Raw genomic sequence first — 144,179 nt, 5'->3', positions numbered from 1 at the left:
GCTCCAAGTCTAATGCTTTGGCTTTATCATGAAGATCCTGGTTCTTCCTTTGAAGATCCTGCATAGAGTTATACATTGCAACAATGGTGCTATTTCCTAAATGTGCTAGCATCTCTGCTTGGGCTCTGCGCATCTCGCTTGCTTGCATAGCCATTGACTGAGCATTGTTTAACTGATTGCAATAACCAAGCAACCCCGCATGTCCATTTCCAACAAACCAAACTAGCTCATGCATTGTATGGAAAGGAGGGCTCTTTTGGTTAGCAGGATCTAAAGGATACAAGGATCTTCCCATCACATCTTCTATGAAGTTCCTAAAGAAGAACACAATAAAAACTTAGTCACAAATAGTGTAGCACAAAAGAGTGTAATCTCATTGGAACATTTGATAACCAACCTTGTAGCCTAGACTCTCCTCTTTCTAGCACCACCAGTGGGTGCCAATGCATCCATGTTATGTAAGTACCTTCTTTTCCTCTCTTCAATACCAAAGGTGTCTCTTTCATATTTTGCACTCATTCTTCTACCTTCTCTCGTTCCTTCTCTACGGCTCGTCAAACTTGATTGTATATAGATCTTTCCAAGCCTTTTTTGGACTCAGCTAGCTTACAGAGTGACTCTTCTAATTTATGTCGCTCCAAGTCCAATGCATTTCGCTCCAAATCTAATGCTTTGGCTTTATCATGAAGATCCTGGTTCTTCCTTTGAAGATCCTGCATAGAGTTATGCATTGCAACAATGGTGCTATTTCCTAAATGTGCTAGCATCTCTGCTTGGACTCTACGCATCTCGCTTGCTTGCATAGCCATTGACTGAGCATTGTTTAACCGATTGCAATAACCAAGAAACCCCGAATGTCCATTTCCAACAAACCGAACTAGCTCATGCATTGTATGGAAAGGAGGGCTCTTTTGGTTCGCAAGATCTAAAGGATACAAGGATCCTTCTACCCAAAGGTCGAGATGCTTCTTTCCATGCGAATGAAGACTGTGGATTTGGGAAGCTCCCCTCAATCCTAGACTACGTGTGCTTGCATATTCATCCTCCAACTCTAAGTGAACCTGGTACTTGTTAATGGTGCCATGACTAAAGGGAGGAGGGAGCACTGAGGAGGGGGAGGGGGAGGAGAGGAGAGGGGAGGGAGAGGAGGGAGGGAAGGAGGGGGAGGAGGAGGGAGGGGGAGGAGGGAGTGAGGAGGGGGAGTGAGGGAGGGGGAGGGAGGAGGGGGAGGGAGGGAGGGAGGAGAGAGAAGGAGGGAGGGAATTTAAAATTTGAATTTTGAATTTTGAATTTTTGGTTCCCACCTAGGAATAAGAGTTGTGTAAGAGGTGTAACAAGTGGGGTCACTTTTGGGCTTAACCCACCTAGGTGAGGGGGGTTTAGGACTTTTTGGGACCTACCTTGGCCCTTTCATTAGGACTAATCCATTCCTTATGAGGCCCTTTTGAGACCCCAATTCTCCCCTAATGCCTACATGCTCACTAAGAGGCTTAGATTCATCCTCCACCAAGATTTGTTTCAAAACCAATCTTGGTAGAGGATAAAATCCAATGTCTACATCAGTTTTAAAATCGACATTGATGAAAGGTCAGCTTTGAAAGCCAAGATGGGTCATAAAACCAACCTTGTGGAAGGTTAGTTTTAAAAGTCAAGGTCAGTTGGAGGATGAAAAGACAAGCAAACAACCTTGGATTCCAAGGCTTTAAGACTAACCTTGGTTGAGAATAAAAGCTAAGGCTAAATTTTGGATTTTTTGGCTTTCATCCTCCATTAAGGTTAGTTTTCAAACTAACCTTAGATTTCATAGTAGCGAAGATTGGTATTAAAACTAACCTTGGATTTTCATTCTCCATTAAGGTGAGTTTTAAAAGGGAATTTGGTAGAGGATAAAAGACAAGGTCAGTTTTAAACCAACCTTGTCTTTTATGCTCCACCAACATCAGTTTTAAAACTAGCCTTAATGGAGGATGAAAGACAAGGTCGGCTTTAAAACTAGCCTTGATGGAGCATGAAAGCCAAGGTTGGTTTTTGACTTTCTTTCCAATTTCATCCTAAATCAAGGTGGGTTTTGAAACCAACCATGGCTTTTCATTCTCCACTAAGATTGATTTCAAAACCAACCTTAGCAAAGAATGAAAGCCAATATAAGTTAATCCAGTCAAAATAGCAAATTATAGCATGTTGGCTTTTGCTCAAAATAGCATGTCCATGGATAGTGTTAACAAGCATCTTTTCACAAGGAGCCAATTTGTGAATGGGTAGTTATAATCAATGTGGATTTCCTCTCCCTCTCTTTTCAAAATTTGAATGGGCAGTTTCAACCCACTCTCCAACTCTCTCTCTCTCTCTCTCTCTCTCTCTCTCTCTCTCTCTCACACACACACACACACACACACACAGAGTTGATCTCTAAAGAGACAAATTCTATACTTTAAAAAAAAAAAAAGCATTTCCAACATAATGTTGGCTTCTCTCTCATTGGAAGATCTCTGTTTTTTAGTCAACCTAAAAGGTCCCAAAATGAGCTCCATTTTTTCCTACTACACGATTTGAGGCCATTGAAGAAACTCATAGTTTGCATAGCATATGGGGCCTTTTTAGACTACCACCACCTACTCAAAAAAAGAAAAACTTCCTTATTTCTGCAATCCGTGCATCACAGGCAATCATGAAAATTGTGAGGACATTGCAACTATGAAGAGATGGGAGCCAGTTCAATTTTTCCCTCTACGTGAAGATGAGTGACAAACAATGACTCACCTTAGTTTGAGGCGTGCTTTGTTGAGCTCACTAACTGTTTGGAACAGGGGGATATCTTTGCAGTTGTCACCGACTCTAGGGAGAACGAGGAAAATAACCCATACTCATGTTGCAGTGTACCAAACCCAAGCACGAGGCTAAGGAAGCATTTAAGGATCAGTGGGGGAAACAACCTATAAGAAGTGGGATGTAGTAGTTGGAGCTATCTAGTACAAAAAACATCCAAGAGATGCCACAATTACATTATGTTGCATAAGAGTCTGCAAGTCTTTTTGTACTCTCATCTAGTAAGAGATGTTAATTTCCAGTTGCAAACTGTGCCTGGACAAAAGAAGGGCAAGAGTGTCTTTAAAATGGATTGGGACATGCATGAGCACATCATGGGGTGTCTTGGAGTAGCAGACGACTAAGACCGTACAAGAAAATGTATTCTCATTGCATGCGTGTAGCTAATTGTAAACCAAGGAAAATGTATCCCACTTATATTAGAAAAATGAAAAATGTATTTATTGTCCACTTGTACATCCACTGCGCTTGTTTTTAGTAAATCCCAAATAACCACCACACTTGTTTTAGTAAATCCCAAACAACAAATTTCAAACAACCCTGTGCTTGTCTTAGTAATCCCAAAAGAGGGCATTTTAGTAATTCCAAATGAGGGAAAATGTATGCCACTTATCTTTTGCAACCAACAGGCTGCTGACCACAAATCTTAAACGAATGAATTGTATGCCATTCATCTTGTAATAATCAAAGAAAACCATCATGCTAGTGGTAATTAATCCAAGATGACTTATCATGTGCAACCAACCACCACACTAGTTGTGATCCTAAAATAGCTTGTAGAAATGCAATTGTCAATATGGCCCTTGAGGGATCCCCTTTAGGGGCAAGGGACACATTGGCATGCCACTGGACATACATGGTCCTTGCTCCTAAAGGACCCCCCCTCAAGGCAAAATGTGCACCATATATCGTGTGCAACCAACCACTGTGCTAGTGACCACTTATCACGTACTACCACCGTGCTGGATGCAATCCTAAAATAGTTTTTCTAAATGAAACTTTAGACCACTTATCCTATACTACGACCTTGCTGGATAGCATGCCCTTTGTCCTATTTGTATTTTAAAGCAATTTGGGCCACATTGCATTTGCTTGAGGGCAACCTGTATATCCAATTTTGTTGACATGTATTGCCGAGGGGGGGAAATCATGAAGTTGAAAATTTCGCTATCCCCATGCACTTTCAAATTATTTCACCTCCAGTCCTACAAGTCTTCGAAGTGCAACCTTCTCCTACTGCCCTGCAAAGTACATTCTCCTCCTTCCACCTTGCAACCTGCCTCATGCAGAGTCAACTCAATGTGACCTCGTTCTTTTGGTTTGGCATTATCTTCTTTACTTGAGTAAGCCTTCTTCTATTATTGCTTGCCTCACAAGCTATCTGGTCTCTATTTTGGTGGGGATTCATTGATTGTCTCCATGGCAGCAATGGCAATATGCAGCTCATCATGGCTTGCAGGAGAATGAGATAGATGTTGCAAGATAGCAAAGCTAATAAGCTTGGTCAAGGCACAAAGAATAGATTGCAGGGTGAGGAAATAAATGACATGCTATTGAAATGGCAACAGAAGAAACTTTTGCAACATTTGCAAAGAGAAACAATAACGAGAAGAAAGAAGACTCCTTGCAGAGTAGCAGCAGGAAGTGGCTGTAGGTGCATGCACTTGATCATTGCCATCGAAGCGAAGAACGTGATCTATGGTCTCACATTTGCTGGGAGCATTCGAGGCAACAACATAAGACCATTCAGTTGAATACCAAATCAATCTTTAGCCTACACCATAAAATTTGTAGGGAGATGCACACTCAAGAGACGATGCTTTCTAACATGAGAAATCGACTACAAAAAGTGAAAGGGGTGCACACCTTAGATTAGCGAGCTGCAAAGAGGCCAACATTAGCTCTAATAATGTTGGTATCCTTTGAAACAATGGAGAAATTTCTTCAATGCATAATGGCTGCACGTTGCTCAAAAAACTTGAGCTTGCTTTGTAGTGCTCTCCAATGTTGATTCCCTGCCTTTTGTTGATTCAAATATTACTTTTGCTGCATCCAGCTCTACCTCAAGTTTTACAATATCCTTCAAGAACTCGTCCTCTAGTACACTACCATGTAATAAATTGTCTACTTTACTACACACCCAGCTAAGTGTATGTACAATTGATTCAACCATCCTAGTGGTTGGAACATCATGCAATGTATCACCATTCTGGTTTAGGTCAAACACCAGGTATGTGGCTATTGTAAACCAACGTGGTTGAATAGCAATATCTTTGACCAGCCCGGTGGTTGTCGTTGATTGAGATTTGGAATAGTTTAATTGTTCAATTTCTAAATTGGGCTGGCTTGGACTTAATGTGATTGTCCTAAACTAGCCCGGTGGTTGGAACAACAATATACTTTGCAATAGAAAGAAACAATAGTATATTGTTATTGTCTGATTGATGACCAGCATGGTGGTTGAAATTGATGTGTTTCCTAGTAGTTTAATATTAGTTAAGTTTAATTTATAGGCTGCTTCGGGTCATATACCAGTTAATTTCTAAACCAAGTTGGCTTGGATTTGATGTGGTTGTCCCAAACCAGCCTGGTGGTTGGAACATCATGCAAATATCACTGATCTAGATTAGGTCAAATAGGATTTATGTGATTGTCCGTTGAAACAAAAATATATTACACAAAAAGAAATATTTGATGCCCATCCCAGTAGTTCATTGAAATTGATATGTTTCCTGGTAGTTAAATTATTTAAGTTAAAATTTTGGGCTGCTTCAAGTTATATACCAGTCAATTTCCAAACTGGCCTAGCTTGGACTTATGTGATTGTCTTACACTAGCCCTATCGTTTGGAACATCATGAAATATATCATTGGGCTGGTTCAAGTCAAATAGGAGTTATGTGATTGTCTTGAACCAATGTGGTTGATTAGAAAATAGACAAAAATACATTTTGCAACCAAAAATAATTGATTTGACCAACCCAGCCCCATGGTTGAAATTGCATTGTTTCCTAGTAGTTACATTAGTTTGTTTTGGGATAATTTTAGCCGATAGGCATTGTCATTAATATGCTCTAAAATCATAAAGGGACCATAGGATTTAGGGGAAATCTTAATTACAAGATGGGCCTCGATATTCTTGAGTTAGTGCTTCTCAATACATAGCATAACTAGGTCACCTTCAGCGAATAAAATACTTTCTACCCTTGTTTTCTCATGTATTTTAGACAGCATGAGTATCTCAATGTTCTTATAAATAGTAGTCAGAATGCTAGATAAATCCTCAATGAATTGGTCAATAGCCTCTACTTGATGCCTAAGATGGGTCAATGAAGTAGGAATGGTCTTTCCATTAAAGTTTTAAAATAGAGATTTGTTTGTAGTAGAGTGCTTATTGTTGTTGTAAGCAAATTGTAAAATGTATAGATATCTATCTCATTTGCCTATTTGCCTAGACATGTAAGCATGTAACATGTCATAAATAGTATTTTTTGTGATCTCGCATTGACCATTGGAATTGACATGAAAAGCGGTGGAGAACTCTATCTTCGTACCAAGATGCTCAAAGAGTGCAGTCCAAAAGTTACTAAAAATTTTCCTAGCTTGGTTTGACATGATTACAAAATGCCACAGTGTACAAAGATGTGCTTAACGAATAGATGAGAAGCTTAAATGATGGTCAAGGTCTTCTTGCAAGGGATAAAGTAATCGTGTTTGCTGAATGTGTCAATTATAGTACAAATCATATTAAATCCTGAGCTAGTCACAGGAAATCCAATACTAAAGGCCTTAAGATATGTTCCGATGGTCCACCCTTAGGGATAAGTAAAGGCATAAGCAATCCTTTTTTATATTCGCCCTTGTAGCTCTTGAATTTCTAGAAAATAAGGCATTGTGAATCATTAAATTTAAGCTTGGGCCCAAAAAAATCTTGAACTACATCCTAATATGTCGTAGTGAGACCTCTATGCCCCATGTAGAGTGGCTGATGCACCTCCTCTAGTACCAAACAACAAAATGGTGCAGTGATGCACAAGCGGTTATCATAGAATAGGTAGTCATCATGAATGGAATATGAGACCATAGGGGTACTATTGGCTTGCTTAATTTTATAACAAATTTCCAACACATCTTGATCAGTAGAGGCCTCCTTCATAGGCATAAAAGGTTCACTCTCAATGATTGGGATCTCGATTTAAAGCTATCAATAAAGGCAGCCCATTTAATGTGCCAATCTAAGATCACCGGGCTAAGTAAGGAGATGTCTAAGATTCTGGTGATTAGTCTTAATGAGTAACTTAGAGTTCATAAGATAGTGCTTCCAGAGTTTAAGAGCATGAACCACAACGGCTAATTATTTGTCATACATGGAATAGTTTGGCTCCACTGGTTTCAATGTATGTGACTTGAATGTATTGGATGGTTGTCTTGCATAAGCATAGCCCCAAAACCCTACCCACTAGCGTCAGTGTCCATGACAAAGAAAGGTCTTGTGAAGTCTGGCATGGTCAAAACTCATATTGCCTCTTTAAGTCACTAGAAAGATAAAGTGTGCTACTTGACCCAAGATAAAGCACGAATCTTCCATAGGAGTTTGATCAATGGAGGTACCTTATGGGAGAAGTTCTTAACGAACCTACAATAGAAACTACACAAACCTAGAAAACATCAACTTGTGGATGTCTTTAGACTATGGCCAATTCACAATCGTTTGGACCTTCTTAGGATCTACTCGAATGCCTCCAGTTGAAACATTGTGGATGGCATATTCAATTTTAGAATAGAAAAATAAATTTTTCTCTGGGTTGGCATACAATTGGTTCTTGCATAAGAGAGGGTCCTATTGTTTTTGATGTTCCTCTCGACTCATGCTATAAACCATGTTGTCATCCAAGAAAACTACCACGATGTATTGCTAGGATAGGAAGATACATTTCATCATCCAACTAAACATGGAAGGTGCATTGGTCGGGGTCCAAAAGGCATAACTAGAAATTTGTAGTGGCTCATTTGGGTCCTAAAAGTGGTCTTGAAAATATCAGGATCTATCACTCTCACTTGATGATACCTTGTGTTAAGATCGATCTTGCTAAAAATTATGGCCCCTTTCAACTTGTCAAGGTCATCAACTCTTAAAATGGGGTATCGATTTTTCACCATGATTTTATTTAGGGCACAACAATCAATGCAGATTCAAAAAGTCCCATTTTTCTTCTCAACAAGAAGAATGGGTGCCCCAAATGGTGAACTACTAGGTTGAATCAAGCCTTGGGTCAAAAGATCTTCCATTTGGGATTGAATATCTTATTGCCAATAGGGTTGTATCTATATGGTTCTTTAGATGGCGGTGTGTTATTTGGGATACGATCAATCTTGTGGTCCTCGGGTTTAGCTTAAGGAAGACTAGGGGGTAAGTCTTCCATAAAGTAGTCTGCATAGGTAGCTAGAGAGGGATTAAAAAGTCTGTTGCTTATGTTTCTCAGTCTTGAGAGTAGCCTCTATCTTGTTGAACATAACAAGATTTGTCTTCTCATGTTTGCACAAAGCTCTTTTAGCTTGGGTATGTGATAGTAAGGCCAACAAAAAAGATGCTTGTCACATTCTAAATTCATGATCTCAGTATCTTGAGTCACAGTAATGGTGTGCTCAAGATAATCAAGTTTGGCATTATGATTGACACACAAGGGCATCCTTAGAATGAGATCTTACTTGTGCAAAGCAGCAACTCGAAAATTGTGCCTCTTGAATAATGGCCCTAAAGTCACCTCAAGATCATTAACCATTTGCAAAAACCTATAATATGATTCTTGAAAAGCTGATTTGACTTTATATTTCACTTTGATTGATGCAAACCCTAGATTTTCAACTAAATGATGCAAAATGATGTCATGGGTGCTTCCATCATCAAACAAGGCATTATGTTTTGTTTTGTGCAATAGTGTAGTCATGCATAACAAAGAGGTATGGAAAAGAGATGCACTTTTACCTAAATAACACTTACCTTCAAAGGATTATAGTCGACATGTTTGGTCTCGTCGTCCTAATATCCTTCTCTTGCTTGAAAGATTCATCTTGGGATCCTTCAACAATATCATCAATGTAGTCGATCCATGTGGGGTTGCTGCACTAACCATTGCCATTGGTATGGCTATGGGGATTAAAGACCACTGTCCCTTAACCCCGATTATGTACAATACTCAAACACATATATATATGGATGACATAAAAGATTAGGGTGTTCTGCACCCACCAAAAAATGTTGTATGGCTCTCCCTCTCTCTCATCCTCTTCCGTTGAGAGCACCCTCAACTGGTATCAGAGCTATCGTTCCTTGCCTTCTTGCCACCCTCTGCTTTCCTATTGCTGTGAAAGCTTGTGGGAGAGCTTCTACTCACTTGTGTCTTCGAAACAAAGGAAGGAATCTCGTTTTTCTTGCTGCAACAGTGATTTCAACCCGTTGCCTACTTCCCCAAGCTTGTTTCCAGCCCAAGAAGGGTTATCTTTGCTCGTAGTTGTTGTGTGGAGTCTCCTACTACCCGTGGGAGCTGTATTTTGACATATTCCAGGTCTTTTTTACTATTTGGGGTGTATACGACATGCTACCCTATCTTTTCAAACAGCTTGTTGCTTGTTTTAAGAGGGGGAAGTCATATATTCATTCTCTGGAAGCAAAAACGACATGCTATACATCGGTTTCAACCTATGCTACACTGGTTTTCAGCGAGTAAGTCAAAACATCGAGCGACTGCATTCGAGCAAGCCCAAAGTTCGAGCGATGCTTGTGATAAACTTTTTCTGAACCTATAGTAGCAATAGTTTTTTACTAGAAATGGTTGAATCTACATTGCCATATTAGAGATCGTTCTTACTTATTTTTCGTATGATTCTTGGCAACATACAAAGATAAAACCTACTATTGGAGATAACTGATAAGTCCATACAAGTCAGCAATGATTCAATGAATACCAAATGAAAACTTATTGGCAACATACAAAGAGAAAACCTATTATTCGATAAATAATAAATCCATGCAAGTTAGAAATCATTCAATAGATACAAAAGGGGAAATGTTGCAATGTCTACACCTCGAGGTAGTCACTCAAAATTATGTAAGGTAGCACGTGAGTTGAACGGGTTTCTTTATTTTGTGGACTTACATACAAACAAAAATAGTCCCATCCATGATATAGAAGCTCCTCCTATAAAAATCCTTCAGAAAAAACTATTTGTAGCAGGGATGTTTTTATCGAAGCTATGCTCATATATTAATATAAAATCTTGGCGAAACTTTTCAAGCTCCTTTTTTTTTGTTTCACAATATCAGTCGAATTTAGTACCTTTTAATATATTTTCTTTTAAACTTTGAAGAAAAAAATGTAAATCTTGTTGGTGAAACTTTACTTTTTTTTACATAAAAGTTTCAAATCCTGGCGAATGTTTCCAACATTTATTTTTATTAGGGCATACATACTTTCCATGCCAATATAAAATTTTAGATTCATAATGAAACTAACTTGAAAAAATCATCCATGATTTGTAGTTCATCGATTTTTATGCTACCCATATGATATAATCCATTTTGTACACAAAATGATAACATGAATAAAATGTTTAAACTATGGAGCTAATAAATTATTGATCACCTTATGACCATGATGCTAACAAAATATGGATCACCTTCATATGTCCATGACCATGTATATACTTGTGGGAGGGAGGGAGAGAACCAAGGACCCGAACTCTATATGAGAAAATTTTAAGAAAATATAAGAGTTTGATAAGGTTTAGCTCTGATGAAACAAAGATAAGTACAAACTTTTTAAAGTTATAGAATTTAGACACTCTAACATGATAAATGGATTCATTCATATCATTTCGATCATTTTGACTACAAACACGACAATATTTGGAGTTTGATTGACCAAGTTATGGCCCAAATAAAATTGGCAGAAGGAGCCTCCCAAGAGGCCACGATATTGCAGCCTCTTGGGAGGCTCCTCCTCCCATTATCTTTTGCCTTGAAAATGGAAATTTCACAAGAAAAACACATACTCTATCCCCTTTCTTCGACCCCTCCTTCTTGGACCTTGCAAAAACATTGCAAAACATTTTTCAAAAATTGTTGTTTGTATGTAAGGCAATTGATTCCTCACAATATCATGGGTAGTACAACAACTGTAAAGGTAAGCAATGCATGCTACTTTTTGAACATAAATCATCACACTAGAATGTTAATTTTATGAAAGTCCTCACTCGAATTATCACCTCGCTCGAACGCAGTCGCTCGAATTTTGGTAATCCTCGTTTTCAGCCACGAGAAGCAAAAACGACATGTTTTCTTAGGGAACTTTGCTACTACGAGTGCTGGATGTTGTCACTTCGTGGTTTCATTCCCAAGAGGTTGCTAGTGATGTGTTTACGCATTGGGAGTTGAGCATTCTCTGATTTGCAAGACATTTTGTAGGATTTGTGCTTGTGCACTATGCATACTTGCTCGGGTGCAAGAGAGCATTGGTTGCTCATTTTTTTGTGGATTGGTTACTGATGCATTATGGCCATGAGATTGGCTAAGGCAGAGGGAGATTGCAAAGTGAATTGTGAGGAATTTTATGCTACTATTTTGTGAGGAATTTTATGTTGTTTTTTTCTACTCAAATTGTGCAAACAGTCACTTTTAGGAGAGAATATCTCTCAAAGAATCTCTGTAAAATAGAGAGTGTAGAATGTTTTAAGGGCTACAACTTTGCCTTTAGAAGTTTACTGATCTGTATTATCTGTCAAAAGTTATCAGACCTACAAAACAGCAAAAAGTTATAGTTTGTAGCCTATGAAGCATGTTTCTGACCTGAATATCTTTCCAACTGTGAAGAATTCAGTCTGGGTCTAAATGGGACAATTTGAGACCATTGGACAAGCTCCAATTTTTATTTTGAAAGTATCAATTTGAGATTTTTAGGAAAAGTTATGATGCCTTGTATGCCCATGATTTCCAGTTTCAACAGTTTATGACAGCAACAGCAGTAGCAGTAGCTAGAAAAAGTGAGCAGGAGGCTGTTTTCAGCAGTTAATATTAGAGAATCCATAAGGAATTTGGATCTGTAGTAAACTAGAAGTTTTAGATCTATCTTTTGATGCTTACAGTTTTGGCATCCAAGTTGTCATTTAAAATATATTGGCTGTTCAAAACAAGGAAAAGTTGCTGCAGACTGCTGTAATTTTAGCACTTTGACTGGCATTTGGATTGCCATTATAGTTGGGATTTATTTTGGGCCATATTTGCTCATATGGATTCATAGTATATGTACATGAGTCAGTTGCTCTTTTATTCTTTGAGCTTTGAGTTTTTGGTGACATTGCCCTCCATTGTGGTATACATATTTGGGTGCACTTGGTATTTGGTGTGATTCTTTCTTGTAGACACTAGTATTTGGGATTTTTCTTTATTGGCATCATGGCATCCTCTTCCATGTCTGAACAAAAGTTTTTCAACATTAAAAGGTTCGATGGGACAAACTTTTCTTTGTGGAATAAGGGATGTGCTTATTCAAAAGAAGTAGATTAAACCCTTGGTAGGGATTGAAGCTAAGCTTGCAGATATGTATGAGGATGATTGGAATGAGTTGGATGCATTAGCAAAGTCTATTTGCTAGACTTCATCTTGTAGAGTTAGATTATTTTACAGTAATAAATGAGCAGACTACGAAAGATTTGCGAAAGAAATTATGTGCCACTTATGAGAAGGAAACAGCCTCTAATAAAGTTTACCTCATGAAGAGGTTGTTTGAGTTGCGGAGGTCTCCATTGCTTCTCACTTGAATGAATTCAATACTATTTTCAGCCAGTTTTAGGCTCATAAGCTGAATTTTGATGCAGAGACTAAGGCAATACTTCTCTTATGTTCATTGCCATCCTCATGGGATACCTTTCATACAAATGTCAGTAACTTTGCACCTGTTGGAGTACTAAAGGTTGATAATGTTGTGGGTAGCTTGTTGGCCGAGGAGATTAGATGAAAGTCTATAGATGGCATGTACAAAGGGGAAGATCACAGTTCAGGGGGAAGTCCCAAGAAAGAGGAAAGTCTCATAGCAAATCCAAGGCATGGAACATTGAGTGTTACCCACTGTGGTAAGAAGGGCCACATGAAAAAGGATTGCTACAAGCTCAAAAGAGAGCAAAAGGATAAGAAAAAGAATGCAAATTGGGATGCAAATAAGAAGGAAGAGAGTCCTAGGGAGGACAAAGGAAACGTGAAGATAAAGGAGATCAATGCAGTCATCACTGATGATAGTGACAATGGCATTCTCTTCATGTCTAGTCTACCTATAGACTTGCTCAGATGATGCATATTCCCAAGATTAAATTTTGGATTCTGGTGCTTCATTCCATGTTACTCCCCATAGGGAATCGTTCTCCACTTATGACAATGGAAAGACAAGTTGTGTGCATCTTGGAAATAACTATGCATGTGACATAGTGGGAACAAGTGACATAAAGTTTTCTTTTGCAAATGGGTCTGCATTTGTCTTACATGAGACATGTGTCTAAGCTGACCAAGAGTCTTATTTTGGCGGGTCAGCTAGATGATGCTGGTTTTTAGATCACCTTTGGCTTTCAGAGTTGGAAAATTTAGAAGGGCTTTATGGTATTGGCAAAAGGTGCTAAGTGTGGGACAGTGTATCCCTTACATGTATTAGGGGTGTCTGATCATATTGTTACAATAACCGAGCAGCCAAGTACTTCTTTATGGATTGCAGGTTGGGGCACATGAGCCAGAATAGAATGAAACTCTTATGCCATTTGGGTTATAAACCGCATTAGATTTTTTCTAATTATGAACCTTGTGAGCACTGTCTCTATGGGAAGCAGACTAAATCAGCCCATAAAATAAGGGAAAAGAAAGTGCTTGAATAGCTTGATTTCATGCAGATGTATGTGGTCCCATGCCTACACAGTCATTAGGCAGGGCTGAATACTATGTGACATTCATTGATGATGCAACTAGGAAAGTATGGGCTTATACTATAGCTCGGAAGAGCGATGTGTTCTAGATATTTCAAAAATGGCTAGCTTTGGTTGAAAATTAGTTAGGTAGAACACTTAAATGCCTACGGACTGACAATGGTGGAAAGTATCTCTCTCATGACTTTTAGCATTTGTATGATACACATGGAATCAAGAGGGAGCTCACGTCCCCTCGTACTCTAGAGAAAAATCCAATTGCATAACAGATGAGAACCACACCATTCAAGAAAGGTTGCAATGTATGCTTTCCAATGTAAGTGTTTTTGGTGGTTTTTGGACTGAGGCAATGAAGACTACAATGCATGTGATCAATAGATCACCTAGTAAGAGTTTGGATGGTGGTATTCCTAAAGAGGCATGGAGTGTCAAGAAGCCTCCTTACTCTCATTTATGTATATTTGGGTGTGAGGCATATGCACATGTGCCAAAAGAGCTTCAGAAGAAGCTAGATCCTAAGTCTAGGAAATGCATCTTTTTGGGTTATGGTGAAAGTGGAGAGATGGGCTATTTCTCTGGGATCCAGAAGTAAAGAAGATCATACACTGTCTCATCAATGAGAAGAAGATCCATAAGATACCCATGAGGGATGTGAAAATGAGGAGAATTACTTTCTAGAATGTGAATCCACCCGCATATATTGATAGATAGCAAACTGTCCATGCAGCAAATGTGCAGGAAATGGTGCCTCCAGATACTCCCACCGGTACAGATTGCTTGACATTGTTCCAAGGGAAGACTATGTGATGCTTTACTGATTGCGGGGAGCCTTCTTGCTATAGGGAGGCTATGACGCGTGAGGGTCAGTACAAATGGGAGTATGCTATGCAATCAAAAATGAATTCACTCATGAAAAATAAGACTTGGGATTTTGTTTCTTTTCCATGGAAAGAAAGCATTGCCATGTAAATGGGTCTATAAGATGAAGGTCACAGGTGATGATGTGCCTAAGCACAAGGCTCATTTGGTTGCTAAAGGGTTCAATCAAGAGGAGGGTGTGGACAAGTTTGATGAAATCTTCTCTCTAGTTGTGAAGTTGTGAAGAGGACCACACTTAGATTCATATTTAGACTTGTGGTAGTAGAGGATATGGAGCTTATGCAGATGGATGTCAAGACAGCTTTCTTACATGGGGATCTACATGAGGAAATTTACATGGTATAGCCAAAAGGCTTTGAAGAAAAGGGAAAAGAACATTTGGTTTGCAAGCTGAAAAAGAGTCTCTATGGCCTTTAGCAAGCACCGAGAGAATGGTATCAAAATTTTGATGCTTTCATTTGGTCCCAAGGTTTTAGAAGAAGTGAGATTGATCATTGCCTCTACATTAAAAGGGATAAGGCTAATATCCTGAAGCAACTGGCACTTTATGTGGATGAAATGCTATTGGCTAGCAAGAACACTTATGAGCTAGATGCATTGAAGGCCAACTTGCATGAGGCCTTTGACATGAAGGATTTGGGACTTGCAGGTCATATTCTTGGTATGTGCATCACGCATGACCAGAGTAGGAAACTCCTTTGGCTTTCATAGGAGTATGTTACAAAAGTGTTGGATATTTTCAAGGTCTTTAAATTCATTAAAGTGCTCTACCTTGGCCTTTTGGCATTGCACACCCTCCTTCTTTTTCCTTGACCGATTGCTATTGGAGGGTCTATCTTGGGGTATTCTATGGCCATGAGTGCCTGTAGGATTGCTAAGTCATTGTCAAGTACTTGACCTTCCAATGTCACATTATCGGCTTCTATTTCTAGTTGCTAATCAAAGTCTGCATCGTAATCTTCAATTATGGCCGCTTCAGGATCATTGTCCCACTCAATCGTTTGCCATGAAGAATGGCACTTCCACCTCTTCTGATTTGGCATCCCAAATTGGTGCTTCTAGTTGGATCATTTGTGCATTCACATCTAGCAACATTGGATGCATTGTTTTACAATTATGTGGCCGATGCATGTATCCAAAAGTTGATGCCACTTTGTGTATCCCCTTCTATGGGTTTCAGTACATTTATAGGTAAAGGGGATGCTTGACTAGTGGTTGTTCAATATTTTTGGGAATAGTGGGTTTGATTTCCCCTGTTCCCAAATTCATATTCATAGTGGTTTCTCTATTTTGGATTGTGATCCGATCAGTGTCCCAATCATGGAGTACCAAAGCTTTGCAAAGCCATGGTCTTTTCAACAATATCTGGTATGGGACCCCTTAGGAAGATCCAAGATAATAAACTAGAGAATGAACCTGACTCCAATAACTTTTGTTGGCACATCATCAATGATGCCCAGTGGCTTCATTTTAGTGTGGTCAGCTAGGCAGATTTGAATGTAGCCTTTTGCATTGGAGGTAGGCCCACTTTTCATAAAGGTCTTTTGCTAAAATCTTTACACCAGCTCTGTCATCCCACTATTGCAGGGTATTGGCCAAAGGATTTATGCTCCAACGGGATGGTTACACTTTTTATGTCATCCCTAGCACCGAATTTTACTGAAATAACCTTATTATCTTCTTTTTGTTTTAAAGAAACTAAGGATCTTCAGTTAATCTAGCTAATCAGTTAGTGTAACTATGTGGTTAACCTAACTATTTAGTTAATCTAATTGGTCAATCTAATTATCTGTTAATCCAACTAACCTAACTGAACTAGTTACTATAAATATACAGTTAGATTAACCTAACTAATCAATTAGCCTAACTAAATTTAGGCTAACAAACCTAACCTAGTATAGGTTATACTGACCTAACCTAAACCTAACCTACCATAGCTAACCTAACTAGGGTTAGGTCAAGGCCTCTTTTCTTTTTCTTTTTTTGGGAAAGGGGGATGGCCGCTAGTGGTGCCTGCGGCTAGGTGGGGGAGGTGATTGGGAGGGGCGGATGGGGGGTGGAGTGGTGGGGGGCATTTAGGGAGGGTGAGAGGGGGATGGCGAGGCCGAGCATAAGGCCGAGCAGGATGCAGAGGGGGGTGTTGAGGTGCTCAGAGAGTAGCACCACTATGGCATTACGCGCAACACGTGGGCATAGGCGAGCGAGAGCCACCACCGTAGTATACTTAGCAGGCGCAACCACGTAAGTAGGAGCCGAGTGGAAGGTGGGCATGAGGCGAGGCGAGTGTGCACCACCCTTGACTTGGTGGGTGCTGGGTAGAGGATGGGTGCCATCACTCATGCGAGTGCCGTTGCCACTAATGGCACTAGTGGGCAAGTGCTATTAAGCACTGCTGCCGACACGTAGGCATGTTGTCCAAGACCGAGGTCATGAGAGGGGTGGGAGGGGTGAGGTGAGAGAGAGAGAGAGAGAGAGAGAGGTGGGTGGTGGTGGTGGAAATGGTGGATGGAAGTTGGAGGATGAAAAATGGAGGTAGATGGAAATATGGAGGCTTGACAGAATTTGGAGATGGAGGAGAGAGGCAAGTGGCTTGGAAAAGTGAGGAGAAAGAAGTGAGGAGGGGGTATTGTTGCTGTTAAGGATGTGGGGGGTTTAAGGGTTAATTTTGTGTGATTAGTGTATTGATGTGCTTATGTAAGTCAGCATTGTTTAGAATGTAAATCTCATCCATTTGCACCCATTGGAAGTTTTTTTCACTCTTTTGCCTTGAGGGATGTATCTTGAACTATTTTTCGAAGGGGTTTCTTCCTAACACAGATAAACCCATGATCCACTTTCGCTTTAGGCACTAATCTCCCCCCAGCAATGGTGCTAAAAAGTTGTCTCTTTTTCTCTCATTTTCAAGGTCCGAGGGTGTTGGCCACCTACACTCATGTCATCGCTCATAGTAGCATAGTGTTCACAAGTGTAAAATACGTCTTCGGGCCATATTCTGATGAGAGATATAGGCTAAAGTGTGGAAAGCAATTCTAGCATGCACTACACGGGAAGAAGAGTTGATCACATGGATTGGTAGAGGTTTTCACCTCCATGGGAAGTAAGGGTTTAGAAAAGGGTTTGCAGGGTTTAGAAGAAGGATAGGGTTGAGGAAGCTATCTAAGGGCTCCAAGGTTTAGAAGGAGTCCAGGTTTGAGAGAGGGTTGCAAGGTTAAGGAGTGGAGAGCTAGTCTCCTTCACTGAGTCACGGGGTTAAGGGTTTAGAAGGAGGTACCAGGTTTCAGGAGGAGGAAGTCAGGAAGAAGGGAGGAGGAGGAGGAGGGAGGAGGAGGAGGATGGAGGGAGGAGGAGGAGGGAGGAGGGAGGAAGGAGGAGGAGCGAGAAGGAGGAAGAAGGAGGGAGGAGGAAAGAGGAGGAGAAGGGAGGAGGGAGGAGGAGGAGGGAGGAGGAAGGAGGAGGAGGGAGGACTCCAAGGAGGAATAAGGAAAGAGGAGGAGGGAGGAGTGCAAGGGTGAGAGCATGCTTGAACACAATCAGGTGAGAAAGCATGAAAACTTGGAGACTATTTGCGCAAGAACACCAAAGTAGTACTGAACACAATGCCACTCAAGAGTGGGAGTTTCATTCCAAAGAGAGATATTTATACATGAGGGTCCCTTCATTGGTGCAGGTACTATGTGAAGGAACCTTGTGTGGGGGTTAAAGGTCACTGTGCCTTAACCCCGGTTATGTACAATACTCAAACACATATATAAATGAATGAAAAAGAAGATTAGGGTGGTTCTGTACCCACCAAAACTTGTGTGGCTCTTTGTCTCTCTCTCTTCTTCTTCCGTTCTTGCTTCCGTTGAGAGCACTCTCAACTGGTATCAGAGCCCGGGTGATCTAGCTAAGCGTGCGTGAATGCTTGAAGCTCAGCAGCTCTGTGGGAGGAAGAAGAAGCTCTGTGGGAAGCTTTGTGGGTGACTTTACTTGCATCCGAGTGTGTAGAGACCTTGGAGGAACCTTTGGAAAAGTCACTTTGGTTTTGCGAAGTGGTTTTGAGAGCCTGTTAAGAGTTTTCAAAGAAAAAGTCGTTTTTTGAGCTTTTCCCTGTTCCGTTCGATGTGACAGAGACTCCGTATTGACTTGTAGAGGCAACTATTGCTTGCTTTTGGTGTCCACATTACTTTAGGAGCCTGGAAACACCTTCATTCCTGAATCTGGGATCATTTCATTGGATTTCTGAGTCACTGTGTCAGTTCCTGCGTTTTTTGCCCGGGTGTTGGAACTCAAGTTTGGAGCAACCATTTGCAGATCTGTCAGTTCCGGTGGACTCAGGAGGTCCTAAAACTTCTATGTTGCTCATCATTCACACTCCGGTGGAGTTTACAGATAGCTCTGTTTCCAAAAACGTTTTTCAGTCCGTGTGTTGGACCCAGTGATTGAGACCACGGTTTCCAAAACCGTCTATCCCATTGCGTTCCGAACGCCCAAAAACCCCTACCTATCAGTTCTTGCGCGATTTGGTGGAGGATTTTCAGAGTTATAGATCTCTATGTATTCAATTTCATCTCTCTATTATGCATTTTTCATTCTAAGGTTTTGAAACCTTAGATTTATGCCACATGGTAGTGGATAAGTGTTGACTCCCATTTCTCACTCATCGATTGGGATTTTGGAGTTCTGGCAGAAGAGAGATATTTGCAGATTTTCTTGCTGATTCCGATTATGCAATGGCGTCCATGTTTTGAGGCATCTCAGGTTCTATTTTCAGAAGCGCTCATTACCATGGGACTATGATTTCTTGAGCATACCTTATGCAGATCACTCTGGTTGCAGTTTGAGCAGTGTGTGCGCTCATTCGTGGTATGCATTGGGTTGCTGGATGATTTATAGGCCATTTGGATGCATTGCGGTCCTTGTTGGATGCGCTGATAGGCCCAAATTGCCTTGTGGGATGCTATTTTTTTATGGACGCTTTGCACATGGATGCTATTTTATGCTGAGGGACAGCTTTGAAACATTGCAAGTGATGCACTAATAGTGCTATGCTCTCTTGGATGAGACATTAATGATGCATATGCCAATGGACGGTGTTTATGCTTGAGTCATTTGGCACTTATTGGCATTTTCTTTTGGGCCAGATTTGCTCATATGGATGCATAGTATATGCACATGAGTCAGATGCATCTTTTGATGCTTTGAGCTTTGAATTTTGGTGATATTTCACTCTATTGTGGCATACACATTTGGGTGCACTTGGTATTTGGTGTGATTCTCTCTTGCAGGCACTAGCATTTGGGATTTTGCTTTATTTGCATCATGGCATCCTCTTCCATGCCTGAAAAGGAGTTTTTCAGCATTAAAAAGTTTGATGGGACAAACTTTTCTTTGTGGAAAGAACAAATAAGGGATGTGCTTATTCAAAAGAAGCAGATTAAACCCTTGGCAGGGATTGAAGCTAAGCCTGCGGATATGTCTGAGGATGATTGGAATGAGTTGGATGCATTAGCAAAGTCTACTATTAGACTTCATCTTGCAGAGTCAGTTTATTTCACAGTAGTAAATGAGCAGACTACGGAAGATTTGTGGAAGAAACTGTGTGCCACTTATGAGAAGGAAACTGCCTCTAATAAAGTTTACCTCATGAAGAGGTTGTTTGAGCTTCTGCAGATGAAGGAAGGGGTCTCCATTGCTTCTCACTTGAATGAATTCAATATTATTTTCAGCCAGCTTCAGGCTCAAAAGATGAATTTTGATGCGGAGACTAAGGCAATATTTCTCTTATGTTCATTGCCATCCTCATGGGATACCTTTCGTACAGCTGTTAGTAACTCTGCACCTGGTGGAGTACTGAAATTTGATGATGTTGTGGGTAGCGTGTTGGACGAGGAGATTAGACGGAAGTCTATGGATGGCAATAAGCAGGATGCAGCCTTAAATGTGCAAAGGGGCAGATCACAGTTCAGGGGGAAGTCCCAAGAAAGAGGGAAGTCTCGTAGCAAATCCAAGGCACGGAACATTGAGTGTTACCACTGTGGCAAGAAGGGCCATATGAAAAAGGATTGCTACAAGCTGAAAAGAGAGCAAAAGGATAAGAAAAAGAATGCAAATTGGGGTGCAAATCAAAAGGAAGAGAGTCCAAGGGAGGACAAAGGAAAAGTGAAGATCGAGGAGATCAATGCAGTCACACATGATGGTGACAATGACATTCTTTTCATGTCTAGCTTATCTACAGAGTTGCTTACCACTTCAGATGATGCATATTCCTAGGATTGGATTTTGGATTCTGGTGCTTCATTCCATGTTACTCCCCATAGGGAATGGTTCTCCACTTATGACAGTGGAAAGACAGGTTGTGTGCATCTTGGAAATGGCTATGCATGTGACATAGTGGGAGCAGGTGACATAAAGTTTTCTTTTGCAAATGGATCTGCATTTGTTTTAAAACATGTGAGACATGTGCCTAAGCTGACCAAGAGTCTTATTTCAGTGGGTCAGCTAGATGATGCTGGTTTTCACACCACTTTTGGCTTTCAGAGTTGGAAAATTCAAAAGGGCTCTATGCTTTTGGCCAGGGGTGCCAAGTGTGGGACTTTGTATCCCTTACATGTATCAGGGGTATTTGATCATGTTGTTGCAATAACCGAGCAGCCAAGCACTTCTTTGTGGCATTGCAGGTTGGGGCACATGAGCCAGAATGGAATGAAACTCTTATGCCGTTTGGGTTATGTACCGCATTTGAGTTTCTCTGATTTTGAATTTTGTGAGCATTGTCTCTATGGGAAGCAGACTAAATCAGCCCATAAAAGAAGGGGAAAGAAAGAGTTTGAAATGCTTGATTTGGTGCATTCAGACGTATGTGGTCCCATACCTACACAGTCATTAGGCGGGGCTGAATACTATGTGACATTCATTGATGATGCAACTAGGAAAGTGTGGGCTTATGCTATAGCTCGGAAGAGTGATGTGTTCTAGGTATTTCAGAAATAGCTGGCCTTGGTTGAGAATCAGTTAGGTAGAATGCTTGAATGCCTACGGACTGACAATGGTGGAGAGTATCTCTCTCATGACTTTCAGCATTTCTGTGATACACGTGGGATTAAGAGGGAGCTCACATCCCCTCGTACTCCAGAGCAAAATCTAGTTGCAGAAAAGATGAACAGTACCATTCAAGAAAGGTTGCAATGCATGCTTTCCAATGCAAGTCTTTCTAGTGGTTTTTGGGCTGAGGCAATGAAGACTGTAGTGCATGTGATCAATAGATCACCTAGTAAGAGTTTGGATGGTGGTATTCCTGAAGAGGCATGGAGTGGCAAGAAGCCCTCTTACTCTCATTTGCGTATATTTGGGTGTGAGGCGTATGCACATGTGCCAAAAGAGCTTCGAAAGAAGCTAGATCCTAAGTCTAGGAAATGCATCTTTCTAGGTTATGGTGAAAGTGGAGAGATGGGCTATCGTCTCTGGGATCCAGAAGCAAAGAAGATCATACGCAGCCATGATGTGGTCTTCAATGAGAAGAAGATGCATAAGGCACCCATGAGGGATGTGGAAATGAGGAGAATCACTTTCCAGGATGTGAATCCACCTGCATATGTTGATAGACAGCAAGCTGTCCATGCACCAAATGTGCAAGAAATGGTACAACCAAGTACTCCCACAGGTATACAATCAAGGGTAGATGATGGATCATCTATTGGTGGAAATGATGAGCCTAATATGGCTGATATGCAAATGGGACAGCAAGCTGAAATGCCCTTGAGAAGATCATCTAGAGTGTCTAGACCGCCTGATAGGTTTGTTCCAGGGGTAGACTATGTGATGCTTACTGATTGCGGGGAGCCTTCTTGCTACAAAGAGGCTATGATGCGTGAGGATCAACGCAAGTGGGAGTATGCTATGCAATCAGAGATGAGTTCACTTATGAAGAATAAGACTTGGGACTTGGTTTCTTTGCCACATGGAAAGAAAGCATTGCCATGTAAATGGGTCTACAAAATGAAGGTCACAGGTGATGATGTGCCTAGGTACAAGGCCCGTTTGGTTGCTAAAGGGTTCAAGCAAGAGAAGGGTGTGGACTTTGATGAGATATTCTCTCCGGTTGTGAAGATGACCACACTTAGATGCATGCTTGGACTAGTGGCATCAGAGGATATGGAGCTTATGCAAATGGATGTCAAGACAGCTTTCTTGCATGGGGATTTGCATGAGGAAATTTAAATGGTGCAGCCGGAAGGCTTTGAAGAAAAGGGCAAAGAGAATTTAGTTTGCAAGCTAAAGAAGAGTCTCTATGGTCTTAAGCAAGCACCTAGAGAATGGTATCAGAAGTTTTATGCTTTCATTCGGTCCCAGGGTTTTAGAAGGAGTGAAATTGATCACTGCCTCTACACTAAAAGGGCTAAGGATAATAGCCTGATAATCCTGGCACTATATGTGGATGATATGCTATTGGCTAGCAAGAATACTTATGAGCTAGATGCATTAAAGGCCAAGTTGCATGAGGCCTTTGATATGAAGGATTTGGGATTTGCAGGTCATATTCTTGGTATGCGCATCACGCATGATCGGAGTAGGAAACTCCTTTGGCTTTCACAAAAAGAGTATGTTACAAAAGTATTGCAACGTTTCAATATGGAGGGGGGGAAGGCAGTGAGTACTCCATTGCCTCCATATGTGAAACTGAGTCATACAGATAGTCCCAAATCAGATGAGGAGAGGGCCATGATGGCCAAGGTTCCTTATGCATCAGCAGTTGGGAGTCTTATGTATGCTATGATAGCTACTAGACCAGACATTGCATTTGCAGTGGGAGTTGTTAGCCGGTATATGGCTAATCCAGGAAAGAGGCATTGGGAGGCAGTTAAGTGCATCATGAGGTACATGAAGGGTACTAAGGAGATGTGCATTTGCTTTGGTAAAGGAGACATGCGTGTACTTGGGTACACAGATTCAGACTATGCAGGGCATGTGGATAGTAGGAGATCCACTTCTGGTTATGTGTTCACCTTTGCAGGTGGTGCAGTGTCGTGGATGTCTCATGCACAGAAGTGCATTGCTTTGTCTACCACAGAGGCTGAGTATGTTGCAGCCACAGAGGGTTGCAAGGAGGCTATATGGCTTAATCGGCTAGTGGGAGATTTGGGGATTCATACAGGTATACCGACATTGCATAGTGATTCCATGAGTGCTATTCAGCTAGCACGGAATCCGGTCTTTCATGCAAAGGCCAAACACATTGAGGTCAGGTACCATTTCATCAGGGAGGTACTTGAGGACAAGCGCATAGAGCTTGTCAAGGTTCATACAGATGATAACCTTGCTCATATGCTGACGAAGAGTCTACCTAGTCAGCGGTTTGAGTATTGTCGTGTATTGATGGGCATTGCACCATCAATAAAAACCACTTGTTTTTTGCCCTTGTGATTCTTCTTAATATTAGCTGGCACCTGAAATTTCTGAATCACAGGGTCAAAAACCTGTTGTAACATGGGATGAAAAGAATCCAGCAAAAAGGGCACATCTGCATCCTGAACTGAAGAAGACTCTGGCACAGGCATCAGAGGCAAAGGAGCTAGATCAACATCTATATCCTCCGATGAAGGAGCTGCATCTGATAAAGCAGGATTCAGCATGTCAGCAGAAAGAAATTCTGGCACAGGCACCATAGGCAAAGGAACAAACTCAACATCAATACACTCTGATACAGGAGCTGCAACTGGTAAATCATGAGCCGTCATGTCAGCATCACCCCAGGTGTCATCCTGAGATAGAACATATGCATCATCCCATAAAATCTCCTCTTCAATAGGTAACTCCATAGCTTGGAGAGAAGGAGGCTGAATATGCTCCACAATAGACTGTGATCCTAAGCTTCCTCAATAAGAAGAGTAGCCTGAGATTTAATGACCTTCTGCCAGTGTTGCTTCTGAACAGGCTTTGGAAAGGAAGCCGGAGCAGAGATAGGAGGGGAAGGAGGAGGAACAGATAAGGAAGTAACAGAAAGCATGGATCAGGAAGCAGAAGGCAAGCACGAGAATAGTGGCCAACTTGACGACACCGATAACAGGCTGAGGAAAAGAAGTAAAGTGCAGCCGAATGCGCAAGGGATGAGCAAAGCCCAAATCCAGATCCAGAGAAGAAGGCACCGGCTGCACCATATCCCATAAAATACATATGCGAACATCCCGAGTAGCCTGTAAGAACTCCAGTCTCAAAACATGTAAAGGCCTCCCCAAAAGCACTGCAAGGGTAGGAAGATGCTAAAGAAGAGGCATAGGTAGTGCTTTGAGGGTAATCCAGACCGGACAATGAGTCTAAAGAGAGGCCCACACACACACACACAGGACTCAAGTTATATCTTTTAAGCTATGCTTTGAGATAGTGGCAATTTAGTAACCTAACATCGAGCTCTACAAAGACAAGGATGGAGGGATAAAGTGTATTTGGAAAAAGGGGGGACTAAGTACATATGAAATTTAGGTGGATAAAGTGTCTTTGAAAGCACATTTGAATGAGGAATGGGCTTGAAGACAATTATACTGCAAGATGTTATTACAAGCTCCCACTAGATTGGTCCCAAAGCATGTATAGTTTGAATCTCCAAAATTCTCCTACTTGTGTACCTTTTGGGCACGAGAAACTTGACCACTCTTTTGGCACTAGAAACTTTACCACTTTAAAGGGGAAAAAGAGTACCACCTTACCCTATATATAACCTTACCCTATATACATAACCTTACCCTATATACATAACCTTCTACATTTCAAATGATAAGAAGCAAAAAAAATTCGTCATACAACATTTCTTTATGTTACACCACGAATTATTGTAAGGGCTAGGATTACTTGTAAAGAAACATTGAGTTTTGTTTGATGGTGTACCCTCCCAGTTCAAAGCATGTAGACCTTTCTAATTCACTATTCATGTCCATGTCTAATAGTCTCACTAGCTTGTGCATGATTTGGAACTTTCTTAGACGTGGACATGGCAAGGGAGAGCACAATAGTGCAAGGGCCATTGTAAATAGAATGTTGACTCATAAAAATACAAAGCAAGGTGGAGCCAAGCTATAATGTGCTAGTGATGTTGTGACATTCCTATAGGCTAGCATAAAATAGAGGCTCACACTTCATATCTCCTAAAAGGCAAAGATTTTGAATGCTTTCTCTAGGAAGTTAAACAACAAAGTGTGAATACAAATGTCTTATGGAGCTATGATTCCATTCCTAACACTCTTTCCCCTCATTTTGTTAATGGGTACTCTCCAACACCTAGCACGACTTACAGGACGAGAAGGCTATCATACTACTATAATGCATGCTTTTAATGTATGTGGAATATGTGTTCTAATAAAGCATCCCTTTCATGTTGGGAACATATCACACTAGTTCCATCAAGTGATTGTGATGTTGATGATCCTTTAATCAAATATGCAATATATCAAGTTCACCATGATATGTTGAGTGGTGCTCTTGAAATAGCAGACAACTTTTTGTGGTGAATGGTGAGGTTCAAAATATCGATAAGCATGTTAACTTCCACATGCTAAAGTGCACTGCTGTCAAGCATATGACTAATCATACTTTGAAGAATGGATGGAATAATGTTATTGAATCTTGATTGAAATTCATACTTTGAGAAAGGGTTATACTACCAAGTCTAGCTAAGAGATTTGATGTTCAAATTGCTCAATCAAAATCCTAAAGAATCTAGATGCTCACACCATTTAAGGCTATAATGTTTCCGAGGAGGTTGTTGAAGGTGATAGTGTAGTATTCAAGATTTTCCAAAGTGGAAGTGAGACTACATGGATGAGATGGTTTTTCACAAATCTTGGAGTATGCAGATTTGATGATAGATCTTAGAGTAGTCTAAGGATGATCCCATGATGATATTTTTTTATAATAAAATTTCCATTATATTGGAAAGAACCCAAGGATTCAACATCAAAACATTATGGAATTGGGATTGTTAATTGTTTCTTGGAAACACAGTAGACGTATTCCTAAAATCCTTGCCTTCTGAGAATATTGAAATTTTCTTTGTATGATGTACACCATTGAGTGATGTGGGAGTGTTGATGTTTGGTCTCTCATGTGTGTGAACCCCACTTTAATGTTGGTGATAGTGCCAATTAGTCTCACTTTGCAATCCTAGCCAACTTTGTCTTGTCCACTTGTCTCTTGAAATTCATAGTTCTCCAATGAGCACTTGTATCTTTGGACACTATTTAAAATTTTGGCACATTTAGAGGTTGCACAAAGCCTTTGCATGGGTGATTATTTACTTAGTGAAATTGATGCAAAACTTTGGAGTGAGGAAATTATCATAAAAGAAAATAGTGAGGAATGGCCATCACAATTTGCAAGCCATTTCCTCTGGTGGATGAGAAATTTCGACCTCAGTAATTTGCATATGTCAATATCTAGGGGCAAGCTAGGCAAAGCAAAAGCTAACTATTGACATTATGACATGTAAGGATTCAAGGCATTTTAGTAGCTTGATGGCTAAGGGATACTAATGTGCCATCGTACTTCTCCAACAGTAGGGCTTTTAATGTGTTGATTGGCAGATTCCAATGTTGGCCACCATTGGTTCAATAAGAGAAGTGAAAGTCAAATTTGCAAGCTTAGCTCTTCCTTGTCAATATCGCCGGCTCCAAAAGATGGTGTTAGCTATAAGGAAGCTTGTGAGGCCTCAAGAGGGCCTTGGCTATTGCTGCTCCTCGAGGTAAAAACGGCGATCGGACGACTCATCGGACGGCGCATGGTAAAAACGGGGATAGGACGGTTTGCATGAGTGGGCTTAGCAACCCTTCCTCCAACCTTTGAGTCATCTCCACCACCATGCACATGGAACTTGCTACTACAACACCATTAAATTATTCTCCTTTTCTCCTTAGCTTCTTATGCTTCATCGCCTCCCATGCAATTTCTTGTTCTTTCAGCCACTACATCCTCTTAAATCCTTGCCCTCCAGCTATAAAATTCTGTGTTATACAGCTCTCCTTTTGGAAGTCGGCTCACATCCTCCCCTTCTATCTCGACCACCCAAGTTTTGCTCCTTGCTCATTTCTTTGCTCTTCGCGTCATGGCGTTTGAGCTTTCAGCTTCTAGCTTCAGCAAGCATCTCTCAGCATACCCCTCTCACTTCATCCGTTGGAGCTGCCTCGACAATGTCCTCTCCCTTACTAGCTGCTCCAATGGAGCCACTAGACTTGTGACTCTTCCGTGGATGCCGTTCCCAGTGAAGATAGTAGCTTCTTCTGGTGACCTGGTCTGCATGGGTACCGAGGAGCTCGATTACATACCCAAGCTAATTGTATGCAAGCCCCTTACTAGTCCTAAGAAGCAAACAGAGCTACCGGACATAGCTCGTTTACTTGAGCCTAATCGGCCGAACGCGCGCCTGTTCGATCCGTTTTCATCAGAGCCGTCGACTTCCACTCCTTTTACCGTGTTTGCTATGGTGACAGATAGCACAACGTCCACGCGTTTCAAAATCTTTGGGAGTTACAAGGGCAGCATTGCGATGATCGATTCTTTAAACAACTTCTGGGAAAGAGTGACTTACAAATTCCCCGCAGACAAGAAGATGTGCACTAACCACTGTCTTCTTGGTGAAAATGTGTATTGTATTGTGCTTTACTTTGGAGCCTACTACTTGGAACAGATCTATGTGGGCGATGCAAGGTCGCAATATCCTGCCCAAGCTTCGTGGGGGCAACTTGGACGTGATTTGCCAGGAGAAGTAGCAGCCAAAGACGATCCCAGGTATAGGCGATTGGTTGCAGTGGGAGGCGACATAGTGATGGTGGCAATGCTGAAGAAGGGAGGGCATGCAAGGTGGGAGCTCGGCTTCTGGGCATGGCGAGGTGGTGGGATTTGGGAGACGAAATGCTTTGTGGGAGAGAACACTCTCCAAATGCTCGCAGCGCGCAAGAGGTTAACGGCGCTGCTCGAGCTAGAGCTTGGTAACTGCTTTCCCTTCGAAAAGGATAAGGTAGGCGTGTGCCTGCACGTCAAATTAGGAGCAGTTGCGGACACTATCTTCGCCATCTTCGATTTAAACCAAAACCAGGGGACTTCGCTTATGCTAAGCGACCTGGGGGAATTTTCATCGTCTATTGTCTTCCCCTTCTTCCAAGCAGGAAGTGGCTCGTTTTAGTGTCGCACATTTGTGAGTTGATCTATGATTTCTTCCTAAGTTTTATTTAATAACAGTGAAGCTCATAATTGATTTTTATTGGCGATCGTTTGCTTCGCCTCCTTGCGGTTGCGATTCATTGGCCTATACGCAGTTCTGGGAAAGATTATCTCGTGTTCATATTCAACCAGTTGTGATGTCTTAATAAAAATTCACGTTTAAAAAGCCAAACTTAATATTATCAAAGGAAGGGCAGGGACTTCAAGAGTGACTCAATATTCGATGTGTGCCTATGGAAATGAATCTCTCTCTCTCTCTCTCTCTCTCTTTTGTGTGTATATAGTCTCATCCTAGTAAGCAAAGTCATAGGTTATGGGAATGACTCTTGTTGTCGTTGAGTTTAATGTTGACGTATGATGACCTCGTAAGGACCCTTCCTTGTGGCCTAACGTTTTAAAAATTCTTCTTCTCTCTATGAAGGGCCTCAAAAGGCATATTATTACCATTGGAGGTTTTTGTACATATTATTACCATTGGAGCCATTACTACTAATAATAGTGAAGGGTGCATGCTAGCTTGAAGATGGTGGACAAAAATCTGTTAGGTGGACAAAAATCTGTTAGTATGCACGAACAATTTCTTGAAGCATCTAAGAGAGGAAAAACCTCTACCCACAATACCACCTAGAATAGGAAGGGATAGGGCCTCTCAAAGGATGGACCACAGGCATGCATGTGTTTTCCATGTAAGAGGGAAGGGAGGTTGTGCAATTCTTGTTGCCCGAAGCATGAGTGGAAAAGAGGAAGGTTGAAGTCGGGAGCAGTTTTGGATAGCAGTGTCAGTTCGAGTAGAAGACCTTAAGTTTGGAGTAGTCAACGTCTATGCACCGAATAATTCTGTCAAGCGAGAAGAGTGTTGGTTGGATGTTCAAGACAATCTACGAGAAGATAGATGGATTTGGGGGGGATTTGGAACTTCACTGGGAAAGAAGAGGATAGGTCCCATTTTGGTAAGAGTAGCCAAGGAGTCGAGGGTGAGGCATGGGAAAAACCGTGTCAAATACAAGGCAAGACCATCCATGAACAAAATCTTCCTCTCTCTCTCTCTCTCTCTCTCTCTCTCTCTCTCTCTCTCTCTCTCTAATTGTAACAAGATTTAAAGAAATCACCCAAGTGACATGATTGCTTAATCTTCATCGATTACATCATCATCATCACCATCGTCTCCAATATTTACCAAGTTAGCTAAAATTGGTTCCTCTCCCTGTCTAGGTCCATCATAAGTATCTAATATATCATGTGGAAATGATGATGGGCATGAGAAATCTCTAGACGTAGAGAAATCAACAATGGAATCGCTATCTGCCCCTACTCTTGGAATGTGATCATGCACAACACTCCAATTTTGCTCCTTTGGGTCAAGCACATAAAAAACTTGTTGTACATGTGCAACCATGACAAAGGGTTGGTCATCAACATTTGAAGAGCTCATTTTCCTTGTTGTGTTGACTAGTTGGAATCCATACTTATTTGTTTTCATTATAGCATTCTTTCCTTTGGTATCGGATTTGAACCAATCATAGTACAATAAAATGGCAGTGAAAGACCCAATATCCAATTGAAGTATCCTCTCAATCTTTCCAAAAAAATGAATAAAGCTTCGTGTTGGATTTTGATCTTTGATACTACTTTGGCTTAGCATATCAAAATATGTTGCAACTCCATAATTTTGTATTTTTCTCCCAATATCTCCATCTTTTTTCTGTAGATGGTATCCATTGACACACATTTATTGATGAGAAACTGCCTTATGAGACTAGGCCCTTCTGCCAAATCACCTTCAAAGCTTTCACTTTGAACTAAGTCGATGACCTACAAGAAGAACTTAAATAAAGTTAGAACTATCTTTAGTTTAGCAAATCTACATGTGAATGAAAATCAAGGGAATTATTACTCACCTTTTGTTTCAACCACATTGGAAAAGTTTCCAAGTATTTTGTTCTTTCATTATGAGAGACCTTCTTTTGAATGTTGAAACATCACTTCAGCCTCCTCTTCAAATATCATATTAGAAGATCATAATAAAAAGAATGTAATTGCATAATATTTTAAAGAACATGATTGGATGTTCAAGTTGGTTAAAGCAATTACCTTTTCCATTTCATGATGATTTTGCTATTTTCGAAGAAACAAAGATGGCTTGATGTCTCGTCAAGTCATCAAGTATGATCTCCACTCCATTCCCTTTCAACTCCTCATTGTAAAAAGTTTCATGCTCCTCTACATCCCATGCTCTTCTGCATGATCCATCAAACTCGCTAATATACTCTGAGAAGAATCTCATAGCTTCTATGATTGCATATCCCTCAGCCATACTTCCTTCTAGCCTTGCCTTATTTTTTACATATTGTTTCAAAGTCCTCATATTTCTCTCAAAAAGATACATCCATCTGATACTAACAGGTCCACAAACTCTCAATTCCTCAACTACATGAATGAGTAAGTGTGTCATAATGTCAAAGAAGGAAGGAGGAAATACTTTTTCCATTAAACATAAAACATATATGGCTTCTTCATACAATGCATCCCATTGTGTCATGTCCAAAGCTCTTGCAGATATTCTACAAAACACAAGACTCAATCTCATTATAGTAGAGCGAATAGAATCAGTCAAAGAATGTCTTATTGCTAGTGGCGGTATCTGGTGAAGGAAAATATGATAATCATGTGTTTTCATTCCTTGTAGCTTTTTGCTAAGAAAGTGCTTTTGCAAAGATGCTCAGCAAGAGAGATAAGAAATGTACGATTAGCTCTTGCAATTGATGGTGTGAATCCATTTTCAGATCTACATAGTGTGTGGAGCACATGGCCTATGTTGATTGTGAACTACAATCTACCACCATGGTTGGCAACCAAGAAGTTCTTTTTGAATCTCTTACTTTTAATACCAGGTCCAAAACAAGTTCCTTCAGAAAAAAATGATGTGTACTTGCAGGTAATGCAATTTTTATGCATGTCACCATTAAAAATTTTCACAAGTGGTATAGATGTATGTAGTATTTTTCTTTAGTTGTGAAATTGCACGAAAAATAATATTTCAGGTTTTATGTTCTCGATTCTCATTGATGAGCTTCAAGTCTTATGGACTAGAGTAAATGCATATGATGCAAGTGAATCTGATATAAGAAGAACAATATTCACTTTGAGGGGAATCTTGCTATGGACTATCCATGACTTTCCAGCTTATGGGCTCACTTCTGGTTGCTACACAAAGGGATACAATGTTTGTCCTATATGTGGTCCTGCATTTTGAGGAAGATACTCATCATTCCTTAAGAAGATGGAATATATAGGCCATAGGCGCTTTCTTCCAATGGACCATAGATTCAGAAGTTTAAGAATTGCATTCAATGGCTCCACTAAATATAGAGAGCATCCTATATATCCTAGTGTCAAAGAAATAAAGGAATTTTGCAGACAAAGGGAGAAGTGGCTATCGAAAAGTAATAGGAGGCCTAAAGAAGATCTGGGGTTATTATTAAAAAACTTAAAATACATTGTTTTATCTTCCATGAAAAATTGATTGTTGTATTCTTTTCCATGCAGTACCTTCTTGTTCGTAACACTCTTGATGTGATGCATGTGCTGAAAAATATTGCTAAAAATGTTTTAAAGACACTCTTACAAGAATCAAATAAAGATTCATTAAGAGTTCGTCTAGAAATGAAGGATATGAAAATATGACTAGAATTATGGCCTCAAGTAGTCCTTGGATGAAATGACAAGTTGAACATGAAGAATCCACATGCTTCCATGCTAATGAAGAATCCACTGGATGCCTACATAAACCATCTTGACTTCTTCCACCAACATGCCATTTCATGTTTTTGGCAATAAGAGGACATATGTTAAAAAATTTTGACATTAGAGCATAGAAATGCATGTCAACATGTAATAGCATAAGGCCAAATATAAGATTCACAATTTACATACCTATATTGTCTAAGAAGTCGTGGAATCAAAGGAAAGTGCCGTAATATTTTTTGAGGAACCTTTGACTTGCCACTTAACTTCCATCGACTTTCATTGCACTTGGGACACACTTCCAAACTTGCATACTCCCCACGATATAAAATGCAATCGTTGACACAAGCATGGATATTATCATACTGTAAGCTCAACTCATGAATTTTACTTTTGGCCTCATATGATGATGAAGGAAGATAATTATTTCGTGGAAGAATATTATGTTTTAGAAGATAAAGGAGCTCACTAAAGCTAGTTTGTGACCATCCATGCACCACCTTTAAATTATAGAGTAAAAGAGTAGTTGACAATGAGCTCACTTCACATCCATCAAAAAGTGGTTTCTTTGCCTTGCTCATTAAATCTTCAAATTTGGATATGTTATCAACGTCTTTCTCCAAATCATCATCACCGTCCGCGTCGCAATTCTGCCCTCCATTGTACCCTAACCACCATCCACGCCTTCTTGCAACCACCATCCATGCCTTCTTGCTATAAGTTGTAGTTGCTCACAAGCAACGAAAACTAAGGAAATAAGCTAAGGAAATAACTGCTAGTGCTACACCCAATATATAAGCTAACGTACCTACTACTGTGCTTTGAGAGTTGCTACCAACTGCGCCACATGTACAGGGTTCGAATGATTAAGGAGCCCACAAGTTGAATGGAATTGGCTTGGGTGCGGTGTACTATGTAGTGTAGCTACTGACCGTCATGGGATATGAAGCGTGAGAACAAGATAATGACTCTAGTGGCACTGGGCTGCTAGGCCACGACTAGATGTACAACTACAAGGCCATAGATCGACGAGATATGTAGGCAGCAATAGGAGTGAGCTCACGTACGCTTTGCAAGTTCGCAATTCGAGGTCTAGTGCAGGGATCGGATGCCGTTTGAAGGTAGAGAAAACATTTGGGGGGGATTTTTTTTGCCAAAATGCATTTTGGTGCCTTCAAATTCCCCCTTTACTCTTTACCCCTTTAATACTTCCCCCTTTGCTCTTTACCCCTTTAACTCTTCCCTTTCAAATGAAAAGGAGGACTATGATCAAGGGGAGATATCCACAGTCTAGGGAGGGGAGGAAGGCTCATGCCCATCCTTTCCCTAGGGATGGAGTCTAGGATACGCCCATTTTCATGCGCTTCCCCGTTTTCCCCATATGATAAAATTGGCTCCATTTCACCATGGTTAAGAAAACATATGGTTAAAATTTACATTTGTGGGTGAGTATGGTCAACCGTGCAGTGAAAAGCCCTCACTCATGGGATAGGCCACATGTGTACACAAACTTGGGAGGGCAAGTAATTTCTACTTTTGTTGGCAAGCCAATTAACCTAATTACTTTATAATATCTTTTCCAAGCCCAAATCTATCATGGTTTCCTTAGTTATTAGGTTCACCGCCGCTAATCCATAGTGTATTAAGGAATCTATAATGGTGTGCTTCAATGCACATATATGCTTCGATAGTTCCATGGTCCTCGTCCCTCATAGATTGTCCAAGACTTACACTCGCATGACTTCCTTCCTATCACAAATTCTGAATGAAGGGTTCTATTAAGAAATTCACTATTCAAATAGCGGTCACACGGTTGCAATATTGAAAAGACACATGTATATTACACTACTATAGACACTAGAATAAAAGTGTAAACCTATACTAAAGAGAGAATGATTTAATGATATATTTGTTTTATATTATGAAAGATTGTTTACATCATGACTCACAAGGTTGGATCTCAAGTTTCTTGATTTGAACCCACCCTCAAAACCCATATTGTTGGATCTATAACATTGGGACTCCATGTAGCCTTCCATTAGACCATTTGTGATTCAATCCTCTGTTAGATAGTCTCTTTGTCTTTTGGGTGATTGGGCAATTGTGCAAAGTGTGCAAAGCAAAGTGTACTAGAAAGATAGAGTGAATATTTACAAATGCCAAAAGAGAAGTGCAACAAATGACAAGTCCACTTAGAGAAAGATTGGTTCTATCTTAGGTAGGGACAAACCAACTAGATATAAAAAACCTTGGCTACACTTGACACACTCCTCTTGTTAGAAAGATTACTTATCATCTAGCCCCACCTAGGAATCTTACTTTCCCAACCATAACATAACAAAACATAGCATAGCTATAACCTAACATAACATACGTGCATCACATAACTTCATATACACACACAACAAACATGAATATGCAACAAACATGAATTCAGTGTTTGATGACAAACAAACCCTATACTCTTCTAGTTCCTTAGCACATTTTTCCTTTTCCTTTCTCAATCAAGCTTTTTATCATGATGTTTGTTCACCGCCTAAACAATTGTTTACCTAATGTTGTGGCTGATCCATCAATTCCCTCTCGAACAACTGCTCATGTACACCATTCAAACCGAACAGAGGCTACTTTTCCAATCAAGATGGCTCATCGTTGACATCGATCACCAAAGAAAATTGAGTGCATTAATAATGTTGTTCAGGAGATGCTCCAAAAGAAGGTAATCAGTCCATCTTCCAGTCCTTGGGCAGCTGAGCCTCAAGTTACATAGACATAGGCATACATAGAGAAAGGCATACATAGACATAGGCATACATAGATAGGAAAGAGTAGATGGAGTGGGCTGTTGGTTGTGTGCATAAGCTATATATATATGTTCTAGCTTTAGAGTTACAACAAAGAGAAAATGATGAATCATATATAGAAAGAACCATATATGTATATATGAGATACACAAAAGATATATATGATACATATATAGAATCATATAGTGTCTCTCGAACCTATTAAACAATTTAAGTCTTCTTTATTAAACTTGGTTGATAGTAGATACAAGGCATTTTTTGGTATTTAACTCACAAATTATAATTTAAGCTTTATAGATGAGAGATGCAAAAGATATATATCCTACGGTGTGCTTTTGAGTTACAACAAAGAGCAAGATCCTCATCATGTGGTCCGTCAAAGAAATCTTCATCTTATGTCACATCCCCAACTACTGCTAGTAGCATATTGTGCAAAATGCAACATGCCACTATACTCATTGCTCCAGCTTGCGCTTTGGGTTTAGGAACTTCTTATTGAGGTATTGCCATCAAACTTTCAATCAACCAAATGCATGCTCACAACAATTACAGATGGAGGATAAATAGAAGTTGAACTTGTGTTACAGGTCTGTGCTAGGGGTATCATATAGATTGATAAACCATGTTATAAGTGCGTATACACCATCTCCAAGGATGTACTCTCGAATGTGAAAATAACCATCAACAAAATCAGAACTTTTTAGGATATGGAAACTACTCAAGACCTATGCAAAGTTTCATTGGATCACCACCAAATTTTGAAAGGGTATTAAAACAAGTTGTTTTAATGTCCTTGCAAAGTGTAAGGTGCATCGGATGTCAGATGTTACACCGGGGAACAAGAATGCCCATATTTGCATGGGGATGCTATGTATGTGAAGGAAAAATGCACAATGGACATCCGCATCCGTATATCCCACGGTTGGATCAGCTCCAAACTTTGCAAGGGTCTTAAAAAAATTGGTTTTAATTTCCTTCCAAAGTATCACATGGATTGGATGCCGTATGTGACACCAGGGAGCAAGAATGCACATATTTGCACATGGATGCTACTCGATATGAAGCAAAAATGTGCAATGGACACCGAGATCCATATACCACACCGTCAGATCAGCACCAAACTTTGCAAGGGTCTTAAAACAATTTTTTATTATGTCCTTGCAAAGTATAAGGTGCATTGGATGCCGGATGTTACACCAGGGAACAAGAATGCCCATATTTGCATGTGGATCCTATGTATGTGAAGGAAAAATGCACAATGGACATCCACATCGGTATATCCCATCATCAGATCAGCACCAAACTTTGCAAGGGTCTTTAAAAAAATTTTCTTGATGCCCTTCCAAAGTATCAGGTGATCGGATGCTGTTTGTGCCACCTAGAGCAAGAATGCACATATTTGCACATGGATGCTACATGATATGAACGAAAAATGTGCAACGGACCTTGACATTTGTATATCCCCCCTTCGAATCAGCACCAAAATTTGCAAGGGTCTTAAAACAAGTTTTTGTACTGTCCTTGCAAAGTGTAAGGTGCATCAGATGCCATATGTACCACCAAGGAACAAGAATGCTCATATTCGCATGTGGATGCTATGTATATGAAGGAAACAAGTGCAACAGACACCGATATCCATATACCACACCGTCGGATCAGCACCAAATTTTGAAAGGGTATTAAAACAAGCTATTTTAATTTCCTTGCAAAGTGTAAGGTGCATTGGATGCCGGATGTTACACCAAGGAACAAGAATGCCCATATTTGCATATGTATGTGAAGGAAAAATGCACAATGGGCATCCGCATCTATATATCCCACCATCGGATCAGCATTAAACTTTGCAAGGGTCTTAGAAATTCTGGTTTTAATGTCCTTCCAAAGTATCAAGTGGATCGGATGCTTTTTGTGCCACTGAGAGCAAGAATGCACATATTCGCAAGTGGATGCTACGTGATATGAAGGAAAAATGTGCAAGGGACACTAACATTCATGTATCCCACCATCGGATCAGAACCAAACTTTGCAAGAGTCTTAAAACAATTTTTTGTAATGTCCTTGCAAAGTGTAAGGTGCATCGGATGCCAGATGTGCCATCAAGGAACAAGAATGCTCATATTCGCATGTGGATGCTATGTATATGAAGGAAACAAAATGCAACGGACACCGAGATCCGTATACCACACCGTCAGATCAGCACCAAATTTTTCAAGGGTATTAAAACAAGTTGTTTTAATGTCCTTGCAAAGTGTAAGGTGCATTGGATTCTGGATGTGACACCGGGGAACAAGAATGCTCATATTCGCATGTGGATGCTATGTATATGAGTGAAACAAGCGCAACGGACACCGAGATCCATATACCACATAGTCGGATCGGCACCAAATTTTTCAAGGGTATTAAAACAAGTTGTTTTAATGTCCTTGCAAAGTGTAAGGTACATTGGATGGCGGATGTGACACTGGGGAACAAGAATGCCCATATTTTCAGGTGGATGCTATGTATGTGAAGGAAAAATGCACAATGGACATCTGCATCCGTATATCCCACCGTCGGATCAGATCTAAAATTTTCTAGGGTCTTAACAAAAAAAAATTAATTTCCTTCCAAAGTATCACGTGGATCGGATGCTATATGTGCCATCAGGGAGCAAGAATGCACATATTCACACGTGGATGCTACTCAATATGAAGCAAAAACGTGCAATAGACATTGAGATATGTATACCTCACCATCGGATCAGCACCAAATTTTGCAAGGGTCTTAAAACAAGTTTTTAAAATTTCCTCACAAAGTGTAAGGTGCATTGGATGCTGGATGTGACATCAGGGAACAAGAATGCCCATATTTGCATGTGGGTGCTATGTATGTGAAGGAAAAATGCACAATGGACATCCGCATCCGTATATCCCACCGTTGTATCAGCACCAAACTTTGCAAGGGTCTTGAAAAAATTGGTTTTAATGTCCTTCCAAAGTATCAGGTGGATCGGATGCTTTTTGTGCCACCAGGAGCAAGAATGCACATATTCGCAAGTGGATGCTACATGATATGAAGGAAAAATGTGCAAGGGACACCGACATTCGTATATTCCACCGTCGAATCAGCACCAAACTTTGCAAGGGTCTTTAAAAAAGTTGTTTTAATGTCCTTGCAAAGTGTAAGGAGCATTGGATGCAGGATGTGCCACCAGAGAACAAGAATGCTCATATTCACATGTGGATGCTATGTATATGAAGGAAACAAAGCGCAACGGACACCGACATCCATATACCACATGGTCAAATCAGCACCAAACTTTGCAAGGTTCTTAAAACAAGTTTTTTTAATGTCCTTGCAAAGTTTAAGGTGCATTGGATGTCGGATGTAACACCAGGGAACTAGAATGCCCATATTTGCATGTTGATGCTATGTATGTGAAGGAAAAATGCACAATGGACATCCGCATCTGTATATCCCACCGTCGGATCAGCTCCAAACTTTGCAAGGGTTTTTTTTTTTTTTTCATGGCTAGAAGCACACTGATGCATGTATTTCAATGCTTATGCATGATGCATGGTGAACAACTAGGAAATATCCATTCCAAGCCATGCAATTGACATTAGATGGGCATGATACTTTGCATAGGCATTGAAATTGCCTTGTTTAAGGCTTGTGCAAAGTATAACTCCTAGAAAATACCATTTTTATGGTTAGAAGCACACCAATGCATGTTTTTCGATGCTCATGCATGATGCATGGTGAAAAACTAGGAAATATCCATTCCAAGCCATGAAAGTGACATGAGATGGTCATGATACTTTGCACACACCATGAATTCACGTATTTTAAGGCTTTTACAAAGCTTCATGTCCATAAAATACCATTTTCATGGCTGCTAGAAGCACATTAATACATGTTTTTCAACACTCATGCATGATGCATGGTGAAAAACTAGGAAATATCCATTCCAAGCCATGCAAATGACATCAAATGGCTATGATACTTTGTGCAAACATTAAAATTGCCGAGTTTAAGGCTTGATCAAAGTATTTTGTCCATCAAATACCATTTTCAAGGCTACAAGCACACTGATGCATGTTTTTTAATACTGATGCATGATGCATGGTGAAAAACTAGGGAATATCCATTACATGCCATGAAAATGACACCAAATGGCCATGATACTTTGCACAAGCCTTGAACTTACCCATTTTCTTGCTTGCACAAAGTATAATGCTTACCAAATGTCATTTTCATGGCTAGAAGTTGATAGATACATGTTTTTCAATGACCATGCATGATGCATGGCACGACACTAGGAAATATCCAATGAAAATGACATCTCATGGCCATGATTCTTTGCATAGGACTTGAAATCACCGGGTTTGAGGCTTTTGAAAAATATCACGCACATCTAATACCATATGCATGGCTAGAAGTACAATGATGCATACGCCTGCCGAACCATGCAAAAGATATCCTATCAACCCAAAAATTTGTGAGGATAAGGGTATTATTGGTATTAAGACTTGTATGAAGTACAAATCCATCAAACCCACACACATATGCTAGAAGCACACCGATGCATATTTTTAACACTCATCCACATTGCATGGTAAGAAATGTGGAAATACACATTCCTGGCCATGAAAAAGATACATGATCCACATAAAACTTTTACAAGAATAATTCTATTACTTTCATTAAGGCCTATACAAAGTATTATACCCATCGGGAGTGTTGATAATGTAATCATTAAGGATGGTTGTATATTTAAAGAAAATAATGAGATTCAGACATTGGGTCAAACCATAGGCTTGAATGTTTCTTGGAAAACTCTTCATGTAATGTCTTTATAATTTTATATTTTATTTTGCTATGTAAAAATTGTATTATTTATTTCTCAATCAACTATTGAATAATATTTATTATCAAGTAAAATGCATGTGTTATAAATGGTAAAAGTTATTCCTTAGAATTTTAGATGACTTCTTCACATTGTGTACTATGAGTGCTGATGCACTTAAGACTCTTGATTAATCTTTCACACTTAGACTATACAGAAATAGTGACAGTAATATCAATGTTGTGAATGGTAGTATTGAATCTTTGGCAACAATAAGATACTTTGCAGCAACTGAATGGTCAACCATTGTGTAATTTTGCTCCACATATGCATTTTGTGCTGCCATTTCTTGGTAAGAATGGCAGTTAAAAAATGGTTGCCATTTCTTCATAAGAAATGGCAGTCAAGAGAGAGTTGCCATTTTGTGCTGCCATTGCTTCTTAGAAAATGGCAATTAAGAAGTGTTTGCCATTTCTTTAAACAAAGTGGCAGTCAAGAAATGGCTGCCATTTCTTACCAAGAAATGGCAATCAAGAATTTGCTACCATTTCTTATGAAGAAATGGCAGTTAATAATTTGTTGCCATTTCCTCATAAGAAATGGCAATCAAGAATTTGTTGCCATTTCTTCATAAGAAAGGGCAGTCAAGAATTGGCTACCATTTGGTGTTGCCAATTATTGCTAAGAAATGGCAGACAATAAAAGGTTGCCATTTTTTGTTGCCATTTCTTCCAAAGAAATGGCAGTTCAAGAACTAGTTGCCATTTCTAACTGCCATTTTTGCAAAACATATGGCAATTTGAGAAGCTATTGCCATTTCATACATAAGAAATGGCAAAATTGGAAATTGTGTGCCATTTGCTATTCCCATTTCTACCTAGTTTTGTAGTAGTGACTGGAGAGAAAGCACCAAGAATCTACACTAGAAGCCGTGAAGAAATCAATGTGGGCAGCTCAAAAAAATACGCCCCAGGATCTGATTCTATCCACTTTGATCGTAGAGACTGAGCAAGAAATGATAAAGTGGGAATTGAAGGAAGATGAAGAAACAAGAGTCAAAAGTCATCAGATCTGGTTGGAAGTGGGTGACTGCCCCCTAAACTCTTCTTCCAGTCGGTAAAAAGAAAACGAGCACACGAGCAAATTGATAAGGTACTTGATGTAGAGGGCAACATAGTCATGGAATTCTGGCACATGGTGGACATGTTCCAACATGAGCCAAGTCTGATCGTGGGTGAACCGGCAGCTCAAGACGTTGATTGGGAGGAGTACTTTAAGGGAATTACTAGTGGCCTTAACTTTAGAATCTCTGAGTACCAAAGAAAAAGACTCGATAGCCCGTACTTTGAGGTAGAATTAAAAGAGGCGGCCGAGGCCCTAGCAAAAGAAAAATCACCAGGCCTGATGGACTAACAATGGAATTCTATTGTGCCTTCTAGGATGTGATAGGGGCAGATCTAAACAAGATGGTGAACACAGATTCTGATTAGGGTACCTTGTCCTCTGATGTCAACACAAGATTAATGAAACTCTTCCCTAAAAAACAAAATCGACTGAGGGTAGCACATTGGAGACCAATCACTATGCTCAACACCTCCTACAAGATAATCGCGAAGGCCTTAGCAATCAAGATCAGTGACGTGCTCCAAAATAGTTGACCAAGAACAAAACGAGTTTGTAAAGGGCTGAGATATCTTTGAGAATGTTCTCAATGTCTGTGCAACAATGGACTACGCCATTTCCTCAAGGCAAAAAGCAATGTTTGTGGGTATCGACCTAGGAAAGGCCTACAACAGGATCCAATGGGACTACCTCCTCAAAGTCATGGAAACTCTAGGCTTTGGTAAGGCCCTTCTTCAAAAGTTGTCCACACTATTCCAGAATGCCTCAGCAGTGCTTTGCATGAATGGGGGCACTGTAGGTAACTTTGAGCTCCACAAATCAGTGCGACAAGGGTGCCCACATGTTCCACTCCTATTTGCTATAGGAATGGTCCCCTTGATACACCATCTCAAATAGGCAGCTAGTTTAGGAGAAATCAAAGGCCTTTAGCTCCCAATAGGGGATCCCTTCAACATCCATCTTTTCGCAGATGACATGATGGTAGTAACCTTGGAAGACAAGCTGGGTGCATACAAGCTATGGACCAAGTCCTTCGCCTTGTGCGGTATGACTATGCCTCGGCCCCACAGTGGCTAACGGACCTGTAGATCCAATGCATCCATAAAGGAATGGTTGTGAGATATCTGGAAGCCCCCATCGACCTTGGGATAACCCTACATCAAAGGTTCCAATGGTTCAAAGAAAAGATGAAAGAGAAACCGCTTATGTGGAGTGGGATGCCTCTAGAATGGAAGGTGCTCATCCTAGTTAGCCAACATATCTTGGCAGTTGCGACTACATACATAGCTACGATTTTGAATTTCAAGATATCTCATTGGATGGAGATAGAGTGGATGCTTAGAGCCTTCATCTGGGCAGAAGAAAACAGCAAAAGGAAGATGCATATGATCCCGTGGGAGGCATGGAAATCCCCCAAGCTACGGGGAGGTGTTGGCCTCCTTGATATCAGCATGGAAAGTATTGCCATCTCCAAGAAGTGGCTCCCTAGTATATTTGAAAAGACAAACCCATGGGCTGCAATAGTTAAAGACTTCATTAGAAAGGGAAAAGGCAAAGGGGTAGGACCCTAGAAGGAATTATCTTGGTATGACAAGCTTTGCTCAGCCTTCCCTCTCTCTATTGTAGGTTCCGATCTACTTTCAAGACTAGTTGCAGCATGGAAGACTACGTTCAACGGGGTCTTCTAGAAAGGCCAACCCTGTCTACATGGGGATAGCAACCTCTTGGAGAACATCTGGTGGAGCACCGCCTCACACCGTAGTAACAACCCATTCACAAGATTGGACCTGGCAAGGTCCTAAAGCATGTCCAACAAGGGTATTCGCATATGGTGTGACATTTGGGATGCACAAAAGGCAAACTGGTTTCCCATAGATAGGATATGTGCATATTTCAAGCTATGACCCAAGGCGAAATATACCTAATCTCCATGGTGCTGGACAACATGCCTAACTCATGGCCGACAAACACCTCCCCATCAATCAATTGGAGGGTGAGGTGAATCAATGGGTGCTCAGGAAACAAAACCTCAGCAAGATCTCAGCCAAGACAGTGTATGCCATCTCTCTCATGACCTCACAGTCATTCCAATCCACAATAGAAAGTGGATGCTATGTAGAGGTAAAAAATGGTGGATTGGAAGACTCAAAAGTATATGGAAGGACGGGGCCAAAGGGAAAACTGGTTTCCTCTTATGGAAGATCATTAATCAATGGCTCCCACTTAAAGGCAAACTCTCCAAGAGGATCCCGATGAATGCATGTTGCCCATTGTGTGGTAAAGTGACAAAGGTGACCAACCACCTACTATTGCACTGTGTAATTTCTAGAGGTATCTGGTTCAAAATTGAAAGGGCAATTTGCCTCTCCGGTGTGATGAAGACCTTCAGGTTGGCAGTACAGTGGAGGGTGGCATTGTTAGGTGACACATTTAAAATGCCCTCCACTCTAGCGGCATGTTGGCCCTACGTAAGAGCTGCAGTTATGATGGCCATTTGGGAAATCAAAAATCTTATAGTCTTTTAGCAACACAAGCCGGCAACATGATATTGCGAAACGGCAATCGCCTCTTGCATGTGTAAGAACCTAAGAGAATTTAGTTGGATCACAATGATGAAGGAATCCTTGGTGAGTCGCACCTTGCTAGACATCCGTTGACTGTATCCCCACTGGTTAAGGGTGATCTTTCTCTGACCACTTGCAATGTGGGTCAAAGATGGATAACCCATAACATGATCGAGTTTTGTAACTACGGTCTCTTTTTTTGCTGGGCTGACCACCCCTTCCAATCAAATCAATTTTTTAGTTTGGGGTGGGGGGGGATATGCCAACCATAATGTTTCTATAAGACTCTGTCAAAAAGCACCATAAGGGTAGATAAGCCTCCAGTTATGAGCATTTAGGATATGAAGCCTCTAGTTATGAGCACCTCCAATAATGAGAGCCATTGTTAATAACAATTTGGGTAATCCTAATAAAAAGAATATTATGTCATGTAAGCCTCTTACAGAGATCATTGCATTGAGCAATCGGGAATCATGCATAGATGATATTCCAATTCAAAAGCTAGGCAATGTTAATATGCCACTACAGACATCATCAACAACAAATTACATATGGAATAAGTAGAGTTTCCAAGTTCTAATCAAGATCAATGCTTAATGTATGGGAATATTTCTTAGAAACATTTTTCAAATGCTAACAATGATTCTTCTAGATCCACATCTGTAACAAATGTCAAAAGATTTTCCATATAATTATTTTAAAAGCTTTATGAAAAGGACAAAAATTATTCAAATGAGACAATTAGCATGTCTCACCGACATCGCACCAAAATGCAAATTCAATCATATTTATTCAAATCATGAGGTCTACTTTACAACAAGTTTTTATGCAACTCTTCATGAGTTTTTCTATAGTATCATAAAAAGCACCATAGCTTTGTATATAAAATATTGTGACCTATGATGTAGATGTCCTACTTTTAATACATTTGCAAAGCATGAATACCATAAATTATGTGATAGCTAGATAGCCATTATTTAATGATAATTAATGCCATTGGGTATATTCATAATCAAACCATGTATAACTAATGCACATGTAGGCTTTTGTCTAATAAGCATTGTTGGCATATTTAAATTCCTCCACTACTAGATTATCATTTCAAGTAATTAATACATAATACTCCAATAGTAAGTATAATTATTTCCAACGAGACGTAAACTTCACCCTTGTATTAGTTCATCACATTGGATATCACCTTGGGCATACAAATCTCTATGTCTATTCTATGAACATCACTTTTTGAAATCCATGCCCCATGATTGTTTTTCTAATAGCTACATAGATAATTTATCTACAATATATCTTACACAATCTAATAGCTAATAGCTACTCTCTTTCATGCACAATTTGTTATACTATATGGATAATTGCTATCACTTAATTCAAGAAAATAGAATTTACCGTAGATTTAGCCAAACTACAACAAACGTAACTTCTCCCTCCTATGCACCTTTCTCTCCTACCCTTGCAAACTATTTTCCTTGAAGGTCGCATATCATCTCCTGATGAGTGGCGTCCCACTATTAATAAGGGCATGTATGCATCCATTTCAAAGTATATTTCAAGTATAACATGGCTTGGTAGACTTTGAAAAGAGTAAGCCTACAGACTATACACGTATCATATTGCTACTAATTATGGCACGATGGACTATAAATATGCTCATGGATGCATGACAAACGTTGACAATGTGAACCCTTGGTTGAACGTCCTTTGACATCTAGCTTATGTGATTTCTCTATGCACCAAGGGAATCAAAAAGGTGACAAATAGGCTGGCACATGTGTGGATTTTGTCAAGCAACTTTCCTGCCAAATGTAATGAGTCAGGGGCACATGTTAGCCTGAAGCTCATTGGACCCTATCACAGTTACACACACATGTTAGGATTGAAATATAATATGAAAGAGAAGCAAGCTTCTTCATTCCTATTGGCTATCCCCCTCCTATAGACTCTTGCTTGCCTATGTAGACCATTTGCATCCGTCAGGCATCCAATTGCACTTTTTACTAAAATTCGCTTGAATTTTGCCAAAATTGTTGCCTCATTGTTGCATTTCCCTAGGGTGGAGTGTTGGTGTAATGGAAACGAGCAACTTTGGTTTCCTCAAGTTGGTTGACATTAGAAGCATGGTACATTTATGAATGATCAAATAGTGTGATACATTGAACTATTGAAGCCTAAAAACATTCAGGTGTAATGAATCTAGTGAGGAAGCTCCCCTCTTCGTAGTGCTAGGACACCTATCTCAAAGTTGAAAACCCTACATCCTTCCATCCCTATCTGATCCTCCAACTCTGTGTGGCACCACAAACATACTAGGAAAGTCGACAATTGGAACTATGCAAAATTCTTGAGTAATCATTGCACGAGGGAGATTCACAAAGACCATCTCAAACATCTCCTAACTGTTTAGAATTATGTGCTTTGTTGATAGGTTCTAGATTTCAAAACCATGAGGATGGAAGTGGACTCTGATAGAATTATGTGGTTTGTTGATAGGTTCTAGATTTTAAAACCATGAGGATGGAGGTGGACTCTTAGTGGCCCTCTCCCTCTCTATACTGCTATCAGAATATCATGGTAGTCTTCTACTGAACACCCATGCACATAGGGAAACTTTCGCCCATCTCGCTCATTGCCATCTTTAGTTGCAAAGGTGAAAGCTGATGGAACATCAACCCAAATCATGGAGAAGACTCCTAAAGGACTAAATCCATTCTCAAATTTCCCACCTACCCCCTTTGAGAGGGAAAATATCTATGACTCTCCTACTTACACTTCCACCATGGTTTTTTGAGCTTGAGAGCAATTTCTATCTTCGTTTGCTACCTAGGAAGAAGAGGATCATGGAGCCTCAACTAGAGGTTTTGGGGTCAGAAGCATCCACAAGAGAACTAGTTTTTAGAATCAATACTGTGAGAGGTGGCATGGCAATAAGAGGTGGGTCTATTAGGCCCAATCCTTCAAAAAATGTAACTTTCATCACCACGAGGCCCAGCTACTCGAGTGTGCTCAAACAATACAAAGGAGGTTTCTTTCCAACCCCCTTTGCCAAGCCTCATAGTTTTGGCTTTACAAGTTCTCGAGCGGCAAGAGAACCTCCAAGAATGGAAAGTAGAACGTTTCACCAAGGTGCCAATGGATTGGAGGAAGAAGAACCCCAAGATCAAGGATAGCACCAAGCAATTGAAGTCTCGTCCCAAGCACCTAGCGCATCAACCCGGTGGGGAATCCTCTCAAACTCAACAATAGGTCTCCCCTCAAGGGTAAAACAAGGTGGTGGAACCCCATGTAGTGAAGGAGGAAGAGACCCCCTACCAATAGAAACGTTGAAAACCTCCCACACAATAGGAACTTGCTCCCCAAGCTACTCCCAACTAGAGATTCAATCCTAGGCTCCAACACAGGAGGAACAGGTCATGCCCCCCTCCTCCCTCCCTACAGGTGCTAAAGCAAGAACTAGACATGTTCTAGGAGAAGATAAGGACCACATGGAGTGTTTATTAGTTTATCTTTATCTCACCAATCAAATCTTTTCTTATTCTCATGGCCGATCCTGTAAAGACTTGGTTGCAAAAGTTGCACTTCCACTTTTGATCTTCTCTATCCGCCATGGTTGATGTACATGTAAATGAGAAAAACCATCTCAATTCATTAATATGTTACCAGCAACTTAAAACAATGTCACTAACATGTCATTGAAAACAAATGTAAGTTTGCTAGACCTCAAGAGAGAGCAACCATCCAATCGTCTTGCCCCCTCCCGACATAAATGGATGGTTATAGACATGGTAATCTACCTGTAGAAATAGGCATGAGATGGCAAGTTGCCTTTTCCCATGTCCCGCTCTTTCTCAAGTAAGCATCTATTTGCACTATGATCATTCACATCATCATGCTCTGTATGCGTATGTCGGTATTTCACACACACTAGTGCAGTAGCCAGCAATACCTACATGTGCGCTTATCAAGACCCATTGTATGAATCTACAAAGTGAAGGATGCTACCTAAGTTAGACATATCTAACGCAAGTTTAGACATACATTTCATACCTATATAAGCTCAACTAATTGTTCTGAGATAAGATAGTATTAATATATGCACATAAATGCATAGTATAGAATGCCACAAATTTCTTCTTACAAGCAAACTAGTATAGTCTGTAATGATCTCTAGCATGTAATTTGTGGGTTGATACAAGCTGGCAATTGTGAAGCTACACAACTGGCTAGACTTTCAATGGGTTGTTATCAACTGGCAAATGCGAGCCACAACTGGTGAAAGCCAAGTATTTTCATCTTCCTATTACCTAATAAGTACATATAAACTATAATATATCATTTCCAATTTCACATCCATGTGTGAGTAGTTACCGATCGGCATATGCGGACCACCCACTGGCACATGGTTCAAAGGTATTTTGTATCCATATGCGAGTAGTTACAAGTCGGCATAAGCGGACTCTCCACTGGCACATAGATACTTACATTCAATCTCATATATATTTTTTACCAGTTTTTTGTACCCTACATGCTATATAGCTAGTAACATACCAAAATGTGAGATTTCATAAAATTTTAAAAAGCTAATGTCTACAAAAAAAAACTTTTTTCCTTTTATTTTTGTGAAAATAACTTCAAATATATTTTTAAAAAATATTCTTTAAAAAATAATCTTTCAAATCACAAACGATAAACCATCAACATAGAGCTACGTGTTCATCCATTTTGCATCCTAGTGTGGGTAGATATCAGCTGGCCTAAGTGCGCCCACCACTGACACTGGACATTTTTGAAAGGATATAAAAACTCACAAATTAGTTTGGAAACTTTCTTTATCCCTTTTTCCTTGTCCTTCTTTGTTTTTTTTTAGACTCCAAGTAGAGCTAGAATCTTGGGAATATGAATAGTACAAGGTCAACACAAAGTACATATAAGAAATTGCATCGCATGGTATGTTCACAATACCGCTCGGTATGTACTAAAAACCCACACGATACATAAAATAGACTGTGTGGTGTATACATCACCGCATAGTATAGGTGAACACGGGCGGTATACCTACCCTTTTACCACACAATACATGGCTTTACCATGCGATAACTGCATGCGATAACTGGCTGCAGTCAGGGTCCCAATTGAAAAACATGGTAGGGCCAGTTTAAATCGCTATTGGGGGGTCAAAAAACGTTTAAAACATTTTATTTTCCGATTTAAAACACCCACTTTAATTCCCTCGCAAATCCCTTCCTTCAGGATGTAAAAGTAACTAGTCAAGAGCTTGAGAAGAGACTTTTTACTCTTGATTGAAGAAGAACTTGGTATTACACCCAAGAGGTGGCACTGCCCTAGGGATATCCTCTTATTACAAAAGAGGGGGGGGGATCAGTGAGCTCATACATGATCACGCTAGAAGGGTTGCCCTCAAATGTAACATCAAAGGGACTACCTTCAATGTGGTATCTTTATATGCTCCAACTGGCACACAGATAAGAACTCAAACCTAGGATTCTCTCACTGTGCTAGGGGAGACATCATCTTACCAGAGGACTTCAATATGGTTGAGACCTTTGGGGATAGATGGCTTTGCAAAGGATCAGTTATCAGAGGTTTTGAACAGTAGACTTGGGATAAGCTCAAGCACTCTCTACTTTGGTAGATAGTGGCATCATCTCTAACTGCACCTGGTGCAATATAGACAAGTGGGAGAGTGCAGGAGAGAGGCTAGACATGATAGGTGCTACCTCTCCCAGGAACTCCTAGACCAATCAATCAATATAAATTCTTAGACCTTTGCAACTTTATCTCATTCTGATCACAAACTAGTCCGGTTCTTCTATGATTTTTGCAAGGGCAAGAGGTCTCCCCTGACTCATGGCTAGAGGCAGTGTAGATGACCCACGATGCTCTCAAGAAGGCAAGGAAAAATAGAGCAGCAACCCAGAGGATGGACAGTATCAAATAAAATGTAGAACCTCTTGAAAATAAAGCAAGACAAGGTGAACCAAAAGCCTAGGGTGGATCTGCCCCATGTTAAATCAAACCTAAGAAGATAAGAATAGGTGATGCTAAATGACTCTAGGGCCTATTTTAGCGATTGTTGGGCTAGGAAAATAGATAGACAAACCCCTTGAAACATTTAGATTGATTAGGAGGAAAAGGATAGCAAAAAAGATCCCCCTCCTTAAAAAGGAAGATCATACTATCTCTGCCTCTGAAGGAGACAATGTTGAGCCAATCTAGCAACACTTCCAAGCCCTACTCTCTACAACTAGAGAAGAAATTTCTTAGATCCTCCAAGCTAGCAAGAGATGCAGATGGACCAAAATCAATGCTATCCACAATGTTGAAAACCTTTATCGGGATCTTGACCACTCACCCTGAACTTTGAAGGAGCTAAAAGCACCTATGGACATTATGGTTGATGGCAAATCTCCTGAGGAGGATGGTCTGACCATTGATTTTACAAAGTCTTCTAGGAAGACATAGGGCCTCAGCTTCTAAAGCTCTGGGAAGGAAGTCTTCATGTCCAGTCCTTGTCTATTCATGTCAATGGAGGGGTCATAAATTTAATTTTGAAAGGAGGAGATAGAAAGATCCTTAAAAATTGGAGACCCTTGAAAATGTTGAACTGGAGTTATAAAATATTTGCCAAGGCCCTAACACTAGGGATTTATAAAATAATGGACACTTGGACACTGCCTAAATAGAAGGGCTTCATCAAAGGTAGGCATCTTCTTGAAGCAATTGTCAACTTGTGGGAAGGACGATAGTATGCCAAAGACACAAACCAGAACATCTACTTTCTCAAAGTAGATTATGACAAGGCCTATGACAAATTAGAATGGGATTTAATCACAACAGAATCTCCAAGATGTTGGGCTGTGCTTTAGCAAAAGTATGTGCCAATGGTCTGATGATAGAACCCTTTCCTCTCACAAGGTCAATATGGCAAGGATGCCCTCTTGCCCCTCTTCTTTTTTCAATAGCAACTAGCTCTCTAGTGTGGCTCCTAGAAGATCAAGTTGAAAGAGGAGATCTCAAGGGAATAGAGATCCCTTTTGTGAAGCATCTGGTCACTCAGCAATTTGCTAATGACACAACACTGACACCTAGAAACATCCCTCAGGATGCTTCAAGTGTCCTGGAGTATTTGGACAATTTTTTCAATGCCTCAAGCTCTGTGATAAACCACAGTAAAACATACTACTCCACTCTATCTTGGAAACAACATGCCTTACTAGCTCATCTTGGCTACCACAATATCCCCAAGGGCACTATGTATAGACTACTTGGGATTCCCAAGGGCTTTGAAGTCTCCATGAAGGATACATGGGATTGGTTCATGTTTAAGTTTGGGGAAAAACTAGAGAGATGGAGGGGATATCAAGCCAACCTAGCAGGAAGTAGAATGGTCCTAAATTACTGCATCTACCCTATTTCCATCATCTACTTATCATGCTAGTGTCCCTCGCCAATTTCTCTTGACAACTTCACCAAACTATGCAGGCCCTTCCTTTGGGGAGGGAACAATAATGTTAAAAAGATCTCCAAAGTTAGATGGGAGTTTTGCATCAAACCCAAAGAGGAGGCGGGAACTAGGGGTAGTGGATGAAGCCTCTGCTTATAAGTTAGCTGCACTTGGATTATGAAGGCTTTTTTAAACCCCAACAAGGATTAGCATAGCTCTTGCCTAAGGAACTTCTCCTCATTAGACCCATAAGGTCTCCCAAATGGAAAGGTTACGCCCCCAAGCTGTTTACATTGTGTAACCCAGAGTGCTGCTCAACAAAGGGAAGCCCTCTTTGGAAATCAACTATCAAGGCTAACATTATTTTCTCTAGCAAAGGAGGCTTTATGACGTGGATTCAATATGGGTCTCTATTGTAATCAAGACCCCACCTCTATCTGACCAGGATTCCTCAAGGCCAACACGTTATGGACTTCAAAGTTGGGATCAACTTTGGGTAACAATTGAATTCGAATGGAAAGGATGGCATGAAATTAGATGATAATTTAGACTAAGCAATCAAGATCAACTTCTAGTTATGAAGGTGGAGACTTTACATGGAAGGGGGCTCCACCCTTGTCTACTGGAAAGAGCTCGGTTGGATTAATTACTCCCACCTCCTCCCATACCCACCCCAAAGAAGGATATTGAGGAAATACAGAGAGTTTTAAACAAGAGGTAGAACACCTCTGTCATCTCCAATGGAAGAAAAGATAGGCTCATTAGTGCCTCTTGGTGCTCTTGACCAGATCATCTTGACTAGTAGGCCACTATGGACAAGTCTACAATGTTTGTGGTGTAGGGTCATCACTCCCTCCTAGGAACTCTTTTGTATTAGTATCGGTCTTTAAAATTTGAGGATTTGGCTCATCATTTCCTCCTATAGGTAAGGCTTCCTTGACTATCCCAGCTTCTCCACTTCCCTATGCTTCAAAAGTGAATTTGGGTGGCTTAATGAGATGACGGCTGCAACCTCCTTGACTCTTTCTGATACTATATCTCTCCACATCTTCATGTGCATTTCTTTTCATTTCTCCTCATTAGATGTAGAGTTGTCATCCTCATCACTTGAGGTTTGGTTAGCATTATTTGAATCACTATCTTCTTTAGGGGTGCACTACTACAAAACACCTATGTATCAAGTGCATTCAATGGGTATTTTAAAAAACCCTCAACTTAATTTTCCCCCCCAAGAAAGCCACCCCTCTTTACTTATGAACTAACGGATTTTTTCAAAAGTTGAATTAAAGAAACCCTTTTGTTATGGAAATCCTATTAATATTATTTTAAAATTGAAATTAAAATGCCCCTCCTTTTGAATGCATGTGGTACACTTAAATTTCATGAATTGAATCCCTCGAGCTATCTTCTTTATTCTCTTTCACCTTTTTTCTTCTAGTGAGCAATTTGTACCCTCTCTTGGACACTTCCCTTGGTTTTGTTACCATGTTCATCTTCAAAGAACATAGTGCAACAAAAATATGTGTTGAAATAAGCCACCCTTAATGATATTTACATTAATACCCTTCCATAGCAATGTTTCAATATCCAAACCCATTCGATACAATGCTACCATCCATTCATCATTCAATAAGACTTCTAGCACGTTGTCTATTAGCCAGAGATTCTTAGGCTTTTGATAGTCTACCATTACCACACTCAGGCTTTGATTCCTCTTCAAATTGAGAGTTCTATATACTTTCCAAGAATTTGGATTGAAAGATGACCACCCTTGGCTAATAAATAAACCAAGAAATGTGGCAAGACCTAAATTCCAATGCCTTCTAGAAAGATTATGGCATGACGTAGAACTAGACAGTGATGAACTTTTGAAATTGGATACCCAACATAGATGTTAGATCCCTTTGTGCCTCTAGCCTCTCAGACTAATGTTGATCTTTTGTGGCCCACCATCGGGGAATTCACTACTATGTATAAGCTCTATATATCACTTGTGTTCAAGGCCTATTTTATCTATAAACTTATCATGAATAAAACATACCCTTTTTCTATTTAATTTATGAATACTCCCTTTATATGATACCCTTCTTTATGCAAAAAATGTGTAAAAAGGAAATTTAGAAAACTCTTTCTATTTCCCACATCGTACACTTAACATATTTATGAGTGACGCTTGTGAGGGTCACAACAAATCATACAAGATTAACAATCCCTAATACTCCAAGTTCCTATAACTTCCCAATCATTAATGGTCATTGTCATAAAGCACTGTGCATCAATGCCATTGATGCGTACCACCTTTGTATCATACTTTGACTACGAGATATCATAGGAGAAGCTAAAAGTAGAACCAATTGTACCCTGCACTGTGTGCTCTAAGGTTATTTTGTAATCTTCTACATACTCTATCTCTAAAACTTTTGGAATTTTTGCTCTTACATCCTTCATTGGTGTGGCATCGTCATCCCATGTTTTCACCCACTTTAAAGACTAAGAATTCTCAACCATTCAATGAAGTCCAAGGGCTTTTTCTTATTGAAATTCACTATTCTATTGGCCTACTTCTTGTCAAAAATAGTAATGTTGAGAGGGTAGCTTCATCTTTGACCAACTGGGTGATAATTTTATCTAAGTGGTGCATGCTCTTCTTTCCAAAGAAGTAATCCCCATTAAGGACCTTCTAGCATATATTCTTTGTTATTTTATCTAGAATGAGGCTTAAATTATGGTCTCAACCAAATGATAGAAATTTTTCTTATTATTACTTTTTGCAAACCTATTGTATGCTATGTTGCCTCATAGGAAATCTGAAACCAAAAGGTAATCTTTTCAGCACACAAATTCACCACTTAATCAATTGGAGAAGAAGAGCACAATCACACCATGAGAGCGATAGTAGACTGGGTACAATCTCCCCCCCCTAGATGAGTGGCTCACGCTTCCCCATTTAGAGTATTTATGATATTTCATAAAAGCACCAAGGAGCCAAAATTATCCCTCTCATCCAAAAATGAGGGATTTGCTTTACATAGCCATCTTAGGGCCCAAAATGAATTATGTCCACTACAAAATATATTGCTCAAACTTGCAATAATAAAATAAATACAAAATTGGCCCATGGCCATATATAATGCGCTGCGTGACACCTCGATTAGTACCCTCGCACTAACTCCAATCCTTGCTATGAGTTCCATCACTTGTACTCAAGCTGCCAATTACATTAGTTATTAACAATCGATTGAACGAATCACCGAATCAACTGATCCCAACATAACCGCGCTCAAAGCACAATAATCAATCACAACACCAATAACACTAGTGACATCAGTATTAACATGGAATTACCCACAATACCGACCATCTAGCATGGCAAATCACAGCTAGTCAGGTGTCCCCAACTAACAACATAAAGTATTCACTAGGACCCCTGCTGCGTCTGGTGCGCTCCTATGGAGTACTTTGCCATAGTCACATTTGACTACAATAATAATGTCCAAAGCAAGATATATATCAGAAATATAATTTTCGTAACATCCCTCTTGCTTGGATTGCAACTGACCTCAGTTGCGTGTTTAATTATAGGAACTAAGGAGATCTGGAAAAGTTCAAAAGAACCACTCATGCATCGACTGAGCATCATCTCTCATATGATTCTTAAATTTGAGCAAGTATTTAGTATAGACATTCCTATTTCGGGTCGATGTTTGTTGATGATCTACAATGCATTCGGGTTCTAGTATTTCTTCTTCATCAACAATCAATGGAGCCTCTTCATAGACAGGATGAATAGGTAAAGGTCCTTTGAAGGGCTTTAAGAGGCTGATATGGAAAGCATTATGTATTTTCCAATTATCAGGTAATTCAAGCCTATAAGCTAGATCATTGATTTTCTGAATCACCTTGAATGGTCCATAAAAATTTGGGGAATACAAACATCCATGATACACTGAAAGGTTAATTCTTAATGAAGCACAATACATGTATAATCTTTGTACATTGCAATGGCCGTCTTCAGATCCTGGGGTCTTGGTTGCACATCATTACTATGACCTTTAAGCATTAATAGAAGTGATCTTGCTTTGCCATAAATTTAGTTATAGGTCTCTTGCCCTTTATTGCTAGTGGCCTGTCACACCTAATCCATAACTTCCTTGCCTTTGTGAGAATTTTAAAAAGGTTTTATTCATCATATAGGAAAGCAAATTCAATCTTTCTGCTTATGTAAGTGATAAGCCGTGAAAACTTTCCCAAGTATTCATCAAGTGTCACCATTCCTTTTTGTGTCTCAACTTCACAAAAATGCTACCCATCAATAGTCTTGAACCTACATCTACCTATGAACCAATTTTTCACCAGCATTTATCTCTTTACCACGCCACTCTAGTATTTGCTCTGGTACATAGTAGCTTTACAAACTACGTTACTCTTTGTAAATCTTCAAAGGCTTAGAGAAAGTCACCGTGCTTTTGAAATGTGACATCATGCAATAGAGGATCACCTGTTTCAACTCTCTTGAGCATCATAATATGTAGAGTGATATTTCTTGCAAATGGCATTTTGGTTATCCTCATATCTTCATAAAGTTTTAGTGCAAAACACTCATGTAGCTTTCGTTGATTGGTGAATAGGAAACTTGATCAATCTGCATTGATATGATCCCTAAATGTTCAAGATGATTAAGTATATCATGCTTAGAAAAATGGATAGTAGAGAATATACAAGTGCATCTTCTTTGGTGATATTAGCGCAGAAGAGGCTACTTGTGTTGTGACTTAAACATGCCCACTGGTTTTATATAGAAGACTTGTCTTGTTTTGCAAGTGACTCAAACACGCTCACTAGTATAGAAGCCTTGTCTTGTGTTGCAAGTGACTCAAACACCATCACTTGTATAGAAGCCTTGTCTTGTGTTGTGACTCAAACATGATGACTAGTATAGAAGATTCATCTAATGTTGAGATTGACAAGATGGAACCACAAAGGAAGATAAATGAAACGATTGATGGTATGATTGATGCCATAACAGGAATTGATGCTATTAGTGATAATGGTCGTGATGTTCTCAATAGAGTAGAGGGTATAGGTGACAGAAGATATGATTGTGGCTTTGGTCATGATGTTCTCACTAGAGTGTAGGGTAGAGATGGCAAAACATCTAATAATTATAATGTTCGTCCTACTGCTCTCCTTGGGGTGGAGGATATAGATGGAGAACATCTAACTATGGTGTTGGTCATGATGTTCTCATTGGTATGAAGGATATAGATGGTAGAACATCTAGCCGTGATGTTGTTCATCATTTTCTCACTAGAGTGGAGGATATAGATGTTAGGATATCTAACTATGAAGGAGAAATAGCTCAATCATACAATTCAAGAGGCATTTGCAACCGATTGACTTCAATGAACTTGTCTACTAGATTGCCATTTCCAAGATATTATAAGGAAATCAAATAATTCTGAATACCACTCGGCATTTCACTTTAGCAATGAAGATTCGGGAGAAAATTTTTCAATGGATATGGTCTCACAACTAGAAAACACAAGACACTATTTTCAGAAAGAATGTGAGTGTGAAGAGGTGACAAATCATGGCACCAATTGTAGAACCTAAGAGACACGTAATGTTGTTTGAGGAGAATATGGAAAGGACTCTTATGCAACTTTGTTGTAAGAAATTTTAAATTAGAAAAGTTACAAAAAATGATTATGAGGCCATATACCTGGGTATTTGAAGTAAGATACGGCCTAATAGATAGACATAACCATATTCTTCAAGAATTCTTTGACAAGGTCATCAAGACTTAAAGACAAGATAATGTAAACCTAGAGTGAAACCCAAATTATTTTGGGATAGCCATTTGCAAAATTGAGGATATCAATGGTTAAATGGACTATCACATGGTACACTAGAAAGATTCTATTTAAAAAATTTGGGCTTTCTCACTTTGTTTGGAGTTTTTTTCCTAACTGGTCACCTCCACTAAATAGCACTAGGTGAACTCCAAAATTGGGAAATTTTGCAACTATTCATGGCTCGCCTCCATAGAAATATGAATGAATAAATCTAAAAGTTCACCAAAGTTGTAGGTGATGACCTCCACTTAATACATATTGATAAATTTGTGAAAACATGACAACATAGGGAAATCATTTGTTGAATTCAACATATATGTGGTCTATAGATGCACCATTTGATTGAATAATATATTAGGTGGTATAAAGATACACCATTTGTTTGGAACAAGGCTTTTGAATCTTGTTTAAATATGTTACACTATGCTTCTAAGTCTTGTTTAGAGTCATCAGATTCTGATATGGCATTTTCATTTGATGGGTCAAGTCTACCCAAATGATATGTTCAGGCTACTACCAGGGTTTGTGATAATTTTTCAACATCATAGTCATGCTTCTGAGTTTGAGTCTTTGATTTTTGACAATGAATAAGGCTACTCACTTCCACCTCTATCAAGCCCTCTTTGTTTGGAACCCATTCACATTTGTTTTGTAAGCAACCCTCAAAGCGCTGTTTCATTCTATTATATTTTTGGGAGCTATGAATGTATGAGAATTCCCTTGTCATCCAACTCTGATTCTAGATCAAATGCCCAAATTGTAGCAAAAATACCCTCTGGAATTTTCCCAAATGATACAAGCTCGAGGGGGACGAGCATTTTCTGAGCGAAATCTTCCGAGCATCCGAGCGAAGGAAAAAAAAAGCTTCCAACTATGCATAAATATCGCAAAAATCGATCAGAAGAAAACATAGTTTCACTTAGAAATATGCAAAGTATTATAGCAATGCCTATTTTATACAAAAATCTTTAGGTGAATCTTTAGGAGTGGTGAGAGCATAATGGGATGGCTTTTGAAGAAACCCACATTTAGAGTAGACTTCTCTATGAAAATTCCCTTATGATCCTTCTTACAACTTTTACTTAATAGGGGGTGACATTGAAAACCCTCTCTCAACCTATCTTCATGAAAGGGTTTCTTCAAAGAAAACTCATTGAAGCAAGCCATCTAGGTAGTTTCGCCAGCGAAACCACTTTGAAGTAGGTCTCCCAAGGTAGTTTCGCCGGCGAAACTACCTTGGACAGCACTTTTAAAAGTAACATAACTTTCATATCCAATGTCCAAATATAGTCATTCAACCACTCAAATTGATCGGAACACCACCTTTGAGCACATCTATGGAGTTATATTTTGGAAAATCTTGCATATATTGTATTAAATATTACATGTATTTTATGAGAGTGATATATAAGCCCAAGTTAATACTTATTTATAGTAATTTAAACTTCTTTAGAAACATGTCCATAAATATCTTGTTATTTATGCTATAAAAACACTAAAAAGACATTGCCATATGATATAAATGTGTTAATAAGTAATTATCTATGCATAGTATTATTACATTGAGAGTGATTATGAGGGATGTTTCTTAAAGGAATCAACACTTTTTTAAGGTAATAACAGGGGTACAAAGGGATGTCTCTAAATAAGAAATTTATGTTGTGTAAAAATGAATGAGTGACTAGTTTGTATATTTTTATGATAAAGGGATCTAGTTCTAGTGAAAGTAAAAGTGTAAAAACCATATTTCCTAAAGAAATACATTTTTTTAAATCTCTTGAAAAACACGCTCGGATAAACCTGCTCATAGGTTTTTGCTCGTAAAATTGACGCATCCCTCGAGTAAGGGTTTGTCACCCTTCCTACCACAATACCTCTAAGGTAAAAGTCATTGCTCATCTTCTTCCACATGTGTCATCATATTTCTCCCTAGTGAAGATCTACATGTCTCACCTTGTTATGGTTAAAAATATTCAGAATATTCAATGCTCATTAATTTGTCTTATATCTTTAAAGATTTAACAAGTGCCTCATTTGACTTGATTATTTTCCAATTCTTACTTGATTGCTTAGTATATTTTTGTTCAAGATGTTTAATAAAGTTTTCCAAGCTTTCATTTCATCTATGTCAAATGCTTTGTATGAGAACAAATTGGGTTTCCTCCAAGGGATTTATCCCATTGTAATAAAGCATATTCATCAATTGATAAATGATCTCCATCCCCACTGAGTAGTGCTTCCATTGCATCACTGGAGTATTTTCATGCATGTCAAACCAGAAATAGTGTGGATTTGTGCACCTGATTAGTGCATCATCTCCTTATTTTAAATGTGGCTCTATAATTGCTCTCCAATCTACCATCGTCTCTAAGATAGCCACTTGTAATTGTTCCTTTCAAGAACCTCTAATTGTTTCCCCAATTTGAAAAAAACATATCATCCATAGTTAGAACGTCCCTTGACTTCAACTCTCCAGAGATAACACTAAATATTTGATATATGTCTTCATGTGGATGGCCAACAAGAAGAAACCCAACTTTCACTTCTTCAAAAAATCTCAATACGACCAACATAGATTATAAACCAAATATATATCTATTCTTGTTTTCTCTCCATCATTTATCACCCTATATATGTAAGATGCGAGATGAACATCGGCGTCCATTTTGGACCTTTTTTATTTGGATGTTGCCACTTGGTTACTATCATGTTCATACAAACTATCAATCCATACATCACAAAATAGTCGATATCCATGTACTAATTCTCTACACATGTGTGTTTTTAGTCCACGTTTCCTTTCTAATAGAGGTGGGGTGTGTCAAAGTTGTTGTGTTTTGATCCATCCAATCAATGGTAATGCACATGGAATTATTGTCATTTGAAATAGATTCCTCCCTCAAGTAAGCATACAATGCTCTAGCATCCTACACATTATGTATATGGATTATTTGCCATTTTATGTATCTTTTTCAAAGTTGCTCACATTTACTATGTTCAATGGCATTTTTCAATCCATGACATGTCCTGTACTTTGACATCCTTTGATTTGATAATGTCTTGTCATGGAAAAATTTTCCACGCCAAGTTTATACAAGGTTGACCTTGAAACCATGCTTTCTTCTTTGTCTTGTAAAGTTTTATTAACATTTTATAACAAAACCTTCTTTGGCATTCCCAAAGGTAGATGATGTTGGCATACTTTTCTTCCATCCACCATTGTTTGATGAAGATGAGGCTATGGAATGAAGATGAGGCTATGGAAATTCATGTTCTCAAGGATTTGCTTTAATGATGTAGTTGCATTTCTAGTGCTTCCATGGCATTAAGCAAGTAGACATTTCCATGAATTTTATAAACCACTTTGTCTTGCACCTCTACCCAAATGCTCCAATATGTACCATGTGATAGTGTTGTTAACCATTGGTATCCATGATTGCAAATGGCTATCCCATTAACCATGGGTCTTAATCTAGGTTTAGAGTGTCCTATCTTCAAGTTCTCATGACCTTGTCAAAGGAAGCAATAAAACTCTTGAAGAAGATGGTTATGTTAGTCTTGCAAAAAACCTTATATAAGATTCCTTTCCATATTCTCCTCAACTAACATTACATGTATCTTGGATTCTAGAATTGTTGCCATGAGTCGTCACCTCTTGACGGTCACATAATTTATTTTTTAGAATAGTGTCTTGCATTTCCTAGTTGTGACAGCATTACCAATTGAACACATTTCTCTTGAATCTCTAGCTTTATAGTCAAATGCTGAGTGGTCTTGGGAATTCTTTGATGCTTTATAATTTCTTGGAAATGGCAATTTAGCGCACAAGTTCATTAAAGTCAATTTGTTGCCAATGCCTCTTAAACTATTTCTCCTTCACAATTAGATGCTCTACCATCTACATGTTCCACACCAGTGAAAACATAAGCACCAATGTCACAAGTCTTACATGTTCTGCCTTCTTTGCCCTCCACTCCAATGAGAACATCACAAACATTTTCACTAATATCATCAATTCTTGTTATTGCATCAATTCCATCGATTGCTTCACTTATTTTCCTTTGTGGTCTCATCTCATTGTTAGCACAAGACTTCTATACTAGTGAGAATATTTGAGTCACTTTCAACACAAAGTAAGTCTTCAATACTAGTGAGCTTGTTTGAGTCACTTGCAACACAAGACAAGTCTTCTATACCAATGAGCATGCTTGAGTCACCTGACACACAAGACAAGTCTTTTATACTAATGAACATGTTTAACTCACATACAACATAGGAAACCTTTTCTATGCCAATATCAATTATTAAATTTTCTCAATACTTGTCAGCATGTCACTATGGCAGAGGTATGGCAACCTTCACAGCTTCTATAATTTCTTGATTTGGAGCTTGTATGTGTAGTTCTTCCAACAAAGCCACGCTTTCTCTCCCATCTTAGTTGTTTTCAGAGTGACATCTTTTCTTTATAGACTTTTGGGGTCTTGGGGCAAACTACATGCTCTTTAATTTCTTTGTGTGCTCTTTATCTTTATGGGTTACCAGTGTTTTCCTAAGTGTTATATTAATTAATTTATATATTATATTCATGGGTTACTGCATAGAGTAGATGTGTTTTTATTTAGTCAGTGTTGTCAAGTAAGAAGGGCTTAGTTTAGGCGATTGTGAGCCAGTAGTAGTTGGGATTCTTGGTAGGTTCTTTATGAGCTTGTGCCTAGCTTTTTGTCTTCTCCAAAACGTTAGCCGAGTGGTTGTTTCATCTTTTTCTTTCCTCTAAAGCCTTTTTTTATCTGGTGGAGGTTTGCTTATTTTGCAATGGGTCCTTGTTTTACTGCTCTAATATTTTAGCCTAGAGTCTCTAGCATTGTTTGAGTGGGTTGCCTGCAAATGGCATTCTTCAGTCAAATCCTTCTTTGAAAGGTCGCCTTTGTTGTTAGCTTGATTATTTTTTCTTGAGGTAGTCATCGTGTATTTATGTAAACTATATTTGGGTTTTCTTGTGTGTTGCCTTCACTTCATTTTGTATATTGTTTGTGGTGTTGCCTTCACTTCATTTTGTATATTGTTTGTGGTGTTGCCTTCACTTCATTTTGTATATTGTTTGTGATCAGGTCTATTTGTGTAGTCTTTGTTGGTTGCTTTGTCGTAGATTACAAGTATTGTCTCTTTTCATACTTGTTTCTCTCTTTTTTATTATTCGCAAGGCGTAAGGTGTTGTCAAGTAGCAAACAAGGTTGAGAATGAAGTGTATATTGTAGTCGCTTTGTTTTGGTTGGTGTATGTGGTGGGACCACTTGTGTAGTTTGAGTTGGGAGCAGGTGGTGGTGGTTTCTACTTTTTTAAAATGCTTCATTGACTTGTGGATTCTTTTTTCTTTGCCTTGTCTCCCACCCACACACACTTTTGTTTAGTAATACTTTACATTGTTGTGTGGGAAACCTAAGAAGAGGTGAAAACCAAAGTACTCAAAGCTAAAAATGGCAACTCTGGGCTCCTGGCAAAGTAGTCGAGACGCCAAAGTGAAAATCAAACCTTAGGAAGAACTAGAGTAAATCATCCAAGGTCAACCTTGGGTTGTCCAAAAAATCATGCAAAGGAATAATTTCAGCAATATCAAAATAAAGATATTTGATCCCCTTGTAATTCTTGTGAATGATAGTTCGTATTCTACATCTTTGAAGCAATGAAACACATAAAGGCATGAAAGATCTCTAAATCAAAATAAGTATCAAATAATGCTTCTTGCACTCATAGACTCTATCAAAACTCTGCCACATGAGAGTTTGAGGCATCGAAGCACAACTCTTTAGCATTAAAACTCATACGTGCACGGCTGAACAACATTGATGGCCATATCCCCAACTGCACCCATGGCCATATCTACAATATCAAGACCAACAAGTGCCTAGGACATTCGACAAATGGGTATTAGATTTGTGGTGGGATAGGTGAGATGCGATTAAGGTAAGATGAGAGGGCAAAAATTAATACAAAGGTGGTGGAAGATATTCCAAAAGCTGTGAAAGGGAAGGGCGGTGGTAAATATTCACGAAGCTTCATATCCAAAGTTCTTGGCTGCCTCATGAATATATAGAGGGGAGGGAGGGGGCTGAGGGGAGGCAGAGTGAGGGGCAAGTAAAAGGAGAGAGGAATGGAGAAGGGGAGCAGAGGAGGGAGGGGAAGTAGATGGCAAGGCAGAGGAGCGTCTTGCGAGATGCGGAAGTGGCACTAAGAGGTGAGCATGACAATGCAAGGGGGCTTGATTGAGGGTACATAGATTAGCTTAATGTGGCATTAGCAGAGGCGGTTAGCTCTAATTAATTGACTTATTTAGAAGAGGTGAACATGATAGTAATGCTAATAAAAGCATTAACATTTGCATCTAGGAACAACAATATTTGGAGGAGCAATAACTTATGAATGAGGAGCTATATCTGCACCCATAGTCTCCACACTAAAATTGACATCCTTGAGAACATCCTAGAGGATAAGGACAGTATGAGAATCCACAATAGTAGAAGCACGCTTGGTTGCAAAGAGGGGGATCCACGATCTACCATATCACAAGAAGTCTGCAAGCTCATAATTTAAAAAGGATAGGAAGCCACTAGGAGTGATTTTGGAGTAGAGATAGCTTCCTCTCAACTTTCTCAGTAACCTTGAAAGGCAATTTCTCCACCAAACCTATGGGAGGAGCTATAGTTTACAGTGCAAGAGGAAGAGGAGTTTGATTTCCTTGTAGAGAGCACTATTGAGAAAAAATTTCACCAAGCTACCAAGCTATCAATATTTATAACATGCAGTTGGAAAGGATGAAAACTATAGAGAGTATGATATGGGATAAGACATGTGTGATCCAACATCCGGACAAGCAGTGATGGGCACGTGCATATCCCAAATAATACACACCCTAACATCTCTTCCTAAAAGGAAAAAAGTATGTTGGGGAACATGAAGAACCTACGCAGTGAGAGTGTGAATATGGGAAAAGAGATGGACCAGAAGAGATTTCAATGTAACCCATATCGAGAAATAAGGCATATATGATTTAGTTGAGTCAACACAAGGATTCTAGGCACAACATGAGCCCGTATCCAAGCTTTTCCTTTAGTGACTAAAGAATAGAAGATACCTGGCAAGCACACTAAGAATAATAGAAACCTTTACCAAGAAAAATGAAACTATAAATAGAGTCACCACCAACACTTCTTTAGCCCAAGTACAAAGCTAGGATTCGATCAAAATTTTGCCCATGAACTAGATGCATAAGCCAGTGTTGGGATTCTCGTAATGACTAAAGAATAGAAGCCTTACATAAATCATGGTGGAGTGTGGAGGAAGAGGGAAATTGTGGCACAAAGCGCGAAAGGCTCCAAGCTGTAGGGATGAAGCTATAGGCTATATCCATTTTTTACATATCTTGTTGGGGCCCACCCAAAGCTGGTCTGGACAAATTCATTAGGGTCTGCAAATACTTTCATTAGGGAGGGAACTCAAGAATTTCCAAGGTAAGATCTTATTGTATCAAGCCTGAGGAAGAAGGAGGTCTAGGAGTAGCTGACATAACCACTATAGCTAGAAAACTCTTTGCAGCTTGGGTGATCAAAGCAATCTCAAACCCAAATTGTGACTAGGCTCAACTTCAATTGAGAAATATGAACCAGGTCAAGCCAATTAGAGCCCCTAAATGTAGATTTTATCCCATTCTCTCTATTGTCTACAATATTGAACCTTGTAAAGCTAAGGCTACCTCCCTTTGGCAATCTATTTGGAAGGCCTTTGAGGAGATAAAGGCTTTCTTACAATTTTCTAGAAAAGGAGCCTTCATGGCTATTGACTCCATATGGGTCTCATCCATTTTTAGAAATGCTCAACTTCCAGAGGAACAATTTTCTCTAGCTAGCATTCTCTTTAGAAAAGGGTTGCAAACTTGGGGCCAACTATGGAGCAAGGAGCATCTAAGATGGAAGACTTGGTAAAAAATTAGAAGAGAATTTGCGTGCATGTTGCGTACCCCCCCTCCCCTTGCGTGCATGTCGCGTACCCCCCCCACCCCGCACACCCCATGCCCCCCCCCCCCCCCCCCAACCCACCATGCCCCCCCCTCCCTTGCGCAACATCCCCCCCACCCCCGCACTCCATGCCCCTCCCTGTCGTGAGTGTTTAGGGGAACCTGTGACGAGTGGAGCTGCCACCCTGCCTGGCTGCCAGCGACTTAACCAATCAATGTCAAGTACTGATCCTAAGTAGATTGGAGCTTTGGCAGGGGAATATCAGCTGGAAAGGTAGTACTGTTTTAATAGATCATAAAGAGTTTAGTTGGATAGGAAGCTCTACTCTACTTCCTATCCCCACCCATTCCTCTAACATGGAAGATCTTTTCAGAACTCTGAATGCTAGATGGTCACTGCAGGACATCTTGGCTCATCTTACATAAAGCTGTGTGGACCAATGCGAGAGGTCTTAGAATAGGGAAGGGGAATGTTAAATGCAGAAGATGCCCTGTATTCTTGAAGACATTTCTCACTTGTTTGTTGCGTGCCCACATGCTAGAAAGGTATGGAAGTTCATACAGATAGAAATTTGAGAGCCAATTAATAGGAAGGCCATTTTATTAGGGGATGCATTCAAAACCAAGCAGGATCTTGGTTTCAAATAAGAGCTCATGCTTTATAGTACATTTGGATAACTTTCAATTTGATGATGTGGAAATACTGATGTTGTGTTTAATATGCATGGTGGGACATGGAAAAAGGAGATTGGATTTCCAAATAAGTGCATATAACCTTGAACACACCAAGTTGAGTGCAGATCTTGCTGAACACATAAGCACATGTACCTTGGAAGAAGAACATGACAAACCACCTCACTGCCTTCATAGGAATCACCATTTCAAGCTGAAGCTGAGCATACCTCTGCTCAAAACAAGGCTACTCAAGGACTTGCTGCTCAGTACCCTTCCTTAGATGTTTTTTTGCAGACCTCGGGGCCCGAGTGACTCATCACACATGAACATGATATTTTTATCGACCCTTTACAGGGTGTACCCTCATGCTGCTGCTGCCTCCAATGCTCAGAGGTCTAACACTATTGATGATGCTGCTAAGAGTTTCTCAGAGGTCTAACACTATTGATGATGCTCAGAGGTCTAACACCATTTCAAGTTGAAGCTGAGCATACCTCTGCTCAAAATAAGGTTGCTGAAGGACTTGCTGCTTAGTATCCTTCATCAAATGTTGTTCTACAAACCCAGGGTGACTCATCACACATGAACATGATATTTTTATCGACCTTTTACACAGTGTACCCTCATGGGTTGGTGCTACCTCCAATGCTCAGAGGTCTAACACTATTGATGATGCTGCTAAGAGTTTCTCATTTTAGGTCCCCTCATGATTTATAGGAGGACCTAAAGTGTCATGCTGGCCTTCTACATGCAGTTTTTGTTGTGATTAGTTCTTGGAAGTTTTGTTTTGTTTTGTGTCTACAATTGATGGGATAGCTGAACTACAAGAAGAAAAACTTTGATGACGTATTAAATTTTCTAATATTAATATATTCACTTTTTTGCTCCAAAAAAAGAAAGAAAGAAACAAACATATAGATCCGACACACACATACAAATCTTCTTGTCTAGCGATTGTGATTGAACTCACATAACCATAAGTCTCTCATTGGGATAACATTGTGTCATCCATATTAGCTATACACACACACACACAAGCACATGCATGTATGCCTACACATGCACGCACACATGGGACACGTGCACATGCACACACACACACGCGCACACACACACACACACACACACACAGGCACAACTCATAAAGTAAGCACACACAACCAATAAGTAACATGCCAAGCACAACTGCAAAACACGCATTTAGCTCACAACAAATGTAGCTCCTAAACTAGACTTAAAACACTTAGCAAGGAATAGAGCAATGAACCCACAAATAGCATGAATGCACACATCATGATAACATGCAACAAGAAGACACCCAAAAACAAAACAACATCTTCCTACAAAGACTGCGTGGCTCAAAAAGCTAGCAGAGCCAGTAATGGACTTGCAAAATCTTTTGCTTGGAGATTTGAAGTGGGTTCTTGTTGTAGTCCAAAAAGGGCATAGTACTTATTAGATGTTCACCATGGCTTCCTCTGTAGCATTCCATAAGCAAGGTACCCCACAAAAGCTTGGAAAGCGCATAGTGAGTTAGAGGTTTGGGGGACATTGGGGCTCCAACCTCCCAACAGCTGCCAAGAGAATTGAAAGCATGAAGCGTGATGGATTTAGAGGAAAAAATCATCCTCTTGGTTTGTGTAGAGGGTAAGGCCCTATCTAGGTTGTTTGATTCCTCAAAAGATTTTAAAATGCTAATTAGGATCATCCCTTCCTAGAGTATGGGAAAATACCTTCATTACCATGCAAACCATTTGCAATGCACAAATCAAAGTAGGCAATGAGGGGATAAGCAAGTCTAAAGGGATCAAAAGTAAGGAAAGCATGCATGCACATGGTGTGCATGTGAAAATAAAATAAAATACAATATAATACTTTGAATTACAATATAATGCTTTGACAAGAATTGAGAAATTACCAAAACAAGAAAAATACTATTGTATTGCAAACACACGAGAAAAATGACATAATTTTAAAGATAAATGAAATGCAAAGGATAATTTAGCAAGTGAATGATTGTGGGAAAAATATTGAAAGCACACAAAAATTGATAACTTACAAAACTACTTAAAATGTTCCACCGTAGAGAGAAATTGAAAAGAAAGTAGAGCTTTAAAAAAGCAATACGAAATGAAGCTATATTTTTAGGATATTCACAAACCACTACGTGACTTTCAAAACCATTCTATTTAAACCCTAAAATCCTTTTATGAGCATACCCTTTGTAAAGTGAACTATTGATTTGCATGTACTAGTAAGACAAATATGTGTGGATTCTACAAGTCTTGGCAAGGAATTATGGGACCATTATAGTAGTTGGTACCAAGTGAGGTCTCAATGAAGTTGAACCTCTTTAATGACCCACCCATAAATGTGATGATACACAATGTTGGGATGAGAGCTTATGGTTCTTTGCTTTCCTTATCATGCCTTATCTAAACCTAGGTATCAGCTTGGACTTGACCTAACCAATCAATGTTTAAAATGCATATTATATTTTGCAGTCTAGATCCTCCGGCCACCATTGTGCTTGCAATGTGAGTATCGATATTGTGGAGGACATGCCATCTTTGCATGCTTGGCCCTATGGGGCTATCACGATGATGTCCATCACTCCAATATGTATCGATGCATGTATCATAAGCATGGTAGGGTGACCATTTGTACATACACATGGCTAAGGATGGACTATTAAATGTTGGCTTTGTGGCAAGAAAAATGTAGACCGTGTTTGAATGAACACATTCAAGTTAGACTTAAACATGGCAAGTAGTTGTCATGGAGAGCCAAACATCAATAAATTTACAAGACTAGTGGGGGGATCGCACATTGCTGGTGTGTCTTTGAGCTATGTGGAATCTAGTAGCGATGAAATAGGTTGTTCCGTCTTTATACTGCCAAGTTTCCCAAAAAATCCTAGCAAGCTCTTGTTTGCAAATTTGATTCTCATCTAGGTTGTTCTGTCTTTATACTGCCAAGTTTCCCATACAACCTAGCAAGCTCTTGTTTGCAAATTTGATTCTCATCAAAGGTCTTTGTGGAGTGTGTCCAGTCAGCTTGCGAGATGGTACGTTTGAGTGAGGGAAGGGGCAAAGGGCAGGACATTAATTAGCTGGAGCAGGGGGTGGATGATGTGTTGGAATCGTGCGCCACTTCTTTGTTTTTGTCAAACCTCATGTTGGGAGCTTTCTGAAGGTAACATAGGTAGAAAAGAAAATGTAGTTCTACAGAGAGAAACGACTTCAACAAGAGGGCATAAGTGCACGTGGGCACTGCCTCCTATTATAGTGGTAAAACAATGTCAATCCTCATGTTGGGAGCTTTCTGAAGGTAATACAGGTAGAAAAGAATATGTAGTTCTACAAAGAGAGACAGCTTCAATAAGAGGGCATAAGTGCACGTGGGCACTGCCTCCTATTATAGTGGTAAAACAAGGCCTTTTGGAAGCAAAGAGAGAAACACTTTTTAAAAGGGAGTTAAGCTATCAAAAGGCAATTTTGTAATTTGAAACACACCGTCTTTAAAAATTCACACTGGAAATTCAAAAGAGAGTTTCAATCCTCCACTATACGAGTGCCTCAAAGAGTGTCAATCCTCCACTATAGCAATGCATTCCGGATTCGAAGCAATTCCTATTGTACCGTCTTTACTCTCTTCAGATTTTGCCAATTCACCAGCGATAATTATCAATAATTTATAGGATAAGGTGCACACAAAGGGCACCCATGGAATGGCAATAGGTGTGGCTCTCTTTGTGATGCACACAATCAACATCCTCTACTTTTCTTTAACAAAGAGAAAATGAACATTTTCTACTTTTCTTTGTGATGCAAATTCAACATCCTCTACTTTTCTGTGTGATTCAAATATTGCTCGGATAAGGTGCACCACCAAGAGCACCTTCACCTACTGATTGAGAAAATCACGTGATGCAAAGTTCAAACGTTTGATTCATTCACGGATGAAGATACTCTCTCTAGATTCTAAGCCTTGGCAGCACACATGAATCGGATTATTCGACCATTCAGCACAAGACTGCATGCAATCAAAATCTGCGATTGGGTTTTTCGTGATTTGGGTGGAAGGAGTCTCTTGAAGCGAAGGAGGAGAGGAGGAGCTTTGCAGAATTTGCGATTTGGGATTTTCGTGATTTGGGTGGGGGTGAAGCACTGCTGCAGGATTGGGAAGGAGTCTCTTGAAGCGAAGGAGGAGAAGAGGAAGAGTTTTGGGCAGGAGGGGTGAAGCTCTTAGAGCAGGTGGGCAGCAACGGAGTTGCTGAAGGCGGCCATGGCGGGATGGATGGATGGATGAAGAGCCAAAGCTCAAAACGACCCTTTTCCTGTTGTCTCGATCGTAATTACTTATAGATACGACATCAACGTTCCGATCATATTGGGCTCGACTGCTTTGCCTGATACATCATGCTGGCCAATTCCAGATTTTGCTACCATCCACCCTTCAGGACTTGCGCTCATTGTGAATTACCTCCATTAGTTTCTGTTTCGAATTTCACATGGGGAGTAAAGAGCATAAACCTGTCTAGAGGGAAACGGGTTTCTAAACTTGAGAATTCTCAACACGAGGATCACTTGAAGCTGCGTGAATGTATGACAAGCCTGACCGCAGCGCTCTCTGAGAGTTCATCACCCTTGGCAGCATCCTCTGAAGGTTCAGCGGATCCTTCCACAGGTACTTTAGCGGAGCCGCCTTCAACGCTCGTAGTAAGCGACTCCTTTAGAAGGGAATCACTCGATTCGGGAGCAGCAGATCAGGTCAAACACCATCTCATAACGTTTCCAACTAATGCAAGAGCTCTTGCCATATGCTGGTGTCAAACTGGATGGATTTTGATATAACTTTTTGATGGTGTAGCAGATCCAAGATGAAGAATTGTGGCATACTCGGAGCGGTCCACTGCCTGGTGATCTTGCTGAGGTCGAGGCATTTTGTCGGATCTTCAGAACTGCAGAGCAGGTCCATAACGCTATTATGGAGGCCCTTTGCTCTATAAACGATGCCAGAGGACTTTCGGGGGCCCCTGTTAAAGATGCCTCTTTGCTAGAAGAAAAAATAGTATCTGGTCTTGGGTGTATTGGGGCACTGCTTCACCAGCAAAAACAAGAAGTTCTTGGTGGCAGACCCAATGGCCTTGGATTTTCAGCAGTTCCACATGACGACACAGTACCCCCCCTTGCTCAATTTAGAGCTGAAATGAAGCGATGCTGTGAGCAGCTGGAATCTGCACTATCCTGTTATTTTCCTCCTGTCAATGAGAAGTTCATAGTTTTACACCGAAAGTTTCAGAGGCTAAAAAATGTCTGCTTTGATGCTGGTTATCCCAGGCCAGAAGGATCACCCAGTCATGCAGATGTTCCAAACTGGAGTCCTGTTAGAATATGGTCATCAAGAGCTGAGAGAACATCAGAAACAGACGAGGAGGTGGTTTTTTGGACTGGTGGCCAAGTAACAGAAGAAGGCATGCATTGGTTGATAGACAAGGGCTTTAAGGTAATTGTTGATTTGAGGGCTGAAGACAGTGCAGACCAGCTTGCAGCTGTTTCTCTTGATGCTGCAGTCTCTTCGGCAAAACTCAGGCATGTCAGGCTTCCTATCGATCCAGGGAACAGTCCCACTAAAGATCAGGTATTGGAGTTTGCCAAGTTGGTGGCAGATCCACAGAATCAGCCTCTTTACCTCCACAGTGAAGAAGGGGTAGGTAGGACTTATGCTATGGTAGCAAGATGGCGTGAGGTTGCCCTTCGAAGTGTGTCTCAAGTCACCCATGATGCCTTGAAGGAAAAGGTATCTCCCATAGGAGCTGGCAGAGAAGTTGCAGACAAAATTTTAGTACATGAAGATGAGAATCCTTTACATGCTTCCAAAAGTGATGAAAACAGCAGCTTAGATCATGAGCTAGTTGGTAGCGATTCCTACAGGAGATCAGCATCTACAAAGAATGGAGCTGCTACAATGATTACACCCTTTGAAGCACAGAGGCCAGCTTTGAATACTTTTTCAAAACAAGCTATGTCAAAATTTTTCAAAGAAAGACGGGTTTCACCTGCAAGTTTTGATTGCAGTAGGAGGACTAGGAAGATGTCTAAGTTGGATTCAACTCTACATGATGAAGCCGTCCCTATAATCACAGCTATTGCAGGGCCTGCGGGGAGGTGGGGATTAGACGGTCCTGGAATTCCTAGAGCTGGGAGTGAGGTTGACAGTTTGATGTCGGATGGCAATAGCCCTTGTCTCGAGGATGGGGTAAACAGCAGGATATCTGGTGTTTCTGAAAGTCCCGAAATCTCAGCTACTGGTGAACAAGAAGAGATGGGCTTACCAAAAAATGGAGCTCACATTTCTGTTGCTGCAGAGAAGAATCTGACAAAGGGAGCACTCTATCGGATTCCTGGTGTTGAGGATGGTGGAGATGACACTGATGAACCAGGTGTGGTTGGTGACATGTGCGCATCTACAACCGGTGTAGTCAGGGTCCAGTCTAGGAAGAAGGCTGAAATGTATCTAGTACGCACAGATGGATTCTCGTGTACAAGAGAGAGGGTCAAGGAGTCAACGCTTGCCTTCACACACCCAAGTACTCAGCAGCAGATGCTTATGTGGAAAACTCCTCCCAAGACAGTACTTCTTCTGAAGAAGCTGGGTAATGAGCTTATGCAAGAGGCACAACAGGTATTGATTTTCTCCAATGCTGGTATACATGTCTCATATTGTTTTCAAATGTTTTAGAGGCGTGTTTTAAATCAAAAAAATTGAGCTAGAGCTTGTTGGCTCAGATTCATTCTGTTTGCTCAAGGCTTTCAATGTTTGATCTTAGAGTATTTTCAGCCTATCAAGTTTGGGGACGTCAAAATTTTCAATTAGACATATAGCCCCAACAGCTAAAAATATTTCGGTCTTTAGAACAACAAAATCTGAATTTGTACGACTTACAAAGGTGTATTTTTCTATCACGTTAGAAATTCTTTGAATTTTTGTCGAAGTGGTGATCAGCTGTTCAACTTTATCGAATTATCTTACGTGGTGTCAAAAGCCCCAACCACTAACATATTTTGGTCTTTAGAACAACAAAATCTGAATTTGTACGATTAGATCTATTCTAAGGTATATTTTTCTATCACCTTAGCGGACATGCAAATTCTTTGAATTTTCATCCAAGCGGTGATCAGCTGTTCAACTTTATCGAATTATCTTACATGGGTGCAGAAAATATTTTGGTCTTTAGAACAACAAAATCTGAATTTCTACGAGTAGATATATTCTAGTCTTACAAAGGTATATTTTTCTATCACCTTAGCGGACATTGACTTTTCGTCCAAGTGTTGATAAGCTTTTCAACTTTATTGAATTATCTTACACAGGTGTAGAAGCCCCAACAGCTAAAAATATTTTGGTCTTTAGAACAACAAAATCTCCATTTGTACGATTTGATATATTCTAGTCTTACAAAGGTATATTTTCCCATGCTTTTGGACATGCAGATTTCGTGGAAGTTTGTGTGAATTTCAATGTCCTGATGTCAATCCCATGATTTTCTATGGGAAACCACGACCTTTGGTTGCATAACAGGCAGATGATATGTGAGAATGAGTAGAGGCTGAAACTGGCTGACGGAAAAACAAAGAGACTTTGGCTAATCCTGTGATTCTCTATGGGAAACCTATTAGAGCTCATGTCCTGTCTCATTGAGGGAGGGCCTTGGTTGTTGGTCTGCCTGCCCATGTGAGGGAGTGGCAGGGCCATTGTTGTGGGTTTGCCCGCCCTAGGGAGGCAGAGGGGGCTCATCATGGAGGCCTACGTATGCACGGACCTGTGTGGGGCTGTTTGCTCCTGTTTCGAGGATGTGGAGGGGCCGCCATACATTACGGAGGGGCCTCCATCTGTCACGCAGGGTGCGGGGGTCTGCAGGGTCTGCTAGTCGGCTGTGTAGGGGACGCCATCAGCTCGCCTAGGGGCTGCCACCAGGCCACACGTGTGCACCTGGTTGGCGCCTTGTTTGGCGGGCCTTTAGGCCTCACACCAGCCCACAACAGCGGACCCTACTGGTCGGTCTGTCGCAGAGCAGGTCGGCCCTGGTAGTTGGCCACCTACCCCCCCTAGTCGGTCCATTTGGGGCAGGGGGTGACCCTATAAATAGGGCCCCCTCCCTCCCTTGTTTCTCATCTCAGCTCACAGTTGTGTAGTCACCAGTGGAGGGTTTTTCTCCAGCCGTAGAGGAGGTTTTTCCTGAGATCCTGTGCAAGTCTCTCTTGTTTTCCTGTTTTCCTTGTGAGTGTTTGCTGTTTTCTCTCCATTGTTGCTCCACACCGCTGCACTTCTCACATGGTATCAGAGCCTAAGGCTGGCTAAAAAGACCTGAGCTGTGGAGAGGAGATTCAGCAAGCTACACCAACTCTTTGGAAGCTGTTCGTAGTGGAAGCTGAGAAGGTACGGGCTGCTGTTTGGAGTACATAGAAGGATAGTTACTTTGAAGGGTGTTTTCAGATCGAAGGAACAGATTGTGTGAAGGCCAGTCACTCGGAGGTCGAAGGAAGCATCCTCTTCAAACCTCTTCAGCCTTCTCTTCTTCCTCCTCCTTTCTTTCTTCCTTCATTGCCATTCTTCTATCCTCCTTCCCGATCTTTCCCGTCCCTTTCACTTCTAACCCATGGCTTCTCTACAAGATTTGGCAGAAAACAAGGTGAAGGTCCCTGTGTTACCCACGTTCCCTGTCGACCGTCAATGGATGGGAACAATTATGGCGTTGGGCATGTTATGATAGAGTCAGTATTGCAGTCTTATGACTTGGCGGACTGCATCCTGGTAGGTGTCACAAGGCCAGATCCCCTTGAGGAAAGTTTGGGCATTCTGGATCAGAAGGAGGCCGAGAATCTGGCCCAGATCCAGGACCGTGTCAATGCAAGGGCATCTTCTTGAACTGTACTCCTCAGATTATTAACCATGTAACACACATGTCAGCCGTAAAGAGTATTTGGGAGCATTTGGGTTCCCTCTACAACCGGACTACCCCGATGAAAAGGGACTCTCTTGAGGTTCAGATGTGGATATTAGACCGTGCTAAGTCATAGGAACATATCAATAAACTTCAAGAATTTCAGCAAGAGATACTTCAGGCAGGGAAGGAGATCTCATTTGAAGATATGGCCATTACTTTGCGTTTTATTTTTCCCTAATCACTAGTGGCAGGATGAGTTCCCTCACTTGGAAAGAATTGGTGCCTATGGCGCCAAATCAAGAGGAGCGGTTTCAAAGTTCTCCCCATGGCGGTGGCTCCGACGCTTTGGCAGCTCCGCAGTCGGGCAAGTTTCAAGGACGTCGTACCCCTGATATGAGGACTGAAGCTAAGAAGGAGGCACTGAAGGCGGAACGGTCGTGTAATTCTACGGCGAGAAAGGTCATTACTGGAGGAAGTGTCCGTATCGGGTTAACAACAAAGGTCCCAGTTCTTCCAAAGGTCCAGGTTCTTCCTCTGCTGCTATCACTCCCGCTTTTGTGCATATTGAAATGATAGATTCTCTCGCTTCCTCTATTGGAGAGGGGGTTCCGTCTCTCCAAGCCAAAGACGTCTGGACCTGGATCGCTGATAGCGGGGCATCCCGGAATATGAGTCCCTCCTCAGCTGGGTTGGAGGGTTTTGTGATCTCTGGTGGTGATGTCTGTATCGGCGATAGCTCAACCATCAGAGCTTGTGGTGAAGGCAACCTTGACATCAATTCCAATGGAAAAGGAGGGATGCACTCCTCTCGAGTCCCGTTCATTCCTTCTTTTGGATTCAATCTGTTGTCTGTTTATGAGACTTGCCGATTTGAAACCACAGTATTGTTTGATGAAAACTTTGTGGAAGTTTGAGATAAGGTTACCGGTCAAGTGGTACAGACTAGTATAGTTAGTCATGGCATTTAGCACTTTCCATGATCATATCGTCTCTTCAAGGTGATCTTTGGCACTTTCGGTTTGGTCACTTGAATGTTGATGCTCTCCGGTGTGCTGCTCGTGAACAAACGGTCCTCTAACTACCGGATGTGGATAGCAAGCATGGTCAGTGCCGGTTATGTATTCAAGGCAAGCAACACGGAGATGCATTCGCGAAGCAAGCTTCACGGCGGGCTTCCTCACCTTTAGAGTTGGTCCATGTCGATCTCTGTGGACCAATGATTGTTGCCAATCTTGGCGTGGCTCTCTGCTTCATGCTATTGGTTGATGATTTCAACAGGTTTATGTGGATATACTTTTTGGCTCAAAAATCTCTGGCGTATTCTCGCTTCCGGGAATGGTGTGCCTTAGTTGAGAATGAATCTAACTTTCATGTAAAAGCTCTTTGGTGTGACAAAGTTGGTGAATTCTGTTCTCATCCATTTGATGAGTTTTGTGTAACAAAAGGCATTTGACGGGAGTTTGCCAACGCCGGCACCGCCTGTGCCTCTGAAGCATAAGTTGTTGAGCGCAAGAATCGTACCGTGGTTGAGATGTCTCGGACCATGCTGACTCACCAGAAAGTTCCTCGGTTCCTTTGGGCTGAAGCCTCTGCCACGGCAGTTCATATCCTGAATCGCTCTCTGACGTCTGCTATTCCCAAGGCAACTCCTTCCTCCACCTAGATCAAGTCGTATCTCTTGATCCATGAAGAATTCGAGCGTGCTCCAAAAAGGAAAATTGCTTGATTTTTTGTGCTCTATACACTTGTCACCACGCACACATTTCAGTGCATGTATCACACACCTTTTAGCCTTGGCATCAAAGCCACTTGTTGCACACATTCTCACCCAACACCTTAAACAAACAAAAGAAAAAGGAATTATTTGCTGTTTTTCAGCGCTCGACGGTGGTCTAGATCTAGATTAGAGTAGAGTAGATCATCCATAGAGGAGAGAACTCCCAAGTAGCCAATAGAAGCCATGCCTAAAAATTCCCAAATAGTTCACATACTGCTCTCCATCAAATTATTTTTCTTCATTTTCTCCTTGTCTCCACAATCTTTATACTTCTCACCCTTAGAAACCTGGTCCCTTTGGGCTTACCTTTGTCAGGTTTACCCTTTTCCCTATCTTTAGCAAGGAAGGCCTTCTCTTCTCCACCAAACGTCTTTCCTCTAAAGCTTATTCTTGAAGAAGCATTGCCCCCTATTGGAAGACGCCCATAAGCATGTATCCCTGGCTCAACACCATGTAAGAAGAAACAATGACCTTGCATCAAGCACCAAATGTGAACATGTCATCTAATGCAGAAATGTGCTAGGCTACTAGACACCTCAATCTCACTTCTCCGGTGTGCACACAAGTAGATAGAACATTTTCATATCTAAAAGGATGACACACAGCAATACAACCAAAATCCCATGTCTAGATAATGATGTCAGGTACAAAACCTGCCAAACGGTATGCCACTACTTGCTGCAAGCTACAGCCAAGTATGGCACCACTAACTGGAATCAACGTGAATGCTTAGAGAGGAAGCATACCGTGGTCCATCCTTTTTGCTTGCCATCATAGCAAGTCAGGTATTTCACTAAAGAACCCACTAGAGAAGCCTTATGTTGAGCCTCTGGAGCCTCATACCATCTATGTTTTCAATTGCCTTACATTTCATCGAACTGGCCTTCTACGGCCTCGTCTGCATATGACTTGGTGAGCATTGTGTGATATCCTTCACCTTCACAAAAGATTTGGATCTTCTAATCATTGCTCTATGTCAGATAGGCTCAAAGTCACACTTGTGCCAATGAATCCAATCTCAAGAATACTAGGTGTAACCATAAAAAATAACTCCTCTGCTGTAACTTCCAAGTTACCTATCTAACTACTAGACATTGGTTCTCCTTTTTTTGTTGCACCTTCTTCTTTAAGTAGTCTTGATCACAATAGTAGCACTTTCTTTTTTCTTACTCTCACTATTAGAAGAGTTCCTGTCTCTGAAGAATTTGGCTTACTCTTGTTGGGTTTTCCTTTCTTGTTACCCTTTTCTGTGTTGGAAGCACTAAACGCATTCTTGTTGCTACCTTTGTCTTGCAATTTCAACCTTCCTCCCGAGCAACAAAGTGTGCCGGTTGATCGCCACACAGTTTGCAATTGTGTAGCATGCAACAGTAATCTGATCGTGTAATCACGGAAACGCGCTTCTGAAGAGTACACTGTGCACACGTATTGGAGACCCAAAGACCTGAGAGGCAACGCTGACCAATACCGAGACCTTGATGCTGTCCACACTGATAATGTAGGCCCCTTCTACAAGGCATGGAAGAGGCTTGTGCTGTCCACCAGGATGCAGGATTATTGCATGAGTGAGAGAGTGAAAGCTAGGAGTAATAGATTCTAAAGAGAGCTGAGAGATGACTGAAATATAGAGCTGAGAAGGGTGCTGTGCAAAACTGTAAAGAGCTGCTGAAACAATACCCCAAAACTAATAAACAAATCCGTTACCTATAGGGTACCAACTGATTCCTTTGGAATGAAGTGAGCAATCTTGGTAAGTCAATCAACCACCATAAGAATGGAATCATTTCCACCTTGCGTCCTTGGTAGATCAACTATGAAATCCATGGAAATGATCTACCATCTACCTGATAGTACTTCCAATGGTTGTAAAAGGGTAGGTGCTTTGCCTTACTTGCTTGACATGAGAAATGTCGTGTCACAGTTCATGAATATATGCTTCGTTATCTTTGCCAAAAGAATTACATTTTACGAGCTTGTATTTCTTTTCGAAACCAGAATGGCCCACGCATGGGCTATTATAGCATTGTTCTAACATTATTCAGTTAGGTATAACAACCTTGCCATTTCTTTTATGCATATCATCCTCTATGATATATCTTGCACACCTTTGGCCCTTTCTAAAGGCTAGGTCATCTACTATCTCGGATTCAAACAATGCCGAGACCAATGCCCACAGCTCCAATTGGCCATACAGCTCTGTCGTACAGCCATCACGACCTGACATACAATGTACCCGTGTGACCTGGCAGCTCTGTCGTACAGCCATCTCAACCTGTCATACAATCACATTTGTGCCTGTAGCCACCTGCTGTATAGTTGCAACCCATCGTACAACTTCTGCATCAGCACTTGTGTTGTCCGTACAATCATGCTAGCCTATCGTATAGGTTCTATGCTGTCCATATTATTCTATACTTTCACACCTTACAATAGTGCCAGTCCATCGTGCAGGTTCAATGCTGTCTGTACAGCCATACAACTATACTTTCTTTGTTCGCAGTGCTTCACTTCTTTGCCATTTTTCATCCTGTACCTGCTACATCAATCCTTAGTTAAACTATCGCTATTTTGAATCTCTTGGTGAAATCTTGCACAGATTTGTGAAGACCTGAATTTTTCCATATAACTTGGAGTGAAATTTTGTAGAATTGTTCACACGGAAGGTTGACAGATTCAGTCACTTTTCCACTCAAATTTTTGTGAGAGATTTTGAGTCACCTTTTCGCAATTTTGCGTGAGAAACTTAGGGCTTTTGCCTTAAATTCAGTTATTTGCAAGATTTGATAGTTTGGGTTGACTTTGTTCCATACAAATTCAGTGGGATTTGCAGGCATTAGCAATTACACATTTTGCCGGCAGATTTGGGCTTTTACATATTTCTCTTATTGTTGAATGCTTGTGGCTGTGCAGAAATTTGCAGTTTTGTGTCATTTTGCTTCAGTTTCTTTTGCAAAATCTCATTGGGGAGTTGTTTCAATCTGTAGTATTTTTAAGATGGCTCAAAACTAGTATCAAAATCAAAATCCCAAGATGTGTTTGGAGTTTTGGCCTAGAAGGATAAAATGGATGGCACAAGTTATTACCTAGTTTTATGGTGAAGGATTTGCTGGTTGCAAGGGGTCTTTGGGGTTTTGTTATAGGTAAAGATGCCCATCCAAGAGGTGCAGTGATTGCTTCTGCTACACCTCAACGAGGAGGTAATCCCCGCAATAGGCAGCAATCTCAGGTGTGGCCAGCTGCTCCTACCCAAGATCAGAGCAGATGGGATGCTAGAGATCACAAGCTTTGTCACTCATTGCCTTGTTTGTCAAAAGGTTCATTATACCTCATATCTGTTTCTCCAGAACTTCCAAGCGAGCTTGGGAATATGTACTAGGCAAGGGATGAGGCTGGGGTCTCTTATTTGAAAAGAGAGCTTGTCAATGCCAGGATGCAAAAAAGTGATTCAATGTTATATCATTTGACTCGTTGAATATTGATGAGGTTACACCTAATAGTCACCTTTGTCCACTAATTTGAATTCTTTGCCAGAGTCTTATTTGTCTTTTCATACTTATCTAAATGTGTCCATGAGCGGTTGTATAGTTCGGCTCACTTTCCAAGAACCAGTGGGGCTGTTATTGCAGGAAACCATACAAGAAAAAGCATGTTTGTTTATGTGAATGATGGGCATCAATCCTTGCTGGCAAAAGACAGAAACAAGCCTCATTTGGTAGCTCTCAATTCAGGACTGATTCAGCTCAGCCATCAAAGAAAATGCATGGCAATAGAAAAAGAAGGGTAAGTGCCATTATTGTAAGAAGCTAGGATACTATACAATGAATGCAGGAAGAGCTTGGAGAAAGAAAGGAAAAAGAAGGAAGCTATAATGAAAGTTTCAGGCTCCAATGCATCAGATGCAAACAAGGGTAGTGCTTGAACAAACTATGTGAAGGGGTAGGAAGGGGGAAGAAGAGCAAGAGGGAGAGAGTGTGATAGAGAGAAGACTCAAGTGTGCGGGTGTGAAGTGATGAGCCACACCACAAACTCATTAGTTTTATTAGGATTAGGTTTTACCCTATCTTTAATAAAGGGGTGGCAATGTGCCTTTACCCCAACAACCTCCCACCTAAAGGCCAATGTGCCTAAAGGGGAGAAAAGAATAACAATTACAGCAATATACAGTTACTGTATACAAGACCATAAAATAAGAATGGTCTTATCCTAATCCCATGATGTGGCGGCAATGTGCAAACCGCTCTGTAGGCAAGCTCTTAGTGAGCAAATCTGCAGGATTATCATTAGTGTACACTTTCACAAGCTCGAGTCGCTTGTCTTCCAGTACCTCCCTGATGAAATGATATTTCACATCAATGTGCTTGGTCTTTTGATGAAAGACCGGATTCTTTGCCAACATGATAGCACTCTGACTATCACAATGCAAAACTGGCATATCTCCTGTAATGCCCAAATCTCCCACCAGCCGAGTAAGCCATATTGCTTCCTTGCAAGCCTCAGTGGCTGCAACATATTCAGCTTCAGTAGTTGACAGTGCAACGCATTTCTGCAACCGAGACACCCATGATATAGCACCTCCTGCAAATGTGAAAATATAACCGGTAGTAGACTTCCGGTTATCTGCATTCCCTGCATAGTCTGAATCTGTAAAATCATGCACCAATGCATCCTGCCTACCATAGCATATGCACAAGTCTTTGGTACCCTTGAGATACCTCAAGACACCTTTCACTGCTTCCCAGTGCCTCTTGCCTGGATTTGCCATATACCTGCTGATGACTCCCACCGCAAAAGCAATATCCGGACGAGTGGCAACCATGGCATACATCAAAGAACCAACTGCAGATGCATACGGAACCTTGGCCATTTCAGCCTTATCATCATCTGATCTGGGGCTGTCCTTACTGCTGAGTTTTAAATGTGGAGGCAACGGGGTACTAATAGACTTCCCCCCTACCATTTTAAACCGCTGCAGTACTTTGTCAATGTACTCCCTCTGTGACAGAAACAAAAGTCCCTTGGACCTGTCACGAGTAATCCGCATGCCAAGAATATGATTGGCATCACCCAAGTCTTTCATGTCAAAAGACTTATGCAGTTGTTTCTTCAAAGCACTAATCTCATGCTGAGATTTACTGGCAATAAGCATGTCATCCACATATAGAATGAGTAGCATCAAACTGCCATCCTTTGCCCGTTTGGTGTACAAGCAATGATCGGTCTCACACCTATGATACCCTTGGGACTGCATGAAGGCATCAAACTTCTTGTACCATTCTCTTGGCGCCTGCTTGAGTCCATATAAGCTCCTCTTGAGCTTACACACAAGCTGCTCTTTCCCTTTAACAGCATATCCCTCTGGCTGACTCATATAGATCTCATCATGGAGATCTCCGTGAAGAAAAGCAGTCTTCACATCCATCTGACATAAATCCATGTCGTCATGAGCAACAAGAGCTAACACTGCTCTCAAAGTAGTCATCTTGACTACCGGGGAAAAGATCTCATCAAAGTCAATGCCCTTCTCCTGCTTAAATCCCTTGGCAACCAATCTGGCCTTATACCTCGGTAAAGCATTTGAATCCACTTTGAATTTGTAAACCCACTTGCATGGCAAAACCTTTCTGCCTGCAGGTAGCTGCACCAAGTCCCATGTATCATTTTGAAGTAGGGAGTCCATTTCTGATTGCATGGCTTTCTCCCACTTCTTTTTCTCTGTTCTTCCCATAGCTTCCTTGAAGCTGGAAGGCTCACCACAATCTGTCAGCATGATAAAATCAGCCACATTATTGGCTCCTGGAACAAACCTGGCAGGAGGCCGTTGTACACGGGTGCTCCTCCTAACAAAATGTTCCGGATTAGGCTGCTGTCTAGCCTGTTCGTCATGCATGACGGGTGGCTGTACCACCATATCTGGCTGTTCTACAGCCCCATCTGCTGGCATATCCAGTGGTGCATCATTGGCAAAATTATCTGGCTGATTTTCAGCCTGTATACCCTCTTGAACAGGGTTATCTGCAGCAGCCTGCTGCTGCATATAAATGGGCATTCTTTGCTGTCCAACATCATCATAAATGACCCTCCTGTATTCCACAGGTTGCACGGGTTCGTTGTGTACACTATCCTCTTTAAAGATGACATCATTGCTGCGTATAATCTTCCGTTTAACGGGATCCCATAACCTGTACCCCATTTCACCTTCGTCACCATAACCCATAAAGATGCATCTGATAGACTTTGGCTCCAGTTTGGTGCGCAGTTCTTTGCGTACATGAGCAAAGCACTCGCATCCAAATACACGTAAGTGCTTATATGAAGGTGGCTTGCCAGACCACACCTCCTCTGGCACTTTCAACTCCAAAGCCTTGTTTGGCGACCTGTTAATAATGTGAACTGCTGTTTGCACGGCTTCTGCCCAAAAGCCATGGGGTAATGCAGCATAAGACAGCATACATCGAACCTTCTCCTGAATAGTTCGATTCATCCGCTCACTTGCACCATTTTGAGATGCATTATGAGGGGCTGTGAGTTCCTGTTTGATGCCCTTAGCTTGGCAAAACTGCACAAAGGCATGTGACACATACTCACCCCCATTATCAGATCTGAGGCATTTCAGCCTACGACCTGTCCGATTCTCAACCTGAGCGACAAACTTCTTGAAAGCATCTAAGGCATCGCCCTTATGCTTCAAGAAATAGACCCACACTTTGCGTGTGGCATCATCAATGAAAGTAACAAAATATTTTGCACCCCCTAGTGATAACTGTGGCATCTCACACAAATCAGTGTGCACTAGATCAAGCGGTGCTCTATTCTGGGGAGTTCTCCTCTTATGAGGAGTCACAGAATGCTTGCCAAATATACAATGATCACAAGTAGGCAAATCTGAAAAAGAAAGAGACGGCAGATAACCCAAACGTGACAGTTCTTGCATTCCTTTAACAGACATGTGTCCCAACCGGCTATGCCACAATGAAACCTTTGGCAGCTCGGTTATGGCAACAACATGATTACCCACACTGGAAACATAAAGAGGGTACAAGGTATCACACTTATAACCCTCAGCCACTACAACCTGGCCATCAGTAATCACCCATTTGGAATCCCCAAATGTGGTGTGGTAACCACTGTCATCCAACAAGCGAGTGCTAATCAGATTTTTCTTGATTTGCGGCACATGGCGGACACCATCAAGCATGAATATGCGTCCATCAGGAAATACTATCTGTATACTGCCAATCCCTGCAATCTGACATGCATAGTTGTTCCCAAGATGAACAACTCCATGAGTACCTGTGTAGGAAGTAAACCACTCCCTATGAGGAGTAACATGAAAAGAAGCACCTGAATCTAAGAGCCAGGTGTGCATGTCATGGCCATCAATAACCAAAGTATGTGCTATTACAACAGAAGAGCATAAAACATCATGTATGTCACTGTCACTATCTTCTGCTGCAACATTCACTGCATCCAAGTCATCTGCCTTGGCCTTGCCTTTGCCTTTGCTTCCATTGCCTGCATCCTTTGTTTCAGCCTTCTTGGCTTTCTGATCCCGTATGAACTTGAAGCACTTAGACTTCACATGTCCCTTCTTGCCACAATAAAAGCATTCAATATCCTTTTTACCACGGGACTGACTGCAGGATTTGGACTTACTAGCAGATCTCCCCTTCTGCTGAGTCCTGCCTCTATCCTGTACCTGCAAGGCATTTGAAGACTTGCTGCTCGCATTATTCTTCCTGCTCATCTCCTCCATAAGGAGAGAGCTCTCTACATCAGCATACATAAGAGTGACATTCGAATTTGACAGGGTGGTCTTGAAAGTGTCCCAACTCTCAGGGAGGGTACACAACAAGAAGGTAGCCTTGAACTCCTCATCAAGGTTCAATCCCTGTGCAATAAGCTGTGTAAAGATGGCATTGAACTCACTCAAGTGTGAGGTCATAGCTGTACCTTCCTTCATGCGAAGATCAACCAGCTTCTTCAACCAATAAACCTTACTGGCTGAGCTCTTTTGGGCATACAACTCTTCTAGCCTCTGCCATAGACCATAAGAGGTCTTTTCAGCCTGAACATTGAACACAAGAGTATCAAAAATAGTGAGCATGATGGCTGCCCTTGCGGACAAATCAAGCTCTTCCCAGTCATCATTTGACATGTTAGATGGCTTGACACCCTTCACCCTTATGGGCTTAGAAATCTTCTTTAACAGAAGTACATTCAAACACTGTTCTGCCCATAATGCATAATTGTGTGCTCCTTCCAGTTTCTTTATGTTCAGAATTGATGATTCACTTCCCCCTGATGCCATATCAGATAAGGAAAGTATCTGACTCCCTGGAAGTAAAAAGGACTGAATAAAATTCTGATTTCTCAGAAAAAAACCTGCTCTATCAAGAGCCAGAAGCACTCAGAATAGTGCTGTTTTTACTGTCAAAAGAATCTGCAGCAAAACAGTAAATGTCCCTGCAATCACTGTACCTTCTGACAAACTGTACCGTGCTCAAATAGGCATAAAATTCTGATTTCTCAGAAAAAACAGTAAGTTCAGAATGCTGCAGTTGCTCCACAAGTGCTTTAACAGTGCATCATCAGCTGACAAAACACAAAACACAGCTGTCCGCACAAAACACAGCTGTCCTGATCACTTCTCCCACCTCAGATGAGGTATTGCACTGATTTAATATGCATAAACCACTTGGCATACACTGTTGTGTTCACCCAAAAAAAAATCAGACACTTCAGCCTGTCACAAACCTGCAACAGAAAAATGGGACAAATCCCAAGCAATCACCCTTCTGCCAAGGGGATAAAAGGCATCTGAAGATCTCTGACAGTAACCCAAGTGCTCTCAAGCAAAATCTGAGCAAAAGCCCTTTGATCTGACACTTGTACCAAGTGAAAACAACCTCAACAATGAGGGATAAGGCATACAATGTGCAAATCTCTCTGACAAAATCAACTAACAGTGTAATGCAAATACTGCCCTGTGTAGAAATGGCATACACAGATCCCAACGTACGAACACTCAACGAGGAACCTTTTGAGCACTGTCAACGATGGACAGTTAGGGACCGAGTAAACTCGATGCGCCCTGGCCAAGCGTGGCTCAACTGAGGTTCTCTGAGTGTTGCACAAGAAATGTGACCTGCAAGAAAATGTCACCTCGACACTGCGGAAATCGAGACAAATGTGTGCTCTCTGGCACCACACTGCCTCAAGGCATACAAAGCATCAACTGCCGGGCAAAAGCCCTATGATCTGCTCACCCGTAAACTGAGATTCAAACCCAGTAAAAGCATATGTCCTCTTGCAAAATCAAGGCATTACCTTCCCAGAACAAAATAACTGTGCAATCAACCACACACTGTGGTTCTGGTCACCTCAAGCACGAGGGAAATGAAGGTACTTGCTATACTTTCAAGAAAAACACAGTTTTTAGAACTGAAAGATGATCCTGAATGAAGAGCAGAGTGCTCTTTCTCCTTCTCTTTCTTCCTCGAATGTACCTGCTGTACTTTTTGAAGAAAATCGAGATTTTCTTCTTCTTCCTCCTCGAATACCACCTAGGCCTGCGTGCCTAGATCCCTGACACTGCTCCCCGAAAAAAAAGAAGAATCTCTCCCTGTCGCAGTTTCCAAGAAGACAGTACGGCGTCGTCCGTACTGTGGTCCGTACTGTACGGCAGCGGGCTGTGTGTACGGATGTACGGCCGTGTACGGATGTACGGCGCGAAATGGCACCTGCGCGTGCGCCTGCTGCACGCCCTGCTGCCCGCCTGCGAAATGGCGCGCTGCTGCGCCCCCCCCCCCGGCGCTGCCTGCTGCAGCCCGCGCTACTGCCGCGACGCTGCCGCCCTGCTCCTGCTGCCCGCTCTGCCTCGCTACAGCCCCGCTGCAGCGCTGCTGCCCTTGCAGAGGCTAGGTAGAGGTCGAGGGGGTGGGTAGGCTAGGGTAGGGAGTGGAGAGGAAGGGTAGGAGAGGTTGGCTCTGATACCAGTTGAAGGGGTAGGAAGGGGGAAGAAGAGCAAGAGGGAGAGAGTGTGATAGAGAGAAGACTCAAGTGTGGGGGTGTGAAGTGATGAGCCACACCACAAACTCATTAGTTTTATTAGGATTAGGTTTTACCCTATCTTTAATAAAGGGGTGGCAATGTGCCTTTACCCCAACACTATGTGGCTGATGATTGGTTCTTTTTGGTCAGCAGTTATGATGCCAACCATGAGGTTAACTCACTCAGTGTGAGTGATGCTTCAGCTACAGTTTGGTCTTTTGATAGTGGGGCTTCTGGGCACATCACTTCCAGGAAGAATTTGTTTGTACATTGATAGCCTGCTCCTGTTGGCAAGAGGGTGTCTTGCGGCAACAAATTTTCATAATTCTTTAAAGGGATTTGGAAGAATTTTTCTGTCATCAGTTGATGGGACTAATTTATGCCTTCCAAAATGTTCTTTATGTGCCAGGGATTAAGAAGGAGTTGCTGTTAGTTTATGAGGTTTTGCTCTCATTTTTTAGGATGATAAGTGCATTATCAGGGATATAGAAAAAGGTCTATCAGATAGTCATTACAGACAATTTACATCAGGGTTTGTACCAGCTGGGAAAACATGACAGAGCATGTCTAATGCATGTGTGGAAACAACTACTTCAGAAATGAAAAATGAAGAAATATGGTATGCAAGATATGGCCATGTAAACTATGGCAGTTTGCTGTTATTGCAAAGACGTGGGATGGTACAGAATATGCCGCCTTTAGAGACTCCTAGACATGTTCATGAAGGTTGCATTTTGGGAAAGATGCACAGGAATGCCTTTCCATGAGATGGATCTGTAACCTGTTAGAGCTGAAAGGAAATTGCAACTCATACACAATGATGCGTGTGGTCCTATGAGGACACCATTATTGGGACATTTGTTACCTCCATGGATGAATTCTCATGGGTACATCCCTTAAAAGAAAAAGCATCTCAATGCTTCAAGCAGTTTGTGGCTATGGATGAGAATTGAGTCTACGTACAAAGTGCAGACTTTGAGAACAAACACAGGGGGGAGTATATGTCAGTTCCCTCAAAAGATTTCTTGAAGGAGAGAGGGATTATGGATCAATGTCCACTACCTCAGGGTGTTTGGTTGCACAACCTATGCACTTAAGTAAGCTGGATGATAAGGGCATTAAGTGCATTTCTGTTGGTTACATCAGTGAGAGCAAAGCTTACCATCTCTACAATCCTCAGGCAAGAGGGATTTTCATCAATAGAGGTGTGGTTTTTTAGAAAACTCAGATCAGTCCATAATTGAGTTTGTTATGCAGCTGCATACATTTTCTCAGGATGTGTTTGAAGTGTTACTTCCACTAGCAAATGTTTAATAAAGGAACTTCTGAGCAGCCACTAGAAGATCAGAATATCAGCCGGCATATGCTGATGCATAGCAGCCTTCAGATGCTGCCAATCAGGTTCATGATCATCCTATCACACGAGGATGTATAGGAGGTTGCCAGAGAGGAGAGAGCTGCTTCTTAGGAAGCTAGGACTGTTCCCAAATGGCTTTTACAAACTCTGCACGACAGCAAAATTTCAGCCCCCCTCTACAGTAGGACAAGGGCTGGTTCAAGAGGAACACGAGGAAACTTTGCTGATACAACTTGGATGAGTTAGAGATGAACCTAACAGTTTTGAGGATGCTCAAGACAATGAGCATTGGGTGAGAGCCATGAAGTCAGAATTGGATTCTATGCTGAAAAACCCTACATGGGAACTGGTGAATTCGCCAATGGGGAGAAAGCTATTGGGACAAAGTGGGTATGCAAGATCAAGAGAAAATCTGATTGTAATATTGACAATTATAAGGTGAGGTTGTTTTGCAAGGGTTATTCCCAGTAAAAGGGGATATAGTATGATGAAACCTTTGCCCCAACTTCCAGGATGACCACCATAAGATGTGGTGTTTTATTGACTGCTCCTTTTGGGTGGAGAGTACATCCATAGTTGGAACCGTACGTGTACAGTCGTCCGTACCGTACGGATTCCGTTCTTCTATTCCGTAGGCATACAGAATACTATTCCGTACGCATACGGAATACAATTCCGTATGCGTTTTTTTTTTTGGGGCAAAAAAATATACTTACCACAATCCGCCTGTATGGCCATTCGTCTCCAATTTGCAGCAGCAGGCGCCGTTCTCCACGCTCCAGCCTCCACCCTTGACCCTTGGCCCTTGAAAGTTGAGCCCAGCCGTACGGCCCGTACCATTTCCGTACAGCCTTGGCCCGTGAGCCCGGCCGTACAATCTCCGTATAGGCTACAGCCAAGCTGCCAGCCGTACAGCCAGCATACCAAGTCCTGCACGCTGCCGTACAGCCAGCCCTCCAAGCACCCGTGACCCAAGATCCAACGTAGGCTGCAGCCTTCCACTGTCCAGAGTCCAGACTCCACCTTGATCTCTCAAGACTCGGGCTTCAGCTACCTGGGTCGTGGCCTTCAGCAAGAGAAGATTCATTAAGCTCTTGTGACTCTTAGCCTTCAGGATTCGAATCTTCGATTGAAGGAGGACCGAGGTGACCACTGACTCCCTCTTATCTCTTCCAATTCCATGTTATCTGTTGAATTTGGGGTCTTGAAGTTTCTTTGCAATGCTCATTCTGAAATTCAGATTCTCATCTCTCTCTCTCTCTCTCTCTCTCTCTCTCTCTCTCTCTCTCTCGCAGATGGGATGAAAGAAAGGAGAAGAATGGGAATTTGTGGAGACATTGAAGCCTTTGGAAAAGGGGCAGCTCACTTGTAAATGCAAGTACTGCCCTCACAAATGGGATGGAGGACCTACCCGCATAAGAGTACACTTTCTTGGGCTGACAGGCCTTGGGGTTGACCCTTGCTCCTCCCCCCCTAAAAATGTGAGACACTTGCAGAAGGTTGCAAGCAAAGGCAAAAATAAATAAATTTGCAGAAGAGCTTGATGCAAATGTGGCTGATTTGGGAGATGCCTGGGAGAGTGGTGCTGCAAGTGCAAGTGCATCTACACATGAAACAAAAAATAAGAAATAAAAGGTGACCCAGGGAGCCTTGGCCAAGGCATGGGAGTCCCAGGCACGGAAGGATGCCCACATTGCTCTTCGGCGCTTTTTCTTTGCAGAGGACATTCCTCATTAGAAGGTGAGGAGTCCATATTTTTTGAAAATGGTCCGTGCAATTGGCCAAGTTGGGCCTAGCTTTAAGCCTCCATCCTACAAATCCTTGCGCACTTCGGAGCTGAAAAATGAGGTGGTATGCATAGATCAAGAGTTGCTGCAATTTCGGGAGAAATGGAAAAAGTATGGATGCAGCATAGTGTGTGATGGCTGGTCTGACACTCGGCGTAGGCCTATTATTAATATTATGGTCTCATGCATTTTTGGATCTGTCTTCTTGAAGTCTGTGGATACTAGTGGGCAGTATAAATCAAGGGAAGACATTTTTGGGATATTAAAAGATGCCATTCTTGATGTTGGGCCTGATAATGTGGTGTAGGTGTGCATGGATAATGCATCTAACTGCGTGCGAGCAGAAGATTTGGTAGAGGAGGAGTGGCCTCATATTTTCTATACCAAATGCACATGCCATTGCCTTGTTTGAGGACATTGGGCAGCTTGCTTGGGTAAAGCCAATGTTAACACATGCCAACATGATTGTCACGTTTGTTACTCGGATGCACACTGTGTTAGCATTATACAGAACTTTCAACAAGAAGGAATTAGTGAAACCTGCACAGACTCGGTTTGCTTACATGTTTATCGTGTTAGCAAACTTGTTGGATGAGAGAGTCTACAATGGATTGCATCGTATGGTTGTGAGTGATGAGTACTGCAGGAAGAAAGTATCACGCACTGTGAAAGCACAACAGGTGTCTTCCATTGTATTGGGTGCTTCGTTTTGGCGCGAAGCAAGAGTCATAGTGAAGATATGCACACCTATTCTGAAGATCCTCCGTTTGGCTCATAGGGAAGGGGCTACCATGGGACTTGTATATGAGCTCACTGATCGAATGGTGGAGAAGATACAGACTATAGATGACATAGACTCCTCCAAGTTGGTTGATGTCAGAGCCTTGTGTGTTAATAGGTGGGATATGATGCGCTCTCCTTTACATGCAGCATCTTTTTTCTCCATCCTAGAAATCCAGATTGTGATAAGGAGGTGCATGATGGGTGGATGGATGTCATTGAGTGGTACACGAAGTATGATGTTGAGAGGCAGGGCATCTTATTTGATAAGTTTGATGTTTACAAGTCCATGTCAGGCACATTTGCTCGGGCAATTGCGAAGGATGATAAGAGGATGCACCAAGGGGTGAAGTGGTGGGAGACATTTGGGGCTTACACTCCAAATTTGCAGCAGTTGGCTATTTGAGTGCTCTCGCAGGAGACATGTGCTTCTCCTTGTGAGAGGAACTGGAGCACATTCTCTCTTATACATACCAAAAGAAGGAATAGGCTTCTTCCAAAGAATACATAACAATTATTATACATCCATACTAATTTGCGACTGATCTCCAAAATCAAGGAAAGGGGATTTGAGAAGATAGAAGTGACCTTGGAAATGATCAACAAGGAGAAGGATGATGAAAGGCTGCTTGCTTTGCAAGAGACTACTGAGGGGAGATTCCAGCCGGACCAACCCCTCTTGTTACAGGACCTTGGAAGGATGAATGTTGCTGCAGCTTCAAGCAGCTCCAGTATTTTGGAGTCCCATGCCGAGGCAGATGAGATTGACAGTGATGAAGAGGATTAGGAGGAGGAGGAGGAGGAGGAGGATGGCACTGATGCTGATGATGATGAGGATGAGGCACAGGATGAGGATGCACCTTGAGGCTTGAGCCTCATCAGTTGTGATGCATTTCAGTTTTGTTTCTTGGCTGTAGCCTGTGGCAGCTTGCAGGGCCCAGGCTGGCAGCCTTTTCAGTTGTTATATGATGTTTTCCAGCTTGCCTTTGATGTAGTACCTGCAGCCTACAGGGCCCAGGATTCTCACTTTTCTAGTATCTACTACCTGCTACCTTTGATGATTGATCATGATGTTTTGGTATCTATCACTATGTATCAGATGACAGAATCCAGTTCCTAGACTCTTCATGACTTTAAAATCAATAAAAGTTTGAAGTTTGAACTTTGAACTTTGAAGTTTTGTAGTTCTCTCTCAAGTACATGTGTACATTCTATATTTTTCTGATTTTTTGGGGGTAAAATTAGGGTCACGTATGATTCAGCCCCGGGGGCTGAACCATACTCCAATCATACTTCCGTACCCGTATGACGTATGCGTATGGTCACGTATGGAAAAAACTATGAGTACATCTGTTGGATATCAAACTGCCTTCCTGAATGGGACCTACATGAAGAAGTGTATGTGGGTCAGCCTATTGGTTGTTACATGCGTGAATGGAAGGCACTTTATGGGCTGAAACAAGCCCCACGGGCTTGGTATGAGAAGATACATACATATTTGACCAGTCAGGGTCTACAAAATAGTCCAATTGAGAGTACCCTTAATGTGAAGAAGGACAAGAAGTATTTGTTGATAGTCATCCTGTGTGTAGATAATAAGCTGCTCACCCACACAAGTGAAGAGAAATTATCAGACTTCAAGAATGATCTTGAAGCTTCATTTGAGATGTTTGATTTGGGGCTGTTACGTTCTTATTTGTGCATTCAATTTATGCCATCAAATGAAGGCATTGTGCTCGAACAGTTAAAATGCCTTCAAGGACGTTCAATTTTCAGGACTGCAAGCCTATTTCAACTCCCGTGGAGCCAGGGTCAAGGCTGTCCATGGATGGTGTAGGTGGACCTTTTGATGATCTCATATACAGTCAGGCTGTTGGATGCCTTATTTATCTTTGCAATACCCATCCAGATATTCAGTTTAGTGTATCCGAGTTGATGGACTGCTGTAAAGGAGACATTTGCAACGTCCTCAGTCTCTTGGTCTATTCTATGCCAAGAGGCTGACTCTGGCTTGCATGCTTTCAATGATTTAGATTTGGCTAGGGATTATGATACCAGACACTCCCCCAATGGAAATTGTTTCTATATTGGCAATTCATGCATGTCTTGGTTTTGCAAGAATAGCTATGGCAACGTCATCTTATGATAGTTGAGTATAGGGGAGCTTTCACAACTATAGTAGAATGCTTATGGCTCACGAGATTGATGGGGCAGATCCTTGTGGTGGTTTGGAACCATCTACTTCCATTCTTATGAGTAATATTGTAGTGGCGTGGAGTCCCTTGTTTCATGCTCGCACGAAACACATTGAGATCCATTATGAGAGAGATTGCATGTGGGAGAGACGAGTTTGATCTACTGTCCTACACATCAAAATGTTACAGATCTTTTCACCAAGGTTGTATCTAAGAGAAAACGTCTGAAGCTTCTGCAAAGCTTTGGGCTTACTTCCATTTGGTAATTGAGATCACTCCTCGTACACTAGGACATTGTCACCAGGGGGATGTTGGAAAGATTGTATATTTAAGGTAGTGGCCTATAGGTCAAGGGCACTTTTCCTTTTAAGGTTTTTCTCAAAACAAAACTCTGGAGCTTCCACTGAGGGTGAAGATTCCTTTGGCATGGTTAAGGAAGGAAGATGGTGGCGAAGAAAAGCCTGCAGCCTCACCCCTGTGTGGTACTATTCTCAAGCAATGTTCCCTCAATCATGCACCAGCACATAACAACGATGAAGCTTTGCATGTGCAAAAACACACAACACTTTGGTACACCACCTTAACACCTTGTGGCCTTCTCCAACTCGTTGCTTTAGCGGCTCATTTAGCAAGCTCACATGCACTGGCTCTTTTAGATATGCTTTTTGGGCTCTGCTACCAATTAGTAGTCCCTACCACACAACACCTGTGGCTGCCTGTAAAAAATTATCACAGGCCCATGAGATTGATTTCCTCCTAACCTACATGCTTCCCCATAACGCCTCATGTAGTAATTGACATGCACATGAATTTTGATACATTTGTGCATTTGCTCTAGGTGCCCATGAGGCTCTATACGAGACTCATTAATTTACATTTAGTCACATTTGCTCCTAGGCATTTGCTCTAGGTGCCCATGAGGCTCTATACGAGACTCATTAATTTACATTTAGTCACATTTGCTCCTAGGCATTTGACCCCAATAACGCAATAAGGGCATTACCCTTCTTTTTAGGCTGACCTGCATTCTCTGAATTTTCCATTGATGGCTGATCTGAATCAGTCATAGGCTGAGATGCAATAACATCCCTACAAGTTCCTGAGAACTAATTGGAACTGGACTACCCCTCATAGACAAATTTTGAGAGTGACAAATAAGGCTTTGGCAAAGAATTCATCAATGTTCAGTAGTTGCTCTCTAAGATCCTGGATCTTAGTAAAATGATCTGACATTGACATTGTCAAACGGTTGTTTCAAGTAAGAGACCCTGGCCTTATTTCTTTCCTAAGGTATCCCAAGCTTGCTTGGATGTCCTAGAGGAACGGATACGAGGTATGATGAACCTCTTTATAGACAAGGCAAGAAGCTTGGGCATCTCTTCTAATCCTAAGTAGGGGCAGCAGCTGCAACTGGTACAGCTGGCCTTACCTAAGCCTGTTGCCTATCACGGGGATTACCTCCTTGCTGAGGTGCACTAGGAGCAATGACTATTCCTGGACAGGCATCTTCACCTATAACAATGTTGCTTTGCAACCACAAAATCTTTAACATAAAGCTTCACATGGAATAATTGGTGCCATGCAATTTATCCTCTTGGGCCAAAACCCCCAAAACATCTCCGGATTTTGATGTTGATTCTGAGCCATCTTCAAATATGAATGCATTAACAGTCCTAAAAATCTACATGATGTAAGCTATATTGCACCAACAAAAGAACAGTGCTGCAAGCCGATGCTTGGCTAAGCAAATGCAACCTGAATATGTCACTTTTGAGAGGTAAAATGGACTGTTTGAGCAGTCCAAGAAAACTGTTGTGCTTCTTTGACCTAGACAGTGAAAACACAAAAAAGGCTGCTCCAAATGACACCTGAAGGCCTGAACAAAAGCAGAGTTCGTAACCTCTGTTAAGGCAGCTTCAGAACAGCACCAATGCAGAATCAAATCTTGGCTTGATGGCTGCCATCCACTGCTGCATTTCCTGCATCTGCTGGTTGCCTAGGGCTGTGCACTTGTAGCCACCTTAAATATACTCCAAGGTACTGCCTTGGGTTGTGCTACTATGTGATGAACTGCTCCTCATTGAAGGCTTCTGCCTGATGGACTTGGTTGGGGTCAGCCTTTGTAACACCCCCCCCCCCCCCCCCTTCCCCCGCCCGCCCCCTTTCCCAGCCTGTATCTGGCCTGTAGGGCCTACAACTGGATGACATGCAAGCTGGCCCGGGCGACAGCGAGGTTTGCCTGCCTTGCTGCTGCTCTGGCGACCTATGCCACACAGGAGCTATGCTTGCTGCCTGCTCTTTTGAAGATGTGGAGCCTGCAGTTGAGTTAGCTTCATTTGGCAGCCCCTCGCTCCCCTGCTGCGGTATGGCTGCTTGCAAGGTGCACCCTGTTGGACGGTGATTATGCAGCTCAGTGGTCCATCTCCATGCTGTCCTCCTGGAGGATGTCATGGCAGCAGCTAAGGCTGCCTTGAAACTGCAAACCAGCCATGCTGCCCTATAGCAGTGACCTCCCTCTGTCAGACTCACAACAACGTGGGCGTTTGCCTCAATCGTAGCTAGTTGAGCTAATTAGGAGAGCTTGCCACATAATCCTAAGGTGGATCTCCTTTCTCCAGCTTAGTCCTTTGATCAACTTGTCATCTGCTGCTTGTGATGCTTCAATTGGTCTGAAGAAAGTTGGTTTGAGCTTTTGTAACTGTCTGAAATGCATCAAACCACCAAGTGCAGGTAGCATCCTTTCTGCACCACCAAGAAGGAATGAATGTTATTGTTGAACCAGAGCTTCATGATCGCTTTGCAAGCTGTCAAGGGTTCGGCTATGTCCAAACGTTTTACAATCAGGATACAAGGTGAATACACCAACTTATTGTCCATGGGTATTAATGTTATCGCTCTTTGTAGCAGCCATCCGCAATGTTGGTCTTCTGAAAAATGTTATTTTATACTGTCACATTGCAGTGATTTACATGAGAGAGTCGATTTTGTGGTTTGCCTTGGTGGTGATGGTGTAATTCTTCACGCATCAAATCTTTTTCGAAGTGCTGTTCCTCCTGTGGTCTCATTCAATCTAGGGTCACTTGGATTTTTGACCACGCATCCTGTAAGCAGCTTCCAATGTTCATAGATTTGTTTGTGATTGATTGAGATAATGTAAATGCAGTACTAAGTGCGACACAAGTTCAGGAGGTAGTTTATTAGCTTGCTTCGACTGCTTGATAATCGACTTGGTTGCCTATGGTGTGCAGTTTGAAGATTACATACAGGATTTGCAGGCAGTGATTCACGGTAATAGTAGGGTAGAAGGTGTCTACATAACCCTTAGAATGCGGCTTCGCTGTGAGCTGTTTCGGAATGGAAAACCAATTCCTGGCAAAATCTTTGATGTTCTCAATGAAGTGGTCGTAGATCGAGGGTCCAATCCTTATCTTTGCAAGATTGAGTGCTTTGAGCGCAACCGGCTTATCACAAAGGTAAGTTGTTGTTTTCTCTAGCAAGACAATGGTAACTTTTTAATCTTATACATATGGTGGTTGTAACTTTTCTAAAGCTTCGGACCAAGAATTCAGGAGCATGGATTAATCAGGTCCATCATTCTGTAGGTGCAAGCAGATGGAGTCATTGTGGCAACCCCAACTGGGAGCACTGCCTATTCTACAGCTGCAGGAGGATCCATAGTGAGTGATGTGATAGGAAATCAAGCTGACTCTTTAATAATAGTCTTCAACCTATTTTCTTGAGGTGAACTGGGAAATGCAGGGTTGGCCTTTTTTAATGTATTTCTTTTGTAAGTATGGATGAACAAGCACCTTGACTTATTTCATAAGCCTCATGTGAAATATAATCTAGTAATAGGGGGATGTTTGTCTGGTTAGTACTATCATTTAAGTCCTTTTGTCTTCTTGCTAGGGGGGATTTTTACCTAGTACGAGCATAGAGCTTAGTCCTGTAGACATGAGCCCTGAATGCTGGTAGATCATACTGCCTCTTTTTTCCTTCTGTTTTGGTGTTGATTGGAGGAAAGGTCATGATTGTATGCCTTGAGGATTGCTGCTATGGTGACTGCTGAACTTATTTCTGTGAGTCTTTGAAGGCGCCAAGCAGTAAGACTGCTAAAGAATTCCGAAGCCAAGTTTGCAGCAGGAATATAGTGTCATCCATGCTTGGATGGGAACTTTGTCTAAGGTCGTGTGTGTTATGGACAGACGGAGCCAGTAAATGAAGTCCTTGAGCATATGCTCCAAGCTTATGTCATTTGGAAGCAATATGATTGGGAAGAATACCACGGAAAACCTTCCCATGGCTGGATTTGCATATACCAATGCAAGGCATTCTGTCACTAGCTGAGTCCATTTGTATTTATGTATGGATTTGAGCCCAAAGCTCTGTGGACTATTGGTCTACAGAACATTAAGGTTCGAATGGCTGCTGAATGCACTAACTGTGACTAGCTGAGCCCTGTAAAAAGTGGTAGCTGTGGCTACCATCGTGAAAGTACCACCACAATAGGTGGATGGTGTAATCTCATGGTGAAACCATTAGAAATCTCTGTAATTGATGAAGACCAATGTGTTGGGATTTGCTGAAGATAGCTGGCTGGTGTCTGAAGTCTTGTAACAAGAACTCATACAGAACTCAAACATGTCACCAATAAGCATGTGCACAAATAATAAATAATAAGAAAAGAGAACTGGATATCAATGGGCTTGTCACAATGGCAACTTTATGTGCCCATGTGGCACCCTCATGATGTGTCCATAGATGTCGAGACTCGACTTTCTCATATGGGGACTCACAAATGGGGCATTGACCCTACTATCCCAACAATCTATGACAATGGACTCCTGTTATAATTTTAATGGCCAAAACTTCCCATCATGACAATGGAGTATCAAGTGTTGGATGACAGAGAGAGGAATTCAGCTCATGTTAGCTAGCATCGGAAAAGCCCCCAAATAAGTAGCAAGCTAAGAAGATACACCTAGGGGAACAGAAAAAATAAACACAAACTTGGTCTCTCAAGACACGGCATCAACTAATGCAGATTGATGGACTTTGATTCACACTTCTGTATCTTTTGCACAATGTACATTGTTTGGACAAAGAAATCTTCTCAAACCTGACTCCTTGTACCAAAGGGCTGCCCCATCAATAATCTACTTCTTTGAGTACATCTGTTAATTTGCAAAACTTGTCTTTGCGTGGACACAAAAAATTTGACATCCATGAGTCGTTGGACTAGAGGACCTAACTGTCCAATCAGTTTAGTTAAGGCTCTTCAAACTAGGACAAGATAATACAAAGTAGAAATACCCAAAGGATTTGCAAGAGAGGTAGCAGCTATTCCTTTAGGTTCTTGAGCTAGGTTGAGTGTCTCAAGGTCATCATAAGGCTTGTAGTTGACTGCACATGTAATTGCTGACGACACCTACTCTCTAAATTGAAAGGTATACGATACTTCTTTGTGAGTTTGTTTATATTTTCAATTTTTATTGCATTAGTTTGCTGATGGCTTACCGTGAGAGCTTCTTTGTAAATTAATCTCAAGAGATGGCTGTAGAACATAGGATACAGTCAATCCGAAGAGCTGTCCCTATTTCTAAAGCTTCTTACCATTTAAGCAAAAGAGGAGGAAGTAGAAAGGCAGTTCAATGAGTATCTTAAGAAAAGGTAGATTCAGTCCAGTAGTTCATCCTGGCTTTGCCCCATTCTTTTTAGCAAAAAGAATGGTCTGCTAAAAAGAATGGTCTATACATTTTTGTATAGGCTATTTAGCGCTCAACCAAGTTCTCCAACTGATGAGAGGGGAATTAGTTATGTCATCCTCATCGTGCTTGGGTCAATTGGCATTATCCTTCTAGAAAGTAATGGGGAGGGGAAGGATTATCTCTATGTGAAAACTCTTCATGCTCTTTTAAAGGGGAAGGATTGTCGTGGAATTACATGGCAGAATATAGCGTTACTTAATAGATTTGAAAGATAGAAACTGCAATATACAATATTGCTTGAGAAAGATGAACATGTAATTAAGGGGCCAAGACGGGCGCCCCCCTTATCCACGCTCTTTATTACAATGAGATGCAAGACCAAGGTGTTTGAGAAAAAGCTGTAAAGGACTTATACTATATGAAACTGCAATATACAATATTGCTTGGGAAAAGATGAACACGTGATTAAGGGGCCCAGACGGGAGCCCCCCTTATCCACGCTCTTTATTACAATGAGATGCAAGACCAAGGCGTTTGAGAAAAAGCTGGAAAGGACTCATACTATATCATGAGCTACGTACAAAACATGAAAATGAAGCTCAAGACTGAGCAATAAGTCTATCATAAATAGTCTCAAAAGATAGCCTAGCTAGGGTGCTTAAGGATCCAAGGGCACTCCAATCCTGAGGGAAGATGTGTGCACATTTATCGCTGCTTTTACACATCAGTAGCACTCAGCTAGTGCTTCGAACAAGAGTTCTGATTCAGCAAAACTACAGTAAATGTCCTGACGTAAGTGTTGGAGAAAGAAGAAAATCGTGAGAAGAAAATCAGTTCAGAACTGTTAAAGCACATGACAAGCTGCCTCACAAACGTGATGAATTATAGTTGCTATAGGGCTGATGATGTTGACTTCGTTTTGAATGGTCACATAAAACTTCCTTTGTTGCTCCACCAAATCTTTTTTACTGAGAGCTTGAAAGTATCCCAAAAATGAGTGACATACTCATCATGTCATTATCAAACAATATCCCATTGCATCATCATGTCTATTTTGATTTCCTTTGGCAAGAAATGATCTTGCAACTGCTTCTTAAACCTTCTCCAACTGTGAGCTTGCTATCTCGTGCTAGCCATGGCAGCCCATCATAGCAAAGCACGGTCTTGCAGATGTAAGGCTGCAAATCGGTGCGTGGTTTTTTCTTCCTATTATATCCATCAAAGAACGGGTCAAGATCTCATATCCATGCCAACAGAACTTTAGGCTGATCTCCTTGTATTCTTGACCTTCAACAGCTTCTCTCCAAGATTGATCTTTGGCTCAGCTAGTCTTCTCTTCCTCTTACGCCTCAAAGGGATGGGCTGCGATGCTGTCTTCTTCCTCTTGAAGGAGAGGCATTAGGTGACTTACTCTTCCTTATAGAATCTTGAATATCTGCACGGCATCTTCCTTTGGATGGAAGTCCTGGTTCATGGGAATCAACATAGTCAACTCGCTGAGAGTGGGAGGCAAACGAGAACCATGACTAGCCATGATGGGTGGTTGACTCAATGAGAAGAAAGAGGGCCGATCCCAATAAGGGAACACACAGATTTTAGGATCATCATCCTAGGTTGTGATACCATTGAAACAATCAACATAGTCAACTCACTGAGAGTGGGAGGCAAACGAGAACCATGACTAGCCATGATGGGTGGTTGACTCAATGAGAAGAAAGAGGGCCAATCCCAATAAGGGAACACAGAGATTTTAGGATCATTATCTTAGGTTGTGATACCATTGAAACTTCTCTATGCTTCTTAAAAAGGAAGGGGAAGGATTGCTGTGCATAACATGGCAGAATATTGCTTTACCTCAGAGAGATTTGAAAGAATAGAAACTGAAATGTACAGTATTGCTTGAGAAAAAATGAACACATGGTTAAGGGCCAAGACAAGGATCCCCCTTATCCAGGCTCTTTATTACAATGAGATACACGACCAATGTGTTGAAGTGAATCTTATCAACACCTTCCAAACTGGAGGCCAAATAGAAAGGACTCAGACTATAGCGTGAGCTATGTCCAAAACATGAAAATGAAACTTAAGGCTGAGCAGTAAGTCTATATACATAAACAGTGTCTCAAAAGATAGCCTAGCTAGGATGCTCGAGGCTCCAAGGGCACTCCATTCCTGAGGGAAGATGCGTGCACATTCATCACTGTTTTCAAACATCAGTAACACTTAGCTCAGCAAAACTACAATAAATCTTCCCTTGACATAAGTGTTGGAGAAAAAAGATTGTCTTGAAAAGTGTGAGAAGAAAATCGTTCAGAACTGATACTGCACATGACAAGCTACCTCAGAAACGTGATGAATTAGAGAGGAAAAGTGTTATTGTAGGGCTGCAATGACTGATGGGAAACCAAAAGCATTGGGAGGAGCTGCACCAAGGAGGGAGACTGCAGGACTGCATGAAGGAGGGGCTGTACCAAGGAAGAGCTGCTGCAGAAGTGCGTGGCAAAAGAGCTGCAGAGAACGGGCTACTGCAGAGCTGCGTGGTGAAGGAGGTGCAGAGAAGAGAAGGATCTGCAGAGGAAGGACTGTTAGAGAGCTGCGTGGATGCAGATAAAGTACTGTTGTAGAGCTGTGTGGAGAAGGAAATCCTGCAGGAGGCTGGAGGGTATGCACCAGAACGAGGAGGAGAGGTATGGAAATGAACGGGTAGGTGTTTCTTTTATAGATGCAGGAAGGGGCCTGCTTCAAACGTGTGAGTTTGTGCCCAAATTGGTATGGGAAAGGTGGCTCCTTTGGAAATGGTGGGCTGCATGGGGACTTGAGTTCCTGCAGAAGCAAGTGATCATGCATGGCCCTCCACATGTCTCCACAGGCTGCCATGTGTCCTATGCCACCTAATGGGCTGCCATGTGGTACCATGCCACCTGCCACATCAGCATGCCACATCAGTATGCCATTTCAGCATGTCATGTCAGTGTGCCACTCTAGCGTTCCACATCGACATGCCATGCCACATGTCACATGCTGAAATTGTGACTAACGTTATTTTTAACCACTCTTTATTTGCTTGACTAATAAATTCACTTTGTGTGATCAATACTAGTCCGGTTTTACTTCTGGTTTCACCCTTAGGTTTGTGAGTGCTAGCTCTATTCTAAGGGCTAGTCTATGGTTAGTTTGAGTTGGCCTTCTCACATAACCTATAAGGCCTCTTTTGTTTGTGGTCTTGTCTTGTATCTCTTTGACTCTTTTACGTGATAAAGACTAGTTCTGACAGTAACAAGAATAGAGAGGGACATGCACTTACCATGAGGCCAATATACTATTAAATGCTGGCTTTCAAAGAGTTTATTAATCAACGAGGTTAGTGTTTTACTGAATCATCTTAACTAGATATATTTTTGTCCAAAGATGACAATTTTATGCTCAAGGATTTGGAACAACATTCTCCTCTTCCACTTCCTTTGGTTCAGGAACGTGTGCTTGAGAAGGCTTATGGGTCCATTATGCTCAGCATCCAATTGATGACCAGCTTCTAGCTCTCAAAGGTTGAGAGGATTGAATGGTAAATAGATTAAAGATGAAGCTCAAATAAAGCATTTTCACATACACATATATTACACATTTAAGCTGGTGAAATTTTCACAAGCTATTTATTTGACTAAACTCTGTATACTTCAACAGTCGAATCGAAAAAAATTATTCATCATATCCACACCAAGCATGCAGATTAGACACACTGGGAACATATCACAATATGTTTGAATTGCAAAAACAGTAATTCATAAAGAAATTTAAAGGAGACTTAGCCCCAAAACTCACCCGCAATCACAGTGGCCCTGCATGACAGATGTGTGAATCTCCTGCTACAACATTGAGTGCATAAATGAATGCGCTGGGACCATAAACCTCCTGCTGACTCGCAACACTTCTGAGTTTACTTACTGGAACAATTAAGGAGACAGCCACAGATTTGCAGGTACAACTATTTGTTTGCTTCTGAATGGCTTGTGTATCACATGCAATGTTGAAATTCGCTTTGGCTCTCTACATTTTGTGCATCATGTGATGCTGAAATTCACCAATAGTAAACTATACTATGACTCACAAATGCACAGTAGGTACTCTTAGCGGCACGAGGTAGCGAGACTGGCTTTAAGCCATGCCCAGACATCAAATGCCGATCAGAACGTTGTTCCCCTTGCACATATGCGTGTGAATCAAATGTACAGCCACATATTCTAGTCAAGTGTGATATGACATTTGCAGCGAGATGCTGGCTGATTACTGCTCCTTCCTCCTCGTTGAGTCTATGAGTGATGTTTCCTGATCTTCCCTTGAAGGCTGGTGAACCGTGAAGTTGCTGGATGAAACCCTACAGTGATCCTTTTATAGGCTTGGATCCCAGCCCGACCCTGGTCTGTTACAGTCTGTGACACCCATATGTCTGCTGACATCAGCGACTGTTGATGTGGCTGCTTTGCTGATGTAAGCATTACAAGTGTTGTCGTGGCAGCCAACTGTTGTCTTCTATACTGCGTTGCCTAGTGCTGTATGTCTGCCTATGCGCAGACTGCCTTTTGCTCAGGTGGCATCCTGTGTGGCTAGTAGCTACCACATGGACCTGCTATGTATGGCTATTGCTGTAGCAGCTCGTACTTGTCTCTGCTACTATTCATGCTCCCCTTGTTTGCACGTCAACTAGTCTGATGGCATGGGCCGAACCAAAAACATGACAATTAGGTGCCTCAACAATTATGAGAAGGATATGCATTTATTTGCAATCCATTTACATTCTCACCGTCCCCTCTTGGATTGCACTTGAAAGTAGAGGGTGGATTACACTTGCTTGTTGTTGTTTGTTTTGACAAAAGTTGACTTGGTCTTTGAAGAAGGAGAAGTTATTGAGAGCATGAAGACATTAGTAATGTGTTCTTGTGCAAGATAATAGACTAGGTTTGCTTCTATATTGGTTTTTTTTGGCATGAAATTTTGGATTCCTTGCCCATATGTCGCTAAAGCCGATTGGTGAAACTTTGTATTTAGCTTGTGTAGGTGATAATATCACGGTCAGTTATTTGAAATTGCTCTTGATATTTAATGAGTGTATAGAGGACTCTCTTTGTCACTGTAAATGAGGCTACTTAGGCTTCTACATAAACTGACTAAAACACCAATTGCATGTAATGTGTCGAGTCTTATGGTTGGTAAGTACAGAAGAGTAGCCACTTATTGTCAATATTGATGAGGATTTGTGTCTTGTGATAATTCATGAGCAGACAATACGAGATTGCACTTCATTGACGTTGGGAGTGGGTTATAATAATGCATGTAAAGCAAATGAAACACTTGAGCTTACATTTTTTCATTTTCTGTATTTCTATGCCTACAAATTAATGGAATTGTTCCATATCATTCATGTTCACATAGAGAACTACAAGCAATGTCCTCTTGCAATTTCCTGATTTAACTCTTATGTTCTACATCTCATATCAACAAATTGCTAATATATTTTGGACCTTGGCATTCCATGCTCTTGGTTGTTGCAGAACCATGTAGTGATTTTGCAACTTGCAATTACATAACCTTTCAACCTATGTCATATATATCTCTTCATGGATGTGTATTTAGGAATGCTCTGGACAGATCCCTATGGTATATTGGCCAATCATAATATGCTGTCAAGACAATCATGTCTGGATTTTACTTATTGCAGCATGCCCTTTATTCATGCTTCGTACTATGCTGTACGCTTTGTTCTTAGTTCATCAATATTTTTCTATGAAGCAAAATTGTATGTCTGCTGTTTTGGTCCCTTTTTACCTCTTATGGATTTCTTGATATGAGATGTTGCTTGTGCTTGCAATTTTCAACATTGTCTACTTAGCTCTCTGCTTTGTATTGTCACCATCAACTGATTATTGCTCAGATTGTGCTTGCAATTTTCAACATTGTCTACTTAGCTCTGCTTTGTGTTGTCACCATCAACTGATTATTTCTTAGATTGAACTAGTACTGTAGCATTTGAATTGTTGGCGTTCAAGACAATGGTACTGGTACTTTTGTTGACTGATCATAGTATAAACTGTGTCATATATAATTACATCCTTTACGTATTTGACTTGTATTCTTCTTCATTATCACCCTTGATTGTTTGCTCATTAACCAAAACCCGTAACTCTTCGAAGAATTTCTGTTTGGAAAAACAAATCCATGGCTTAGCAACTTGCTGAAATATCAGCATGATCTATCCGGAGGATATTGATACTTCTTTGTGAAGTTTCGAGAGTGCAGAGAACTCAAATGTTGAAGAAAGATGAAATGGATTGCATAGAGAAGCATGTATTGCATAGTTTTGAGGTATCTCTGGAAGCTATCCGTCAACTAACTTGAGTCAAGCACCATGTTGAACTGTCAATGTCACATGGACTTTCTTCTAACAGTGTCAGGAAGCATGGTTTTCTATCTGCAACTCTTGTTGAGTTGAACTGTACATTTGTGATGGAGTTGCAATTGCCTGGTTTTTAAAGAAGTATTTGATAATCTTCTCTGTCGGAATTTCCTTTGTCTCCGGTCTAGTTAAGCTATGGGAGTAAATGTTAGTTCTGACTTTGTGTGACTGATTTCTGCCTCTTGACTTTGTGAAACTCTCTTCACCTGGCTGAAAATGTATGCTCATGATCCTATAATCTGATATGTATGCTCATGATCCTATGATCTGATATGTTGCTTCTCTGAAATGTTATTGCATTAGCATGCGTGAATGATCCCAAATGTAGATGGCTTACCCTTGGTGACCATGGCAAGTTACAAAATGTTTGTTTTCTTTTCTAGACCATTTAATGCAGTTTTACACTAATCTTTCACCTTTTGTCCTCCCCTCTATGACAATCAATTGATCAGCAATGTCCTATCGGACAAGATAGTGTGGTTCTGTGTCCTTTCGAATCTTCTTGAAGATGTGTAGTTGATTTTCCAACGTTTTACCTTTGTGTAATGTTTGCATGGAGACTATCGCACAGGCTTCAAAACACAAATTTTGAATAGGCATATCGGGAATTTGAGAGCCCCATTCCACAGGCTTCAGATCATGAAGCTCAACACCTCAGACAACTGAAGCCTTTGAGGCTTACCATAACCTCACGAGCCTGCAGAGTATCATGCTAGAATGTTGGGGGGAAAAAGAGAGACAGAACACTCAACATGCAAAATGTGTGCCCCTCAGTGGAATAATGTTGTCTTATGATTTGTAGCTGAATTTAGTTCTACCTGGTTTTGACATTACAGTAACTTAAGTATGATCGATGATGGTCTAATTGTTGCTTCCATACGTAGTGCAATTTTCTTGTGGTATGTATCTATATTGTGTAACGTAAAAGATTTGTATTTTTCACATGTTTATAAAGGTTTGATGGAATGACATTATTTATGAGGGTTGTAGCAAGTAGTCAGCCTCATTAAAATAGCTGTCATTTTGTTATTTGCTCTGACAGGTGCATCCAAATGTACCATGCATGCTTTTCACTCCAATCTGTCCACATTCCCTGTCTTTCCGTCCGGTCATCCTACCCGACTCAGCGCTATTGGAGTTGAAGGTAAAGCAGGTTAAGTTGTGACATGATTGCTGCTTTTTTCTCGGTGTGTACAAGTTGTGTTTCTCCATAATCCTGATTTTTGTGCTTTCATGGGGTTTTCCAATGTAAGGTACCAAATGATGCACGTAGCAATGCCTGGGTCTCCTTTGATGGTAAAAAAAGACAACAACTCTCTAGAGGTGATTCTGTTCGGGTCTGCATGAGTGAACACCCTCTTCCTACAGTAAATAAATCAGACCAAACTGATGACTGGTTTCGTAGCCTCGTTCGTTGTCTCAACTGGAATGAGCGCCTTGAGCAGAAGGCTTTGACAACCTCTTGAAAGACTAAATAGTCAGAGAAAACAAATGCAGTTCCCTAATCAAATCTTATTGTCTGTTTGGCTTTATTAGCAAAAAAGAATACCTGCTATACTTTTGAAATGGTGTCAGTTTACTCGGCAAAGGGAGGACCAATTGTATCATATAATTCTTCTACCTCTCAGATTATCTACTGCCTCATATTTTTCCAAAGCTGGAGGTCAGATCAGTGAGATGAAGATGGGACTACCCAATTTGGTGGCCTTCATTCTCTCCTCTTGTGGGACCAGCCATGTCATATGTATCCCAAGAGGAAGATTACTGATGACATAGGCCCTATCAGTCTGAAGGGCAGATCTGCTTCATAATGTATATGCGGATAGCTTTGAGAGTATTCTTTTGTGCTACCTCTCTTGGCAAGAGGTGGAAGTTCGAGGAAGCTTTGGTGTTAATATTTGTAAAATATCCATGTAATTTTAGATGCAATGACGATTCTTTCTGCAAGATGGGCAGGATACCTTCAGGATTAAGCTGTTAGTAACTTGGCTTTGATGTGCTTACAGGAACTTTTATGTGCTCCAATGAATGGGACAATTTGTTTTCAAAGTGCAATTAATGATTGCTTTCCATTTATAACTTTATTAGGCTTCTAGTGAGTGCCATGTTTGTCTTTCTTTATTGACCATGGGATAGGCAACCATTACCAAGATGAAGGGTAATGCCTCATCTAATCATAGTATGTTATTGTGGAGATTTATATTCTTAGTTTGGGACCGCGTTTCGTATGATCATCAATGAGTCAACAAGTGTTTCTAGTTATTGATATCACAATAGCAAGAGATCTCATGATCCATTACCCAAACAATGGCGCTTCCTTGTATCATTTTCTAAAGCATGATGAAGTAAAGAACACATATAAAGGCAAATATGTAAAAAAGAGCTCTAAAATCATTGAGCAAGATTTTAGATAAGTTTTCAGGCACCCAAACGATTCTTTGTTGAAAGCAACATGTGAATATACACAAACAATGGAAGGCATTCTCTCAATTGTGTGTGTGTGTGTGCGCGTGCGCACACGCTCACACACACACACACACACACGTGCTTTCTACAACATTATGGTGTTGGACGAGCATTTAAAGCTAGACCATTACGCTAATGTGGTGATTGAATATTTGATGATCCGTGAAATGTTTTAAGGCAAGAATGAGGGTTCATGGTACATGTTATAGGTTCAAACTTCGCTCATATACGGTGTCATATCTATGAATGAAACCTCTTGATGATTACATACGCTATAATCCTTGATATGATGGAAAGTCAAAGAGCATTCAAACATTATCTACGGCCCATGGGAACCCAAGCATCACAACTCAATGATACGTTCATACAAGTTCATCTCTGTGGCCGTAGCAAGCATTGGCTATATAAACGTTCCCTATAGGCCAAAGCTACTCAAAGCACACCTTCCTCCTCCTGAGATAGAGCTTGATTCGCCTCTTTGCCTTAAGTCACATCTAGTAGGCTTCTTGGAGTAATCTTGGTGCCCTCCCATGCGTAGAACTGATCGCTGGTCTCTTTATGCAGTAGACTTAGAGCTATTACATGAGCTTCGTAATCACATCCTTCATGAAGTAGTAAACTCGTCGCCAGCCTCTCGCTACCTACAAGATGGACTATATGTTGATGTTGCTTACGATCTGTAGTTGCACACAGCTGATCTAAGCTAACATAGCTACTTAAGCTTGGGCGAGCTAGTAAAAGAAGTGAAGGTTGTACGAGATGGCAGCCTAACTAGCGACCACCTTCCGAGCCACAGATACCTCTCAGGATAAGCACTTGTCATCGGACTCGCAAGCAGTTTTTCTACCATTCAAGATCACTGACTACGCGGTAAGACATACTTTTTTCCCTACACGTCGTGTATGAGCTCCATTTTTTGTTGTGATCACCATCGTGATGATAATCGATAGCGGTTATATTTCTTGGAAATCCCATGCTTTTGGTTGATGATGTAGAGCCAATGTGATCGACTACCACCTCGGTACTAGGCACCAATAATAAGGCTGGAATGCTTATGTATTTATCAATGCTGCAAACATGCACAAGGGCGAGATGACTCCATAGACTACTAAGTTGTCACATGGTGGTACTAGCAAAGGATTTGTCATAGCTATTTTGCTCTTTCTTTGGCTAAGTATGAGACTAATGTAGATAATGGCTACGGGGACATCACTCGCTCCGTGTGATTGTGACATATATCATGAAAGGCAGCACTTGAGCTTACAAGCTTCATTCCATGGATGGGCAATTAATTAGTGCTTGCATACTCACTATTAAGAGCACGAGGTGAAGGACCTTTGCATGCTAAGCAAAATCGGGCGGATTACGAGAGTTCAGATCTACTTCACATAAGGTGTGATTTCCTTTATTAAAGCACTTTCTATATATAAAGTATACATCGGTATGTGGCTTTTTGTCAACATTTACTACCATCCCTTAAAGGATTGGCTATGGAACACCATGTATATGGGAATTTATCCTATCATGGCATCCGATAATATGTGTGGTATGAAGTATGGATGACTTAGACAAGTCTTTATCTTCTTGCCTTTGTTATATGTAACAACTACCGTGATATAAGGAGGCATATAAGGAAAGACAACTATGACGTCCACATAGGAACTTAATCCTTAATTATCATGATCGTAGTTTCCTTTTTTCAAATACTGACGAGTTGACCATTTGTCTTGGGAGAGGGCACCGTACAATATATGATGTGAGAGTATCTTATGACCCCCTGCTTGGGGAAATTGTGAAATGGAAAGAGTGAATACATATGGAGCATCTGCATACCTGTGACTCAAATGTTGAGGTGCGATGCACCACCCAAGGTCAACACTGTTTACCATTATAAATGGCTTCTGATATTGTGACATTGATAACAAGTGGAGCTGCACTTTGAAGCCTACAGTCCCACAAGTAAGGATTCTTGTTCTAACTTGTCCTTATTGTGGATGGATGCAGGTGAGTGGAGTTCCTTCAATATCATTCGGTATTTATAATTTAGAATATTGAATATATTTTCAATACCTCCGTGTAAAAATTATATTGTCACGTACTGTCTTGATTGATAAGTCTAAGATGGATAATGTTTGTCTTGAAATGCACACACACACACACATTCATTGAGGAGAAACTTAACGAGAAAATGCAATGGTGGAATTTCACATGTAAGTAAAAACAGAAGTATATGTTCCGATTTACATCTTACACTTGAACTTGAACTATGTTCAAGTTTTTGGTGCAATTGTTATATCAATCAATTATTATTCACTATATTTCCAACTTTCATTGTCTATTTAACCATTTAGTGTTTCATAACATCAAGCACATATTTTTCCCAAAGTTATTGACCTCAAGACATCTACTAAACTTGAATTGCACCGGTTGCATGTCTCCTCATGTTTGCATTTTATATTGCATTGTTATCTTATCTGTCTTTGGCTTCATGCAAGTCTTGTAGACGTACATGAGCCATCATTCTTGACAATGTAGAAACAACATTATAATCATTTCTATTTTGTCCAGTTGAAGACAACGTTGTAGCTTGTAACATGTCCTCAAACATGCTGCTATTTTGTAAAGACTTGACTTAGAGAAACAAGAAGCACACCTAGGATGTAGCAAAAAAATGAGAAGAGGGAGAACACTTTGTCCTTAAAATACCTTACAAAGGACTTGGCACTACAGCACTAGAGAAATAATGAAAAAAATTACATTGTGGAGGTATATTTCTTGAGCCTTGATAATTGGGGAAGTGGTGAGGGTAAAGTTGGACAAAGGGTGGCCACCACCATTGAGTTCCTTGCATAAAGGAAAAGAAAATGCACAGAGAGCTGCTAAAAGGCAAGGGGAGCATGAGTGCCCACTCGAAATCAAACTACATAGAGCGAAACAACCTAGGTGGGTTTCACACACAATTTAACGAGTGTGCACTATGGGGATGAAAAGTTGCTATGGTGGTGGGATCCCATTGAGGTTTAAAAAGTGCTTGCTTGTCTATTGCTTGAAATCTCATCCGGCATCAAGACGAAATTGTGAAATTTTGAGGGGCCCATCTCATGTTTATCCAATCAAATGGGAGAAGTTGTTCCAATGTTGAGTCATGTTGCACTGATCCCTAAAGTAGTGTTCTCCACTATGAGGGAGGAATTCAATGCTCTTGAAGCAATTTAGCATTGTCTATATGCTCAACTTGCCCAAGTGCTCTTTGAGGTAGAGCTTGGTGGAATGGCAAGAGATCTTTAGGGAAATGGTCGTCCTGAAAGCCATTCCCCAAGCGTCATTGCCTTTTGATTTTGGAGGTTCCAAATTAGGCCCGGTTCATCACACCACCCACCCGATCGTGGAGGACAAACGGCACAAGAATATAATCATGCCATAACTACAACGCGGGGTGCTCTTGGCTATAGGAGATAGTCATTCATTGTTTGCAATGACCTCGGTTTGATAAGGGAACGGTCCTCTAGAACGCATTCACACAAACCAACAAAGGCCAATAGCTACTATAGTCTGATTTGTCAGCCTACTCAGGGGCACTTGGAGAATCCTCCTTAGAAGGTGGAGTCACCATGTTCACCACAACAACATGGGGCCTGTGAATTGTGGCCAAAATCGTTATGAAATATTCTTAGCTAGAAGTTAAAATACACAATGGAGATTGGATTCTTTTGCGCACAAAGAAAGAAAATGCAATTCGGATTATATTTTAGCAGAGACACTATCATGTGGTTGGATAGCTAATCCTTCGGTGAAATTTTGCTCCTATGGTGTAATGCATATTCACCAAACAAGGACTAGAATGTCACATCAAAAACTTCAAGCTTTCTCTTTGGGCTTGATTCTGCAAGGTGGGGTTGGGGCTTATGCAAAAAGGGGATTGTTGACATGCTCATGACCACATTGACACACCCATCGGCCTTGAGTAGAATATCAATAGAGAGTTCCCCTTTCAACCTAAAGCTTTTAGCTTTGAGGCAATGCCTATGAAAAAAACTCCATGGTAGACATGGTCCTACAATTTGTGATTTGAAAGACAGAGCCATGCCTTGAGAGCGGGTAGATTGAGGAAAGTGGTAAGGAATGGGCATGAGGGAAATGGGTTTGGTAGAGCTTGTGTGATAATTTGATTGGTGCATTGTGAGGGATCTCAGATCAAAGGTTGAGGAGTTTTAATGATGACTATATATGTGCTAAGATCGAATACGTATGTCTTTTGGATGCATGTATGCATATTTGAAATTATGTACATATAATTTTGGCTTGTTCATAGATATCCTCCAAATGATTGACAACATGGATAATTCTACTAGTTAAGGGACTAATATCCAAATGGATTGTTAGTGCTAGTTAATGGAGTGTTTTGTATTTAAGGGAGAAACAACGAGAAGAAAGAAGACTCCTTGCAGAGCAACAGCAAGAAGTGGTTGTAGATGCACACATTCGATCATTGTCATTGGAGCAAAGAACACGAGCTATAGTGTCACGATTGGTGGGAGCATTCAAGGCAGCAACATCAGGCCTTTATGTGGTCATTGAGTTCTATTGTATGAGTCATGAAGACCCATGAATTAGTAGCAGACTAGTCTATTATAATTCATTATTTATCAAAATCCAAAATTGCTCAATTCTCAACAACCCAATTTGTGCTATGCTCTTTTACTTCTGTTATGTTTATGCTCTTTTCCCCTCTTCTTTTTCTTCACTCTCTTCTCTTTTCCCCTCTTCCTTATCTTCTTTTCATAAGCATATGCCTATGGCTATGGCTATGGCTACGCTTATGCTCGTGCATAACCACAAGCATATGCTTTCTCTCTTTTTCTCTTATGCTCATATGCTCATGCATAAGCATAAGCATATGCTTTCTCTCTTTTTCTCTTATGCTCATATGCTCATGCATAAGCATAAGCATATGCTTTCTTTCTTTTTCTCTTATGCTCTTTTTCCCCTCTTTCAATCGATATCACTTTATGGCATGCAAACTTATCGACTTTGGTTGTTTTGTATTTAGCCTTTAGTATCACTTTATCACTTGGATTGGCAAGGTAAGGATAATTTTACGAGGATTCAAAGGGATTAGGTGATCCTCCCGATTCGATTACAATGGGGAATTCCATTGCTAATATATGATGGGAGAAAGATAGAAATAGCCACTATTTCTTCCATGTTCCATAAACCCACACTTTAGTTTGGCCTCTATAGGTCTTGCTTCATGATGGGTACAAGTGTGGCTATAGGCTATACCATCTATTTTATAATAGGTTTAGAGTGGGAATTGGAAAACCGATGCTACTTCCAACCCAATGTAGTCCATGTGCTAAGATCTTAAGCTCCATGATTTGTCCATGGAAATTTTGAAACATATATCGTGCATTAAGGAGGCCACATGGGCCTTATTTGATGAGTTGTCAGTTTAGCTTAATCTTCAATTGTACGACAAGGCCTTTTTGGCACCAGTCCTTAGCTCAATGTATGAGACCCCTTGGGGGATACATGCTAGAGAGTTGGGATTGTTGGGGAATACATATGTGCTAAGATTAAGACCCACCATTTCTACAACTTCAAGCCTTTTTTGTTGGGCTTTCTAAGTTCTAGAGGTGTACGCCTATAGATGCAACTTGCAACGATCAAAATCTCATGAATTTAGGGTCCAGTTTTGTTCTATATGTTAAGATAGTTCCAAATTTTGTTCTAGAAATTTTACATTAGGCAATGATTGAATATAGAATTTTAGGTGGAGCTGCATTGCCCTCTCTATCATTTGGTAGTGGAAACCATGCCCATTTTTCCTTTGTGCTACCCTAAAATGTATAAAATGTATAAAATGTCGAGGAATGTAGGTTCAATGCATGACTTTTTAGTCAAATTTTATTTCAAAATGTGCCTTTTACTTCAATGTTTGGTTTGGCAACCCTTCAAGATCAAGTGATTCTTTCTATGTGCATAGATGAGAATATCTTCTTCTCTAGGAATAACTTTCGAATGGACACAAGACCTTACATTAAGAACCAACAAATGCTAGATGGAGCAAGCAAGTTGAATATTGGGGCTCATTTTTCATTGGATAGAATTGATAAACATCCACTTTGGTAAATGATGTGTATTAACATCTGGCATATTTATGAAGGTCATCTTTTGAGAAATATGCCCCTTTGTCTGGTACAATTGGTTGTGAATGGTTGTATAGATCAACATGGGGGGCACCCTTGAAAGGGTCTTGCACCATCATGTTTTGCAATACATGTTGTGATGCACTTAAATCCACTATTCAAGTGTTTCTCTCAAATTATATAGCTACAACTAGAGCTATGCATAGCCTATAACTCATGTGTCCTTTGTCCTTGTATGATTTTGGCTCTGCTAGTACTTTGACCATGTTGAAATATTCTAAAGCATACCTACATCTGTTGCATGTGCACAATATTGTTTCTTGTATTTGTAGTTTGTGCCCCATTCTTGGGCTTGTAACAATAATCATGGCTTAGCTTGACACAATTAGTGAATCCCACCATACTTTTTCCTATAAGCTTCTACTTTTCATTGACTAAGATTGTTGATAATTATGATTCCATTTCTTCTATCTAGCCTTGGACATTGAACCAAGTCTATGTTGGGCATTGCACTATGGCTTCGTAACTTCAAACTACTTTGTAGCTAATTCTCCATCTACATAGTCTTCTCATATTTTCTTATAGCAATCCTCTTCATGGATTAGAAGGCTAATCAATTCATTTCACTTCATTAACATGCCTCTAGAAATGATTGCTATCCAGAGGCCTTCAAATGAGAGGGACAAACTTTTGAGAACCTTCTCAACAAAATCTGTATCATCCATTTCAAGTCCCCTTTGCTGGAAGTATTGTTAAAAAGTCTATCATGTCGAGTAGGATGATTCATTACGACAAATCCATGACTGCATCACAATATCTCATCTTTAGGTTTGACAATGGAGTCTTTCCCTCATAAATTGAATTTGATGTCAACCATATTCCATATCTCATCACCATATCGTATATGCTTTTGATAAAAAACATGCTATAAAAGCTTCAATGGCTTTCATTAAGCTCATCTTAGGCATCTTTTTAATCTTATGATGATACTACATCAGAATTTTCGATGTGCCAACTATAAGTTTCCGTGACTTCATTCCCATGAGAAGGTTCTTGACAAGCTGTTTCCATACATGAAAATTGCTACCATCCAATACCAACATGTATAGAACTTTGAACTCTAGCACTCATGTCATTTTACTTATGTGTTATGACAATGGTAATTGTGGGAATTAAAGTGAGAGCAAGACCAGCAATGGACATGGACATGGACTATGGTTGTAAAGGATCGGGCTAGATAAGAATGGTCATAAAGGAAAGGTATATGTCCATGAGTCAAGGTTCAGTAGAAGCCATTAGTTACCAAGTGGACATGAGTGGTGTGCACTATGGTGTTGTTCACACATGTAAAGAGATTGGACTAGTGAAGTATGGCGAAGTAAGCTATATTAGGCGCGTTAGGCTAATTATGGCGAAAGGTCCAGAGATGGCTATATAGTGGCTTGGTTGGGTGGTAAATCGCATGCTCTCAATTCTCCTCTCCTCTGGTGTCCTAACATTTGTATCAGAGCACTCTTTCCCTTGGGCATCTATCATCCTGCTGCTTTCTTGACTATATCGCCCACCCTCCTAGAGTAGATGCCCTTCTTTCTACAGTCCAACAACTTCTTTCTTGCAGTCGCTCTCCTCTAGAAGCTTGTTGCACAATCTTTTGAGCCCCTACTACCTCTCTTTTTATATCTCACCCTGCTTCTTGAGCATTGTTCTTTGCCTGGGAAGCTTTTAAATCAACCACCCTACTCCTGGAGCCTTTCTTGATGCCAAAAATCACCAAAAAATAGGTCGACCACTTTGTAGTAGCCTATTTCTAGCACCTAGTGCTTGCTTTTTGCACGGAGTTGCTGCGTAGAGCTTGCTATAGCTAGTAGACTGCCCAGAGGTTGCTACTTTTTGCAAAGAGTAGTTCGTTTTAACTATTTAATACTAGTACAACAGACTACCCTACTTTGTTTGGCGATTGGTAGGTTTCGTTTACCTTAAAAATTGACCATATTTGAGCACACGATAAACAAGGGCTAGTGGCTAAGATGTTGACATGGGGAGGAGAGAAGAAAAAGGGAATGCTCATCAAGTTCATGAATAATGATTTAGGGGAGTATATATGGTATGTGGCCTCTCTGAGTTCTTAGGGTACTTGGGGCTTTTCTAATCCCTCCCATAGCTTTTTATGTGGAACTGTGTCGAATTCTTTCTTGAAGTCTACAAAATAGCAATAGACAACCCATTTCCTATTCTTGGCTCCCTTTGTTGCTACTCTTGTAGATCAACTAAATGGTTCATTGTTGAGTGCTTGGGGAAAAAAGCGTGCCTAGGATGGTGTCCTAATTCCTTGTGCCTCCACCCATGTGCTAACTTCTTTTACTCAATAATAACACCATCTTGTTTTGGTCATTAGGTTGCATGGTTGTTATGTAGTTTTTTACCACCTTGTCACCTCCCTCGTGGATCGGTACAATTCTATTAATCTTCCATTATGGAGTCAAAGGATAGCCTTTGGACACAGCCACCACATGCAAATACCTAAGCTACGGTGGAATGCATGCATGGAAAGGAGAATTTCAGGAGGATTGAAAGCTCTATACAGCTTCCAAAATAGATGGAATGTAAAAGTTTCTATATACCATGCTTGTGCAAACGTTGATCCTCTATGGATGGCCAACCCAGGTGCTCGGGCTCTCTAGAAAGGGTATTGGAGAAGAATAGAAACATTATATAAACACTTTCTGATGAGGGAACTAGGGGTCAAGGTACAAAAACCCTATCCCATTCTACCGACTGAAACTGGTATGATACCCCTTAAAGGGGAAGCATTATGCCATTACATGGTGTACCTCAATAAGCTTGAGAAGATGGATGCAATGAAGATGCTACGCAAAGCAACGAAGGCTACAAAGACCACTTGATGGCAAAGACAAAGGGGGAAATGGATGGATATGGGGGATAAAGGTTGTCGATATCCCATAAGATGTAGGTGAAATAAGAAATTTAGTAATCCACTTTTTGAAATCAAAGATTTAACAACGCAAAAACTACTATAGAAAGTATGGCAAGACCCAAGAATGAAAATGCAATTCTACAAACAAGAAATTAATCCAATGGATAGATATGAAATGCAAAAACATCTCGAGGAGGACATATCAATGTTCAAAAGGCCTTGTCTCTACATAATAACGACCAATTCCTAGACCTAGAGGTGGAGAGAGGTGGGTGTGCAAGGCCCAAAGATCCCAAGAGATGAAAGAATCTGCAAAATTTGCCCCACAGGAGAGTGAGAAAATGATCAACACATGCTCCCATAGTGTTGAGCCTATTTAATACACATCAAGGAAAAACATAGTGACAACAGGGACAACCTAATAACCTTGTTGGAATAACTAGCTACAAGGCTAGGGGGCTATCTAAAGGAAGTCTTGGAACGCCCTAGCAAAGTCCTCGGACTAGCACACAAGTTAGCTAAGCAAATACTCACACCATGAAAAGCTTTGTGAAGATTTTTTTTCCAAATCTTCAAGATGTAAAGGGCCACATTAGTTAATTGTGTCACGAGTCCCATAGATCATGAAGGGTCTCAGGCAGACTTTAATACAATCATACTATATCATCTCTCTCTCTCTCTCTCTCTCTCTCTCTCTCTCTCACACACACACACACACACATCTTCAACTAGCAAGAACCATTACTTGCAACTATGTCTTTTGCAACCTTTCTCTCAATTCTGGAGTTTCACAACTATTCAAAGCATAAACTAAAAGTATTGAGGAAGTACTACAATAGCCAAGGAGAAGTCGTGAGTACGAATAACAAGGATAGTCATCCCCAAAACTTGAAAGAAGCTAGACGACGGCTATACAAGACACTAGTTAATGGCTCAGATTCAAATGAAAAGGGTGACATCAGTGTCAAGTACGGATGCCCTTCTCCTTGAGCTTATATCGCTCGTTCATCAGGAAACAAGATGAAATAGCTGTGAGCCAGTGGGACAGGGGTGCAGTTCAGAGGATACATCTATAATGGGCATGAAGACTACATGTTTCTCTCACCAGCTTTGCCCATGCTGAGTGTGGAAGCATGACTGCTAACTTAGAAGACAGAAAGAGAGATCCATCATCACACCCACTCGCTGATACACGGATGAAGAGTTATGTTAACTACTACTTTATTGCTTGTGGCCTTGGCAATCCCCAAGTGCTCAAAGAACACAGCTATCAAAGTCCTCACGAAAGGGGATGCATACATCTGGACTGTTCCTCAATGAAGAGGCTGAGGCTAGGGATGCCTATAGCTGTCATAGAGCTGGCTGCTGGATCCTCCATGGCTGAGGCCTGTAGCCATAGTTGCCTGGGAACGCCATTCCATAGGTGTGGAATGCTGGAACAGCGTTCTCTTCATAAACCCTGCCGGAACACCATCCCTATGGAACAGCTATGGGAACACCTATGGAACATTATATAGGCCATTCCATTGCACATTGCCACCAAACCATTTTTTCTGGCACAACGATTCACCGTCGCATTTGGAGCTTGTGCAACTCATGCAGGTAAATTCTATTCTTCCTCTATATCCACGCTACCTACACTGCTGGTGGTGCTCTATGCAGCACACTAGCTACAACTTAGCAAGCTACCTATGACAGTCTACAGAATATGATCTACACTACCTACGATAGAAGGCTAACCCTGGGGTACCTACGGTACTTATGATCAAATGCTACCTCGACCTACAATACCTACAGCACTGATAGCTACAGCGACATAAGCTCTTGCTAGCAGCAAAACCAATGCTAGCTGTGACCTAAGCTAACAGCGGGACCCTTGCTACATACTGGCATACATGCATGCAACAAATGCTAATGCCTTTGTTTTGAACTCCCGACAGGCGAGCTTACATTCTCACTAAACTGCCAGTCTCTGGCTGCCAACAATAGTGGCATCTCCCCTTGTGTGAACCTTGGCAAGCTGCTCCTTACGATTCTCGATATCCAATTCCTTACAACAGAGAGATTGGCAGCAGGGCGTGGAGGAGCCATGACAATTTGAGGTGCTTGACAGTTGAAGCAACATAGTACATTAGAAATGCAGATAGAAAGCACTAACAGTAGTGCATGAGTTCTATCGTGGGTGGCGTAGTACTATTAGATAGAACTAAATGCAGATAGAAAGCACCAACAGTAGTATGTGCGTTCTATCGTGGGTGTCGTACAGTAGTGCATGAGACTGCTTTCACGCCGTTGGCAAATGCATCTTGGTACCCTGGTATGAAGGCAGAGGTGGACGATGCAATGGGACGTTCTTTTAATAGTGGTGACTTTTCCTTGAATCAAGCCCGTAATCCTTATTTTCTGGATATGGTAAGGGCTGTTGGTCCCTCTTACATGCTCCATCTTAGGAGGCCTTGAGAGTGAAGGGGAGAGGAAGAAGCAAAACATAGAGCAGGCTTTGAAGCTTGTCAAATACGAATGGAAGGCATTTGATACTACTTTGATGGGTGATGGATGGAGTGATACACGCAGCAGATCTATTCAGGGATTCTATACCTTCATAAGACTACAATATATCCAATCTTACATATTGAAAAATTTTATAGAACAAGCAAGAGAACAAAGGAAAGTAAGCGCCTTTAGACAAAATTATGAGTAAATGAGAAAGTTAAAAAATAAAAATAACATAGTAAACAAAATGCTTACTAAGCTCTGAAATCCCAACCAAACAACAAAAACTTAGATAGCAAAAAGAAAGAAACAAAGCAGAAAACAAGAATAAGAAATGTGAAGAGAGAGCGAGAGAGAGCGCAACACACTCTTTTGATGAGCAGTGATGAGCCATGCATTGGCAAAGATTATGAAGGGATGGAAAAAGATTGAAAATGTGAAGGAGGTGGTGACCATTCCTGATCGAAGTAAAGAGTTCGTGGAATTGGGTTTGGAGTGGTGAAACCCACCATTGCATGCTACAGCTTATGTCTTGGATCCTGAGTTTCAAGGAAACAAGCCAGACTTGTAAGGAGGGGAACGGTACCTGATGCCCAAGAGCAAAGGAAGGTGAAGGATGAGTTATCCTTTTTTTAGAAAAAAAAATGGAATGTGTGGCTGTTATGGGGTGGATACACCTTTGTCACAGAGTTTGGCTATCCGAATTTTGAGGAGCTAGTTCCCTCCTTGTGAGCGCTTATGGAGTATCTTTGAGCACATTGCATCAAAGAAGAGGATAAAACTTCAGACACAGAAGGCCAATGACATTGTGTTTGTGTATGCTTCAGAACATGAATGTTGGGCAAAGCCACAAGATTTCATTGGATGGAAGCAACAAGATAGGAAGAACATTTTCCTATGGCGGCTACATCCATGTTGAAGTTGGAGTTTCAACTCAATACGCTGCACTATTCAACTTAGAATTCATGGAAACTGAAATCAAAACTAGTCAAGGGCATAAATAAAATAAAATATTCATAACAGACGGATCATGAAAGATCATTGATAGTAACTTGCCAAATGGCATACAAAAGGAAAGGCCATCAAGAAAAAGCATGTTGCTATGTGATCCACATAAAATCTAAATCTACGGCATTGTGGTCAGTCCCACCGCCTCTTCTCATCTACATCATCTCCAACAATGTATAAGAAAGTGTGCGTTTATGTCAATCATTACTTTCCCATTCCATAGGGGGTGCACATTCCCGATTAAATTCTAATTATGATGTAGCTGCTGAATAGTAGAGATGTGAGCATTCCCTAGTAATTATGATGCACACTCCCTAGTAGTTATGATGTAGCTGCTGAATTACTGAGGACACCCTAGAAGCTGAAGCTTTTGATGGAGAGGTTTGGGGGCCTTTATAGACTGAACTACTACAATGATCGGACAGGTAGGATTGTCATCAAAGGTCGGTGTTTGTTTACCAGGTCGGTCAGAAGTCAACACATTTACTTTTTGACCAGTGAGTTGGACCTGTTCTGTTATCCTACTGTTTCTGTAATTCTGACTGCTGTTGCTGCTGTGTTGATCTTGTACTGATGGGCTTATGCATTCATTACCTTGTTACTGGAAGCAACCAAACCATTCATTACCTTGTTAGTGTAGCAACCAAAGAGCATGAATTGATTGGATGGAAAATTAAGGAAAAGCTAGTCTTCTTGAGAAAAATGCTAACATTAAAGAGCTTGTAATAAAAGATGCCTAGACTCGCTATGGCATAAACCGAAGAAGAACATGGCCTTTTACAAAACCCAATGCTGATTTACGAGATACATGAATGTTGACGAAAACATAAGAGACTGCTAATATTCAAAGTATCAGCTCTCCTGAAGAGAGGACAAAGTTTGCAAAGCATACTCATTAAGAGAGATTGTGGAAGAGTACTTACACTCCTAGTATCTCAGCATCATTATCAAGTCGTATGAAAATACAAGATACAGACCCTCTCACCTGCAAGTCTACACAACCTCTATAGACAACGAGTAAGAATGGGAGAATCTTCCATGTAACTCGCCTGTGAATATCGTAATCGAGCCTTGGACAAGGCACACATCTGTGTGTAACTGCGTGAGGCAAGGAGAGCCATGGGCACGCCTAGAGAGCAGAGATTTGCAAGTTATGCACACTGGCAGAGGTGGAGATACAAGAGCACTTCCTTTGTACGTGCCCAGTCTACTATGAGATCCGAGGATAGTACCATTGTCTCTTTCAAAAGGGGCAGTGTTATAGGCCACTCTCCTGGCTGATCCACTTTCATGACCACGTTTGTGTTGGCCTCTATGTGATGGAGATGCAGCACCACAGAGAGGGCCTGTTGCAGCAGATCAGGCAGCAAAAGGTGACAGCGCCACAGGAGACACAGATAGATCAGACACTGACATGTCACAGATTTCTATGCATTGGAGTCAGCCCCAAGGACAGTGTGGAGTAGAGGAGGAAATAGCTGACATGAGAGCAAAGCGGATCAGTGGGAAGAGACGACGCGGAGAGGCTGAGCCAGAGACACAGAGACCCTGAATGATGCAAAGGGTGACTAGAGCACACACGCTGGATGTTTAGCGGGACCGTCCAAGCCGAGGTGTCCCTCTTGATATGGCCCACCGGATACATAGATCACGGAGACCAAGCCCCCCGCCACGCGAGAGACGACTTGACAAACACAGATACGAGACACCTCCGCATTCCACTGGAGAGCCAACATGGCACCTGGGATATGTATGTTTTGGGCACTAGTGTTGAGTGTTTTAAGTTTTTGAGAATATTACCGTAGCATAGCGTTTGTATGAGTCACTCTTTTGATTGAACTATCTCATAGGCCCATGAGGCCTCCCAAAGACGGTAATCTCTCTCTCTCTCTCTCTCTCTCTCTCTGTGGGTGTGGCAGAAACAAGCATGCTGTAGTTCTCTCTCTCTCTCTCTCTCTCTCTCTCTCTGGGTGTGGCAGAAACAAGCATGCTGCAGTTGGAAAGCAAATCTCTACGCCAACATCTTCGCTAACCTGTTGCAGTTGTAAGAATGAAGGTGATAGAGTCCCTTGCAAGGCAACAGAGACAACCAAATAAAAGGGTTAGTACAATGCCAGAATAGAGTGGATAGAATATTGGTGTAGATGTATCAGACCTTCTTGACAAGGATATTGACATCAGAGAGCTTGGCAAGACCCAAAGGAGAAGACGGCCTTCTACCAAACAGATTTTTGCGCTAGGACTATCTTGACAAGGAGCTCCCTCTCTTCAAGAGAGCCTCTCTTCAAGAGAAGGCTAATATGTAGACATGAACCAGCTATCATGAACTTGAAGTGGAAACAGGTATATAGGAGAATGCATCAAAAATGAGTTTGCAAATATGCCCATTATCAGATATTGAGGATCATAAATCTCATTTGATGGCCAGCCTTATATAGGCATTCTGCAAGTCATATCTTGGGCAGACATAGCCCCAGACCTGGCCGACTTGGTCAGCTATTTGGTCCACCAAGCCCGGCTGCTCCTGATGGTTTTGTTTTCAGGGTGAAGTCGGCCCATGTATCATGCTGAGTCAGCAGATCCAAGAGGGGCAAACTGGCCTTCTTACGTAGCTTCTCAAGCCTTTCCATAGGCACCTCATATGATCTCTCTCTCTCTCTCTCTGCATGATTCGACAATATAGCCAACCCAAAGACAGAGATTGTTTCACTATGTATCTTAGATCATCTCCGAGTCCATGACGACAGACCCAAGAAAACAAAAAGCAATCACCTCGATAACCTGTCCCTTTATAACCATGATGACTCACCCCACAAGCCCAAAGAAAAAGCCTTATGCCATGAAGACATCGCACACATATTTACCATAAAAGCATTGAATTAACTTCATGAATTCCTAAGTCAGATAGGATAAACATTTTCCCAAAGAAAAAGGAGACAAATTTATTTTTGGCGTTCTATGTACTCATGAGAGTTGATCTCTCATTGTTGGCCTTATTTCTGAGTTTTGGAAATTTTGTTCATACTACAAAATGGAAGGAAGAAAGAATAAACACAGAAAAGATATGAATAGCTGGATGCATGTAACTTCATGAATTATGATTATCTCATACACTACCCATCTAATTGCATGAATCATAATGTAACAAGTTATCTCCTTTCAAACAGTGGAAAAAATAATGGATTAAATTGCACTACTAATGTCAAAATGCTCCTCCTCAGACCTCTACAATCCTCAGCCCTTTGTGGGAATCCTCAATTTCTGATATCTATCCACTTTCAATCAGGATAGTGAAAGCATCTTTCAACCATTCTGGAATCCCTTGCTTTGCACGCGGCTTCCTGGCAATGCTTCAATTCTCAATCACAGGTACGTCAGTTTCAACACTTGTTCCCTCAATCTCACAACCCTCCGGTGCTGAGCCATTATCAACGCTTTGGTCAATTGAATCCTCGACCTTGGGTCCAGTCAAATCTGAGCCACTATCAATAACTTGAGTGGAAGAAACTTCCTCTTCAACTTCAGTAACATCTGGACCACTGTCAACAATTCGTGGTGGTAAGTCCTCCTCAATCTCACGCGTGGCCTCCAAAGGCTCTATTTTCTCTGAAGCTTCAAGGACTGGCTCACCAGAATCAATCGTCTCCTCTGATTCCCCCTCCAGAGTGACTACCTCATCGGACACAACTGCAGAGTCTAAGCTATTGTCCCCATTCTCCTCTTTTCCCTTTGTCTCTCTGGCCTTCTTCTGCAAGTCCAGATAGGACGCTTTTTGCCCCTTGAGCTCATCAAGGCTTTTCAGCACGTCCCCAAGCGTACTAGGAGGAGAAACCTTTACCTTTTGGAAAGATGTCAACGCATCCAGAGACAATGAAATCTTCTCTCGCTCCTTGCTTTTCGCAGGTGCAGCAGCCTTAGGTTTCTTGCCTTTCGCTTTGCCTCCGAAGCCTCCAAACCAACCCTCTAACTGTTCATCACCGCGATTCTTCTTGCTCACTATCACGTCCCCGAAGCCCTTCGGAGCAACCACGACCTCGGCCTTTTGAGAAGAAACAACCTGCAGCTCATCTGCGGATGGAGCGTACTTTTGCATGTATGAGATCAGCTGATCGCACAGTATTATCTCGTCGGTATAAGGTTCGACAAAGTTTTCCAAAGCCCTCTGCTTTCTGATCTCATCCCGTTCCCTTCTTTCCGCCTGTATTTTCTCCGCCTTCAACTTCCTCTCAAAAGCTTGTTGAGCTCTCCATTCTCTTTCCCTCTTCCAGTACTCGTCTTCCTTAGCTGCAAAGTCTGCTTTCAGCTGTTTCATCTCCTCCCTTAAAGCCTTTATTTTCTCGAAAGCAGCATCTCTCTCCTGCAGTAGCGCAGGGATATCTAGAGCTTGTGAAGCTTCTTTATTTCGAATGTCTGCAAGGATCTGCCGTTGTTCTTCCTGCTGCATCTTCAAATTGTTTAGTATCCGATCGTCGTTCTTGATCTCATCAATCAACTTTGTCCTGCAGCTTTCGTCCTGTGTCAACTGATCCATCCTTTTGTCATACTCTTTGACGCATTCCCGCGATTTTCGTAGACTCTCAATTTGAGAGATCATCCTTTTCTCCTCCTGGAGAGCAAGGGAAGAATGAGCCAGCCGATACTCTAATTTGGAGATCTCTTCGTCGATCTGCTCCACCTTGACATACGGAAGCTTCTCTCTGAGAGATCTAGCATCGCTGCGAATCCTATCTCTCATCTTGTCGGCCAGATCCAGCTCCTCCCGGTGCGCGCGCTTGGCCTCCACGGCGTTCTTGAAAGCGGCATTCAGCTCGATGAGCCGGTTCCGGGCCTCGAGAAGCTCCGGGGAGGCGACGTGCCGGTTATGCGTTTTGTTGTCGACGATGGTGCGGATCTCATAGATCCGGGCCTGCAAGTCATCGATTTGAATCTGGAAAGAAGCTAATTGGTCGTTAAGGGCAGGGCGGCTGGGGCATTCGAGGCGTTTGACACGCTGAGGGCGAAGGGGGGGAGGGGGGTTGAGATCGGGGAGGGGCAAGGAATCAGGGCGGCCAAGGATTCCCACCATAGCTCCGATCGATTGAACACAGAAACGCAGAAACAGAGCAACAACAAGCACCAAACACGAACACAACACACACTCAATGAAGACGAATTCTATAGAATTCCTAATCCTGTATTTATCGACTTAATTAGGGATTTGATTGGCCGGCTTTTTTGAATGAGAACCAATTGCATGCTTCTCTTTTGGCTTTTTCTCTTTGGCTTTTTTGGCCTTTTGCCTTCCTTCTCCACTTCTCACTTGTCAGCTTTTCCAAACCCACCTCATGTCTTAGCTTTTCCAAACCCACCTCAGATGAATAAATCAAGAGACAGAGGGCACGCAAGCGTGCAATGGAAGGAGATTGCAATGCAAGCTCAAAAAGGCAAACAAGAGACAGAGGGCACGCAAGCGTGCAACGGAAGGAGATTGCAATGCAAGCTTATAGTAATATGGATATCGAATGAATCCTACAACGAAGAAGCAAATCACAATAGAGCTTATACTAGTACTTATACTAGTATTATAAAATTCATTAGGAAGCTTTACGCATGGGGTTAATAAGAGAGAGAGAGAGAGAGAGAGAGAGAGAGAGAGAAGAAGCAAATTGTAATGCAAGCTTATAATAATACTAAAACTAATACTATATACGTAATTAGAGAGCTTTTTTCTACAAGAAAGAAGCAAATTGCAATATGAGCTTATACTAATATTGATATTAATACTATATACTTAATAGGAAGCTTTTTGAATGGTATAAATAAGATTGTCTTTGCGTGCGTGCGTCTCTCTCTCTCTCTCTCTCTCTCTCTCTCTCTCCCCCAATTTGTTTAAAATATTAGCTTTGCAATGCATCAAATCTTGCTAAAATTCTACCCCATTTGTACAAAGCTCTATATTTTGAATCCTTTAAGCACATAGTATTTTTTTAATAAGGGCTGAAGGAACATGAGCATGAATGCTCAAGGAGGGCAAAAAAAGGACCAAATTCCAGGCTTGCTTAAATAAGTCTTATCAAGTAATTGAAGGGGTATTAACTAAGGCAAAGAAAAAGCTCAATGATTAATAAAAGGGGTATTAATTAGTGCATAGAAAAATAGGGGGCCAAGAGGCTCCCCGAAAAATGAAAGCCATTGACGAGAAAGAGAAGAGACAACAAGAGAACAAGATGGTAGGAGATTGTTCTTCAATGGCTCCTATTAAAACTAGGGTGCAGTAGGCTGCCTAAGGGGAATGAATGCAAAGAGTAATCTATAACATGTTGAGTAAGAAAAGATGATAGGCTAGTGTTTGAAAAATACCTGACTATAAACTAAGTTAACAATAGCACCGACCAAATGGCATATGTGTCTAAGCGTTCCCTTCTTGTTTGCTAACACCTCGGTACACAAATAGAAAAAGAAGAATGTAGAATATGCAAAAGCAAAAGAAAACACAGAACTTGAAATGGAAAACATATATATATATGTTTTCCATTTCAAGTTCTGATAGATAGATAGATAGATATGTATATATTTTATATAACCACACATAGTGTGGGCGGGGAGGCGGCGCGCTTCCTTCCCCAAATAGTTATAATCCGAGGGAACGGGCCCTTCCCTGTGCGCTGAGATTGTAATCGCCGAGAATATTAGCGCCAAGATTGAGTATCGCGAATATGTAAGATAATTATATATTACCTAAATCTCAATGAGTGTATCTGTATTCCAACTCAAGCATTGACAAAATTCTTGTCATGATTTCTTCTGTCATTTGCCGTGGAAATCCTGTCTCTACCTCCGAAGCGGTTTCTCGATGTGAGCGATGTTGGAGAGAGAGGGCGGTAGAACCAACATCAGCTAGATGATGCAAAGAGTTGAAATATATAGATCTAGAGGCCTTCAAAAGCACTCATGCCTTCCATCAAGAGCTACATCCAAAAGCATGCTTTTCATCAAGTGTTGTAGGCAAAATTAAATCCAAGGCTTATATTAGGACACGTGGCTCAAGGAGAGGCCAAGAAACTCAAAATCCCCATAGGCTGCCTACCGTAACGAGCACACAACTTTAATGTCATGGGCAACACACACTCAAACATGGAGGAAGGAGACACTACCATCTACTAGGCAAATGGTGCATTCACAAAGAAGATGATGCAATAGGGCTCTGGTGAGCATATATGCTACCTAATTGTCAAAAGAAACAATGAACTAGCTAAATAGTTACTTCTTCCTCCTAATGTTGAATGAAAGGTTAGTAGATGTCAATGTGATTTGACATTTGATAAATCCTGGCATTCTTAGCCAACACAATGGCACTTTGATTTTTCATAACTCGCATGCATACCATGCAAGAATTGCTTCTACTATACATAATGGCACAATTCCCTAGTTGCTTGAGCAAGACACATAGTGCGAATTCAACATAAATGTGTATTCTGGAGTGGAATTCCTCTTGGCACGTCTCCACAATCCGCATTGCGGAACCCAATTAACATCATTTGTAAATGTTCACTATCCTTAATATATGCCAACTTATGGTTTGTTGTCCCGCTAAGATATATGAATATCTAGTGGTGGACATGTGTTTTTCATTAATTGGCTCACAAGTCTTGCTACATAGAAAATCATATGGCCATGTCAAAGTCATCAATTATACTAGCTTGTTAGTAGCTTCCCAATATATTGTATCACTTAAGAATGATGCATCTACGAATTATATTTCTTATGCACAGTCTAAATGGGTGTATTAATTGGTATGGCATCCAACATTTTGAATTGATGTAACATAGAGTCTATGTGTTTGTTCTAACTATTAAATAGGCCATCCTTTGTTCTAACATAGAGTCTGTGTGTTTGTTCTAACATAGAGTCTATGTGTTTGTTCTAATTCATAAATATGCCATCTTGTGCTCACTCAATCTCAACACCCAAGATGTAGTGATGTAGTCCAAGATCATGCATTTCGAGCAATCTATAAAGATTTATCTTAGCGTACTTAGTCAACTTCTTGTTGCTTCTACCTCTGATGAGATCATCCACATAGTATGCAATGATACACCTACACTCCTTTCACATACACTGCATAGTCCATGACCCTTCTTGTGAGCCCTTGTTGTCTAAGGTATGCATCAATTTTGATATACCAAGCCCATGGGACTCCTTTAGACACTATAATCCCATCGTCAATTAGCCCACTAGATGTTGGATCCCTTCTAAATAAATCCTTAAAGCTACTTTATGTAAGCCTCTTATTATAGCTCTTTATTCAAGTTTGCAATGTTAACAACCATCTACTATTGCAAGTGTAATTCCATACTAAGGACATGTAATGTTGGATGCTAAGACAGCTTTGTTGAGGTGATTTGAGGAAGGAACCATCTAGTTGAGAGGTGAGCACGAGGGAGGCGAGTGCATGTTGCTTGCATGGAACGAGTTTGGGGGTCTCCCTGAAGAAACCTCAACTAGACACCTCAAACATGTCGGAGTAGTTGGCGAAGGAGATGAGCACAAGGAGCAGGGCTGATGGAGAGGATAGAGAGAGGGACTCGACCAACACCTCGAATTGAGACAAGGCTTTTAGAGAAGCGAGCGAGGGCAATAGCCATGACGAGGCTCCATCATACGTGTAGGTGTTGGCTCACAAGATGCAAAGCGGGTTCTCCCTGCTACCCAAGGAGGAAGCCAATCAAATCTTGCTGGCCGAGGTGGCGAGACACGCTAAAGAGGTGGAGCACAAAGTGTGGTTCAAGGGAGGGAAATGGCATGGACCAGTTTGCATGCTCCAACTGGAGGACATGCATCTAGAACTCGAGCGGCTCATTGGAGGAGCGATCTATCTGTACTGTATAGGGCAAACTTCTACGTCGAAAGAGCTAGAGCAGTTCATGGCTTATGAGTGTGAGCTATCGGTGAATAGCTACATGGGCCGCTTCTTGGGCAAAGGCTTTTTCCAAGTTCAGTGCATTTTTGAAGTGATTTGAGATGACCACATGGGGTGAGCCTTCACCTTCTCAAGAGCTCCCATGTTGGTGGTTCCTTGGAGTCCATACTATAGTGTGGACTACTTCCTATTGCATGACTGCTTGGTGTGGATCGAGTTCTCGACTCTTCCATAATGGATATCTTACAAGGTGGATAGGTTGGCATCGACTCTAAGAAAGGTATTACAGATCCCTCCATTGGCTAGGATGAATACCGAAAGGAAAAGGGCGTGGATTCTTTGGGATAGAACCCTCAAAATCCCAGACTTCATTGACTTAAAGTTTTTGAATAGGACTCTAGTGGCTATCTAGGTCAGGTTTAGTCCATTCCCAAATGCATGCTATGTTTGCAAATACCTCAAGCATTTCAAGAGAAATTGTCCCCTTAAGGCCGCAAATACCGCATTGGCCATGGGTGATAAAAAATATATCAAGGAGCGAGCTCCGAAGCAGGACAGGGGGGAAGGCACATGCTAAGAGCATGTGGAGGCTCATGAGGTTCCATCACACTCAGGTGTCGTGGGTGATAAGGCAGATGTCACTGCACCAATCAATCCAAATCCGGAGACACCGGATTGAGAACGATGGGATTCTGAATGGTGGTGGGATGAAAGGGCAAGGTTTCCATCCAAACTCTTGAGAACCAGTCAATTGATCCAGCATGTAAAGGATTCGTGAGGACAAGCAAGTAACAATAAGGAGGAGGGGCAAAATGAGGAACCCAAGAGCCTAGAGCTGGGGGTTGAGTGGGTATCCCAAGTTGAGTTAATGGGGGTGCCCAACAATGACGAACTGTGGGAGGATTGGAGCCTAGAGCTGGGGGTTGAGTGGGTATTCCAAGTTGAGTGGGCGGTGGTGCCCAAGAACGACGAGCTGCAAGGGGAAGACATGTCAAACTCCAGTCACATAAAGAGGGTCCATGAGGAGAAGGTACATGAAAAAGTTCAAGCACCTCAGCCGCACCAATGCAGCTTGTTGAAATGTATCAAGGAGGTGGCGAGGAGAGGTAAGGATAATAGGTTTACTTTCTTTAAGGATGTGTATAAGGCCTTCACACTAATCGGGATTGAAGGTGGTGGATGGAAGTCTAGCTACAGTAGTTTCGGTGTTGTCTTTGAATGTAAGAGGGTACTGCAGCAAGGTTAAACAAAAGGATTGCATTGCGGTGATTTGCAGAGTGTGGCCAAAAGTAGTGTTGTGTCTCGGTTATTCGTCAAGTGTGGCCAAAGTAGTGTTGTGACCAAAAGTAGTGAGGCTTGCATCGGTGATTTGTAGAGTGTGGCCAAAAGTAGTGTTGCCTCTCGGTGATTCGTAGGGTGCGGCCCAAAGTAGTGTTGCTACAAGAATTGAAGTGCAGGTGTGAGGATGGGTTCTGGTTTGCATTGAGACAGTTTGGCCATGTCCGTTGAGGGGAAAGGGGGGATCGACAATGTTGGTCCAATAGCCCCTTAGCTTGAAGGAGTTGTTCTAAGAGCCTCATGGATGGGTGACATAAGTCAATGTGTTTGTTGAGGGGTTTGAATTTAGGATTATGAGTGTGTATGCCCTGAACTCTTTGGTGATATGAAGAGAATGCTAGGGATACCTGAGGGAGGGTTTGGTAGGTCCTCGCTAAATCATCGAGGGGGGACTAGAACTTCATAGAGAAGGAAGGGATCACATGGCATGGGATGCTCTCTCATGGGTTCAAAGAGGGAGGAATGGGAGGGGCTCTACTTAAGCCTTGGCTTGATCGATGCGGCCAAGTTAGACGATGAGGGTCTGAAGGGCTACCCATGGAGTAACCAAAGGAGGGGAACTGAGTTTCGAGCAACGAGACTAGATTGTCTATATTTCTCAATTGAGGTTTGTGGATGAGGACCCCATGGAATGGTGTATACATGACCTCCATGTCGATTTCAGAACATGTTCCAATTCTATAGAAGTTTTGTATACCTTGCTAGGTAAGAAGGCCAATGGACATCCCTCTCAAATTTAACAAAAGGCTACTAGCATGAAAAACTTATGTGGTGTCGTCAACAAGGCATGGAAGGACAAGGAGCCAAAGGATGTGGACCCATGTATTAGGTGGGATGCAATAGTCTAGAGGGTGATGAAGATGATTAGGGAGGCAGATCATCAGCTTACCATGTAATTCGACCATTCCTTTTGGGACTTAATGGGACTAGACCTAAGCAAGATGGCCAATTTGGCAGCTACAAGAGGGACCCTATCAGAGGATGTGAACATGGGTCTTATGAAACTATTCCCTAAAAAGCATGACCGACTTAAGGTGGGGGTTGGAGACCCATTATGATGTTGAATACCTCCCATAAGATCATATCGAAGGCCTATCAATCAGGATACCTGAGGTATGCAAGATAGTCGTGGATAGGGAACAAAATTACTTCGTAATGAGGAGAGATATTTTCAAGAATGTCCTCAATGTCACCACAACCTTGAATCACGCTAGGGGCTTGGGTCAAAAAATTTTACCTTGAGAAGATTTTGAGTATTCTCTATTGCCAAGGCGCCTCTACCACAGATCTGCAATCAACAAATGCACTATCCCAAGATTCTTGACAATGTTTTGGACACTCTTCATTGAGAAAAATCTTGGGTCAACTTTAAACCAAGAAGAGCTTCTTTGTCCAGATCCCAAGTCACAACAAAGGAGGACTAGTTTGTGATCTAACAACACCATGTGAAGTCTCCCTCAGGACAAGAATCCACCACTTGCCAATGTTCTTTTAAATCCTCCCAAGCCTCAAGCTCAGAGCCTCTTATCACTGTGCCCTTATCCAACCATTTGTCCCTCTTTCTTTCAACCATATTAAAGTCCCCCATGGAAAAACAACTGCCTTTTGCATAAACCAAAGATTCCCACATTACCTTTCTATCTGCTCCGGCATTTGGGGCATATAAAGATTTAACTGTAAAATCATGTCGTTTGATCATGCATTTAAAGTAAAACCCATCTGTTTTGAACATCTGTCTACTTGAATCACCCCTCCATTATATTGAGAAAGTAATCCAATACCAATCCCTCCTTTGCCTTTAGCATGGGAAGTATAATACAGTTTCTCCCTTTATCATTTTTTTAAAATCTATTCTCTAGACTAATTCCAGAAGCCTCTAACCTTTTACAATGCTAGAAAGGTGTGATGGAGTAGCATGAAGGATTCAGCATATGGAACAAAAGAGTAGTTTATTCAAGAGAGGAGAGGCCCTTATAAGGGCAACTGATACAATGCATGTGCCCCAAAGGAGAGCATCTCCAGATCCACGAATCACTCCATTGATCTCTCAATCAAGCCCATGAATCTCTTGATCACACCTAATAGAACCTTCTACCACCTAACCTGGTCACACTAACCACATGTGGTGACACACAAACTCACACAAACCTTGTACCCCTTGGTACACCCCATTACATCAATTTGTCCCTCATTCCCCCCCCACAAATTGATGACCTCATCCCTAAGTAGTAGTACATGGGATGCTCCATGGCTTGCCCACCATCATGTGGCAACACACATGGTCCCAACCTGTGACTCACTCTTAGGACTCTTGGTTTACAACTGAAGCATTGGACAATGACTATGTATGGATATCCCCATGGGTCCAACAAGGTAAAACCTCAAACAAAGGACTAACAATCATTTAAGGATGGACTATCAATGGCAGAGAACCATTATTGACCACACACACAAACAACTTAGAAAACAAATGGGTCATCACCCTTGTCAAGATTGACTTGGGTGGTGAAAGCACTGAGAGCTTTAACATCCTCTGGTTCTTCTTCTTCTTCTTTCTCTGCTTCTTCCACAAGGTTTGCTGAACATTTCTTCTTTGCATAGCACTCTTTCTCAAAATGTCCAGGTTTTCCACAAAAGTTGCACTTCATCTTGCTTTTGCTAGTGGATCCCTTGAAGTTGCTTTTGGCCAAATATGCCCCATGTTCTTTGTAATCATACCTCTGTTTGATTTTTCTTTCCTCTTCCAAGAGGGATGCCTCAATTTCTACCAAACTAATCTTTGGTATATTGGTGAGAGTAGTGACAATAGTGCCATATTCCTCAGTTAGGCTTTTGAGTAAGATAGCAATTACAATTTCATCATCAAGATTAAACTTAATGCTAGCTAACTGAGTCAGTATGCTCTTCATGGAGTTTAAATGTGAAGAGATGGATTCTTCTGTATCCAATTTCAGACCAAAGAATTTGATGAGCAAGATAAACTTGGAACACTTCCCCTGTGCTCCAAAGACAACGACTCCATGCAGCAAGAGTAGTCTCACAGCCATCAATGTGGTGGATAAAAGAATCACTCAATCCAGCAATTATGGCTAGTGCCATTTCATCCTTAGAGAGCCATAAAGCTTCTCCTTCCCTAGTGGTTGGTTTCTTTTCTTTTCCATTAGCCACATTCCAAATCCCCTTTTTCATGAAAATAAATTTCAGTTTGGTCTGCCAAGTATGAAAACCCTCTCCCTCAAACTTATCTATCTTGTTTTGGAGGCCATAGGGAAGGTCTTACCACTGATGTGGCAGTGTCCAATCCCTTACAAAGATAGCATTCAATTCAAAATATATCATAAATGCATCATGAGCATTTACCAAAACTGTCAAACTACAGGACAATGCTCCAAAGATCAGACTGAAAAATGCCTTAGATCACTTCCAATGGTCAAACATCCAAAAACCCAAAGATAACTAAGATAATAATGAAACTTTCTAGCACTTAACCATATTCAATGGTTCACATAAGAATTAGCCTAAAGTTTGAGGGTGCAATAGAAGCCATAGAAGCAAGCAATGAAGGGGCTTTTAAAATGGAATGAAAGCTCTTTTACCAAGGAAGATTCACCAAAGAAGAACTACGCAATCATGCATCACATTGCCTAGCATTACACAATGAATTCTAACTGTAAAATCGATGAGTATGGCCCAAATACTTCACCAACAGAGACAAAATTCCATCAGGAGATAGCCCTTGGGGTCACCCAGCCTCCTATAAGAGGAATTTGAGAATGGTTTAGGTATGCAACCAACATTGCAAAAATCTCGCCATGAAGAAGAGGAAGTGGCACACAAAATTGGCAATGATTTGGGGAGATCCCTCTGGTCAAAAAAGTTGCCCAGACATGAGAAATCTCCAGCGTGAAGGATTCCTCAATCCATCGATCGGATGTTGAGTATTTGCTCTTGCAAAAGCATGGGCAAAGGGGAAGACACCATGGAAGCAAGAATGGAGCTTGGTAGGGATGACCACGTGGCAAAAAAGTCAAAAGCAGTCCATTAGGGGAATTTTGGACTCAAAAAGGGCCTCTTGGATTAGTTCCTTAAGATTTGTGATTAGCAAACCAGCCATTGGGAAGGCTTGGGCATTAAAAGAATGGAGGATTCCATATTGGCCTCTCATTGGTGGAGAGTTGGTCCCCACTAGGTTTCCACTTGCCTCTCTCTTGCCCCCACCACCTCTTGAGGCATTTACTCCCCCCTTTCACTTTTGGATGGTCCCCATACCCCTCTTAGGCTCTCTTGGTAGGCCCCCAAATCCGTGACTTTTTTTCCCCTCCAAAAAATTGAAATTTTCCAAAAGTATCCCTAGCACCCCAAACTCCTCCTAGGAGTCTCCCCAAACTATCCCCATTGACTCCCCACCCTTCTCTGAGCCTCTTCCTCCTCTCTACCTCCTCTCAGCCTCCTCCCAACCTCTTCCTCCTCTCAACCTCCTCTCCGCCTCCTTTTAACCTCTCAACCTCCTCTCAACCTCTTCCTCCTCCCAACCTCTTTATCTTTGCTTACTCCCATTCTTTCTAAAATGGTGAAGCACTCCCCTTGTCCTAGGCCAAAGCTATCAATTCAATCTTGTGTGGGTCGCATTTTGAAGGACAACAGTGATATTTGGATCCCTCAAGAGTTTAGGTTAATGTCATGGGTCACAATGCAACCATCTGCAATAGGTACATTCAAGGTTTCTAGAAAGGATAGAGCAAAGAAAGAGAAGCATTGGAAGGGTTGCATTGTTGGGTTTTGCAATACAAAAAAAGGACTTAAGGTGAAGGTTCAGCACATGTACATGGCTCGAGACATGAACTTGGATCCTGCCAGTCAAACTTGCTTTCCTTCAAACTGTATCTCTCCTTTACATTAACTTTTTTTCATTTTCAGTTCAATTGTGTATTCTATTGATTGCATGTGAGCATGTGTTTTGAGAGAGGGTGTCTTGTGGTGATAGTAGAGGGGGAGGGGGGAGCAAGAGAGAGAGAGAGATGGAGGGGTTGAGGGGTGTTAGGGGGAGATAGTAGAGGGGAGAGATTTGTGAGTGAGTGAGGGAGGGAGGGGGAGAGAGAGAGAGAGAGAGAGAGAGAGAGAGAGAGAGAGAGAAGAGAGAGAGGTGTGTGTGTGTGTGTGTGTGTGTGAGAGAGAGAGAGAGAGAGGTAGAGAGTGAGAGAGATAGATTGATTGGCCCATTAACATCTTTCTTTGCTTTCTATGTAGATATCTTTCCCTCTACCAAAGTTGAAACCCAACCTTTGGATAGTCTCACGGGAATATTTCAAGCTTTCCATTCAAATATTGGGGAATTAATGTTTTCAGGACAGACTGCTGCCTCCTTGACAAAGTCCAGTATTTTTGTCTATAATTCATGCTACCAAGTTCCTCAAAGAGAAGGCGCATATGGAAGCCTACATCCTATTCCTCTCCCTAACTTTGATAGTCCAGAATGGCCTCTTCCTGATCCATTCTCTATAGATGCATTTAGAATGAAGATGAGATCAGATATTCAATCATCAATGAAGTTTACTTTCGGTTCAAAATCTGTGAGTGTTAGTTGGTTCATGCCCTCCATTACATTTATTTATTTTTCAAATTAGTCTTCATTCACAAGACAAAGACCATGTGGGTATGCATAGGCCTAGAAAATGAATTTCTTGATAATATTCTATAACCAATGTGGGATGTTAGGAAGGGTTTGTAGAAGGGAGACCATTTTCGATGTATACTTACTAAAGAAAGTATAGTAATAAGATATCAAGTAGTGCGGAGTATTTGCTACATGAGATATGCATACAGACATTGGAAAAATAATCATGGCACATGGATACCTATGGATTGTGATGTAGTGGACACCACAGAGGTAGAGGTATGTATACCCAATGAGGATATCCAATATCTTGAGGTCACAGGTAGTTGGAGATTGAAGCACGTTTGAGAATACATCGCTGTTGTCACCTTTGATGATAGTGATTTTTTCTTTACACTAAATGGGAAGATAGTAAGAAGGCGACTCGAAGGAACATCAATGCTTGAGAAATGGAAGCCTCCTTGTAACTTGTCCATTCATACTGGTATTGAATAAATGTAATAGTTTTTGAATTGTGATGTCATTTGTACTAGCAATGAGTATACTTAATAAAATTAGTAGTTTTTGATGTGTGTTGTAATAGTTTTGAAAATATGATATAGTTTTTGAAGTGTGTTGTAATAGCACTTGAATAAATGTAAAAGTTTTGAAACTGTGTTGTAATAGTTTTTGACTAAATGTAATAGTTTTTGTTAAGTGTGATGTCATTTGTACTAACATAGGGCCCCCTAAATTCCAAAAAAAAAATCCATTATTTTCGGTGGTGGGGGAGGCGGGAGTGGAATATGATGGCAAATTATTTAGGCCAATATATTACATTGTCCAATATTTTATTACCTAAATTGTAGTTGGACTTTTAAGGTATTTAAAGAGATGATGTCAACTATATAAAAGGGCCATTAGGTATGGCATAGCCTTTATTGTCCTCACCTCCTAGACACAGCGTGCTCTTGCCATCTTCCACAAACCTCCAATGGCCACACCCCGCAAGGCATACCATGACTTCGTCGCTTCTACTCATCATTCGAGTAGAGAGGCAGAGTTGTATGACATTTTTGATCGTTAGATAGATGTCATCGGCACAGTCCACAAGCATCTAAATCTCTTTAGAGATGTGGTAGATTATGTGAGAGAGAAAATCAAGCCTTACCTGGTCCGCTGGCTAGACATAGATAGAGTACAATGGGTTCCTATGAATCTCCTCATTGACTGTCACTGGGCTAATAGCACTTTCAAGTTTAGGTTGCAAGAATTTGCAAATCCCTTAGTCCATTAGAAGGATTTCCAAGGATGAAGAGTTGGATCTGCAAGCAGGTCTTATGCAACTTTGGACAAGGGAAAGCACATAGTAGAAATAGAGCAGACGACAGAGTTGGTTGTGATTCCTAAAGCAGGCGGGACATCATCCCCCACAGGATAGCCAGAAGAGGAAGAGGAGGAAGGAGAGCAAAAAGAGGAGGAAGGGGTTGGATAGGTGCATAGATTTGGCACCTACAAACACTTTGGAGCATCTGTGTGGGAGGAAATGCATAACTCTACTAATGTAGCAGTTACAGAGACGGGGTTCCGTGAGGTCTAGGAAAGATTGGAGGTAGAGAGGGTGCAAAAACGCTAGAGACTTGAGAATATTGCAGAGGCCTCATCATTAGCATCACCTCCAGCAATTGATGAGAGCAAAAGCTCCATCGATATAACTCGGCCAAGAATGGACGAACAAGATGCTGCCCACATTGTAAGTTCATGATATTTTGTCGATATAAATGAATTTATGTTCTTAGTTTGGCATTGAGAAGATTACTGATGTTATCTCAATTTTCAAGACGTCATCAAAGTTGATAAGTTTGCGACACATAAAGGGGGTCGAGGTGATAGCATCGGTGTGGATTCAGCACTAGGACACTACATGGGAATGTTCGAGCGCCATAGCCTAGTGTGCTTCCATACTTTGTTCTCCCCTTATGGGAAGGAAGAGATGATAAAGTGCAGGGAACTTACAAAGCTAGTCTCCCTTGTGCCTTTACCCCCTTTTGCATGCAAGTGTATTTTGGTGAGGCGGGACTTGGCATTATCTACTTTTGGAGAGAAACTAGCAGAAAGAATCATGGCGGTTGCTACTATGGGTGCTTCGGCAAGTGTTTATGATGCTGGGCAACTTGTAGAATCTTTCAGTGAACCCACTGTTTTATCAACTCAGAGGAGAGCAGCAATAGTAGCTAAAGCTAAGCAAGCAAATATTTTGTACAAAGTGCATCTATTGGATGCAATATACAAGAAATATTGTATAGACATCAAAATTTAATATATATATCTCTTGTTTTCCAGATGGGTGGTGTTTTGCATTATAATTGAGTTTCATTTCTTGGATTTTAGTCTATCCTTAATTTAAATATATAGTTGATTTTGAAGAAAAGTGCATTCCCTTATCAAAGGTTTCAAAAATTCTAAGTTACTAGGTGTATGAATAGACAAGATCAAGATTGCCGATGAACTCTAATCAAGATAGCAACAAAAGGTTAAATTGGATGCATAATCTCAAACTTTTCCATGTTTAGATTCATCTTGGGACTAGGAATGTTTTGCATCCCAAACCTAGGAGGAAAATAGAACAATAATATGGTGGCTACTTTAGTTATGTGCATGGTTAGTTGGAAGGATTAACATAAATTAAGAGGATATATGCTCCATGATTGAGATGGCAAGCTCTCACTTCTGCGAATGGTTCCACATGGAGATGGCAATAATCCACACGTATACTTGGTTGGTGTTTTTGTATTATCAAATTTGGATAGAGAACAAGCATATGACTAACTCAATCCAAGCATAGGAGATTGGATTTTGACTTTTATGGAAATTGTGGCTAAGGGGTGCTACACACAATTGAAGATGTAGGCCCTTATGGTGTAAAATGTTGTAAAGTATGCTAGGAATAGCCAAAATTGCTTTAGAAGTGTGCCTTGATATTCTAAAGACATTGGTGATGACTGCAAAAATGAAGTTTGATACAAAATGGTAAGGTTGACATATGCACTAATAGCTATGAGCAACAATGGATTAAAATGATGTGAATAACATGACATATGAAACCATTATTCAAAGTGGGTCCCAACTTTGAATGCTAATGATCAAGATATGGGTTTATAAATTGGGACACATTTCAAGCATGAAGAAGCAAATTGATTTTTTGGGCAAAAATTTTGCATCTTTGATCAGAAGGTGGCCATGACATTGGCACTTTTTTTTTGTTTTTACATGTTAGGACCATCGATGGCACAAAGTGATGGAAGGATTTTGCAAGCCATAAGAGTTAACCTAATGAGTGGCATCACCCAATTGTCCAAGAAGGAAAAGGCTGCCATATGAGTTGCGTGAATGCTAATGCAAGCTAGGTTAGCGCATCAATGGGGAGAAGAAAGGAAAGAATATAGGATCTAGGTGGAGGAAAGTGGAAAAACATGGGGGAGGAGAAGATAGAGAGAAGCTCCATAGATCTGAGCTCACACGACAAGGAGGTATAGGCATTGCATGCTTGTGAGAGATGTAAGGTGGCCGGTGTCCTTGCGCAACAGGTAATGGAATCTAGGCTTCGCTGTTACATCCGATTTCCTCATGAGTGCCACAACTAGATGGTCTTCGAAGGCCATTGGCTTCTATTGAAGTGGTGTTGTGCATAGAGAATGAATTCTTGTATCGAGAAGGATGAGGGAGGAGGAGGAGGAGGGATAGAGGATGAGGAAGGAGGAGGAAGGAGGGAGGAGAAAGGAGAAGGAGATGGGAGGAGGAGGAGGAAGGAGGAGGAGGAGGAGGAGGGAGGAGAAGGGAGGAGGAGGAGGGAGGAGAAGGAGGAGGAAGGAGGAGAAGGAGGAGGAGGAGGGAGGAAGGAGGAGGAATGAGGAGGGGGAGGGAGTACAAGGGTAGAGAGTGCAAGGGTAAGGGCATGTTAGAACACGATAGTGTAAGAGAGCATGGATGCAATGGAGATCAATCGCATGAACACAATAGTGAGCTTGAACAATCTACCCCAAACAGTGGGAGATTCATTCCATTGAGAGATATTTATACATGTTGGTCTCTACACAATCCATAAGTACCTCCATGGTGGGACCTCTATTATAGGAGACCTTTTGAATAGGAGTCCCTCCACTTTTGGGGGGGACCTTTTGGGTCTCTATAGAAAGTGGGGGGACCTTTGAGTCTCTAGACAAAGTGGGGGGACCTTTTGGGTCTCTACACAAAGTAGAGGGACCTCAGAAAGTGTAGGCTTTTAGTCTTTCTCTCTCTAGATTTAGTATTTCTCTCTCTAGATCCTAATTCTGCAAGTATGATTTGATCTTTTGTAGAGAGGATTGTGGCTATTCTCATCCTTTAAGATTCATCATACCATCTTTCAGGCTCAAGATATTACAAGTGGAGCTTTGCGGCTACTCTTCACATACAATGCTCTCATAGTTGTTGTCCTAGACTACACTTCTGGCCCTTGTTGCCACAGGGTTAACAACTCCCCTAGTACTCGTCCTTGAGTTATGGTTGAGTCTATAGAAGATGTTGTGCTGTGGTTGTCTTTACCCAATGAGTATATTAAAGATGGCGATGGTGATAGATGGAGCGAGCTTGTTGTCGATCTTTTCCTTGTAATCCACAAACATTGTAGATTGCTTGCTCAGTTTTTAAGAAGCCGGTGTCAACCATTTCTTTGAACAAACACACATAACACCCTTGAAGAGACATGGCTCTTTGAAAGAGGTGACTTGTTGTTTGAGCATCTATCTGTTGATTTGGATTGAAGTTGAGGTTGGGCAAATGGTCATCAATGGTGAGGGACACCTCCAGGATGACTACTAAGGCTTCTCTATATTTTGCACTTTCCTTGAGTGTTTTGTCATAACTTCCTTGCATAATTGGTGCATGTTTGTCCAAGGCTCTGATGAGTGTTTCCTGGCTTGTCCATTTGATTTTAGACTTTCTATTGATTAATGGCCAATTGCGAGGAGCATCTGCATTATCTGGATCATGATGATTGGCATCCCACCGGTAGCAACAGGGTACTACATCAAATGTGGGATGCATGCGAAAGGAAGATGGACCCTGTATGTATTCAAGGAGGTACTTTTCATTGAGCAGCTTTGGTCTACACCAAGCAAGCTATGGCTCCAATTTGATGTTGATGTCTGGAGTGATTTGTGTTTGGCGGACATTCATTGAAATTCCTCCAAAAATCACCAATGGGATTATCGGGCATGGGAATCTTATCTGTATCTTGTTGCAACTCCCATGTGGGTGTGTGAATCGGATTATCAAATTCTTGAAGCTCATTGATGGGATCATTTATGGTGTCTTCCATTGAAAACTCAAGGGAGATTGGAGGAATATGTGGTCTTGGGGAAGAGGAAGAGGCTATAGGGGAAAAGCTTGAGGTCAAAGCAAGTAGTGAATTTGAGAAGGTAGAAGTAGGGATGTTGGTGGAAAGTGGAGGGAGAGCAGGGCAAATTGATTTAGCAACTTGAAATTCCTCAAGGGATGGATTGTCAAGTGTTGGAAAAAAGTTAGGTGTAACTGGATGATAAGAGTTAGATTCTTGGATTAGGCGATAGTGTTGAAAGACATGGGCAAAGAGGCATGGCAAGGAATATGGGTTAGCATGGATTTTTGGAAAGGTATGGAGGATAGTACTAGAGTTAGGGAGGGATGTGAGTAGCTCAGAATAGAGAGTGGCAAGATAGGGGAGATTAGATTAAAGGTAGACCACATATTCCTTGGCAGATCCTTGTTGCTTTCAGTAGGCATTGACAGCTTTAATGTTGGATTTTTTAGGGAGTTATATCCCATGGAAGTTGCTAGTGATTGTTACAGTAGGGGTAGGAGTCGGCTACTACTCGAAGAGGGGGGCTTTCCATCAAGCATTCATATAGTAGTATTGCATCAGCCTTTAGCCGTATGAGATTTGCATGCATTGAGAGATAGAACATATTCTTATCGTCTTCATCCATATGCTGGCATAGATCTCGGAGAGTCTTTGTGCTTACTGGTCTGGTCCAATCAAGACTAGATAGTACATGCAACATTTTGATTTGCACATGTTTCTAGAGTATGTGTATTCTTCCTTCAAGGTGATCCTCTTGATGGAGGACTGCAACAAGCTCTTGGTATAATGTAGTGATGCCTTGTAGCTAAAGATCTTGTGCTGAACCCTCTGCATCGTCATTGTCTTGACCTAGTAGTTGAATTTCCAACTTGGAAATTATTGCCTTTTGATTTTGTCACTCCATGCACTTGTCTTTATACTTACCCAATGTGGAGGTGTATGCAAGCTTTAGACTATTGAATTGTTGAGCTACTTTTGAATGCCCTCGAAATTGATCATTAAGCACGTGGAGTTGAAGTATCTCTTGCTCTTGAGCATCCAATTTTGCTTTGGTGTGCACAAGTATCTCTCTTGATGCCATGCATTCCTTCTCTTGTGCTTGAATTTGACGTTTAACTTCTTTGAGGCTATTCTACAACTCATTGTTTGTGTCTAATGTGGCATGGAGTTGATTCTATTTAAGTAGTGATCTTTCATTTAAGTGCACCATTTCCTTCTTGATATCATCACAAGTGGCTTGCATTTGGGAGAGGGATAACTCGACCTTTTCCTTTTGGTTCAAGGCATGAGATAGCTTTAGGTGTTTTTCTTGGAGAGAAACCGTGGCTTGTAGGGCATCCTTTCTACTTTCTGCTGGAGCATTCTGTGCAAGGAGCTATTGTTGCATTTTAGCCATGATTTCCTTGAGCTTAATAATTTTAGTCTCTGCACTTTGCAACTTGGTTTAGAGTGATGGGAGCATCTGTCTTTCCATTTCTCTTTCCTGCTCATTTGACGCCATGGTAGCAAATAATTGAGACCATTGTTGTAACTGTTGGCTGTGATGTTGTATGATCTGGAATGTGCTATGGCCTTGCTTGAATTGGACATATAGTTGACTCCCATGTGCCCATGTGGAATTTTGATCTATTTCTTGAATAGCGGTCTATTGTATCCTGCCATTAGAGACATTTGGGGGTTGTGACTCTAGAGTCATGGAGTCATTAACGTCGGTGACTTGTGATTCTTGGAGAGGCATGCTATTTGGTTTTCTTGCAAAGTCATTATGTGGCATGGTATCCTCTTGGATTTCCACGCTTGAGTCCTTCTGTTGTTACGGGAGCAAGACTGAATTGAGTTGCAGTATTCTTTGGCAAAGTTCCACATTGTCATTCTCTGGAATCTGTGTGGATTATTGCCCATCCAAGTTATCCGCAGAGAGTAGTGGAGGGTTTAATTCCCATTTTGGCGATAATATCAATGTTTCAAAGTGCTCTATGCCTTGTGTTGAGAGGGGTGTAGAGTCTTCCTCTTGCTCTATTGGAAACCCAATTATTATGGCCAATAGATGGGCAATGTAGCTTTTGCCATTATGTGTAGTGGATACATAATTGGTTAGTAGCAAGGATATGTGTTGAGCCCAGTCTTATAGTTTTTCTCTACCAAGGAGTGTAAGAGTTTTTACTGACATATAATTTTTTATCACTCTTGTATGATTGAAAATGTCAGCCAAAAACTTAGCTGCCTCTTTGCATATGGGATCCAGAATCATATCATGGCGTATTCCCCCGCTTTGTGACTTTGTGTTAGGTGGTAATAAATCTTGAATTTCAAAGAATCTTGCATCCAAATGTTTCTTTGGATATTATTCTTGTGCCTCTGGAAATGAGAAGGCTTCCTGCATAGTGGATCAACTAAGGTAGATCTATAAGGGCTTTTCTTTATATGTTACTACGCCATACTTATCTTTCTCCAACTCTCTGCTTTATATGATGTTATGAATTGACAAATGTATTCTGTCATAGTAGGTGTTGGTAAGAAAGATTTTAGCTTCTCAAAAAGACTACCTAGTCCCTTTGACTATACAAGAAGTTGTAAGCATCGGGTGACATGGCAAACATTGAGACTTGTGGCCATACAAGTTGTATTGTTCCATCTGTTGTTGCTGACTCTTTGTTGGTTTGGTCATCAACATGTTCTGCACCTGCATCCTGCATAGTCAATTTCTCTACCTCAATTTCTCTTGCCTCTAGGATCCTTTGGTTCTGTGGCATATCTTCTTGGCATGTTGCATTTATTTGCTCATCACTATCACTGTCCAAAACCACTAGATGTGGTCATTTTGGTGCTGACTTCTAGGTTGGTGATTCTGGATCATGTCCTTCTTTAGGTTGGTGATTTGTGAGGTTGAGGCTTGGGCCTTTTGGCATGGTGCTGCTTTGTTGATGGCGTTGTAGGCC

At 41.2% G+C, this 144,179-nt stretch overlaps 2 protein-coding genes and 1 pseudogene across 2 annotated transcripts; 2 read left to right on the top strand and 1 right to left on the bottom strand.

Moving 5' to 3' along the window:
• Positions 1-69,754: 69,754 nt before the first annotated feature.
• NADK2 (NAD kinase 2) lies at positions 69,755-107,007 on the top strand. The gene is made up of 8 exons (XM_087399448.1): positions 69,755-70,699; positions 70,803-72,614; positions 95,554-95,675; positions 95,785-95,926; positions 96,072-96,296; positions 96,426-96,500; positions 106,022-106,123; positions 106,233-107,007. The coding sequence occupies exons 1-8, from the start codon at positions 70,349-70,351 to the stop codon at positions 106,443-106,445; spliced, it is 3,042 nt and encodes a 1,013-aa protein (XP_087255574.1). The 5' UTR covers positions 69,755-70,348; the 3' UTR covers positions 106,446-107,007.
• On the top strand, positions 90,837-91,493 carry LOC147903500 (uncharacterized; annotated as a pseudogene).
• A 16,022-nt stretch (positions 107,008-123,029) lies between the features above and the next one.
• LOC147903498 (uncharacterized) lies at positions 123,030-125,162 on the bottom strand. The gene has a single exon (XM_087399442.1). It carries the CDS (start codon positions 125,093-125,095, stop codon positions 123,383-123,385), a length of 1,713 nt encoding a protein of 570 aa, XP_087255568.1. The 5' UTR covers positions 125,096-125,162; the 3' UTR covers positions 123,030-123,382.
• Between the last annotated feature and the right edge of the window lie 19,017 nt (positions 125,163-144,179).

The sequence above is a fragment of the Dipteris shenzhenensis genome, chromosome 3 (assembly GCF_047967505.1).
Source record: "Dipteris shenzhenensis isolate YYH24624 ecotype China chromosome 3, Dip_SZ_1.0, whole genome shotgun sequence".
NCBI classification, from domain to species: domain Eukaryota; kingdom Viridiplantae; phylum Streptophyta; class Polypodiopsida; order Gleicheniales; family Dipteridaceae; genus Dipteris; species Dipteris shenzhenensis.
The sequence above is the reverse complement of the archived record's forward strand: the minus strand, read 5'-3'. Positions and strand labels throughout refer to the sequence as shown.

Excerpts from the sequence above, each read along its gene's own strand:
- NADK2 (XM_087399448.1), top strand. The coding sequence starts at position 70,349 with ATGCTGGCCAATTCCAGATTTTGCTACCATCCACCCTTCAGGACTTGC. Across the intron at positions 70,700-70,802 it reads ATTCGGGAGCAGCAGATCAG|ATCCAAGATGAAGAATTGTG; the intron begins GTCAAACACCAT and ends ATGGTGTAGCAG. Across the intron at positions 95,927-96,071 it reads GATTTTTGACCACGCATCCT|TTTGAAGATTACATACAGGA; the intron begins GTAAGCAGCTTC and ends TATGGTGTGCAG.
- LOC147903498 (XM_087399442.1), bottom strand. The coding sequence starts at position 125,095 with ATGGTGGGAATCCTTGGCCGCCCTGATTCCTTGCCCCTCCCCGATCTC.